This window comes from Leuresthes tenuis, unplaced genomic scaffold (genome assembly GCF_036924035.1).
Source record: "Leuresthes tenuis unplaced genomic scaffold, fLeuTen1.0.hap1 SCAF_2, whole genome shotgun sequence".
NCBI classification, from domain to species: domain Eukaryota; kingdom Metazoa; phylum Chordata; class Actinopteri; order Atheriniformes; family Atherinopsidae; genus Leuresthes; species Leuresthes tenuis.
The window spans coordinates 14,239,996-14,384,174 of record NW_027325356.1 but is presented as its reverse complement, the minus strand read 5'-3'; the positions used below and the strand labels follow the sequence as shown (position 1 = coordinate 14,384,174).

General features: G+C 40.0%; 3 protein-coding genes across 8 annotated transcripts; all 3 read left to right on the top strand.

Moving 5' to 3' along the window:
- Positions 1-49,053: 49,053 nt before the first annotated feature.
- fbxo22 (F-box protein 22) lies at positions 49,054-56,985 on the top strand. Its single transcript, XM_072380288.1, has 7 exons — positions 49,054-49,267; positions 49,544-49,676; positions 50,091-50,178; positions 52,346-52,444; positions 54,394-54,546; positions 54,663-54,828; positions 55,201-56,985. Exons 1-7 carry the CDS (start codon positions 49,137-49,139, stop codon positions 55,592-55,594), a joined length of 1,164 nt encoding a protein of 387 aa, XP_072236389.1. The 5' UTR covers positions 49,054-49,136; the 3' UTR covers positions 55,595-56,985.
- Positions 56,986-57,155: 170 nt separating this feature from the next.
- LOC140301699 (transmembrane protein 266-like) lies at positions 57,156-101,601 on the top strand. 2 transcript variants are annotated; one of them, XM_072380287.1, is made up of 11 exons: positions 57,156-58,098; positions 58,847-58,985; positions 68,656-68,847; positions 87,444-87,598; positions 89,646-89,719; positions 92,276-92,332; positions 93,006-93,144; positions 95,747-95,862; positions 96,875-97,070; positions 99,763-99,825; positions 100,068-101,601. In XM_072380287.1, the coding sequence occupies exons 2-11, from the start codon at positions 58,972-58,974 to the stop codon at positions 100,685-100,687; spliced, it is 1,626 nt and encodes a 541-aa protein (XP_072236388.1). In that variant the 5' UTR covers positions 57,156-58,098; positions 58,847-58,971; the 3' UTR covers positions 100,688-101,601. The 2 variants fall into 2 exon arrangements, with proteins under 2 accessions (XP_072236388.1, XP_072236387.1); XM_072380286.1 differs by having other exon boundaries at positions 57,157-58,098; positions 100,047-101,601.
- A 13,291-nt stretch (positions 101,602-114,892) lies between these two features.
- isl2b (ISL LIM homeobox 2b) lies at positions 114,893-119,438 on the top strand. Of its 5 annotated transcripts, none has more exons than XM_072381222.1 (6): positions 114,893-115,046; positions 115,454-115,643; positions 116,008-116,270; positions 117,345-117,628; positions 118,164-118,331; positions 118,602-119,438. In XM_072381222.1, exons 1-6 carry the CDS (start codon positions 114,989-114,991, stop codon positions 118,716-118,718), a joined length of 1,080 nt encoding a protein of 359 aa, XP_072237323.1. In that variant the 5' UTR covers positions 114,893-114,988; the 3' UTR covers positions 118,719-119,438. The 5 variants fall into 5 exon arrangements, with proteins under 5 accessions (XP_072237323.1, XP_072237320.1, XP_072237321.1 ...); XM_072381219.1 differs by having other exon boundaries at positions 117,345-117,640; XM_072381220.1 differs by having other exon boundaries at positions 117,342-117,628.
- The last annotated feature ends 24,741 nt before the right edge of the window (positions 119,439-144,179 follow it).

The following is a 144,179-nucleotide window of genomic DNA, read 5'->3' as shown; positions in this document are numbered from 1 at the left end:
AAAATGACGTCATAGGGTGCGTTGGAATCGTCATGATCCAAGGATTCCAATGATGCCTTGTTTTTTAAATTTGGATCAACGAGTCAAAAGTTATTTAGCTGAATGGGCTTCAAACTTTGACATGTTGGTGGCGCTAGAGAGTTTTGAGTTTGGTCACCAAATTTGTTGAATTTGCTAATGGGATTGTCCTAAAGATATGGGCCAAATTTCACAACTTTTTACCATTGCGTTAATGGGGCTGCCATAGACTTCAATGGTGGCGGAAAGTAGAAGAATAATAAGAAAAGCTACTAAAACAATAGGGTTCTGCAGCTTCGCTGCTAGACCCCTAAATATAGCTGCAAGCAGCGATGGCGGGGTCTAGCAGAACAGCATGTAAGCCTGCGGCTGCTCAGGAAGGCATCATGAGTTCATAGACCAAGTTTGGTGTTTGAGATGAACTCGTCTTCATCCAGGGATTCCAACGGTACCTCATTTGTCCAATTTGAACCAACGGCTCCAAAGTTATGAGCAAAATGCATGTTTGCTACTTATAGCGCCCCCTCTGGGTGGACGTTCACCAGACTTCTTGGGCCTCTTACAGACTTGACCATGAGTCTGTGTTAGAAGTTTGATGTCAAAAGAGCAAATGGTTGCTGAGATACGGCCTCACGTCCTGTTTGGCGCATCATTGCTGAATTAGATTGGCTGCTACGGGCAAACGGAAACGAAATAAAAATATCAACATGATAGCTCTTGTGAGGCTTGGTCTGAACATTCTATATGTCAAGTCCCGTGGAAATCAGACAATCTGGGTGACCTGTAATGCGTTTTGAAGGTTTTTGATATAATTCAAAATGGCGGACAATCCAAGATGGCGCGCATGACGTCATGAGATTGATTGTCCTCGGCTATATCCAGGGACTCCAACGGTACCTGATTTGTGATATTTGGACAAACAGGTGTAAAGTTATGAGCAAAAATGCATTTTTGCTAAATATAGCGCCACCTATAGGTCAAAGATCACTAAAATTCTTAGGCCTGTTAAGGATCGAGTTATGAGTCAGTGTCATAAGTTTGATGTCAAAACACCAACCGGTTACTGAGATATGGCCTCACGTCCTTTTTGGCGTTGTCGCCGTTAACTTTGATTGGATGTAATGGGTGAACAAAGTCGAAATTGAAGTAAAAAACGAGCAACTTTTGTGCGGATTGGTCCAAAGATAATCTGTGCCGATTTTCATGAGAATTGGTCAAAATTTGTGACCTGTGAAAATTTTTTAAGGTTTTCAACAAAATCCAAGATGGCGGAAAATCTAGTTAGACGGAAAATGACGTCATAGGGTGCGTTGGAATCGTCATGATCCAAGGATTCCAACGATACCTTGTTTTTGAAATTTGGATCAACGAGTCAAAAGTTATTTAGCTGAATGGGCTTCAAACTTTGACATGTTGGTGGCGCTAGAGAGTTTTGAATTTGGGCACGAAATTTGTTGAATTTGCTAATGGGACTGTCCTAATTAGATGTGCCAAATTTCACAACTTTTTACCATTGCGTTAATGGGGCTGCCATAGACTTCAATTGCAGCGGAAAGTAGAAGAATAATAATAATAATAAGAAAAGCTAGTAAAACAATAGGGTTCTGCAGCTTCGCTGCTAGACCCCTAAATATAGCTGCAAGCAGCGATGGCGGGGTCTAGCAGAACAGCAGGTAAGCCTGCGGCTGCTCAGGAGGGCATCATGAGTCCATAGACCAAGTTTGGTGTTTGAAATGAACTCGTCTTCATCCAGGGATTCCAACGGTACCTCATTTGTCCAATTTGAACAGACGGCTCCAAAGCTATGAGCAAAATGCAGTATGTCTACTTATAGCGCCTCCACTGGGTGGAAGTGCAACAGACTTCTTGGGCCTCTTAAAGACTTGGTCATGAGTCTGTGTTAGAAGTTTGATGTCAAAAGATCAAATGGTTGCTGAGATATGGCCTCACGTCCTGTTTGGCGCGTCATTGCTGAGTTTGATTAGCTGCTACGGGCAAACGGAAGTGAATATAAAAATTTCACATGATAGCTCTTGTGGGGCATGGTCTGAAGATTTTATATGTCAAGTCCCGTGGAGATCAGACAATCTGGGTGACCTGTAATGCGTTTTGAAGGTTTTTAACATAATTCAAAATGGCGGACAATCCAAGATGGCGCGAATGACGTCATAGGATTCGTTGACCTCGGCTATATCCACGGAATACAACGGTACCTCATTTGTGAAATTTGGACAAACGGGTCCAAAGATATGAGCAAAAATGCATTTTTTCTAAATATAGCGCCACCTATAGGTCAAAGGTCTCCAAAATTCTTGGGCCTCTTCAAGATCAAGTTATGAATATGTGTTATGAGTTTGATGTCAAAAGACCAACCGGTTGCTGAGATATGGCCTCACGTCTTTTTTGGCGTTGTCACTGTTAATTTTGATTGGTTGTAATGGGTGAACAAAGTCGAAATTGAAAAATCCGCTTCCTAACTTTTGTGCGGATTCGTCCAAAGATACTCTCTGCTAATTTTCATGAGAATCGGTTAAAATTTGTGAACGAAGTTTCCTTTTGAAGGTTTTCAACAAAATCCAAGATGGCGGAAAATCTAGTCAGACGGAAAATGACGTCATAGGGTGCGTTGAACTCGTCATCATCCAAGGATTCCAACGATACCTTGTTTTTGAAATTTGGACCAACGAGTCAAAAGTTATTTAGCTGAATGTGCTTCAAACTTTGACATGTTGGTGGCGCTAGAGAGTTTTGAATTTGGGTTCCAAATTTGTTGAATTTGCTAATGGGACTGTCCTAAATAGATGTGCCAAATTTCACAACTTTTTACCATTGCGTTAATGGGGCTGCCATAGACTTCAATGGTGGCGGAAAGTAGAAGAATAATAATAAATATAGCTGCAAGCAGCGATGGCGGGGTCTAGCAGAATAGCAGGTAAGCCTGCGGCTGCTCAGGAAGGCATCATGAGTCCATAGACCAAGTTTGGTGTTTGAAATGAACTCGTCTTCATCCAGGGATTCCAACGGTACCTCATTTGTCCAATTTGAACAGACGGCTCCAAAGCTATGAGCAAAATGCAGTTTGTCTACTTATAGCGCCTCCACTGGGTGGAAGTGCAACAGACTTCTTGGGCCTCTTAAAGACTTGGTCATGAGTCTGTGTTATAAGTTTGATGTCAAAAGATCAAATGGTTGCTGAGATATGGCCTCACGTCCTGTTTGGTGTGTCATCGCTGAGTTTGATTGGCTGCTACGGGCAAACGGTAGTGAATTAAAAAATATCACTGAAAAGCTCATGTGAGGCTCAGTCTGAAGATTCTATATGTCAAGTCCCGTGGAAATCAGACAATCTGGGTGACCTGTAATGCGTTTTGAAGGTTTTTGACATAATTAAAAATGGCGGTAAATCCAAGATGGCGCGAATGACGTCATCGTATTGGTTGACTTCGGATATATCCAGGGATTACAACGGTACCTCATTTGTGAAATTTGGACAAACGGGTCCAAAGATATGAGCAAAAATGCATTTTTGCTAAATATAGCGCCACCTATAGGTCAAAGATGGCTACAATTCTTGGGCCTGTTAGGGATCGAGTTATGAGTCTGTGATATAAGTTTGATGTCATAAGACCAACCGGTTGCTGAGATATGGCCTCACGTCCTTTTTGGCGTAGTCGCCGCCAACTTTGATTTGTTATAATGGGTGAACAAAGTCGAAAATGAAAAATCCGCTTCCTAGCTTTTGTGCGGATTCGTCCAAAGATACTCTGTGCTAATTTTCATGAGAATCGGTCAAAATGTGTGAACGAAGAATCCTTTTGAAGGTTTTCAACAAAATCCAAGATGGCGGAAAATCTAGTCAGACGGAAAATGACGTCATAGGGTGCGTTGGACTCGTCATGATCCAAGGATTCCAACGATACCTTGTTTTTGACATTTGGACCAACGAGTCAAAAGTTATTTAGCTGAATGGGCTTCAAACTTTGACATGTTGGTGGCGCTAGAGAGTTTTGAATTTGGGTTCCAAATTTGTTGAATTTGCTAATGGGAATGTGCTAAATAGATGTGCCAAATTTTACAACTTTTTACCATTGCGTTAATGGGGCTGCCATAGACTTCAATGGTGGCGGAAAGTAGAAGAATAATAATAAATATAGCTGCAAGCAGCGATGGCGGGGTCTAGCAGAATAGCAGGTAAGCCTGCGGCTGCTCAGGAAGGCATCATGAGTCCATAGACCAAGTTTGGTGTTTGAAATGAACTCGTCTTCATCCAGGGATACCAACGGTACCTCATTTGTCCAATTTGAACAGACGGCTCCAAAGCTATGAGCAAAATGCAGTTTGTCTACTTATAGCGCCTCCACTGGGTGGAAGTGCAACAGACTTCTTGGGCCTCTTAAAGACTTGGTCATGAGTCTGTGTTATAAGTTTGATGTCAAAAGATCAAATGGTTGCTGAGATATGGCCTCACGTCCTGTTTGGTGCGTCATCGCTGAGTTTGATTGGCTGCTACGGGCAAACGGTAGTGAATTAAAAAATATCACTGAAAAGCTCATGTGAGGCTCAGTCTGAAGATTCTATATGTCAAGTCCCGTGGAAATCAGACAATCTGGGTGACCTGTAATGCGTTTTGAAGGTTTTTGACATATTTCAAAATGGCGGTAAATCCAAGATGGCGCGAATGACGTCATCGTATTGGTTGACCTCGGATATATCCAGGGATTACAACGGTACCTCATTTGTGAAATTTGGACAAACGGGTCCAAAGATATGAGCAAAAATGCATTTTTGCTAAATATAGCGCCACCTATAGGTCAAAGATGGCCACAATTCTTGGGCCTGTTAGGAATCGAGTTATGAGTCTGTGATATAAGTTTGATGACAATAGACCAACCGGTTGCTGAGATATGGCCTCACGTCCTTTTTGGCGTAGTCGCCGCCAACTTTGATTGGTTATAATGGGTGAACAAAGTCGAAAATGAAAAATCCGCTTCCTAGCTTTTGTGCGGATTCGTCCAAAGATACTCTGTGCTAATTTTCATGAGAATCGGTCAAAATGTGTGAACGAAGAATCCTTTTGAAGGTTTTCAACAAAATCCAAGATGGCGGAAAATCTAGTCAGACGGAAAATGACGTCATAGGGTGCGTTGGAATCGTCATGATCCAAGGATTCCAACGATGGTTTGTTTTTTAAATTTGGATCAACGAGTCAAAAGTTATTTAGCTGAATGGGCTTCAAACTTTGACATGTTGGTGGCGCTAGAGAGTTTTGAATTTGGGTTCCAAATTTGTTGAATTTGCTAATGGGAATGTGCTAAATAGATGTGCCAAATTTCACAACTTTTTACCATTGCGTTAATGGGGCTGCCATAGACTTCAATGGTGGCGGAAAGTAGAAGAATAATAATAATAATAAGAAAAGCTACTAAAACAATAGGGTTCTGCAGCTTCGCTGCTAGACCCCTAATAATAAGAAAAGCTACTAAAACAATAGGGTTCTGCAGCTTCGCTGCTAGACCCCTAAATATAGCTGCAAGCAGCGATGGCGGGGTCTAGCACAATAGCAGGTAAGCCCGCGGCTGCTCAGGAAGGCATCATGAGTCCATAGACCAAGTTTGGTGTTTGAAATGAACTCGTCTTCATCCAGGGATTCCAACGGTACCTCATTTGTCCAATTTGAACCAACAGCTCCAAAGCTATGAGCAAAATGCAGTTTTTCTACTTATAGCGCCCCCACTGGGTGGACGTTCACCAGACTTGTTGCGCTTCTTACAGACTTGATCATGAGTCTGTGTTAGAAGTTTGATGTCAAAAGAGCAAATGGTTGCTGAGATATGCCCTCACGTCCTGTTTGGCGCGTCATTGCTGAGTTTGATTGGCTGCTACGTGCAAAGGGAAATGAAATAAAAAAATCCACGTAATAGCTCTTGTGAGGCTTGGTCTGAACATTCTATATGTCAAGTCCCGTGGAAATCAGACAATCTGGGTGACCTGTAATGTGTTTTGAAGGTTTTTGATATAATTCAAAATGGCGGACAATCCAAGATGGCGCGAATGACGTCATAGGATTCGTTGACCTCGGCTATATCCACGGATTACAACGGTACCTCATTTGTGAAATTTGGACAAACGGGTCAAAGGTTATGAGGAAAAATGCATTTTTGCTAAATATAGCGCCACCTATAGGTCAAAGTTCTCCAAAATTCTTGAGCCTCTTCAAAATCGAGTTATGAATATGTCTTATGAGTTTGATGTCAAAAGATTAACCGGTTGCTGAGATATGGTCTCACGTGCTTTTTGGCGTAGTCGCCGTCAACTTTGATTGGATGTACTGGGTGAACAAAGTCGAAATTGAAGTAAAAAACGAGCAACTTTTGTGCGGATTGGCCTAAGGATACTCTGTGCCAATTTTCATGAGAATTGGTCAAAATTTGTGACCTGTGAAAATTTTTTAAGGTTTTCAACAAAATCCAAGATGGCGGAAAATCTAGTTAGACGGAAAATGACGTCATAGGGTGCGTTGGAATTGTCATGATCCAAGGATTCCAACGATGCCTTGTTTTTGAAATTTGGATCATCGAGTCAAAAGTTATTTAGCTGAATGGGCTTCAAACTTTGACATGTTGGTGGCGCTAGAGAGTTTAGAATTTGGGCACGAAATTTGTTGAATTTGCTAATGGGACTGTCCTAATTAGATGTGCCAAATTTCACAACTTTTTACCATTGCGTTAATGGGGCTGCCATAGACTTCAATTGCAGCGGAAAGTAGAAGAATAATAATAATAATAATAATAATAAGAAAAGCTACTAAAACAATAGGGTTCTGCAGCTTCGCTGCTAGACCCCTAATAATAAATATAGCTGCAAGCAGCGATGGCGGGGTCTAGCAGAATAGCAGGTAAGCCTGCGGCTGCTCAGAAAGGCATCATGAGTCCACAGACCAAGTTTGGTGTTTGAAATGAACTCGTCTTCATCCAGGGATTCCAACGGTACCTCATTTGTCCAATTTGAACAGACGGCTCCAAAGCTATGAGCAAAATGCAGTTTGTCTACTTATAGCGCCTCCACTGGGTGGAAGTGCAACAGACTTCTTGGGCCTCTTAAAGACTTGGTCATGAGTCTGTTTTATAAGTTTGATGTCAAAAGATCAAATGGTTGCTGAGATATGGCCTCACGTCCTGTTTGGCGCGTCATTGCTGAGTTTGATTAGCTGCTACGGGAAAACGGAAGTGAATATAAAAATTTAACATGAAAGCTCTTGTGGGGCATGGTCTGAAGATTCTATATGTCAAGTCCCGTGGAGATCAGACAATCTGGGTGACCTGTAATGCGTTTTGAAGGTTTTTGACATAATTCAAAATGGCGGACAATCCAAGATGGCGCGAATGACGTCATAGGATTCGTTGACCTCGGCTATATCCACGAATTACAACGGTACCTCATTTGTGAAATTTGGACAAACGGGTCCAAAGATATGAGCAAAAATGCATTTTTTCTAAATATAGCGCCACCTATAGGTCAAAGGTCTCCAAAATTCTTGGGCCTCTTCAAAATCGAGTTATGAATATGTGTTATGAGTTTGATGTCAAAAGATTAAACTGTTGCTGAGATATGTCCTCACGTCCTTTTTGGCGTAGTCGCCATCAACTTTGATTGGATGTACTGGTTGAACAAAGTCAAATTTGAAGTAAAAAACGAGCAACTTTTGTGCGGATTGGTCTAAAGATACTCTGTGCCAATTTTCATGAGAATTGGTCAAAATTTGTGACCTGTGAAAATTTTTTAAGGTTTTCAACAAAATCCAAGATGGCGGAAAATCTAGTCAGACGGAAAATGACGTCATAGGGTGCGTTGGAATCGTCACGATCCAAGGATTCCAACGATACCTTGTTTTTGAAATTTGTATCAACGAGTCAAAAGTTATTTAGCTGAATGGGCTTCAAACTTTGACATGTTGGTGGCGCTAGAGAGTTTTGAATTTGGGCACGAAATTTGTTGAATTTGCTAATGGGACTGTCCTAATTAGATGTGCCAAATTTCACAACTTTTTACCATTGCGTTAATGGGGCTGCCATAGACTTCAATTGCAGCGGAAAGTAGAAGAATAATAATAAATATAGCTGCAAGCAGCGATGGCGGGGTCTAGCAGAACAGCATGTAAGCCTGCGGCTGCTCAGGAAGGCATCATGAGTTCATAGACCAAGTTTTGTGTTTGAGATGAACTCGTCTTCATCCAGGGATTCCAACGGTACCTCATTTGTCCAATTTGAAACAACGGCTCCAAAGCTATGAGCAAAATGCAATTTTGCCACTTATAGCGCCCCCTCTGGGTGGAAGTGCACCAGACTTCTTGGGCCTCTTACAGACTTGGTCATGAGTCTGGGTTATAAGTTTGATGTCAAAAGATTAAATGGTTGCTGAGATATGGCCTCACGTCCTATTTGGCGTGTCAGCGCTGAGTTTGATTGACTGCTACGGGTAAACGGAATCGAATGTAAAAATTCCAGGTAATAGCTCTTGTGAGGCTTAGTCTGAAGATTCTATGTGTTAAGTCCCATGGAATTCAGACAATCTGGGTGACCTGTAATGCATTTTGAAGGTTTTTGACATAATTCAAAATGGCGGACAATCCACGATGGTGCGAATGACGTCATAGGGTTGGTTGACCTCGGATATATCCACGAATTACAACGGTACCTCATTTGTGAAATTTGGAAAAACGGGTCCATTGTTATGAGCAAAAATGCATTTTTGCTAAATATAGCGCCCCCTATAGGTTAAAGATCACTATAATTCTTGGGACTGTTTGGGATCGAGTTATGAATATGTGTTATAAGTTTGATGTCAAAAGATTAAACTGTTGCTGAGATATGGCCTCACGTCCTTTTTGGCGTAGTCGCCGCCAACTTTGAATTGATGTAGCTAATTAACAAAGTCGAAATTGAAAAATCCATCTCCTAACTTTTGTGCGGATTGGTCCAAAGATACTATGTGCCAATTTTCATGAGATTTGGTCAAAATTTCTGACCTGTGAAAATTTTTTAAGGTTTTCAACAAAATCCAAGATGGCGGAAAATCTAGTCAGACGGAAAATGACGTCATAGGATGCGTTGGAATCGTCATGATCCAAGGATTCCAACGATACCTTGTTTTTGAAATTTGGATCAACGAGTCAAAAGTTATTTAGCTGAATGGGCTTCAAACTTTGACATGTTGGTGGCGCTAGAGAGTTTTGAATTTGGGCACGAAATTTGTTGAATTTGCTAATGGGACTGTCCTAATTAGATGTGCCAAATTTCACAACTTTTTACCATTGCGTTAATGGGGCTGCCATAGACTTCAATTGCAGCGGAAAGTAGATCAATAATAATAGGAAAAACAGCTAAAACAATAGGGTTCTGCAGCTACGCTGCTAGACCCCTAAATATAGCTGCAAGCAGCGATGGCGGGGTCTAGCAGAACAGCAGGTAAGCCTGCGGCTGCTCAGGAAGGCATCATGAGTCCATAGACCAAGTTTGGTGTTTGAAATGAACTCGTCTTCATCCAGGGATTCCAACGGTACCTCATTTGTCCAATTTGAACAAACGGCTCCAAAGCTATGAGCAAAATGCAGTTTTTGTACTTATAGCGCCCCCTCTGGGTGGAAGTGCACCAGACTTCTTGGGCTTCATACAGACTTGGTCATAAGTCTGTGTTAGAAGTTTGATGTCAAAAGATTAATTGGTTGCTGAGATATGGCCTCACGTCCTGTTTGGCGCGTCATCGCTGAGTTTGATTGGCTGCTACGGGAAAAAGGAAGCGAATTTAAAAATTTCACATAATAGCTCATGTGAGGCTTGGTCTGAAGATTCTATGTGTCAAGTCCCGTGGAAATCAGACAATCTGGGTGACCTGTAATGCGTTTTGGAGGTTTTTGACATAATTCAAAATGGCGCACAATCCGAGATGGCGCGAATGACGTCATAGGATTCGTTGACCTCGGCTATATCCACGGATTACAACGGTACCTAATTTGTGAAATTTGGACAAACGGGTCAAAAGTTATGAGGAAAAATGCATTTTTGCTAAATATAGCGCCACCTATAGGTCAAAGTTCTCCAAAATTCTTGGGCCTCTTCAAAATCGAGTTATAAATATGTGTTATGAGTTTGATGTCAAAAGATTAACCGGTTGCTGAGATATGGTCTCACGTGCTTTTTGGCGTAGTCGCCGCCAACTTTGATTGGTTATAATGGGTGAACAAAGTCGAAATTGAAAAATCCGCTTCCTAACTTTTGTGCGGATTCGTCCAAAGATACTCTGTGCTAATTTTCATGAGAATCGGTCAAAATGTGTGAACGAAGAATCCTTTTGAAGGTTTTCAACAAAATCCAAGATGGCGGAAAATCTAGTCAGACGGAAAATGACGTCATAGGGTGCGTTGGAATCGTCATGATCCAAGGATTCCAACGATGCCTTGTTTTTGAAATTTGGATCAACGAGTCAAAAGTTATTTAGCTGAATGGGCTTCAAACTTTGACATGTTGGTGGCGCTAGAGAGTTTTGAATTTGGTTACGAAATTTGTTGAATTTGCTAATGGGACTGTCCTAATTAGATGTGCCAAATTTCACAACTTTTTACCATTGCGTTAATGGGGCTGCCATAGACTTCAATGGTGGCGGAAAGTAGAAGAATAATAATAATAATAATAAGAAAAGCTACTAAAACAATAGGGTTCTGCAGCTTCGCTGCTAGACCCCTAATAATAATAATAATAGGAAAAGCTAGTAAAACAATAGGGTTCTGCAGCTTCGCTGCTAGACCCCTAAATATAGCTGCAAGCAGCGATGGCGGGGTCTAGCAGAATAGCAGGTAAGCCTGCGGCTGCTCAGGAAGGCATTATGAGTCCATAGACCAAGTTTGGTGTTTGAGATGAACTCGTCTTCATCCAGGGATTCCAACGGTACCTCATTTGTCCAATTTGAACCAACGGCTCCAAAGTTATGAGCAAAATGCATGTTTGCTACATATAGCGCCCCCTCTGGGTGGACGTTCACCAGACTTCTTGGGCCTCTTACAGACTTGATCATGAGTCTGTGTTGGAAGTTTGATGTCAAAAGAGCAAATGGTTGCTGAGATATGGCCTCACGTCCTGTTTGGCGCGTCATCGCTGAGTTTGATTGGCTGCTACGGGCAAAGGAAAACGAAATAAAAAAATCCACATTATAGCTCTTGTGAGGCTTGATCTGAACATTCTATATGTCAAGTCCCGTGGAAATCAGACAATTTGGGTGACCTGTAATGCATTTTGAAGGTTTTTGACATAATTCAAAATGGCGGACAATCAAAAATGGCGTGAATGACGTCATAGGATTGGTTGACCTCGGCTATATTCAAGTATTCAAGCTGTACCTCATTTGTGAAATTTGGACCAAGGGGTCGAAAGATATGAGCAAAAATGCATTTTTGGTAAAAATAGCGCCCCCTATAAGTCAAATATCACTATAATTCTTGGGCCTCTTCGGGATTGAGTTATGAGTCTGTGGTATAAGTTTGATGTCAAAAGACCAACCGGTTGCTGAGATATGGCCTCACGTATTTTTTGGCGTTGTCGCCGTTAACTTTGATTGGTTGTATTGGGTGAACAAAGTCGAAATTGAAAAATCCGCTTCGTATCCTTTGTGCGGATTCGTCCGAAGATACTGTGTACCAATTTTCATGAGAATTGGTTAAAATCTGTGACCTGTGAAACTTTTTGAAGGTTTTCAACAAAATCCAAGATGGCGGAAAATCTAGTTAGACGGAAAATGACGTCATAGGGTGCGTTGGACTCGTCATGATCCAAGGATTCGAAAGATACCTTGTTTTTGAAATTTGGATCAACGAGTCAAAAGTTATTTAGCTGAATGGGCTTCAAACTTTGACATGGTGGTGGCGCTAGAGAGTTTAGAATTTGGGCACGAAATTTGTTGAATTTGCTAATGGGAATGTGCTAAATAGATGAGCCAAATTTCACAACTTTTTACCATTGCGTTAATGGGGCTGCCATAGACTTCAATTGCAGCGGAAAGTAGAAGAATAATAAATATAGCTGCAAGCAGCGATACGGGGTCTAGCAGAATAGCAGGTAAGCCTGCGGCTGCTCAGGAAGGCATCATGAGTCCACAGACCAAGTTTGGTATTTCAGATGAACTCGTCTTCATCCAGGGATTCCAACGGTACCTCATTTGTCCAATTTGAACCAACGGCTCCAAAGCTATGAGCAAAATGCAGTTTTTGTACTTACAGCGCCCCCACTGGGTGGAAGTGCACCTGACTTCTTGGGCTTCATACAGACTTGGTCATGAGTCTGTATTAGAAGTTTGATGTCAAAAGATTAAATGGTTGCTGAGATATGGCCTCACGTCGTGTTTGGCGCGTCATCGCTGAGTTTGATTGGCTGCTACGGGCAAAGGGAAACGAAATAAAAAATTCCACATGATAGCTCTTGTGAGGCTTGGTCTGACCAATCTATGTGTCAAGTCCCGTGGAAATCAGACAATCTGGGTGACCTGTAATGTGTTTTGAAGGTTTTTGATAGAATTCAAAATGGCGGACAATCCAAGATGGCGCGAATGACGTCATAGGGTTGCTTGACCTCGGCTATATCCAGGGATTACAACAATACCTGATTTGTGAAATTTGGACAAACGGGTCCAAAGATATGACCAAAAATGCATTTTTGCTAAATATAGCGCCACCTATAGGTCAAAGGTCTCCAGAATTCTTGGGCCTCTTCAAGATCAAGTTATGAGTCTGTGTCATAAGTTTGATGTCAAAAGAATAAACTGTTGCTGAGATATGGCCTCACGTCCTTTTTGGCGTTGTCGCCGTTAACTTTGATTGGTTGTATTGGGTGAACAAAGTCGAAATTGAAAAATCCGCTTCGTATCCTTTGTGCGGATTCGTCCAAAGATACTGTGTGCCAATTTTCATGAGAATTGGTTAAAATTTGTGACCTGTGAAACTTTTTGAAGGTTTTCAACAAAATCCAAGATGGCGGAAAATCTAGTTAGACGGAAAATGACGTCATAGGGTGCGTTGGACTCGTCATGATCCAAGGATTCCAGCGATATGATGTTTTTGAAATTTGGATCAACGAGTCAAAAGTTATTTAGCTGAATGGGCTTCAAACTTTGACCCGTTGGTGGCGCTAGAGAGTTTAGAATTTGGGCACGAAATTTGTTGAATTTGCTAATGGGATGTTCCTGAAGATATGGGCCAAATTTCACAACTTTTTACCATTGCGTTAATGGGGCTGCCATAGACTTCAATTGCAGCGGAAAGTAGAAGAATAATAATAAGAAAAACAGCTAAAACAATAGGGTTCTGCAGCTTCGCTGCTAGACCCCTAAATATAGCTGCAAGCAGCGATACGGGGTCTAGCAGAATAGCAGGTAAGCCTGCGGCTGATCAGGAAGGCATCATGAGTCCATAGACCAAGTTTGGTGTTTGAAATGAACTCGTCTTCATCCAGGGATTCCAACGGTACCTCATTTGTCCAATTTGAACCAACGGCTCCAAAGCTATGAGCAAAATGCAGTTTTTCTACTTATAGCGCCCCCTCTGGGTGGAAGTGCACCAGACTTCTTGGGCTTCTTACAGACTTGGTCATGACTCTGTGTTAGAAGTTTGATGTCAAAAGATCAAATGGTTGCTGAGATATGGCCTCACGTCCTGTTTGGCGCGTCATTGCTGAGTTTGATTAGCTGCTACGGGCAAACGGAAGTGAATATAAAAATTTCTCATGATAGCTCTTGTGGGGCATGGTCTGAAGATTCTATATGTCGAGTCCCGTGGAGATCAGACAATCTGGGTGACCTGTAATATGTTTTGGAGGATTTTGACATAATTCAAAATGGCGGACAATCAAAGATGGCGTGAATGACGTCGTAGGTTTGGTTGACCTCGGCTATGTCCAGGGATTACAACAATACATCATTTGTGAAATTTGGACAAACGGGTCCAAAGATATGAGCAAAAATGCATTTTTGTTAAATATAGCGCCACCTATAGGTCAATGGTCTCCAAAATTCTTGGGCCTCTTTAAGATTGAGTTATGAATATGTGTTATGAGTTTGATGTCAAAAGATTAAACTGTTGCTGAGATATGTCCTCACGTCCTTTTTGGCGTAGTCGCCATCAACTTTGATTGGATGTACTGGTTGAACAAAGTCAAATTTGAAGTAAAAAACGAGCAACTTTTGTGCGGATTGGTCTAAAGATACTCTGTCCCAATTTTCATGAGAATTGGTCAAAATTTGTGACCTGTGAAAATTTTTTAAGGTTTTCAACAAAATCCAAGATGGCGGAAAATCTAGTCAGACGGAAAATTACGTCATAGGGTGCGTTGGAATCGTCATGATCCAAGGATTCCAACGATACCTTGTTTTTGAAATTTGGATCAACGACTCAAAAGTTATTTAGCTGAATGTGCTTCAAACTTTGACATGTTGGTGGCGCTAGAGAGTTTTGAATTTGGGCACGAAATTTGTTGAATTTGCTAATGGGACTGTCCTAATTAGATGTGCCAAATTTCACAACTTTTTACCATTGCGTTAATGGGGCTGCCATAGACTTCAATTGCAGCGGAAAGTAGAAGAATAATAAATATAGCTGCAAGCAGCGATACGGGGTCTAGCAGAATAGCAGGTAAGCCTGCGGCTGCTCAGGAAGGCATCATGAGTCCATAGACCAAATTTGGTGTTTGAAATGAACTCGTCTTCATCCAGGGATTCCAACGGTACCTCATTTGTCCAATTTGAACAGACGGCTCCAAAGCTATGAGCAAAATGCAGTTTGTCTACTTATAGCGCCTCCACTCGGTGGAAGTGCAACAGACTTCTTGGGCCTCTTAAAGACTTGGTCATGAGTCTGTGTTATAAGTTTGATGTCAAAAGATCAAATGGTTGCTGAGATATGGCCTCACGTCCTGTTTGGCGCGTCATTGCTGAGTTTGATTGGCTGCTACGGGCAAACGGAAGTGAATATTAAAATTTCACATGATAGCTCTTGTGAGGCTTGGTCTGAAGATTTTATGTGTCAAGTCCCGTGGAAATCAGACAATCTGGGTGACCTGTAATGCATTTTGGAGGTTTTTGACATAATTCAAAATGGCGGACAATCCGAGATGGCGCGAATGACGTCATAGGATTCGTTGACCTCGGCTATATCCACGGATTACAACGGTACCTCATTTGTGAAATTTGGACAAACAGGTCAAAAGTTATGAGCAAAAATGCATTTTTGCTAAATATAGCGCCACCTATAGGTCAAAGGTCTACAAAATTGTTGGGCCTCTTCAAGATCGAGTTATGAATATGTGTTATGAGTTTGATGTCAAAAGATTAAACTGTTGCTGAGATATGGCCTCACGTCCTTTTTGGCGTAGTCGCCGCCAACTTTGATTGGTTGTAGTTAGTGAACAAAGTTGAAATTGAAGTAAAAAACGAGCAACTTTTGTGCGGATTGATCCAAAGATACTCTGTGCCAATTTTCATGAGAATTGGTCAAAATTTGTGACCTGTGAAAATTTTTTAAGGTTTTCAACAAAATCCAAGATGGCGGAAAATCTAGTTAGACGGAAAATGACGTCATAGGGTGCGTTGGACTCGTCATGATCCAAGGATTCCAACGATGCCTTGTTTTTTAAATTCGGATCAACGAGTCAAAAGTTATTTAGCTGAATGGGCTTCAAACTTTGACCCGTTGGTGGCGCTAGAGAGTTTTGAATTTGGGCACGAAATTTGTTGAATTTGCTAATGGGAATGTGCTAAATAGATGTGCCAAATTTCACAACTTTTTACCATTGCGTTAATGGGGCTGCCATAGACTTCAATTGCAGCGGAAAGTAGATCAATAATAATAATAATAATAGGAAAAACTACTAAAACAATAGGGTTCTGCAGCTTCGCTGCTAGACCCCTAATAATAATAATAATAATAAGAAAAACTACTAAAACAATAGGGTTCTGCAGCTTCGCTGCTAGACCCCTAATAATAAGAAAAGCTAGTAAAACAATAGGGTTCTGCAGCTTCGCTGCTAGACCCCTAATAAGAAAAACTACTAAAACAATAGGGTTCTGCAGCTTCGCTGCTAGACCCCTAAATATAGCTGCAAGCAGCGATGGCGGGGTCTAGCAGAACAGCAGGCAAGCCTGCGGCTGCTCAGGAGGACATCATGAGTCCATAGACCAAGTTTGGTGTTTGAGATGAACTCGTCTTCATCCAGGGATTCCAACGGTATCTCATTTGTCCAATTTGAACCAAAGGCTCCAAAGCTATGAGCAAAATGCAGTTTTTGTACTTATAGCGCCCCCACTGGGTGGAAGTGCACCAGACTTCTTGGGCTTCATACAGACTTGGTCATGAGTCTGTGTTAGAAGTTTGATGTCAAAAGATTAAATGGTTGCTGAGATATGGCCTCACGTCCTGTTTGGCGCGTCATCGCTGAATTTGATTGGTTGCTACGGGCAAACGGAAGTGAATATAAAAATTTCACATGATAGCTCTTGTAAGGCTTGTTCTGAAGATTCTATATGTCAAGTTCCGTGGAAATCAGACAATCTGGGTGACCTGTAATGCGTTTTGAAGGTTTTTGATATAATTCAAAATGGCGGACAATCCAAGATGGCGCGAATGACGTCATAGAAATCGTTTACCTCCGCTATATCTACGGATTACAACGGTACCTCATTTGTGAAATTTGGACCAAGGGGTCGAAAGTTATGAGCAAAAATGCATTTTTGGTAAATACAGCGCCACCTATAGGTCAAAAGTTTCCAAAATTGTTGGGCCTTTTCAAGATCGAGTTATGAATATGTGTTATGAGTTTGATGTCAAAAGATTAAACTGTTGCTGAGATATGGCCTCACGTCCTTTTTGGCGTAGTCGTCGCCAACTTTGATTGGTTATTGTGGGTGAACAAAGTCGAAATTGAAAAATCCGCTTCCTAACTTTTGTGCGGATTCGTCCAAAGATAATCTGTGCTAATTTTCATGAGAATCGGTTAAAATTTGTGAACGAAGAATCCTTTTGAAGGTTTTCAACAAAATCCAAGATGGCGGAAAATCTAGTCAGACGGAAAATGACGTCATAGGTTGCGTTGGACTCGTCATGATCCAAGGATTCCAACGATACCTTGTTTTTTAAATTTGGATCAACGAGTCAAAAGTTATTTAGCTGAATGTGCTTCAAACTTTGACATGTTGGTGGCGCTAGAGAGTTTTGAATTTGGGTTCCAAATTTGTTGAATTTGCTAATGGGACTGTCCTAAATAGATGTGCCAAATTTCACAACTTTTTACCATTGCGTTAATGGGGCTGCCATAGACTTCAATGGTGGCGGAAAGTAGAAGAATAATAAATATAGCTGCAAGCAGCGATGGCGGGGTCTAGCAGAACAGCAGGTAAGCCTGCGGCTGCTCAGGAGGGCATCATGAGTCCACAGACCAAGTTTGGTATTTCAGATGAACTCGTCTTCATCCAGGGATTCCAACGGTACCTCATTTGTCCAATTTGAACCAACGGCTCCAAAGCTATGAGCAAAATGCAGTTTTTGTACTTACAGCGCCCCCACTGGGTGGAAGTGCACCTGACTTCTTGGGCTTCATACAGACTTGGTCATGAGTCTGTATTAGAAGTTTGATGTCAAAAGATTATTTGGTTGCTGAGATATGGCCTCACGTCCTGTTTGGCGCGTCATTGCTGAGTTTCATTGGCTGCTACGGGCAAAGGGAAACGAAATAAAAAATTCCACATAATAGCTCTTGTGAGGCTTAGTCTGAAGATTCTATATGTGAAGTCCCGTGGAAATCAGACAATCTGGGTGACCTGTAATGCATTTTGAAGGTTTTTGACATAATTCAAAATGGCGCACAATCCACGATGGTGCGAATGACGTCATAGGGTTGGTTGACCTCGGATATATCCACGAATTACAACGGTACCTCATTTGTGAAATTTGGAAAAACGGGTCCAAAGTTATGAGCAAAAAGGCATTTTTGCTAAATATAGTGCCACCTATAGGTCAAAGATCACCAAAATTCTTGGGCCTCTTAGATAACGAGTCTTGAGTCTCTGGTAGAAGTTTGATGTCAAAAGACCAACCGGTTGCTGAGATATGGCCTCACGTCCTTTTTGGCGTTGTCGCCGTTAACTTTGATTGGTTGTATTGGGTGAACAAAGTCGAAATTGAAAAATCCGCTTCCTAACTTTTGTGCGGATTCGTCCAAAGATACTGTGTGCCAATTTTCATGAGAATCGGTTAAAATGTGTGAACGAAGAATCCTTTTGAAGGTTTTCAACAAAATCCAAGATGGCGGAAAATCTAGTCAGACGGAAAATGACGTCATAGGGTGCGTTGGACTCGTCGTGATCCAAGGATTCCAACGATACCTTGTTTTTGAAATTTGGATCAACGAGTCAAAAGTTATTTAGCTGAATGGGCTTCAAACTTTGACATGTTGGTGGCGCTAGAGAGTTTTGAATTTGGGCACCAAATTTGTTGAATTTGCTAATGGGACTGTCCTAAATAGATGTGCCAAATTTCACAACTTTTTACCATTGCGTTAATGGGGCTGCCATAGACTTCAATGGTGGCGGAAAGTAGAAGAATAATAATAATAATAATAAGAAAAGCTACTAAAACAATAGGGTTCTGCAGCTTCGCTGCTAGACCCCTAAATATAGCTGCAAGCAGCGATGGCGGGGTCTAGCAGAATAGCAGGTAAGCCTGCGGCTGCTCAGGAAGGCATCATGAGTCCATAGACCAAGTTTGGTATTTGAGATGAACTCGTCTTCATCCAGGGATTCCAACGGTACCTCATTTGTCCAATTTGAAACAACGGCTCCAAAGCTATGAGCAAAATGCAATTTTGCCACTTATAGCGCCCCCTCTGGGTGGAAGTGCACCAGACTTCTTGGGCCTCTTACAGACTTGGTCATGAGTCTGGGTTATAAGTTTGATGTCAAAAGATTAAATGGTTGCTGAGATATGGCCTCACGTCCTGTTTGGCGCGTCATCGCTGAGTTTGATTGGCTGCTACGGGCAAAGGAAAATGAAATTAAAAAATCCACATTATAGCTCTTGTGAGGCTTGATCTGAACATTCTATATGTCAAGTCCCGTGGAAATCAGACAATCTGGGTGACCTGTAATGCGTTTTGAAGGTTTTTGACATAATTCAAAATGGCGGTAAATCCAAGATGGCGCGAATGACGTCATCGTATTGGTTGACCTCGGATATATCCAGGGATTACAACGGTACCTCATTTGTGAAATTTGGACAAACGGGTCCAAAGATATGAGCAAAAATGCATTTTTGCTAAATATAGCGCCACCTATAGGTCAAAGATGGCCACAATTCTTGGGCCTGTTAGGGATCGAGTTATGAGTCTGTGATATAAGTTTGATGACAATAGACCAACCGGTTGCTGAGATATGGCCTCACGTCCTTTTTGGCGTAGTCGCCGCCAACTTTGATTGGTTATAATGGGTGAACAAAGTCGAAAATGAAAAATCCGCTTCCTAGCTTTTGTGCGGATTCGTCCAAAGATACTCTGTGCTAATTTTCATGAGAATCGGTCAAAATGTGTGAACGAAGAATCCTTTTGAAGGTTTTCAACAAAATCCAAGATGGCGGAAAATCTAGTCAGACGGAAAATGACGTCATAGGATGCGTTGGACTCGTCATGATCCAAGGATTCCAACGATACCTTGTTTTTGAAATTTGGACCAACGAGTCAAAAGTTATTTAGCTGAATGGGCTTCAAACTTTGACATGTTGGTGGCGCTAGAGAGTTTTGAATTTGGGTTCCAAATTTGTTGAATTTGCTAATGGGATTGTCCTAAAGATATGGGCCAAATTTCACAACTTTTTACCATTGCGTTAATGGGGCTGCCATAGACTTCAATGGTGGCGGAAAGTAGAAGAATAATAAGAAAAGCTACTAAAACAATAGGGTTCTGCAGCTTCGCTGCTAGACCCCTAAATATAGCTGCAAGCAGCGATGGCGGGGTCTAGCAGAATAGCAGGTAAGCCTGCGGCTGCTCAGGAAGGCATCGTGAGTCCATAGACCAAGTTTGGTGTTTGAAATGAACTCGTCTTCATCCAGGGATTCCAACGGTACCTCATTTGTCCAATTTGAACCAACGGCTCCAAAGCTATGAGCAAAATGCAGTTTTTCTACTTATAGCGCCCCCACTGGGTGGACATTCACCAGACTTCTTGGGCTTCTTACAGACTTGGTCATGAGTCTGTGTTAGAAGTTTGATGTCAGAAGAGCAAATGGTTGCTGAGATATGGCCTCACGTCCTGTTTGGCGCGTCATCGCTGAGTTTGATTGGCTGCTACGGGCAAACGGTAGCGAATTAAAAAATACCACTTGAAAGCTCATGTGAGGCTTAGTCTGAAAATTCTATATGTCAAGTCCCGTGGAAATCAGACAATCTGGGTGACCTGTAATGCGTTTTGAAGGTTATTGATATAATTCAAAATGGCGGACAATTAAAGATGGCGCACATGACGTCATAGGATTGGTTGACCTTGGATATATCCAGGGATTACAGCGGTACCTCATATGTGAAATTTGGACAAACGGGTCCAAAGATATGCTCAAAAATGCATTTTTGCTAAATATAGCGCCACCTATAGGTCAAAGATAACCACAATTCTTGGGCCTGTTAGGGATTGAGTTCTGAGTCTGTGATATAAGTTTGATGTCAATAGACCAATTGGTTGCTGAGATATGGCCTCACGTCCTTTTTGGCGTAGTCGCCGCCAACTTTGATTGGTTATTGTGGGTGAACAAAGTCGAAATTGAAAAATCCGCTTCCTAACTTTTGTGCGGATTCGTCCAAAGATACTCTCTGCTAATTTTCATGAGAATCGGTTAAAATTTGTGAACGAAGTTTCCTTTTGAAGGTTTTCAACAAAATCCAAGATGGCGGAAAATCTAGTCAGACGGAAAATGACGTCATAGGGTGCGTTGAACTCGTCATGATCCAAGGATTCCAACGATACCTTGTTTTTGAAATTTGGATCAACGAGTCAAAAGTTATTTAGCTGAATGTGCTTCAAAATTTGACATGTTGGTGGCGCTAGAGAGTTTTGAATTTGGGTTCCAAATTTGTTGAATTTGCTAATGGGACTGTCCTAAATAGATGTGCCAAATTTCACAACTTTTTACCATTGCGTTAATGGGGCTGCCATAGACTTCAATGGTGGCGGAAAGTAGAAGAATAATAATAATAAGAAAAACTACTAAAACAATAGGGTTCTGCAGCTTCGCTGCTAGACCCCTAATAATAAGAAAAACTACTAAAACAATAGGGTTCTGCAGCTTCGCTGCTAGACCCCTAAATATAGCTGCAAGCAGCGATACGGGGTCTAGCAGAACAGCAGGCAAGCCTGCGGCTGCTCAGGAGGACATCATGAGTCCACAGACCAAGTTTGGTGTTTGAGATGAACTCGTCTTCATCCAGGGATTCCAACGGTATCTCATTTGTCCAATTTGAACCAAAGGCTCCAAAGCTATGAGCAAAATGCAGTTTTTGTACTTATAGCGCCCCCACTGGGTGGAAGTGCACCAGACTTCTTGGGCTTCATACAGACTTGGTCATGAGTCTGTGTTAGAAGTTTGATGTCAAAAGATTAAATGGTTGCTGAGATATGGCCTCACGTCCTGTTTGGCGCGTCATCGCTGAATTTGATTGGTTGCTACGGGCAAACGGAAATGAATATAAAAATTTCACATGATAGCTCTTGTGAGGCTTGTTCTGAAGATTCTATATGTCAAGTTCCGTGAAAATCAGACAATCTGGGTGACCTGTAATGCGTTTTGAAGGTTTTTGATATAATTCAAAATGGCGGACAATCCAAGATGGCGCGAATGACGTCATAGAATTCGTTTACCTCCGCTCTATCTACGGATTACAACGGTACCTCATTTGTGAAATTTGGACCAAGGGGTCGAAAGTTATGAGCAAAAATGCATTTTTGCTAAATACAGCGCCACCTATAGGTCAAAGGTTTCCAAAATTGTTGGGCCTTTTCAAGATTGCGTTATGAATATGTGTTATGAGTTTGATGTCAAAAGATTAAACTGTTGCTGAGATATGGCCTCACGTCCTTTTTGGCGTAGTCGCCGCCAACTTTGATTGATTATTGTGGGTGAACAAAGTCGAAATTGAAAAATCCGCTTCCTAACTTTTGTGCGGATTTCTCCAAAGATAATCTGTGCTAATTTTCATGAGAATCGGTTAAAATTTGTGAACGAAGAATCCTTTTGAAGGTTTTCAACAAAATCCAAGATGGCGGAAAATCTAGTCAGACGGAAAATGACGTCATAGGGTGCGTTGGACTCGTCACGATCCAAGGATTCCAACGATACCTTGTTTTTTAAATTTGGATCAACGAGTCAAAAGTTATTTAGCTGAATGGGCTTCAAACTTTGACATGTTGGTGGCGCTAGAGAGTTTTGAATTTGGGTTCCAAATTTGTTGAATTTGCTAATGGGATTGTCCTAAAGATATGGGCCAAATTTCACAACTTTTTACCATTGCGTTAATGGGGCTGCCATAGACTTCAATGGTGGCGGAAAGTAGAAGAATAAATATAGCTGCAAGCAGCGATGGCGGGGTCTAGCAGAACAGCAGGTAAGCCTGCGGCTGCTCAGGAAGGCATCATGAGTCCATAGACCAAGTTTGGCATTTGAAATGAACTCGTCTTCATCCAGGGATTCCAACGGTACCTCATTTGTCCAATTTGAACCAACGGCTCCAAAGCTATGAGCAAAATGCAGTTTTTGTACTTATAGCGCCCCCACTGGGTGGACGTTCACCAGACTTCTTGGGCTTCTTACAGACTTGATCATGAGTCTGTGTTAGAAGTTTGATGTCAAAAGAGCAAATGGTTGCTGAGATATGGCCTCACGTCCTGTTTGGCGCGTCATCGCTGAGTTTGATTGGCTGCTACGGGCAAACGGTAGCGAATTAAAAAATACCACTTGAAAGCTAATGTGAGGCTCAGTCTGAAGATTCTATATGTCAAGTCCCGTGGAAATCAGACAATCTGGGTGACCTGTAATGCGTTTTGAAGGTTTTTGATATAATTCAAAATGGCGGACAATTAAAGATGGCGCACATGACGTCATAGGATTGGTTGACCTCGGATATATCCAGGGATTACAGCGGTACCTCATATGTGAAATTTGGACAAACGGGTCCAAAGATATGCTCAAAAATGCATTTTTGCTAAATATAGCGCCACCTATAGGTCAAAGATAGCCACAATTATTGGGCCTGTTAGGGATTGAGTTATGAGTCTGTGATATAAGTTTGATGTCAATAGACCAACTGGTTGCTGAGATATGGCCTCACGTCCTTTTTGGCGTAGTCGCCGCCAAATTTGATTGGTTATTGTGGGTGAACAAAGTCGAAATTGAAAAATCCGCTTCCTAACTTTTGTGCGGATTCGTCCAAAGATACTGTGTGCTAATTTTCATGAGAATCGGTTAAAATGTGTGAACGAAGAATCCTTTTGAAGGTTTTCAACAAAATCCAAGATGGCGGAAAATCTAGTCAGACGGAAAATGACGTCATAGGGTGCGTTGGAATCGTCATGATCCAAGGATTCCAACGATGCCTGGTTTTTTAAATTTGGATCAACGAGTCAAAAGTTATTTAGCTGAATGGGCTTCAAACTTTGACATGTTGGTGGCGCTAGAGAGTTTTGAGTTTGGTCACCAAATTTGTTGAATTTGCTAATGGGACTGTCCTAAAGATATGGGCCAAATTTCACAACTTTTTACCATTGCGTTAATGGGGCTGCCATAGACTTCAATGGTGGCGGAAAGTAGAAGAATAATAAGAAAAGCTACTAAAACAATAGGGTTCTGCAGCTTCGCTGCTAGACCCCTAATAAGAAAAGCTACTAAAACAATAGGGTTCTGCAGCTTCGCTGCTAGACCCCTAAATATAGCTGCAAGCAGCGATGGCGGGGTCTAGCAGAATAGCAGGTAAGCCTGCGGCTGCTCAGGACGGCATCATGAGTCCATAGACCAAGTTTGGTGATTGAGATGAACTCGTCTTCATCCAGGGATTCCAACGGTACCTCATTTGTCCAATTTGAACCAACGGCTCCAAAGCTATGAGCAAAATGCAGTTTTTCTACTTATAGCGCCCCCTCTGGGTTGACGTTCACCAGACTTCTTGGCCCTCTTACAGACTTGGTCATGAGTCTGTGTTAGAAGTTTGATGTCAAAAGATCAAATGGTTGCTAAGATATGGCCTCACGTCCTGTTTAGCGCGTCATCGCTGAGTTTGATTGGCTGCTACGGGCAAAGGGAAACAAAATAAAAAATTCCTCATGATAGCTCTTGTGAGGCTTGGTCTGAACATTCTATATGTCAAGTCCCGTGGAAATCAGACAATCTGGGTGACCTGTAATGCGTTTTGAATGTTTTTGATATAATTCAAAATGGCAGACAATTAAAGATGGCGCACATGACGTCATAGTATTGGTTGACCTCGGATATATTCAGGGATTACAACGGTACCTCATATGTGAAATTTGGACAAACGGGTCCAAAGTTAAGAGCAAAAATGCATTTTTGCTAAATATAGCGCCCCCTATAGGTCAAAGATCACTATAATTCTTGGGACTGTTTGGGATCGAGTTATGAATATGTGTTATAAGTTTGATGTCAAAAGATTAAACTGTTGCTGAGATATGGCCTCACGTCCTTTTTGGCGTAGTCGCCGCCAACTTTGAATTGATGTAGCTAAATAACAAAGTCGAAATTGAAAAATCCATCTCCTAACTTTTGTGCGGATTGGTCTAAAGATACTATGTGCCAATTTTCATGAGATTTGGTCAAAATTTGTGACCTGTGAAAATTTTTTAAGGTTTTTAACAAAATCCAAGATGGCGGAAAATCTAGTCAGACGGAAAATGACGTCATAGGGTGCGTTGGAATCGTCATGATCCAAGGATTCCAACGATATCTTGTTTTTGAAATTTGGACCAACGAGTCAAAAGTTATTTAGCTGAATGGGCTTCAAACTTTGACATGTTGGTGGCGCTAGAGAGTTTTGAATTTGGGCACGAAATTTGTTGAATTTGCTAATGGGACTGTCCTAAAGATATGGGCCAAATTTCACAACTTTTTACCATTGCGTTAATGGGGCTGCCATAGACTTCAATGGTGGCGGAAAGTAGAAGAATAATAAATATAGCTGCAAGCAGCGATGGCGGGGTCTAGCAGAATAGCAGGTAAGCCTGCGGCTGCTCAGGAAGGCATCATGAGTCCATAGACCAAGTTTGGTGTTTGAAATGAACTCGTCTTCATCCAGGGATTCCAACGGTACCTCATTTGTCCAATTTGAACAGACGGCTCCAAAGCTATGAGCAAAATGCAGTTTGTCTACTTATAGCGCCTCCACTGGGTGGAAGTGCAACAGACTTCTTGGGCCTCTTACAGACTTGGTCATGAGTCTGTGTTAGAAGTTTGATGTCAAAAGATCAAATGGTTGCTGAGATATGGCCTCACGTCCTGTTTGGCGCGTCATTGCTGAGTTTGATTAGCTGCTACGGGCAAACGGAAGTGAATATAAAAATTTCCCATGATAGCTCTTGTGGGGCATGGTCTGAAGATTCTATGTGTCAAGTCCCGTGGAGATCAGACAATCTGGGTGACCTGTAATGCATTTTGAAGGTTTTTGACATAATTCAAAATGGCGGACAATCCAAGATGGCGCGAATGACGTCATAGGATTCGTTTACCTCGGCTATATCGACGGATTACAACGGTACCTCATTTGTGAAATTTGGACAAACGGGTCCAAAGATATGAGCAAAAATGCATTTTTTCTAAATATAGCGCCACCTATAGGTCAAAGGTCTCCAAAATTCTTGGGCCTCTTCAAAATCGAGTTATGAATATGAGTTATGAGTTTGATGTCAAAAGATTAAACTGTTGCTGAGATATGTCCTCACGTCCTTTTTGGCGTAGTCGCCGCCAACTTTGATTGGTTGTAGTTAGTGAACAAAGTCGAAATTGAAGAAGAAAACGAGCAACTTTTGTGCGGATTGATCCAAAGATACTCTGTGCTAATTTTCATGAGAATTGGTCAAAATTTGTGACCTGTGAAAATTTTTTAAGGTTTTCAACAAAATCCAAGATGGCGGAAAATCTAGTCAGACGGAAAATGACGTCATAGGGTGCGTTGGACTCGTCATGATCCAAGGATTCCAACGATGCCTTGTTTTTGAAATTTGGATCAACGACTCAAAAGTTATTTAGCTGAATGGGCTTCAAACTTTGACATGTTGGTGGCGCTAGAGAGTTTAGAATTTGGGTACGAAATTTGTTGAATTTGCTAATGGGAATGTGCTAAATAGATGTGCCAAATTTCACAACTTTTTACCATTGCGTTAATGGGGCTGCCATAGACTTCAATTGCAGCGGAAAGTAGAAGAATAATAATAAATATAGCTGCAAGCAGCGATACGGGGTCTAGCAGAACAGCAGGCAAGCCTGCGGCTGCTCAGGAGGACATCATGAGTCCATAGACCAAGTTTGGTGTTTGAGATGAACTCGTCTTCATCCAGGGATTCCAACGGTATCTCATTTGTCCAATTTGAACCAACGGCTCCAAAGCTATGAGCAAAATGCAGTTTTTGTACTTATAGCGCCCCCTCTGGGTGGAAGTTCACCAGACTTCTTCGGCTTCTTACAGACTTGATCATGAGTCTGTGTTAGAAGTTTGATGTCAAAAGAGCAAATTGTTGCTGAGATATGGCCTCACGTCCTGTTTGGCGCGTCATTGTTGAGTTTGATTGGCTGCTACGGGCAAAGGGAAACGAAATAAAAACATCCACATGATAGCTCTTGTGAGGCTTGGTCTGAAGATTCTATGTGTCAAGTCCCATGGAATTCAGACAATCTGGGTGACCTGTAATGCGTTTTGAAGGTTTTTGACATAATTCAAAATGGCGGACAATCCAAGATGGCGTGAATGACGTCATAGAATTCGTTGACCTCGGCTATATCCACGGATTACAATGGTACATCATTCATGAAATTTGGACAAACGTGTCCAAAGATATGAGCAAAAATGCATTTTTTCGAAATATAGCGCCACCTATAGGTCAAAGGTTTCCAAAATTCTTGGGCCTTTTTACAATCAAGTAATAAATATATGTTATGAGTTTGATGTAAAAAGATTAAATTGTTGATGAGATATGTCCTCACGTTCTTTTTGGCGTAGTCGCCGCTAACTTTGATTGGTTGTAGTTAGTGAACAAAGTCGAAATTGAAGAAAAAAACGAGCAACTTTTGTGCGGATTAGTCCAAAGATACTCTGTGCCAATTTTCATGAGAATTGGTCAAAATTTGTGACCTGTGAAAATTTTTTAAGGTTTTCAACAAAATCCAAGATGGCGGAAAATCTAGTTAGACGGAAAATGACGTCATAGGGTGCGTTGGAATCGTCATGATCCAAGGACTCCAACGATGCCTTGTTTTTGAAATTTGGATCAACGAGTCAAAAGTTATTTAGCTGAATGGGCTTCAAACTTTGACCCGTTGGTGGCGCTAGAGAGTTTTGAATTTGGGCACCAAATTTGTTGAATTTGCTAATGGGAATGTGCTAAATAGATGTGCTAAATTTCACAACTTTTTACCATTGCGTTAATGGGGCTGCCATAGACTTCAATTGCAGCGGAAAGTAGAAGAATAATAATAAGAAAAGCTACTAAAACAATAGGGTTCTGCAGCTTCGCTGCTAGACCCCTAAATATAGCTGCAAGCAGCGATGGCGGGGTCTAGCAGAATAGCAGGTAAGCCTGCGGCTGCTCAGAAAGGCATCATGAGTCCACAGACCAAGTTTGGTGTTTGAAATGAACTCGTCTTCATCCAGGGATTCCAACGGTACCTCATTTGTCCAATTTGAACAGACGGCTCCAAAGCTATGAGCAAAATGCAGTTTGTCTACTTATAGCGCCTCCACTGGGTGGAAGTGCAACAGACTTCTTGGGCCTCTTAAAGACTTGGTCATGAGTCTGTTTTATAAGTTTGATGTCAAAAGATCAAATGGTTGCTGAGATATGGCCTCACGTCCTGTTTGGCGCGTCATTGCTGAGTTTGATTAGCTGCTACGGGAAAACGGAAGTGAATATAAAAATTTAACATGAAAGCTCTTGTGGGGCATGGTCTGAAGATTCTATATGTCAAGTCCCGTGGAGATCAGACAATCTGGGTGACCTGTAATGCGTTTTGAAGGTTTTTGACATAATTCAAAATGGCGGACAATCCAAGATGGCGCGAATGACGTCATAGGATTCGTTGACCTCGGCTATATCCACGAATTACAACGGTACCTCATTTGTGAAATTTGGACAAACGGGTCCAAAGATATGAGCAAAAATGCATTTTTTCTAAATATAGCGCCACCTATAGGTCAAAGGTCTCCAAAATTCTTGGGCCTCTTCAAAATCGAGTTATGAATATGTGTTATGAGTTTGATGTCAAAAGATTAAACTGTTGCTGAGATATGTCCTCACGTCCTTTTTGGCGTAGTCGCCATCAACTTTGATTGGATGTACTGGTTGAACAAAGTCAAATTTGAAGTAAAAAACGAGCAACTTTTGTGCGGATTGGTCTAAAGATACTCTGTGCCAATTTTCATGAGAATTGGTCAAAATTTGTGACCTGTGAAAATTTTTTAAGGTTTTCAACAAAATCCAAGATGGCGGAAAATCTAGTCAGACGGAAAATGACGTCATAGGGTGCGTTGGAATCGTCACGATCCAAGGATTCCAACGATACCTTGTTTTTGAAATTTGTATCAACGAGTCAAAAGTTATTTAGCTGAATGGGCTTCAAACTTTGACATGTTGGTGGCGCTAGAGAGTTTTGAATTTGGGCACGAAATTTGTTGAATTTGCTAATGGGACTGTCCTAATTAGATGTGCCAAATTTCACAACTTTTTACCATTGCGTTAATGGGGCTGCCATAGACTTCAATTGCAGCGGAAAGTAGAAGAATAATAATAATAAATATAGCTGCAAGCAGCGATACGGGGTCTAGCAGAACAGCAGGTAAGCCTGCGGCTGCTCAGGAGGGCATCATGAGTCCACAGACCATGTTTGGTGTTTGAGATGAACTCGTCTTCATCCAGGGATTCCAACGGTACCTCATTTGTCCAATTTGAACCAACGGCTCCAAAGCTATGAGCATTATGCAGTTTTTGTACTTATAGCGCCCCCTCTAGGTGGAAGTGCACCAGACTTCTTGGGCTTCTTACAGATGTGGTTCTGAGTCTGTGTTAGAAGTTTGATGTCAAAAGAGCAAATGGTTGCTGAGATATGGCCTCACGTCCTGTTTGGTGCGTCATCGCTGAGTTTGATTGGCTGCTACGGGCAAATGGAAACGAAATAAAAAAATCCAGATAATAACTATTGTGAGGCTCAGTCTGAACATTCTATATGTCAAGTCCCGTGGAAATCAGACAATCTGGGTGACCTGTAATGCGTTTTGGAGGTTTGTGACATAATTCAAAATGGCGGACAATCCAAGATGGCGCGAATGACGTCATAGGATTCGTTGACCTCGGCTATATCCACGGATTACAACGGTACCTCATTTGTGAAATTTGGACAAACGGGTCCAAAGATATGAGCAAAAATGCATTTTTTCTAAATATAGCGCCACCTATAGGTCAAAGGTCTCCAAAATTCTTGGGCCTCTTCAAAATCGAGTTATGAATATGTGTTATGAGTTTGATGTCAAAAGATTAAACTGTTGCTGAGATATGGCCTCACGTCCTTTTTGGCGTAGTCGCCATCAACTTTGATTGGATGTACTGTTTGAACAAAGTCAAATTTGAAGTAAAAAACGAGCAACTTTTGTGCGGATTGGTCTAAAGATACTGTGTGCCAATTTTCATGAGAATTGGTCAAAATTTGTGACCTGTGAAAATTTTTTAAGGTTTTCAACAAAATCCAAGATGGCGGAAAATCTAGTTGGACGGAAAATGACGTCATAGGGTGCGTTGGAATCGTCATGATCCAAGGATTCCAACGATACCTTGTTTTTGAAATTTGGATCAACGAGTCAAAAGTTATTTAGCTAAATGGGCTTCAAACTTTGACCCGTTGGTGGCGCTAGAGAGTTTAGAATTTGGGCACGAAATTTGTTGAATTTGCTAATGGGAATGTGCTAAATAGATGTGCCAAATTTCACAACTTTTTACCATTGCGTTAATGGGGCTGCCATAGACTTCAATTGCAGCGGAAAGTAGAAGAATAATAATAATAATAAGAAAAGCTAGTAAAACAATAGGGTTCTGCAGCTTCGCTGCTAGACCCCTAATAAGAAAAGCTAGTAAAACAATAGGGTTCTGCAGCTTCGCTGCTAGACCCCTAATAAGAAAAACTACTAAAACAATAGGGTTCTGCAGCTTCGCTGCTAGACCCCTAAATATAGCTGCAAGCAGCGATGGCGGGGTCTAGCAGAACAGCAGGCAAGCCTGCGGCTGCTCAGGAGGACATCATGAGTCCATAGACCAAGTTTGGTGTTTGAGATGAACTCGTCTTCATCCAGGGATTCCAACGGTATCTCATTTGTCCAATTTGAACCAAAGGCTCCAAAGCTATGAGCAAAATGCAGTTTTTGTACTTATAGCGCCCCCACTGGGTGGAAGTGCACCAGACTTCTTGGGCTTCATACAGACTTGGTCATGAGTCTGTGTTAGAAGTTTGATGTCAAAAGATTAAATGGTTGCTGAGATATGGCCTCACGTCCTGTTTGGCGCGTCATCGCTGAATTTGATTGGTTGCTACGGGCAAACGGAAGTGAATATAAAAATTTCACATGATAGCTCTTGTAAGGCTTGTTCTGAAGATTCTATATGTCAAGTTCCGTGGAAATCAGACAATCTGGGTGACCTGTAATGCGTTTTGAAGGTTTTTGATATAATTCAAAATGGCGGACAATCCAAGATGGCGCGAATGACGTCATAGAAATCGTTTACCTCCGCTATATCTACGGATTACAACGGTACCTCATTTGTGAAATTTGGACCAAGGGGTCGAAAGTTATGAGCAAAAATGCATTTTTGGTAAATACAGCGCCACCTATAGGTCAAAAGTTTCCAAAATTGTTGGGCCTTTTCAAGATCGAGTTATGAATATGTGTTATGAGTTTGATGTCAAAAGATTAAACTGTTGCTGAGATATGGCCTCACGTCCTTTTTGGCGTAGTCGTCGCCAACTTTGATTGGTTATTGTGGGTGAACAAAGTCGAAATTGAAAAATCCGCTTCCTAACTTTTGTGCGGATTCGTCCAAAGATAATCTGTGCTAATTTTCATGAGAATCGGTTAAAATTTGTGAACGAAGAATCCTTTTGAAGGTTTTCAACAAAATCCAAGATGGCGGAAAATCTAGTCAGACGGAAAATGACGTCATAGGTTGCGTTGGACTCGTCATGATCCAAGGATTCCAACGATACCTTGTTTTTTAAATTTGGATCAACGAGTCAAAAGTTATTTAGCTGAATGTGCTTCAAACTTTGACATGTTGGTGGCGCTAGAGAGTTTTGAATTTGGGTTCCAAATTTGTTGAATTTGCTAATGGGACTGTCCTAAATAGATGTGCCAAATTTCACAACTTTTTACCATTGCGTTAATGGGGCTGCCATAGACTTCAATGGTGGCGGAAAGTAGAAGAATAATAAATATAGCTGCAAGCAGCGATGGCGGGGTCTAGCAGAACAGCAGGTAAGCCTGCGGCTGCTCAGGAAGGCATCATGAATCCACACACCAAGTTTGGTGTTTGAGATGAACTCATCTTCATCCAGGGATTCCAACGGTACCTCATTTGTCCAATTTGAACAGACGGCTCCAAAGCTATGAGCAAAATGCAATTTTTCTACTTATAGCGCCTCCACTGGGTGGAAGTGCAACGGACTTCTTGGGCCTCTTAAAGACTTGGTCATGAGTCTGTGTTAGAAGTTTGATGTCAAAAGATCAAATGGTTGCTGAGATATGGCCTCACGTCCTGTGTGGCGCGTCATTGCTGAGTTTGATTAGCTGCTAAGGGCAAACGGAAGTGAATATAAAAATTTCACATGATAGCTCTTGTGAGGCATGGTCTGAAGATTCTATGTGTCAAGTCCCGTGGAAATCAGACAATCTGGGTGACCTGTAATGCGTTTTGAAGGTTTTTGACATAATTCAAAATGGCGGACAATCCAAGATGGCGCGAATGACGTCATAGGATTCGTTGACCTCGACTATATCCACGGATTACAACGGTACCTTATTTGTGAAATTTGGCCAAACTGGTCAAAAGATATGAGTAAAAATGCATTTTTGTTAATAATAGCGCCCCCTATGGGTCAAAGATAACTATAATTCTTGGGCCTGTTAAGGGTTGAGATATGAGTCTGTGTTATAAGTTTGATGTCATAAGACCAACCGGTTGCTGAGATATGGCCTCACGTCCTTTTTGAAGTGGTTGCCGCCAACTTTGATTGGTTATTTTGGGTGAACAAAGTCGAAATTGAAAAATCCGCTTCCTAACTTTTGTGCGGATTCGTCCAAAGATACTCTCTGCTAATTTTCATGAGAATCGGTTAAAATTTGTGAACGAAGAATCCTTTTGAAGGTTTTCAACAAAATCCAAGATGGCGGAAAATCTAGTCAGACGGAAAATGACGTCATAGGGTGCGTTGGACTCGTCATGATCCAAGGATTCCATCGATACCTTGTTTTTTAAATTTGGACCAACGAGTCAAAAGTTATTTAGCTGAATGGGCTTCAAACTTTGACATGTTGGTGGCGCTAGAGAGTTTTGAATTTGGGTTCCAAATTTGTTGAATTTGCTAATGGGACTGTCCTAAATAGATGTGCCAAATTTCACAACTTTTTACCATTGCGTTAATGGGGCTGCCATAGACTTCAATGGTGGCGGAAAGTAGAAGAATAATAAGAAAAGCTACTAAAACAATAGGGTTCTGCAGCTTCGCTGCTAGACCCCTAAATATAGCTGCAAGCAGCGATGGCGGGGTCTAGCAGAACAGCAGGTAAGCCTGCGGCTGCTCAGGAGGGCATCATGAGTCCACAGACCAAGTTTGGTATTTCAGATGAACTCGTCTTCATCCAGGGATTCCAACGGTACCTCATTTGTCCAATTTGAACCAACGGCTCCAAAGCTATGAGCAAAATGCAGTTTTTGTACTTACAGCGCCCCCACTGGGTGGAAGTGCACCTGACTTCTTGGGCTTCATACAGACTTGGTCATGAGTCTGTATTAGAAGTTTGATGTCAAAAGATTATTTGGTTGCTGAGATATGGCCTCACGTCCTGTTTGGCGCGTCATTGCTGAGTTTCATTGGCTGCTACGGGCAAAGGGAAACGAAATAAAAAATTCCACATAATAGCTCTTGTGAGGCTTAGTCTGAAGATTCTATATGTGAAGTCCCGTGGAAATCAGACAATCTGGGTGACCTGTAATGCATTTTGAAGGTTTTTGACATAATTCAAAATGGCGCACAATCCACGATGGTGCGAATGACGTCATAGGGTTGGTTGACCTCGGATATATCCACGAATTACAACGGTACCTCATTTGTGAAATTTGGAAAAACGGGTCCAAAGTTATGAGCAAAAAGGCATTTTTGCTAAATATAGTGCCACCTATAGGTCAAAGATCACCAAAATTCTTGGGCCTCTTAGATAACGAGTCTTGAGTCTCTGGTAGAAGTTTGATGTCAAAAGACCAACCGGTTGCTGAGATATGGCCTCACGTCCTTTTTGGCGTTGTCGCCGTTAACTTTGATTGGTTGTATTGGGTGAACAAAGTCGAAATTGAAAAATCCGCTTCCTAACTTTTGTGCGGATTCGTCCAAAGATACTGTGTGCCAATTTTCATGAGAATCGGTTAAAATGTGTGAACGAAGAATCCTTTTGAAGGTTTTCAACAAAATCCAAGATGGCGGAAAATCTAGTCAGACGGAAAATGACGTCATAGGGTGCGTTGGACTCGTCGTGATCCAAGGATTCCAACGATACCTTGTTTTTGAAATTTGGATCAACGAGTCAAAAGTTATTTAGCTGAATGGGCTTCAAACTTTGACATGTTGGTGGCGCTAGAGAGTTTTGAATTTGGGCACCAAATTTGTTGAATTTGCTAATGGGACTGTCCTAAATAGATGTGCCAAATTTCACAACTTTTTACCATTGCGTTAATGGGGCTGCCATAGACTTCAATGGTGGCGGAAAGTAGAAGAATAATAAATATAGCTGCAAGCAGCGATGGCGGGGTCTAGCAGAATAGCAGGTAAGCCTGCGGCTGCTCAGGAAGGCATCATGAGTCCATAGACCAAGTTTGGTGTTTGAAATGAACTCGTCTTCATCCAGGGATTCCAACGGTACCTCATTTGTCCAATTTGAACAGACGGCTCCAAAGCTATGAGCAAAATGCAGTTTGTCTACTTATAGCGCCTCCACTGGGTGGAAGTGCAACAGACTTCTTGGGCCTCTTAAAGACTTGGTCATGAGTCTGTGTTAGAAGTTTGATGTCAAAAGATCAAATGGTTGCTGAGATATGGCCTCACGTCCTGTTTGGTGCGTCATCGCTGAGTTTGATTGGATGCTACGGGCAAACGGTAGTGAATTAAAAAATATCACTGAAAAGCTCATGTGAGGCTCAGTCTGAAGATTCTATATGTCAAGTCCCGTGGAAATCAGACAATCTGGGTGACCTGTAATGCGTTTTGAAGGTTTTTGATATAATTCAAAATGGCGGACAATTAAAGATGGCGCACATGACGTCATAGGATTGGTTGACCTCGGATATATCCAGGGATTACAGCGGTACCTCATATGTGAAATTTGGACAAACGGGTCCAAAGATATGCTCAAAAATGCATTTTTGCTAAATATAGCGCCACCTATAGGTCAAAGATAGCCACAATTCTTGGGCCTGTTAGGGATTGAGTTATGAGTCTGTGATATAAGTTTGATGTCAATAGACCAACTGGTTGCTGAGATATGGTCTCACGTCCTTTTTGGCGTAGTCGCCGCCAACTTTGATTGGTTATAATGGGTGAACAAAGTCGAAATTGAAAAATCCGCTTCCTAACTTTTGTGCGGATTTGTCTTAAGATACTCTGTGCTAATTTTCATGAGAATCGGTCAAAATGTGTGAACGAAGAATCCTTTTGAAGGTTTTCAACAAAATCCAAGATGGCGGAAAACCTAGTCAGACGGAAAATGACGTCATAGGGTGCGTTGGAATCGTCATGATCCAAGGATTCCAACGATGCCTTGTTTTTGAAATTTGGATCAACGAGTCAAAAGTTATTTAGCTGAATGGGCTTCAAACTTTGACATGTTGGTGGCGCTAGAGAGTTTAGAATTTGGGCACGAAATTTGTTGAATTTGCTAATGGGAATGTGCTAAATAGATGTGCCAAATTTCACAACTTTTTACCATTGCGTTAATGGGGCTGCCATAGACTTCAATGGTGGCGGAAAGTAGAAGAATAATAAATATAGCTGCAAGCAGCGATGGCGGGGTCTAGCAGAATAGCAGGTAAGCCTGCGGCTGCTCAGAAAGGCATCATGAGTCCATAGACCAAGTTTGGTGTTTGAAATGAACTCGTCTTCATCCAGGGATTCCAACGGTACCTCATTTGTCCAATTTGAACCAACGGCTCCAAAGCTATGAGCAAAATGCAGTTTTTCTACTTATAGCGCCCCCTCTGGGTGGACGTGCACCTGACTTCTTGGGCTTCTTACAGACTTGATCATGAGTCTGTGTTATAAGTTTGATGTCAAAAGAGCAAATGGTTCCTGAGATATGGCCTCACGTCCTGTTTGGCGCGTCATCGCTGAGTTTGATTGGCTGCAACGGGCAAACAGTAGCGAATTAAAAAATACCACTTAAAAGCTCATGTGAGGCTCAGTCTCAAGATTCTATATGTCAAGTCCCGTGGAAATCAGACAATCTGGGTGACCTGTAATGCGTTTTGAAGGTTTTTGATATAATTAAAAATGGCGGACAATTAAAGATGGCGCACATGACGTCATAGGGTTGGTTGACCTTGGATATATCCAGGGATTACAATGGCACCTCATATGTGAAATTTGGACAAACGGGTCCAAAGATATGCTCAAAAATGCATTTTTGCTAAATATAGCGCCACCTATAGGTCAAAGATAGCCACAATTCTTGGGCCTATTAGGGATTGAGTTATGAGTCTGTGATATAAGTTTGATGTCAATAGACCAACCGGTTGCTGAGATATGGCCTCACGTCCTTTATGGCATAGTCGCCGCCAACTTTGATTGGTTATAATGGGTGAACAAAGTCGAAATTGAAAAATCCGCTTCCTAACTTTTGTGCGGATTTGTCCTAAGATACTCTGTGCTAATTTTCATGAGAATCGGTCAAAATGTGTGAACGAAGAATCCTTTTGAAGGTTTTCAACAAAATCCAAGATGGCGGAAAATCTAGTCAGACGGAAAATGACGTCATAGGGTGCGTTGGAATCGTCATGATCCAAGGATTCCAACGATATCTTGTTTTTGAAATTCGGACCAACGAGTCAAAAGTTATTTAGCTGAATGGGCTTCAAACTTTGACATGTTGGTGGCGCTAGAGAGTTTTGAATTTGGGCACGAAATTTGTTGAATTTGCTAATGGCATTGTCCTAAAGATATGGGCCAAATTTCACAACTTTTTACCATTGCGTTAATGGGGCTGCCATAGACTTCAATGGTGGCGGAAAGTAGAAGAATAAATATAGCTGCAAGCAGCGATGGCGGGGTCTAGCAGAACAGCAGGTAAGCCTGCGGCTGCTCAGGAGGGCATCATGAGTCCATAGACCAAGTTTTGGTATTTCAGATGAACTCGTCTTCATCCAGGGATTCCAACGGTATCTCATTTGTACAATTTGAACCAACGGCTCCAAAGCTATGAGCAAAATGCAGTTTTTCTACTTATAGCGCCCCCACTGGGTGGAAGTGCACCAGACTTCTTGGGCTTCATACAGACTTGGTCATGAGTCTGTATTAGAAGTTTGATGTCAAAAGATTAAATGGTTGCTGAGATATGGCCTCACGTCGTGTTTGGCGCGTCATCGCTGAGTTTGATTGGCTGCTACGGGCAAAGGGAAACGAAATAAAAAATTCCACATGATAGCTCTTGTGAGGCTTGGTCTGACCATTCTATATGTCAAGTCCCGTAGAAATCAGACAATCTGGGTGACCTGTAATGTGTTTTGAAGGTTTTTGATATAATTCAAAATGGCGGACAATCAAAAATGGCGTTAATGACGTCATAGGATTGGTTGACCTCGGCTATATCCAGGGATTACAACAATACCTCATTTGTGAAATTTGGACAAACGGGTCCAAAGATATGACCAAAAATGCATTTTTGCTAAAAATAGCGCCACCTATAGGTCAAAGGTCTCCAGAATTCTTGGGCCTCTTCAAGATCGAGTTATGAGTCAGTGTCATAAGTTTGATGTCAAAAGAATAAATTGTTGCTGAGATATGGCCTCACGTCCTTTTTGGCGTTGTCGCTGTTAACTTTGATTGGTTGTATTGGGTGAACAAAGTCGAAATTGAAAAATCCGCTTCGTATCCTTTGTGCGGATTCGTCCAAAGATAATGTGTGCCAATTTTCATGAGAATTGGTTAAAATTTGTGACCTGTGAAACTTTTTGAAGGTTTTCAACAAAATCCAAGATGGCGGAAAATCTAGTGAGACGGAAAATGACGTCATAGGGTGCGTTGGACTCGGCATCATCCAAGGATTCCAACGATGCTTTGTTTTTGAAATTTGGATCAACGAGTCAAAAGTTATTTAGCTGAATGGGCTTCAAACTTTGACCCGTTGGTGGCGCTAGAGAGTTTAGAATTTGGGCACGAAATTTGTTGAATTTGCTAATGGGATGTTCCTGAAGATATGGGCCAAATTTCACAACTTTTTACCATTGCGTTAATGGGGCTGCCATAGACTTCAATTGCAGCGGAAAGTAGAAGAATAATAATAAGAAAAACAGCTAAAACAATAGGGTTCTGCAGCTTCGCTGCTAGACCCCTAATAAGAAAAGCTACTAAAACAATAGGGTTCTGCAGCTTCGCTGCTAGACCCCTAATAATAATAATAAGAAAAGCTACTAAAACAATAGGGTTCTGCAGCTTCGCTGCTAGACCCCTAAATATAGCTGCAAGCAGCGATGGCGGGGTCTAGCAGAATAGCAGGTAAGCCTGCGGCTGCTCAGGAAGGCATCATGAGTCCATAGACCAAGTTTGGTTATTGAGATGAACTCGTCTTCATCCAGGGATTCCAACGGTACCTCATTTGTCCAATTTGAACAGACGGCTCCAAAGCTATGAGCAAAATGCAGTTTGTCTACTTATAGCGCCTCCACTGGGTGGAAGTGCAACAGACTTGTTGGGCCTCTTAAAGACTTGGTCATGAGTCTGTGTTAGAAGTTTGATGTCAAAAGATCAAATGGTTGCTAAGATATGGCCTCACGTCCTGTTTAGCGCGTCATCGCTGAGTTTGATTGGCTGCTATGGGCAAAGGGAAACGAAATAAAAGATTCCACATGATAGCTCTTGTGAGGCTTGGTCTGAACATTCTATGTGTCAAGTCCCGTGGAAATCAGACAATCTGGGTGACCTGTAATGCATTTTGAAGGTTTTTGACATAATTCAAAATGGCGGACAATCAAAAATGGCGTGAATGACGTCATAGGATTGGTTGACCTCGGCTATACTCAGGGATTCCAGCTGTACCTCATTTGTCAAATTTGGACCAAGGGGTCGAAAGATATGAGCAAAAATGCATTTTTGCTAAAAATAGCGCCCCCTATAGGTCAAATATCACTATAATTCTTGGGCCTCTTTGGGATTGAGTTATGAGTCTGTGGTATAAGTTTGATGTCAAAAGACCAACCGGTTGCTGAGATATGGCCTCACGTATTTTTTGGCGTTGTCGCCGTTAACTTTGATTGGTTGTATTGGGTGAACAAAGTCGAAATTGAAAAATCCGCTTCGTATCCTTTGTGCGGATTCGTCCGAAGATACTGTGTACCAATTTTCATGAGAATTGGTCAAAATCTGTGACCTGTGAAACTTTTTGAAGGTTTTCAACAAAATCCAAGATGGCGGAAAATCTAGTCAGACGGAAAATGACGTCATAGGGTGCGTTGGACTCGTCATCATCCAAGGATTCCAACGATGCCTTGTTTTTTAAATTTGGACCAACGAGTCAAAAGTTATTTAGCTGAATGGGCTTCAAACTTTGACATGTTGGTGGCGCTAGAGAGTTTAGAATTTGGGCACGAAATTTGTTGAATTTGCTAATGGGACTGTCCTAATTAGATGTGCCAAATTTCACAACTTTTTACCATTGCGTTAATGGGGCTGCCATAGACTTCAATTGCAGCGGAAAGTAGAAGAATAATAATAATAATAATAATAAGAAAAACTACTAAAACAATAGGGTTCTGCAGCTTCGCTGCTAGACCCCTAAATATAGCTGCAAGCAGCGATACGGGGTCTAGCAGAACAGCAGGCAAGCCTGCGGCTGCTCAGGAGGACATCATGAGTCCATAGACCAAGTTTGGTGTTTGAGATGAACTCGTCTTCATCCAGGGATTCCAACGGTATCTCATTTGTCCAATTTGAACCAAAGGCTCCAAAGCTATGAGCAAAATGCAGTTTTTGTACTTATAGCGCCCCCACTCGGTGGAAGTGCACCAGACTTCTTGGGCTTCATACAGACTTGGTCATGAGTCTGTGTTAGAAGTTTGATGTCAAAAGAGCAAATGGTTGCTGAGATATGGCCTCACGTCCTGTTTGGCGCGTCATTGCTGAGTTTGATTGGCTGCTATGGGCAAAGGGAAACGAAATAAAAAAATCCACATGACAGCTCTTGTGAGGCTTGGTCTGAAAATTCTATATGTCAAGTCCCGTGGAAATCAGACAATCTGGGTGACCTGTAATGCGTTTTGGAGGTTTTTGACATAATTCAAAATGGCGGACAATCCAAGATGGCGCAAATGACGTCATAGGATTCGTTGACCTCGGATATATCCACGGATTACAACGGTACCTCATTTGTGAAATTTGGACAAACAGGTGTAAAGTTATGACCAAAAATGCATTTTTGCTAAATATAGCGCCACCTATAGGTCAAAGATCACTATAATTCTTAAGCCTGTTAAGGATCGAGTTATGAGTCTGTGTCATCAGTTTGATGTCAAAAGACCAACCGGTTGCTGAGATATGGCCTCACGTGCTTTTTGGCGTTGTCGCCGTTAACTTTGATTGGTTGTATTGGGTGAACAAAGTTGAAATTGAAAAATCCGCTTCGTATCCTTTGTGCGGATTCGTCCAAAGATACTGTGTGCCAATTTTCATGAGAATTGGTCAAAATTTGTGACCTGTGAAACTTTTTGAAGGTTTTCAACAAAATCCAAGATGGCGGAAAATCTAGTTAGACGGAAAATGACGTCATAGGGTGCGTTGGACTCGTCATGATCCAAGGATTCCAACGATGCCTTGTTTTCGAAATTTGGATCAACGAGTCAAAAGTTATTTAGCTGAATGGGCTTCAAACTTTGACATGTTGGTGGCGCTAGAGAGTTTTGAATTTGGGCACGAAATTTGTTGAATTTGCTAATGGGACTGTCCTAATTAGATGTGCCAAATTTCACAACTTTTTACCATTGCGTTAATGGGGCTGCCATAGACTTCAATTGCAGCGGAAAGTAGAAGAATAATAAATATAGCTGCAAGCAGCGATGGCGGGGTCTAGCAGAATAGCAGGTAAGCCTGCGGCTGCTCAGGAAGGCATCATGAGTCCATAGACCAAGTTTGGTGTTTGAAATGAACTCGTCTTCATCCAGGGATTCCAACGGTACCTCATTTGTCCAATTTGAACAGACGGCTCCAAAGCTATGAGCAAAATGCAGTTTGTCTACTTATAGCGCCTCCACTGGGTGGAAGTGCAACAGACTTCTTGGGCCTCTTAAAGACTTGGTCATGAGTCTGTGTTAGAAGTTTGATGTCAAAAGATCAAATGGTTGCTGAGATATGGCCTCACGTCCTGTTTGGCGCGTCATTGCTGAGTTTGATTAGCTGCTACGGGCAAACGGAAGTGAATATAAAAATTTCACATGATAGCTCTTTTGGGGCATGGTCTGAAGATTCTATATGTCAAGTCCCGTGGAGATCAGACAATCTGGGTGACCTGTAATGCGTTTTGAAGGTTTTTGACATAATTCAAAATGGCGGGCAATCCAAGATGGCGCGAATGACGTCATAGGATTCGTTGACCTCGGCTATATCCACGGATTACAACGGTATGTCATTTGTGAAATTTGGACAAACGGGTCCAAAGATATGAGCAAAAATGCATTTTTTCTAAATATAGCGCCACCTATAGGTCAAAGATCACTAAAATTCTTGGGCCTCTTCAAAATCGAGTTATGAATATGTGTTATGAGTTTGATGTCAAAAGATTAAACTATTGCTGAGATATGGCCTCACGTCCTTTTTGGCGTAGTCGCCATCAACTTTGATTGGATATACTGGTTGAACAAAGTCAAATTTGAAGTAAAAAACGAGCAACTTTTGTGCGGATTGGTCTAAAGATACTCTGTGCCAATTTTCATGAGAATTGGTCAAAATTTGTGACCTGTGAAAATTTTTTAAGGTTTTCAACAAAATCCAAGATGGCGGAAAATCTAGTCAGACGGAAAATGACGTCATAGGGTGCGTTGGAATCGTCATGATCCAAGGATTCCAACGATGCCTTGTTTTTTAAATTTGGATCAACGAGTCAAAAGTTATTTAGCTGAATGGGCTTCAAACTTTGACCCGTTGGTGGCGCTAGAGAGTTTTGAATTTGGGCACGAAATTTGTTGAATTTGCTAATGGGAATGTGCTAAATAGATATGCCAAATTTCACAACTTTTTACCATTGCGTTAATGGGGCTGCCATAGACTTCAATTGCAGCGGAAAGTAGATCAATAATAATAATAGGAAAAACTACTAAAACAATAGGGTTCTGCAGCTTCGCTGCTAGACCCCTAATAATAAGAAAAACTACTAAAACAATAGGGTTCTGCAGCTTCGCTGCTAGACCCCTAAATATAGCTGCAAGCAGCGATTGCGGGGTCTAGCAGAACAGCAAGTAAGCCTGCGGCTGCTCAGGAGGGGCATCATGAGTCCACAGACCAAGTTTAGTGTTTGAGATGAACTCGTCTTCATCCAGGGATTGCAACGGTACCTCATTTGTCCAATTTGAACCAACGGCTCCAAAGCTATGAGCAAAATGCAGTTTTGCTACTTATAGCGCCCCCTGTGGGTGGAAGTTCCCCAGACTTCTTGGGCCTCTTACAGACTTGGTCATGAGTCTGGGTTATAAGTTTGATGTCAAAAGATTAAATGGTTGCTGAGATATGGCCTCACGTCCTATTTGGCGTGTCAGCGCTGAGTTTGATTGGCTGCTACGGGCAAAGGGAAACGAAATAAAAAATTCCAGGTGATAGCTGTTGTGAGGCTTGGTCTGAAGATTCTATATGTCAAGTCCCGTGGAGATCAGACAATCTGGGTGACCTGTAATGCGTTTTGAAGGTTTTTGACATAATTCAAAATGGCGGACAATCCAAGATGGCGCGAATGACGTCAAAGGATTGGTTGACCTCGGCTATATCCACGGATTACAACGGTACCTCATTTGTGAAATTTGGACAAACGGGTCCAAAGATATGAGCAAAAATGCATTTTTTCTAAATATAGCGCCACCTATAGGTCAAAGGTCTCCAAAATTCTTGGGCCTCTTCAAAATCGAGTTATGAATATGTGTTATGAGTTTGATGTGAAAAGATTAAATTGTTGCTGAGATATGTCCTCACGTCCTTTTTGGCGTAGTCGCCATCAACTTTGATTGGATGTACTGGTTGAACAAAGTCAAATTTGAAGTAAAAAACGAGCAACTTTTGTGCGGATTGGTCTAAAGATACTCTGTGCCAATTTTCATGAGAATTGGTCAAAATTTGTGACCTGTGAAAATTTTTTAAGGTTTTCAACAAAATCAAAGATGGCGGAAAATCTAGTCAGACGGAAAATGACGTCATAGGGTGCGTTGGAATTGTCATGATCTAAGGATTCCAACGACACCTTGTTTTTGAAATTTGGATGAACGAGTCAAAAGTTATTTAGCTGAATGGGCTTCAAACTTTGACCCGTTGGTGGCGCTAGAGAGTTTTGAATTTGGGCACGAAATTTGTTGAATTTGCTAATGGGACTGTCCTAATTAGATGTGCCAAATTTCACAACTTTTTACCATTGCGTTAATGGGGCTGCCATAGACTTCAATTGCAGCGGAAAGTAGATCAATAATAATAATAGGAAAAACTACTAAAACAATAGGGTTCTGCAGCTTCGCTGCTAGACCCCTAAATATAGCTGCAAGCAGCGATGGCGGGGTCTAGCAGAACAGCAGGCAAGCCTGCGGCTGCTCAGGAGGGCTTCACGAGTCCACAGACCAAGTTTGGTGTTTGAGATGAACTCGTCTTCATCCAGGGATTCCAACGGTACCTCATTTGTCCAATTTGAACCAACGGCTCCAAAGCTATGAGCAAAATGCAGTTTTTGTACTTATAGCGCCCCCACTGGGTGGAAGTGCACCAGACTTCTTGGGCTTCATACAGACTTGATCATGAGTCTGTGTTAGATGTTTGATGTCAAAAGAGCAAATGGTTGCTGAGATATGGCCTCACGTCCTGTTTGGCGCGTCATTGCTGAGTTTGATTGGCTGCTACGGGCAAAAGGAAACTAAATAAAAAATTCCACATGATAGCTCTTGTGAGGCTTGGTCTGAAGATTCTATGTGTCAAGTCCCGTGGAAATCAGACAATCTGGGTGACCTGTAATGCGTTTTGAAGGTTTTTGACATAATTCAAAATGGCGGACAATCCAAGATGGTGCGAATGACGTCATAGGATTCGTTGACCTCGGCTATATCCACGGATTACAATGGTACGTCATTTATGAAATTTGGACAAAAGTGTAGAAAGATATGAGCAAAAATGCATTTTTTCGAAATATAGCGCCACCTATAGGTCAAAGGTCTCCAAAATTCATGGGCCTCTTCAAGATCGAGTTATGAATATTTGTTATGAGTTTGATGTCAAAAGATTAAATTGTTGCTGAGATATGGCCTCACGTCCTTTTTGGCGTAGTCGCCGTCAAATTTGATTGGATGTACTGGGTGAACAAAGTCGAATTTGAAGTAAAAAACGAGCAACTTTTGTGCGGATTGGTCTAAAGATACTCTGTGCCAATTTTCATGAGAATTGGTCAAAATTTGTGACCTGTGAAAATTTTTTAAGGTTTTCAACAAAATCAAAGATGGCGGAAAATCTAGTCAGACGGAAAATGACGTCATAGGGTGCGTTGGAATCGTCATGATCCAAGGATTCCAACGATACCTTGTTTTTGAAATTTGGATCAATGAGTCAAAAGTTATTTAGCTGAATGGGCTTCAAACTTTGACCCATTGGTGGCGCTAGAGAGTTTTGAATTTGGGCACGAAATTTGTAGAATTTGCTAATGGGAATGTGCTAAATAGATGTGCCAAAATTCACAACTTTTTACCATTGCGTTAATGGGGCTGCCATAGACTTCAATTGCAGCGGAAAGTAGATCAATAATAAATATAGCTGCAAGCAGCGATGGCGGGGTCTAGCAGAATAGCAGGTAAGCCTGCGGCTGCTCAGGAAGGCATCATGAGTCCATAGACCAAGTTTGGTGTTTGAGATGAACTCGTCTTCATCCAGGGATTCCAACGGTACCTCATTTGTCCAATTTGAACCAACAGCTCCAAAGCTATGAGCAAAATGCAGTTTTTCTACTTATAGCGCCCCCTCTGGGTGGAAGTGCACCAGACTTCTTGGGCTTCTTACAGACTTGATCATGAGTCTGTGTTAGATGTTTGATGTCAAAAGATCAAATGGTTGCTGAGATATGGCCTCACGTCCTGTTTGGCGCGTCATCGCTGAGTTTGATTGGCTGCTACGGGCAAACGGTAGCGAATTAAAAAATACCACTTAAAATCTCATTTAAGGCTCAGTTTGAAGATTCTATATGTCAAGTCCCGTGGAAATCAGACAATCTGGGTGACCTGTAATGCGTTTTGGAGGTTTTTGACATAATTCAAAATGGCGGCAAATCCAAGATGGCGCGAATGACGTCATAGTATTGGTTGACCTCGGATATATTCAGGGAATACAATGGTACCTCATTTGTGAAATTTGGACAAACGGGTCCAAAGATATGACCAAAAATGCATTTTTGTTAAATATAGCGCCACCTATAGGTCAAAGGTCTCCAAAATTCTTGGGCCTCTTTATGATTGAGTTATGAATATGTGTTATGAGTTTGATGTCAAAAGATTAAACTATTGCTGAGATATGGCCTCACGTCCTTTTTGGCGTAGTCGCCATCAACTTTGATTGAATGTACTGGTTGAACAAAGTCAAATTTGAAGTAAAAAACGAGCAACTTTTGTGCGGATTGGTCTAACGATACTCTGTGCCAATTTTCATGAGAATTGGTCAAAATTTGTGACCTGTGAAAATTTTTTAAGGTTTTCAACAAAATCCAAGATGGCGGAAAATCTAGTTAGACGGAAAATGACGTCATAGGGTGCGTTGGACTCGTCATCATCCAAGGATTCCAGCGATATGTTGTTTTTGAAATTTGGATCAACGAGTCAAAAGTTATTTAGCTGAATGGGCTTCAAACTTTGACATGTTGGTGGCGCTAGAGAGTTTAGAATTTGGGCACGAAATTTGTTGAATTTGCTAATGGGACTGTCCTAATTAGATGTGCCAAATTTCACAACTTTTTACCATTGCGTTAATGGGGCTGCCATAGACTTCAATTGCAGCGGAAAGTAGAAGAATAATAATAATAATAATAAGAAAAGCTACTAAAACAATAGGGTTCTGCAGCTTCGCTGCTAGACCCCTAAATATAGCTGCAAGCAGCGATGGCGGGGTCTAGCAGAACAGCATGTAAGCCTGCGGCTGCTCAGGAAGGCATCATGAGTTCATAGACCAAGTTTGGTGTTTGAGATGAACTCGTCTTCATCCAGGGATTCCAACGGTACCTCATTTGTCCAATTTGAACCAACGGCTCCAAAGTTATGAGCAAAATGCATGTTTGCTACTTATAGCGCCCCCTCTGGGTGGACGTTCACCAGACTTCTTGGGCCTCTTACAGACTTGACCATGAGTCTGTGTTAGAAGTTTGATGTCAAAAGAGCAAATGGTTGCTGAGATACGGCCTCACGTCCTGTTTGGCGCATCATCGCTGAATTAGATTGGCTGCTACGGGCAAACGGAAACGAAATAAAAATATCAACATGATAGCTCTTGTGAGGCTTGGTCTGAACATTCTATATGTCAAGTCCCGTGGAAATCAGACAATCTGGGTGACCTGTAATGCGTTTTGAAGGTTTTTGATATAATTCAAAATGGCGGACAATCCAAGATGGCGCGCATGACGTCATGAGATTGATTGTCCTCGGCTATATCCAGGGACTCCAACGGTACCTGATTTGTGATATTTGGACAAACAGGTGTAAAGTTATGAGCAAAAATGCATTTTTATTAAATATAGCGCCACCTATAGGTCAAAGATCACTAAAATTCTTAGGCCTGTTAAGGATCGAGTTATGAGTCAGTGTCATAAGTTTGATGTCAAAACACCAACCGGTTACTGAGATATGGCCTCACGTCCTTTTTGGCGTTGTCGCCGTTAACTTTGATTGGATGTAATGGGTGAACAAAGTCGAAATTGAAGTAAAAAACGAGCAACTTTTGTGCGGATTGGTCCAAAGATAATCTGTGCCAATTTTCATGAGAATTGGTCAAAATTTGTGACCTGTGAAAATTTTTTAAGGTTTTCAACAAAATCCAAGATGGCGGAAAATCTAGTTAGACGGAAAATGACGTCATAGGGTGCGTTGAAATCGTCAGGATCCAAGGATTCCAACGATACGTTGTTTTTGAAATTTGGATCAACGAGTCAAAAGTTATTTAGCTGAATGGGCTTCAAACTTTGACATGTTGGTGGCGCTAGAGAGTTTTGAATTTGGGCACGAAATTTGTTGAATTTGCTAATGGGACTGTCCTAATTAGATGTGCCAAATTTCACAACTTTTTACCATTGCGTTAATGGGGCTGCCATAGACTTCAATTGCAGCGGAAAGTAGAAGAATAATAATAATAATAATAATAATAAGAAAAACTACTAAAACAATAGGGTTCTGCAGCTTCGCTGCTAGACCCCTAATAATAATAATAAGAAAAGCTACTAAAACAATAGGGTTCTGCAGCTTCGCTGCTAGACCCCTAAATATAGCTGCAAGCAGCGATGGCGGGGTCTAGCAGAATAGCAGGTAAGCCTGCGGCTGCTCAGAAAGGCATCATGAGTCCATAGACCAAGTTTGGTGTTTGAAATGAACTCGTCTTCATCCAGGGATTCCAACGGTACCTCATTTGTCCAATTTGAACCAACGGCTCCAAAGCTATGAGCAAAATGCAGTTTTTGTACTTATAGCGCCCCCACTGGGTGGACGTTCACCAGACTTCTTGGGCTTCTTACAAACTTGATCATGAGTCTGTGTTAGAAGTTTGATGTCAAAAGAGCAAATGGTTGCTGAGATATGGCCTCACGTCCTGTTTGGCGCGTCATCGCTGAGTTTGATTGACTGCTACGGGCAAACGGTAGCAAATTAAAAAATACCATTTGAAAGCTCATGTGGGGCTCAGTCTGAAAATTCTATATGTCAAGTCCCGTGGAAATCAGACAATCTGGGTGACCTGTAATGCGTTTTGAAGGTTTTTGACATAATTCAAAATGGCGGACAATTAAAGATGGCGCACATGACGTCATAGGATTGGTTGACCTCGGATATATCCAGGGATTACAGCGGTACCTCATTTGTGAAATTTGGACAAACGGGTCCAAAGATATGAGTAAAAATGCATTTTTGCTAAATATAGCGCCACCTATAGGTCAAAGATGGCCACAATTCTTGGGCCTGTTAGGGATCGAGTTATGAGTCTGTGATATAAGTTTGATGACAATAGACCAACCGGTTGCTGAGATATGGCCTCACGTCCTTTTTGGCGTAGTCGCCGCCAAATTTGATTGGTTATTGTGGGTGAACAAAGTCGAAAATGAAAAATCCGCTTCCTAACTTTTGTGCGGATTTGTCCAAAGATACTCTGTGCTAATTTTCATGAGAATCGGTCAAAATGTGTGAACGAAGTTTCCTTTTGAAGGTTTTCAACAAAATCCAAGATGGCGGAAAATCTAGTCAGACGGAAAATGACGTCATAGGGTGCGTTGGACTCGTCATGATCCAAGGATTCCATCGATACCTTGTTTTTTAAATTTGGACTAACGAGTCAAAAGTTATTTAGCTGAATGGGCTTCAAACTTTGACATGTTGGTGGCGCTAGAGAGTTTTGAATTTGGGTTCCAAATTTGTTGAATTTGCTAATGGGACTGTCCTAAATAGATGTGCCAAATTTCACAACTTTTTACCATTGCGTTAATGGGGCTGCCATAGACTTCAATGGTGGCGGAAAGTAGAAGAATAATAATAATAAGAAAAACTACTAAAACAATAGGGTTCTGCAGCTTCGCTGCTAGACCCCTAATAATAATAATAAGAAAAGCTACTAAAACAATAGGGTTCTGCAGCTTCGCTGCTAGACCCCTAAAAAGCTACTAAAACAATAGGGTTCTGCAGCTTCGCTGCTAGACCCCTAATAAATCGACAGAATTGACCAAAGTTTATTTGTATAAATGTAACTAAAGTGTAACCAAAATGCTTAACTACTTTACAGGATAAACGTTATACCCCTCCTCACCGGAGGGGGCAGTACCGCGCACAATAACGGCCATCGCGACAAAGGAGGAAGTGCAAAGGCAAAAGTTCGAAGCTGGGCAGCTGTGCTGAAAATCTCACCGCTTGAGGGTGAAATATGTGTGAAAATCAAGAGTTTATTGATCCTTTGCAAGACAGCAAGGCTGCCTACGTACTTAGCAATGTTGCCGAAGTGGTTGAGAGAATTCTAACGTTCGTACCAACCAAATCGCTCCTTCGGATCGCGAGGTAATGGAAAGTGTTTGCATGCTAAACTGTTTACTTCAACTGTCCGTCGAATGGAAGTGAAACTGTTTCCATAAAACAGTGTTCAGGCTAAAACGGGAAGCCAGAGTGGCAACTAAACTTACTGCTGTAATGGTTACTTTGCATTATGTTAAGAGTGAGTTGTTTTTTGTGTTTTTCTTTTTTTTTGTTATTAAAGCGTTAGTAGAGAAGCTAGCTGCGCATTAAGTTGCTTCCCGGACAGCCGGTGAACCTGAATGCGTTTGTGGTTCCTCTCAGTGTGTGCAGATTGTGGAGAAACACTGCCCGCAGAGTGCTCAGGACTCAGCAGCATCTGGCCTGGGTGTCAGCCACTGGACCCTCCACCTCAGAGATCCATGCTCTCTGCAGAACCCTGACTGACGAAGTGGAGGTATTCTATTCTATTTTTGTGGGAGGATAAAAACAAAACAAGCTACGTGTAGGAGGCCACGTTAACTATTTTCTTAAAGGTAGGCACGCTTGGTGCCCGGTGAGTGGTTTACTACAGAAAAACGTATGGAAATATTTCTTCCTGTTTTCCACCAGGGAGGGAGCGAGAGTAATGTTTTCCTGAAAGTAAATGATTTCCTGAGAGTAATGATTTCCAGAAAATTATTTCAGCACAATTGTCAGTTTCTCATTTCTTACCGTATTTAAAGTTAATAGAGAATTTATAAATACTGTGTTAAGGACTTTGCATGTTTTGAATTAGTAAACATGGTATTTTATCTTTGTATTATGATTTTGTTGAGACACCATCAAACCGATATGTAGTCATGTGCTATTTGCCTCTGATTATTTCCAGAATGTGTTTCTCCTGCCTAAAACGGTTCTGGCAATGGTAGACTGTGAGGCCTTCAGTGGACAAGCTTATTGCTACAAACAGAACAAAGGTTGGTATTACCTTGGATAATGTGCTGTGTTCTTTAGACAGAAAATGTCAGAGGTGGGGACGTCGGTCATACAGTTTGATTACTGACAACGTTTCTGTTTTAGTTATTTACAAAAACACATAAAGCCTGACGTCTGGAATCTATGGAGATCACCAAACTATGGGCTTCCTCCTTTGTAATGTGGTGTCAGGTCTTTATTTGGCAGCGGCCTTCAGTTGCTCTTATTTGTTTTTTTAGATTGTGAACCGGTTTGAGTTCAGGAGCAGACAGTAAACCGTATCTCTACACGGGTCAGATCTCAGTGACCCAGTGTCAGTGGAAACTTGGAAGCCATCAAACAGCACCTGTATATTCTAACATTGACGTTCACTTCATATCTTAGAAGTTTCAAGCTCTGTCTGAGCTCGTTTTCTTCCATTCACACTTATATTGATCTTAGTTTAATCTGCTCTGATAATGTTTTCAGAATGGATCGGCCTTTTTTTTAAAAGAATCTTTGGTTTTGTCGTACTTTCAGTTTGTGAGGTTTAATAATGATTTGCACCTTGTGTGGAAGGTGTGCTGGGGGGGGGGGGGGGGAGTCTTCTCTGTTTTGCAGTCTTGAATACGTTTATGTTAGTGATGTATTTGCCTGCTTTTTCCCTTGGCTGTATATTGTGAATACCTTTTTTCTTTACTGTGAAAACAACCCTCTTGTCTTCATTTTATATTTCAGCCTTTTTATGTTTCCAACCTCACTGGTGTCTTTCAGACGGAATTAAAAAAAAAAAAAAAAAGTTAATCAGCCACTCCCTTTGTTCCTGCTCTTTCTAATGGTTTCTGTTGTTGTTTTTTTGCAATCTAAGGAGGACTTGTTTCACTTGTATTGAGAGTTCAATTGACTTTGTATTGATCCCAGACCTTTTAACTGCTTAACTAATGAAGAACGAACCAAGGAGTCGCCCACACCTGTCAGTGAAATGGTTGGAGTCAATGGTGGAATTACACAAGGCCCCCAGAATGAGATAAGCATACACATTAAAGCTGTGTTCCTTAAACGTTTTGGAAAACAGCAAATAGTAAAATGGCAAATAAAGTCAATGTCCGTCCATTTCCAAGCCAAATTGGACATTATTGTTTGGGGGTAAATACACATTTGTAATGAGAAATGTACTTGAATTATGTCACAGCACAGCAGATGGAGAAAGTCCAACATCTTTAATTTTATTGATGTGATGAATGCTTCTCACATCCTCTTTGTAATTACAGCCTTGGCTTTTTGTTGTAGTTACAAGGAAACCAGTTGATTGGATTGAATACCACTTCAGAACAAGGGACTTACTCCGAAATCCGTTCAAACTGCCAGAATGTCTTTTAATGAGTGCTCAGCAGTTGAGTAACGACAGCGCTCTGCACTGAGTGTCTGAATTTATAGTTTAGGCAAAGAGTAGAAGTTTGTCTCCTAGTTTATAGTTGGAATGGTTGTCTTATTTGCTTAAAAACACACCAGATGAGGCTGCGTTTGCGATGATGTGTTGAGTTCTTAAACCATCGTCTTCCGTACGCCTCTCATTTAATGCAAAATGGGAAACGTGGAATTGTTTATCAATTTGAAATGTTGATTTTGATATTAATCTGGCTTTTTTTAGTGCTGCTTTTAAATGCTTATTTGGAGAGTGTAGATCATAAGTTATATCTTCACTGGTGTTCCACTTTGCAAAACAATCCTGTGGTATGAAATGAATGAAGAAAAGCCAGTCTGTTGCATTTTTTTCTTTTTTAATTTGCAGTAACTAAGTATAAGCACCAAACTCTCAGCCGTACATGTTTAAAAAAGACATTTTCCCCCTCCGCTTAAATCTATAAATGCAGTTAGGAGAAGTATATACTACTCTTTGCCTTTAAAACACTGCCAGTTCTTATAGAAACATGTTTATGCTCACCAGTCACCTGAGAAAATGCTGGATTTAGGCGTTCTGTGTCTTTTGTCGCGTCACACACTAACTCTGCTGTTAAAGTTGAGGTACTGTGAGAATTACACAACCCTCTGCAGGAATGTTTGTCCTTCTTATTGATGGAGATGATTGACTTTGCAAAAAAAAATAAAAAATCGCTGAATGCTATTGCATGATGGTTTAAAATCTCATGAAAATGTTTCCCTTTTTCTTTTTCCTCTGCTGAACTGAAGCAAAAAGAAGTCGCCACTGTCCGGATACCGTTGAAGAACTGAACGTGCTTTTCCCCAAAGGCTGTGACGTCATCGGCATTGCGTCACCAGGCATAGTCTGTAAGTGTTCCTCTTTTGTTTTGGTTTCGCTAAGATGTCTGAATTTATGACAGGAAAAAGTACGTTTTCTACATTTTGGGGAACAAAACATTTTGTTGCTTGATAAAGGACAGATTCAATATCATGTTATTGTTTCTTCAACAGACATAGTAATGAATGCTTGGGGTAATTTAGAAATGGTGTCCCCCCAGCATTGCAAAACCCCCCCCTCACCCAAATTGATTGCTGTTCTGCTCCACTGCAAAACTTGTTGACTGTACAAAAGTGTGGCCTTACTCTGTTTATCTACTGGATTACATTGCTCTGAAAGTGAAAACTTTTTCTAACTCGTGTAAGAGAACTCGTTCACCTCGCAGTAGAGGGAACTACACATTAATCCCCTGTGCTGCTGCCTACTCAGAAAGCGCCTCTGGTGGCTGGCATCACTGGTTGATAGATTGCCTCGTGGTCCTGGTGCTGTGCTCCCCATTTCTCCTTGTAATCACAACCCACCAGAGAATTGACTCTCCATCAGCCATGTTCCCTTTCTGCAGGATGATGGCCGATCAGGCTCTCATCATCTGTCAGGTTTAATGGCTGCATCGGCTGTTTTTGTTAACACTCGCATTTGTGATTATGGCAGCCGGGGGTCACCACAGGGTTACCACGCAGAATAAATTCAGTTAAATTAAAACTTTAACCGTTCCGTCTGTAGCAGGGGGAGCTCGTCCATTTAAACAGATGCAGAGCTGCCTGATTTAAAGAAAGAAAGAAAGAAAAACATTGATTATATGGCATTTATCTGTTGCATCAAATGATTGATTACTTGCATTCGTGCAGTGTATTGCATACTCAGCTGCTCCCATTTGCTAAACTTAGAATGACGTCCTGTTCATCAAATCTGTGCCTCGCAGCTTGATATATTTCAGCAGGTGTGATCTGACTTTTTATCCCAGCTTTGAGGCCTTACTTTCCCAGTTTGTGTCACTTGTACACTACCACAGCCTATCAGTGATGCTTTTTGGTAAACATGTTGTACACCTGGATGAAAAAGATGGATTACAGAAGCTCTACATTTCTTTTTAGTCATAATGAATAGCATTATCAGGCACACAGAAAGGGATGGGGACTAATGACAGCGATAACATTTGCCTGATTTTTGAGTGATAAGTTGTTTTTTTTGTTTATTTTTTCCCAACAATGTCTAAATTCAGTTGCACATTAGCCCTTTGGCTCAGTCAAGCCCTCAAACTAAATCTAATAAAAGCGTAGGAGCAGAGAATGAGGCTGCCTTATGATCTGCTTATTTATGGCAGTGCTGCCTGATGTTTTCTCATTTGCATTGCAGCATATCCATCTCCTAAAGTGAGAGTGCCTGTTATTATGTCATTAATTCACGCTTGTGAAATCACATGGTGAGCCTTCCTTTTCTTTTAATGGAACACATTTGTTCTTTCCTAATAAAGTTATTGAGTGGCTGATTATGTGAAAGCAATTCTCACCACAGCTACGATCACCAGTTTGTGATGGTGAATCCTCTGCAAATGTACCTCAAGATGCCATTCTTCTAATGGAGAATGACCACATCTAAGCCAAGATAAAGTTCCCCCTGCTTCACACTTGAAATGCTACAAAGAAATATGTTCATAATTTTTTTTTTTGCTTGTTACTCTCACCGATAATTTAAGGAATCACTGAATAAATATGAACCTGTAAGCTCTGCTCTGGTTTTTGCTTTAAAGCAGCAGTTTCCTTTTGTGTCCCTTCTCTTAGCTGATCTTTCCTTGCTTGTTAATTTACACGAGAGCTTTACTGTGAGGATCTCATCATTTACCACAGCTGCTCATACTCTTTGAGAATTAAAAAATTTGACTGGGATTAGAACATATTTTGACCAGTGAGGAATTTCGGGGACTGCGTACTGTGTAACATATTGTTTCATGCCTCTTTGCGTTTGGCTCTCTGCACAGTGACCCCTACTGGCTCTTGCTCCAGCCCTCCCCAGGAGCACCAGGAGGGGGAGGCTGGCTTTGCGGTCATGTTTCCTAGCACTGAAGGTGTCTGCATCAAGCCCTTTCACTTTTGTAAGAAGACCATCTCTCCTACAGCCCTGAAAGAAGCAGGTGAGTGCAGGCTTAAAAGTTATTCAGTAGTCTAAACTGAGAAATTGTAAACCTTTGTAACATCCTCCATGGCTTGTTGCTATATTACACCTTTATTTGGTGTACTTTCTCTCCAGGACTAGTTGACAACCCAGAGCTGCGAGTAGTGCTGTTGTTTGTCTATGAGGCGTATAAATCTGGGGGAGCACGGTTCCTCAAACAGATTCTGGAGCCGCTGGCCAAGACCAAGGCTCTAATCGCAGGAGGGCTGGTAGAAAGTGTCTTTTCTCCTCCCAGACACTGGTGAGTTAAAATTCTTTGTGTGCAAACATGTGCAGAATGTATAGTAGAAATGCATGAAGCAAAAACGTGACATAGTATTGAGAGGTTTTCTTAAACGTATTTCTACCCCGATCTGACCCTGTGGTGGTCCTTTAAATGGTACATCGCAGAGTCATGTGGAAAAGTGGGAAATGTAATTGGCCTCCAACATCCAGGGAAACTCCATTCACACACAGCACCAGAGAACATATCTGCCAATGCTGCTCAAAAGTCATTCCAAAGTTTGCCATCTGTATTTCTTCACCATTCGTCCCCTTTGTGTTGCGGATTCATAGCTTCATAATTCTCACTGCACAATAGTACTTACACTTTCCATCATTTTTCACACTGTAGCTGTGGCCAGGGAGCGTATGGCGTGGTGGGCCTGGCTCTGAGTGGCCCCAAAGTGCAGGGGGCGTCGGTGCTATTGGATCAAGACGTCAGCACTGCAAAGGCAGCTGAAACCACCATCCGACGGCTAAAAGCGGCCAAAATTCCTGAGAAAAACACCCTGGCATTTATGTTTGCCTGTGTGGGGAGAGGCCGGAACTTCTACAACAACCAGGCCAACGTAGAAGCAGATGCTTTTCGCAAGGTGTTCCCCGATATGCCGCTATTTGGCCTTTTCGGCAACGGGGAGATCGGCTGCGACCGCATCATTAAAGATGACTACACACTGTGCGACAGCGACACGGACAACCTGGAGCATGCATACACTACCGTCATGACCCTGGTCCACCTAGGCTGACAATGTGGCAGTAACAATTAACAAACGGGATAAAAGACAAACTATCATGCTCTTGTTTGTAGCAACAAACATTTTGTACACAGTGTTACAGCCGAGTATTGCTGTCTCCATTGATACTAACAAAGCAGGAAAATGATCCTTTTAGCCATAAATGGCAACAATTGGGAGATCTCACCCTTTGGAGGCTGTACGAGCACAGGTCTATATTAAATTAAAACAAGTGAGCCTCACACAGTTCAGATAAAAAAGTAATTTTGTTTTTGTATATGTTTGTATAAACTTTTCCCAAATTTCACACATTAAAGGCATATCTCACCCGCGGACCCCAATCTTACGGTCCGTTTGCTTTGCAGGTATGTGCAGTACACAAGGTTGTGTTTCTCAAGCTAGTATCATAGTTATTGATTCAGCAATGGCACTTTTTTATTCATGTAAGGAAAAGAAATGTGGCACACGCCCCCCCACCCCACCCCCCCAAAAAAATAAAAAAATCAGGGTAAACTTTTGCAGATTTTACACATTTGTGCTACCAATGGCAAAATACAACTTCACCCATTACCTACCATTACCAAAGTGTGTGCAATAAATCACCTTTATTGGTCACATGTCAGGTCACATCTACTACGACCTACTTCCAGGTGTTGATGGTTGGGTTCATTCCTCACATCATCTCCTCGGCTTCTGTAGCTTAGGAAAAACTCCTCCTTTAACAGGAAAGAGATCTGGACAGAACTGTTGCCCCTGTGTCTTTGAAAGTGATGCTGGCAGACGGAGGTTGGAAACAACTCTGTAGATGTCCAGGGTTGGGTGTGTTAATTATATGTAGGGTCGTTACATGTTAAATAAATTGCTTTTTTAGTGTCTTCTTATGGCAAGTAGTTTCAGATTTAAAAATCTGTCAGCTTTTCACCTTCTGACCTCTGAAAAATCTAGTGAGTGCTGTACGTTTATGTTCTGACTTTTTTTCCCCCCAGAAATCCCTGACATTCGATTGCAGGCGTATTTCCTGACTAAGAGGAATGTCCCGATGTTTTAATGGTGAAATTTCCCCTTTGTAGGTCAGGTAACTGATGTGATGTTGAAAATTGCTGAAGTTAAGTGGAGCTTTTTTTTTTTTTTTTGTAAAAAAGTTGCAGTGATGATTGTTGCAAGAATGGAAGACTGTAAAGGGTCCAATATTTAACTTTTAAAAAGTTTCCATAGAACTCTGGTGGCAGTAGTATCTCGCTTCTTTGTATTGTAATGTATTCATTTCCCGGTAATAGTGTTTAAAGATTAAGTGGACAGTTAGGCTAATCAAAGTAAGGTTGTTTTGTTGTTGTTGCACTTTTCTACATGTGCCAAATTGTCTCTGTTCTGCTAAACTCCTCAATAAACTACGGTCAAGCATGTGCTTGTTTTTTCTTCTTCATCCTTCTTCGGCCTCTGAGCACACTGGGCGTCAGGTAGCCTTCCACGGTTGTAACTGCAGGCCTACTACAAGTTAATTCAAATCACCACTTTTCTTGATTTCACGCATACCGTGAAATGTGCGCCTCAGCCTATTACATCTCTGGCACCCCGCGTCCAGGCGTGTTTCAATAAAGAAAGACACGCTTCAGATTGATTGATGTGCGCTTTAACCATCGACTGGCTAATCCCGATGAATGACAAACGGTTAAGCCAATTGCTGTAAAGGCACTTTATATACCCATAGTATCATTATTTTGGGCAAGCAGGGGGAAAAATGCTCATGACATCGAGGAAGGACCGACCAGGCATAAAGCTAATAACATCTGTGCCGATAATCCGATCTCAAATTGGCCTCAACCGCGAATTGAACAAATTTACTCACAGGCTTTCCTTTTTGCCCACCCACACACACATACACACGCACACGTCCACTCCACGACCAACATTTTTATGTCGTGACCGGGGCGATGCAAATGTCACACGACTCATTGGCTACTGTCAGTCTCCGGCACGAAAACGTCAATGTTTTGGTTGCCTTTGGATGAAATTCGCTGCGTGTTGTCCGCCTGCTGCCGTGGAGGCGGATCGTTAGACAGCCGAGGCTTAGTCAGGCTCGTTTCAGCACCTGGACAGCTCCCCTCGCAGGGTTCCCCGCTGAGCACGCCGGGGAAACCCTCAGCCGGGGAGCGGGACCTGGGTCTGCATCTGGATCAACACCCTCCTCCCCCTCTACGATTTCATCCAGGAGGGCCGTTATTCAATCGCTGCCATAGCACTTAGGGGCTAATATGGTCTTGTCGAGAGACGATGCTTCTTGCATTTGAACCACAGCATCTCGTAGGTTTCGCACTGAAATCCGTGCAGCGCAAGGGAGCAGGGGAAGCGGCGGTGTCGCTCATTCAATGCAAAAGTGCTAAGGATTGCTGCAGCCTACACACACTGCGAGCCCGCTGCTGCTTCACTTACTCTGATCTCCACCGAGGGCGACATTACTACCGGCACGAGGGCAACGAGAGGCACGGTTACCCGTTAACAATGTAAATCTCACACAGGTAAGTCCTTTGCTCCGTGTAGAAAATAAATTGATGTACAGAGAGTGGCTCTTGGTTGTTGAAATCACAGCCATCATTCAGTTTCTCTGATAGCTGCAAGTAACTTGGTGTAGTTTTATCAGAGGAGCTATTATTACCAATGGATGGAGCGTGGGAAGTCTGAAATACACCCAACTCTGCGGAGTACCAAATGTTTGAGAACTGTATGCAGCCTTTCACAGAAGTTATTTCATTTGGGGAGGGAGTTACAAAAGACTAACATTGTTTCTATAGCATGTCCGTCTGTGCTGTCCCTTGTTAATAATTTAATTTGACTGAAACTTTTTGTTTTTTAAATATAATGTGTAACTTGCACCAAGCTACAAATAGGAGACCTATAGCACTATATATATATATATATATATATATATATATATATATATATATATATATATGTGTACGTGACAAAATAATTCTGCAAAGCTTCTTGATCAAATGTCTCTTAAACTGGACATGGTTACCCTTACGCTTAAAAAAAAAAAGAATGTGTTGCTAAAAATCCTCTTAAGTGATTAGATCACTCTAAAATGTGTTAAACAAAAAGAGAATTAATTATTTTTTTTTGGAGGAATTAAAGAATGAAACAAAGAGGACTGCTTTAATTTCAGCATTGTATGCCTAATAATCTGGTGAATGAGTGGATTTGTTCCACTGGGAGGATTCCTGCTTTACGAGTTATGTGCGGTGTTACTGGCTGTTTTCTCCCCAGGTACAACATGAAAGCCTCGTCTCTCAGGTGGGAAGGTGAACTGTAGCTCTAAAACAGGCAGAAGCGAGTGGAAACCTTGTGACAAACACCACCACTATAGTGCTCTGCTCTCTATCATCTATATCATGGCCAATGCTGAGTAAGTATAGTGTACACACCGTGTTTACTACTGATCTCGACACTTTCCCTCCCTCGCTGACAGTTTGACTTTCAAACTGGATTCAAATCTCAGTTTCTGTTTGTTTCATCACATATGGAAAGAAGAATATTGTAGAAATGTATTGTCAAATGCCAGAACTTCAGAGTCAGTCACAGAAATCATGGAAGAGGAGCATTGTCTGTAGAATAAAAAAAAAAATACTTTCCTTTTCCTTCAAGCTGCAACTTTTTTCTCTCTCTCGTTTTTTTTTCTCCACATCAGTCACTTAATCTTTCCTCTGTCCTTGTTTACCAGGTTAACATGACTCTATTAGTACAACAATGACCTTTTATTCGGTCAGACACTAATCCCATTGAGGAGTTGCCGATGCTCGTCACTCTGAATGAACATGCACATGCCAGGATGAAGATTCATGCAAAGACACCTGCACAGCACTGACCAACAAGCACCGACTCTGTAGTCATAAACACTGATCACTATGTTAATTATCAATGCAAAGGATTCACTATATTCATCATTATTATTGTCATTGGCCATTAGAAATCAGTAATACTTTTATTTATTATCAGTTTCCACATCCAGCTTTATCTTTGAATCTTTACTCTCTAAGTTGTACACTGTGAACAAACAGCTGATGCATTACTGAGGGAACATCTTGCTTTTTTTGTGTGTTTGAACGTATGAGGGGGGGTTGATGACACTGCAAACCATTATTCTTTGTCAGCTCATGATTCTGCTGGCGTAGTATGACTCCGTAATTTGTCTCGTTTTAACTAGCTGCATTTATTCTCTTGACCTAGATGGATGGCCCCAAATCATTTCTTCATTTGGGCCTTTATGAGAATATACCAGTTCCGCTCATTGCTCCATACAAAGCTCTGCTCGATTGCAGCGCGACATCATGCCTAAAATGGATGCCTATGGTTTGCATTGCACATAAAAGGAAAAAACACTTGTGATGAGGATCGATCAAGCCATGAAGATGCAGTTTAAAGACGTATTTATAATTTAATTCCTGTTGTATCATCTGAATAGCAAAATAGGTAGAAATTGAGGCACTGCTTAATTCTGTGCCTTGTTAAATCGACTTCTTATTTTCAGTCGTAAAAGAAAAATGAAAAGCTTTCACATAAGTAAAAGTGAAATATTTCTGTCAAAATCATGCTTTTTCTCCCAACAAAATAAGTTAACTTCTTTTTGTGATGCATCAACAAGCAAGCTGTATTTTTTTGTTTGTTTTAGGTGCAGCTAGTTGTAAACACCTTAACACTTTTGGATTCTTCGGTTCCTTGATTTCCTTAGGCAACCCTCCAATGGGTCACAAGATGAAAATTAGGGGTTGTGAGATGATTGATGGAAAAGGAAGGTAGATAAAACTACACTCAGATCTGAAAAGTCGCCGGTCCTTGTATCTGTTAGAGAGATGTGTTTGGGAAAGCATTTTCATTTGAAACATCATAGAGGACAACAACTTAGAAGATGAAAACAAAAATCATGTTCAGAATTTCAGCTTGATCTACGTAGCCTAGCTTGACTTTTACCTGCAGCTTTTAATTGCATGCGCAGCCTAACTTGAGTTTTAGAGAGAAATGTACTCATGTTGAAGCTGAAGACTTTAACTTCATGGGGATAAAGAATACAGAAAAAATGTTTGACTCTTCATGGGAGCTGGACATCACCATTCATCTTGTTCTCTATGTTGCTGATTATTGTTTTTTTTTTTTTAATGCAATGCTACTGAAAGTTTGGACAGTTTGAGTTTTCTGCCTTCAGGAAGAAAATTCTGTCTAGTCCAACATTCTGATGCCACGAGGGTTATGTCTGCTCAGAAGACAGAATTTCTTTTTTATGCTGCATTTCACAAGTCTTCCACCTCAGTGTGCCCATATGAGTCTTGTGAATGTGTCATATGATTAATGACATACTTCTCTTTACTGCACATGGTACAATGAGGTCTTAGATGAGTTAACAGCTATAAAGCCACACACTTGTCATTCACATGAATTCAGATGCTACACGAACACCTAACAATTCCATGTGTGTTAGCCTGTGGTGTCCCTCATATTTGCTCAATGCAAAAAAGTCAGTTAATTTGAAACAACTGCACAAAGTCAAAGAATACAAGATTACAGAGGACTGTCTTTTACGTCAGTAAGTCTTTGAGGGCCCATTTCCCTTATGTTTCTTTCAAAATTATAACAATCTATTAATTGATACTAAAAAGGTGTAAAAGGGTCCATGGACCTTTCCATTCTGAGGAAGACATCTGCTGTCTTAGTCCTGCTCCACAAGGTTCTCTGTGTCTCCTGTGTCTTCTGCTGCTTGAATCTGTAAAGGTCAGATAAGAGAGTGGTCACACCAGGGCCAGAACAGCCCATTGTGCTGTCTGCCAGTTCATTATAGGTTAATCTGTAATTTTATTAATGAGCTAATGTGCTTAGCAGACTTCATTAATATCCACCAGCTAGAAATAATGCAAGTTTCTCTAAAGTTGAATTGGCTTTTCATAGAAAGTACCTGAGGCTGTTCTCAAACTGTGACAGGTGCGACAATATTAATTATGTTCAACACCAAGTTTTCAAGTCCATATCACATTTGACATGACTCAGCAGCAAAGATGGTTCAAAGTTACGCCTTAACTTTCTTGGAGGGGAAGAGGAAGATGTGTCGGTCATGGTGTCACAACAGAAACTCTGTTAAGTTTGCAATTAATGCACTCATGAAACATGGCAACAATTCAATTCAATTCAAAACATGAATTACATTTCACCATTTATTCAAACATTGCGTCTTTTTCTAGGATAGAAGTTAGGAAAGTTTGCAGTGGGCTTTTCCAGACTCACATGAGATGATGAGTCTGGAACACTAACACACTGCGATATCTAGCTTCTGCAGGGTTCTCCTCGGCAGCTGGTGGGAACAGCGAGCATCTGCTTTGTCTTTAGTGTTTAGGCGAAGTTTGAGATGTGTTTTAGATCCTTCGTTGCACCATAAAAGCCTCATCTTACATGTGTGTGTAGACAGCTAAAGCTTTTGACAGAGCGGTATGTGGTTCTGAATTAAATGTGCCTGCATCTAAAGACATTTTCTCTACTCTCCCAGAAAGTGTCGGACTTAGCTGCTGTCGGACTTTTAGGGAGGAGGCAATAGGCTGCAGAACAAATAATGTCTCACAGTGTTTTCTTCTCATTTTGTTGATGATGCATTTTTATACCACAAACCAACACACTAAAAACCATGTCAGATTTTTAAATCACATTTCCATTGCATGCCAACAATACAAGTCGAAAACATTACACCGTATATGGACATGTAACATCTTATAACTTATGTAGCTAAACAGAGCAACACTGCTAATACAATGTATCTTTAACTTAATCATATTGATTATGAAAAATAATGCAAGTGAAATAAAGTCACAGTATTGAAACCACGCATGTCACTCTACCACCATGTTACCAAATACAATGTGCAATATCTTAACGCTCGCTGTGATTGCAATAGCATACCTGTTAAGTGTATTAACATTCCAGTATTCTGCTGATCGGCAAACAAAGCCAAATTATTCTTTTTTTTGTCTTATGGCTACCTGCAAGACAACCATTTTGCATGGAGTCAGGAGGGTCATGAACAAGCCACTTCCACTCGTCGGAGAAAGAACATTCCTCAGCCCCACTGGCCCCCAGTTACTTGCATGACCTTCTGTTTTGGTCAGTGAAATCCCTTGAGCAACTTTTGTCACGTAATGACCTTTCCTACCTGGCCCACAACTCTACAGTCCACTATTTAATTTTATCTGCCACCCTCAGGGAAACCTGCTCTCCTGAATATCACCTCTGTCCTGTGGCTGCTCTACTGGACTTGCAGTCTTGTTAGTCTTTCTATGAAATAATGTTTTCAGAATTTTTCAATTGCCTCTTTCTGTTAGATAAGAACACCCAGAAAGGTCAGTATCTGTATAAAAAACAGTTAAAATATGTTTTTATTTGCACTTGGGTAGAAAGGGGAAGCGTCTTTGTCTTTTGGGTTCATCGACATTGCAAGGATTTTAATCCATTGAGGTCTTCCTCATGTATCATATGAAATATGAAATTATCAAAAAAAAACTTCAATATAATGATATGAAAGTTTAATCAGTATTTTAATGATATTCGTGTTTACTTATATGCTCTTTGGAGGTAATCTTTTATTTGAGCTGTTAATGGCTGCTATAGTCATTCCACTCTGTAATTCAGTTTTTGTCGCCCCATTTGTGAAACATTAATGTATTCAAGTTGATATACATACACAGCAATATATATACATACACATGTCTGTGAGTAGAATAGAGTTGCAAAATTGAACATTGAATGGAAGGTTACAAAATACGTCTTTAATGTTATTGCTGTCTATAAGAAAATCACTGAACATTCTAGAAATCCATGCCGATGTCAGCACCTTTTCCTGATATCTAGACTGTCAGCCAGGCAGAGTACCAGGCCCATCACTGCAGGCTGTGGGCTGGCGGGCTCTGGACAGCTTGTGTCTGTCATGAGTAGTTACGTGCATGGTCCTGATTGTTTGGGAAGAGAGCCAAACCTGCTGCTGTGCTGTGGATGAGAGGTGGTATGGATGAGATGTTGCCTGTAGGAGAAGTGTTTAGAAAACAGCATCTATCAGGCCCACACACTGTGGCATAACACTGTGAATCCACAGAGTAAGAACCTGTTCTTTTTGCATGAAAATTGGTCAGGGAGGCACGCTGACAACCTCCACAAAACAACAACGTACTCGTCCATACCGACATATAATGTACATTAAATGCCGTTAACTGATTAACTGATTGCACTGCAAATCTGATGTTTTTAAGAAAGCTTCGTCTGTGGGCGGTGGGCAAGACCCTACTGGCTTATCCAAGTTCAACAATCCAGACATCACCATGTAGGTTTTTTAAAGTTTAAGGTCCTCAGTTTACACATACAGATTTCCATCACCTCACTGTGTTTTTCTTTTTTTTTCAGTTCATTATTTAATTGATATGCACATTTGTGCTACTGAAATCATTCTCTGAATAGAGGATAAAAACTGCTGCCTTTTATTTATTTTTTTAAAGAATATCCATTTCCCCCTCTCATATAATATATATTGCATTATTGTACATGAGTCAACAGCATCACAGCCCCTGGTGACTTTCCTTTTGACTATATAGACTATCATCTTAGAAATGTAAGGTCCTCTTGTCGAGGGAAATAATCCTGTCAAACTGGAATGAGATCAGCAGCTCTTGAGACTAGAATGCAATAACACAAATGCTCTTTATTAATGTAAAAACAAAATACAGTGCTATTTTATGCGTTCCATACAGAAGTGCACAAAGGAACGACTCTTATAAACTTTGATCACCTGATTATTAAGTTTACTGATAAATTTGGGAATCTGTTCAGTTGTTTTTACACCTGAGCTGCAGCTGCAGCCCCCAAATTTTCTGCCAGATTATAAATGACCGTAACACTTGGTTCAAACTTATTTCTGAGTTCACTCATGCAGCTTTTTAATTATAAAGTGGATAAATGACTAATGTAGTATATATTCCTTTGCAGAATTCCCAGCTTCCCTGTCTCTGTGTGTTTGCTGATAACAGTTGCTGCTTTATCATATGCCTCTCTGCCTTTCTGCTGACATGCATGTAGCTTTCACCTGTTCCAAATTGCAACAGTTACAAAAAGAATAGCTCTTACCATGTATGACTTAGTGGTCATGTGAAAGTGAATTATTGATTTGAATATTTAACTGATGCCTTGATGAACTCTTGGTATCCTTGCATCTATACTCTTTTAACACAGTTTTAAAACCGGACCATACGACTAGTATGTATCTGAAGCTTTTTCAGTGCCCAGCTGTCTGTGTTTTAGGCATTTATAGGACATAAGCACATTCTAAATGGAAATTCCCAGTGTTACACTCACTATGAGTCAGAGAGGAGATCAGATCGGCTGTGGTGGCCGTGTTGACTTCATCATGATTCTGATAACAGGCTACTACTCTGCAAAATGCACAAACACTGGACCCATTCACAGCGATCAGGATGCCCTCTAACAGCTCAGGTTACTCTAGATCGCATCAAAGCTCTTTTAGCATTGACATTATTGCAGTTTATTTCAGTAAACCAAGGCTGTGTTGTGGGAATGTGGGGTCATGGTGTGTGTGTAGGTTAATTGTTATCCATCTGCATATCTGTCAGGTTGCTTATCTTTGATTGTGTTTTAGGTCAGTCTGTGGTGTCTGTCACAGCAGTTTGAAGATGACTTTCAGAGAAGAGTGTATCGTTAGAAAGTGGGCTGCTTCGAACACTCCTTGGATTTTTTCCTGTACTTAACTTTTATTACAATTAGCTGTGTTTTTTTAAGTCAAACTCTACATTTTCCTTTCCTCTCCCATATGTTGCCTGTCAGTGCTCAACCAGCTCTCCTCCTCCTCCTTTCCTAACTCTTTTCTCTCCACCCTCTTTTCTATTCAACTTTACTCTCAAGTTCATGTGTACTACCCACTCCTTAGATCCAGTCCTCCAGTCTGTGTGCTCTTGTTTCCGTCCTTGTCGCTTTCCCCCGCTCCTCTTTCTCATTTCAGCCCTTCTTGTGTAACCCGATATCCTCCCCTTTTCCTCCCACTCTTCATAGTTTCCCCTCCCCATCCACCCTCATCCTGACTTTCTTTGACATTTGAAGGAGAGTGGGGATCCACTCAGCTGACAAAGGGAGAGGCAATGACGTCACAGCAGACATGATACACCAGCTTCTGCTCTGGTCTAAAAATACACACTACAGGGCACACACTCAGTTAGTCTGCAGCTGCACTCAGCATTTGTTTCCACCTCCACGCTCTGCTGAGATGGCCCAGCTTTTACACAACTGGGGCTTGTAGGCACGCTGGGCTACATGCTGCTGGCCTACAACTGAGCATCCTTAATGTGTTTAGACATTATTTTTAAGACTTTTGGTAGAGAAGGGTGTAGGTTTGCTAATAAGATAACAAAAGCAGGTTGGCATATTTGGTCAAATATAAAAGCTATTGTTGCAGACCTAATCAGTGGAAAATATAAAGGAGATAGTAAAATCCAAGCAGGAGCTTCATTCACTGTGATCTATTATTAGGTTAACCTAAAGGTTTTCTCAGCTTTATTAATTTTTGTAATAAAAGATATCTGTTTTGATCTCCTTCAACTGACATTTATTGTAATAATCTTTTTTTTAATAAAGAAAAAAGTATAGTTACTCCAAGTTCTGATTAACTGGTCAAAAATGACTTATAGATATTTAAACCAATACAATCTCCTTGTGTGCTACTGAAGTCATAAACTGCATTTGTAACGTCTATGCTACTATGGACCGCATTTCAAGGTGTTATACATTCACAATACACTATTCTACAGCATCTTTATGTCTCATACACAAGTTAGTCCAGCTGTAGATTATAAAACATAAGACACAGCTATCTTATAGAACATGTACACTTTGATTGCAGTTTTTAAAATTTTTTTTTTTACAATACTCTGCCAATATAGTGAAATAACCTGATTTGATAGCTGGCTAAGGACCTCTGGATTTCCCTTCTGAACCTGTTGTCCCCACGATCTGACCTCAGATAAGCAGAAGATAATGGATGGATGGATGGTTACCTAGCTAACATGAGCTAATTAAATATAAAAGAGGTCTTGTTAGCTTTATTTACTGAGTAGCATAACTGTGAGAGATGAATATTTTCAAAGATGATATTTTTCGTGATGAAAATTACAAAAATGAAAGCAAGAAACCCTGAAAGAACATAAAAATCAGTTCAGTAAAAATAATCATGTCAGTATTTATCTTTAGATAAAAGTTGTGAAATCTGATTACATATGTTTTTTCACTTCAGACATTTGGACATTTAAAAGCAGGAAATGCATTCGGAGTATTAATCGGTTCCCAATTATTTCCTTTGGAATGTAGCTCAGGTCTTAAAAAAAAAATAGAAATGGAAAAAATGTTGCTAAATGTAACACCATTTATTAATGAGCATTCCCATGACATCAACATGTTGCATTTTCATTCTGCTTTAAGCCAGCCCTTTACATCTGTTTGCTTGACTTCTACTCTCTGTGTTTTCATAAACTGTATTCTAATAGACCTGCGGCCAGTTTCACAATAAAAACTGCTCTCATTCACATAGTTTTCAATTTCTGTCGTTGGACTGCAAAATTTGAAATTGTGTCAGAAAAGTGTTCCATTACACTTAAGAATATGCTTTCACTCATAGTCACTATCAAAGAACTGCACAGAAAGTTAGAAGTTGCAGAATGTCTAAATAAAAAAATCTTCAGAATCTAAAGCTTCATTGCTGCTCTAGTTGCTACTATTTGTCATGGCAGTGGCATGAGCTAGCCTGCTGGATACTTCACTGCAAGGTGTAGACACAGCAGACAACTAGAAATTCTTGTGTCACTTCTCTATGAAGTAGCTCAGACGTTAAATAAAAGTTATGTGCCATGTCCCTCGCTGCTTTTTTTTTTATTGCTAGCCTCTTGGGCCACTCAGAGGTCTAAAAAGTGACTCATCCTGGCAATAAATCTGTCAAGTTGGAGAATGAGACCAAGAAAGTCCTGCCGAATGCTAGTTCTTGGTTTCGTGGCTGGTTAGTATTTACTACGGCACTATGGGGGACTTGACTTGTATTGTTAACACCAGCACTTTTCTTGATGTGACAAGTAAAAATGTCTGATGTGAACAACGTCAGTTTTTTAGTAATTTTACTGACTTAGAACTTTGCATTCAAATGACTTTTGCATAAGAGGGCTAAAAATTGACAATACAGAAAATCGTAAATAAGATTTTTGTTGAACAGCTGTCTGGAATGTCACTAGCAAATGTCTATAATTGTGTATGGCTGTTGTTAATAATGTATCATTGTAATGTCACCAATGTTACAGATAAAGTGGACTAATATTAGCATTTGTTTGTTTATTATTAGAAGAAGTACTAAGTTGCTTAATTTATTTCTTGTCATGGAAATCTGTCTTCTTTTCACAGCTGTCAAGATGGTTTGTTTTACTTTATTGTTTAGGTTGAGTTTGTAAGCCTCCTTATGCATCATAGAGAGTGCCTCAAATTTTCAGATTCTACTTTCATCTTTGTCAAAGTCTGTTAAAGCACGGCACCACACCATCAACTCCTCTGGTCCACATCAGTGGAGGATGGTGGGAGTGCCTTGTTGTTCCCGAGTGCAGAGTGGGTGTTTGTGTGCAAACCTTTCTGACCCTGTGGTTACACCCCAAGGCCAACACTGTAAATACGGATGTGTTCTTAGTGAGGTTACTGGGCTGATTAATCAGTCTTTTCTTTTCTTTTCTTTTAACTTGCTTTGTCCTTTGTCCTGTGTCACTGATGTATGTCATCGTACTCTGTTTTTTTTATCCTCAATCTACTAAAACCAACAAGATGTATTTACCAGAAATGCCGAAATTGAAGTCTAAAGCCAACTTTTCCCTCTCAAAGCCTGCCTCGACCATGTGGTAATTCCATTTTTAGTCTGTCAGTTCTGAATACATATTACTGATTTGACCAGTTTCAGTGCATTTCTTGGAAATGTGATAATTGTGTAAGTTAAGCATGCCTTTCTGTCTCTTGCTTGTGTTTAGGGGAGTGGAGCAAGCAGGTCTGTCAGACTTGGAGATCATCTCTCAGCCAGTGGAGGATGAGAACCAGTGCTTGGCTCCTCCTGTCCAACTGGTGAGCTTTGGCTACAGAGACCTGCCCCTTGCAGCTCTGGACCTCTCATTGGCTGGCTCGCAGCTGCTCTCCAATGCAGATGAAGATGAAAACAGGGAAGGGTGAGTGAAATTTGTAATTATTTTTTATCATGGTTTGCCTCTGTGGCAATGTACAACAGACACATTATTCTGTGCTGGTTTAAACCAGATTATTCATATTGAAATATGTTCAGAAAAACATCATGAAACAAGTTTCTCTGAACAGTTTGGCAGCAGGCGTGTAATAATTACAAATGGGGATATTTGATGATATTTGTAAATGAATTATTTCTACTTTTTTACTTAAATTATTTGCATTGTTTCTTTTTTTTCTTCTTTTTTCCCCAAAGTAACAAATACATACTGACAGTATGAAACCCCATCAAAATGTGCTTCCCCCCATGTACTTTCATTGTTTTGATCACTCATATCATTGCCCTTTTTGTTGTGTAGTGGAGTGTTATACATTTAAATTCAGATTCATTTTAAGAATTATATTCATTTCATATATCCAAGTAAGAAAAATAAATGATGTATAAAAAAAAAAATCAAGCCAATGCTTTAGTATTTTGGGTTATTATCAGTTGATCAAAAATGAAAAATGAAAATGAAAAATCTTGACATAATCCTTTTGTAATCAATAAGTTTCCATGTCTTCCTCTGAAAGACTCTAGCCTAGCTGCTCTAGCCAAAAGGACTTAATTAATGACACACTGCGGAGATTGTTGTACTTCTGGAAAGTTCTGGACTATGATTCTGGACTGGAGTCCTGTTGGTTTAAAATTTCCTTCATTATCACTCCTCTGTGCTCCTGGAGCTTGCAGCCAAGTCTATGCAACATTATAGAATCTCCAGACTTCCCTACTCTTTAAAATTTGATTTTACCATGAGCGTTATAGTTGGATCTTATGTGTAATCTCTTATTTTCTTGACTCTGCCCATTTAGTTTCCCACAAGTAGGTCTTGACGGTTATCAGATCAAACTGGTTGAACCTGATGAAAATTTTAAGCAGATGGGCTGAATACATCAGAATGAGAGATTATTTTGAGTTATTTTTTTCAAAAACATGTTGTTATGTGTCATTGAGTGTAGATTGATAAGGTAAAAATTTCAACGTTATTAGTTTAGAATTAGATTTACCCAAATGTTAAGTTTGCAAACAGAAATGAATCTTTTCTCATATATAAGAATCGAGAGCACCTTGAGCAAACAGAAAACACCATGGAGAAACACCACAACGGTCAAAAAAACGTAAAAGAGAATGCAGGAAAGCTGAACGTAAGTGGAGGAAAACAAAGCTTCAGATTCACTATGAGTTGTACAAACAAAGCCTGCGTAGCTATAACAATGAGCTGTGCAAGGCAAGAGAGCTGCACTTATCGGAACTGATTAATAAGAATGCCAACAATTCTCGAACTCTGTTTGCTATGGTTGAAAAACTCACAAATCCTCCTAAACATTTAAACCCAGACCTTCTCTCCACTGAGAAATGCACAAATTTGCCACCTTTTTTAGCCAAAAAATCTAAATAATTAGACAAAACATTCACACCACAGACCTACAAGAAAACTAATCTGTGTCTAAAACCTAGAACTAACTCTGACGTTATGTCACAATTTAATATTATTGATTTAAAAATCCTGGAGGAAACAGTTTGGCAACTGAAATTAACAACTTGCACTCTGGACATAATACCATCCGATTTTTAAAAAAGTGTTTTTACCTCAGTAGAAAGTGATCTCCTACAAATAGTTAACAGCTCACTGGTATCAGGGATGTTTCCCAAGTCACTAAAGACAGCAGCCATTAAGCCACTCCTAAAGAAGAGAACTTCAGACACCTCTGTGATGAACAACTGCAAACCTGTCTCTAACCTCTCTTTTATATCTAAGATTATTGAGAAAGTTATATTTAACCAGTTCAACGCCTTTCTGAATGAAAGTGGAAGTCTCGATAACTTTCAATCAGGCTTCACAGCACTGAAACAGCTCTGGTCAAAGTGTTAAACGACATTAGGTTGAATACGCATTCTGGTTATGTTTCAGTCCTGGTTCTGTTGGATCTCAGTGCTGCGTTTGATACTGTAGATCACAGAATCCTGTTGCACAGGCTGGAAAACTGGGTTGGACTTTCTGCAGTGGTCCTTAACTGGTTCAGATCCTACTTAGAAGGCCAGAGTTATTTTGTTACAATTGGCAGTTATGAATCTCAGCGAGTGGCCATGACTTGTGGAGTTCCCCAGGGGTCAGTTCTTGGAACTCTTCTGTTTAACTTGTATATACTCCCTTTGGGTCAGATATTGCAGAACTTTAACATCAATTATCACAGTTATGCAGACGATACACAACTTTATGTGTCTCTGTCACCAGACGACTACAGCCCAGCAGATGTACTGTGTCAGTGTCTGGAGGAAATAAACTCCAGGATGAGAGAGAATTTTCTACAATTAAATGAAGACAAAACTGAGTTCATTCTGTTTGGTAGCAAAGAGAAGAGGGTCAGCATTGGTAAATATCTTCAGACTCGGGCCCTTACAATCACTGACCAAGTTCATATCCTTGGAGTGTTGATAGACTCAGATTTGACTTTCAGCAGCCACATCAAAACTGTCACCAAGGCAGCTTTTTTACCAACTCAGAAACATCAACAGAATTAAAGGTTTTCTCTCCCAAAAAGACCAGAAGAAAGTCATCCATGCGTTCATCTCCAGTAGACCTGATTACTGTAATGGTCTTTTAACTGGACTTCCCAAAAAGAGCATTAAACATCTGCAGCTCATCCAGAACGCTGCTGCTAGAGTTTTAACCAGGACTAAGAGATCTGAACACATCACACCAGTATTAAAATCTTTACACTGGCTTCCAGTTAGTCACAGAATAGATTTTAAAAGCCTACTGATGGTTTACAAATCCCAAAACGGTTTAGGCCCAAAATACATCTGTGATATGTTCAGAGAATATAAACCCAGCAGAGCTCTTAGATCCAAGGACTTAGGTCAGCTGGTCCAGTCCAGAGTCCAGACTAAACATGGAGAAGCAGCATTTAGCTGTTATGCTGCAAACAAGTGGAACAAACTGCCAGTGGAGATTAAACTGTCACCAAATGTAGACATTTTTAAATCCAGGTTGAAAACATTTTTTTTCTTGTGTCTATGCATGAAATCTGCACAGTATCTTTTAACTTATCTAGACTGTTGCTTGTTTTTATTCATTTTAATTCATTTGAATTATTTTATTTCTTTCTATTTGTATTCTTTTACATATTTTGAATGCTTTTTCTACTCCCTGCTGCAATGCTTTTATTTTATGTAAAGCACTTTGAATTGTTTTGTACATGAAATGTGCTATACAAATAAATTTGACTTTGACTTATAATCAGTCTAAATAAGAATTTTCAAAAAAAGAATAGCTACTGTATTAGATGCATTTATTTTGTGTGTGGCAGATGTAAAAAAACTCCCAAAAACCTACATCCATTATCTGAAAAATTATTTGGCGTAAAATAGCTCACTGAACTGAATAAGTATCCAAAGCTTGTCCTTGTTGCCTTAAGATGATTCCACCAACTAAAACATCAGACTTCAGGGTAAGTGACAGGAGTTGAATGCTATTCATCCCAGCCTATCTCATCTAAACCTACAGCTCCCTATTGGAGGTGTCCACCTTTCATTTTGTCCTGATAATGAGTCAATGGAGGGCCTGACTGGTATAAAGCTAAGTTCACTGATCTTTCCATCGTCAGCAGTGACAAGGCTCAGGAGAAACTTGGAGAGACAGCAGTGCACAGCTTCTGATGGTCTTTGCAGAAAATTCAAAGACAGCAGCTGGAAGGGGTCAATGAGTGGACGAGCTTTATTGATTGAACAAGTCAGCTGTAAGGAGACCAAACATAATGGAAATATATGTGAGGCTGTCAGCTTACTCTATGGCTTATGTTACAAATTTGAGTAGACTTCCGTTCCAACACACTGGAACAGTTATGTCTGTTATGAATACTGCATTTGCATCTCTGCAGATGTGTGCCATCACAAACAACATCCCCACTGTTAACGATCATAGCTGTTATGGAGCAAGATCTTGCTACAGTTGTTGTAACATTGTACGTTTATATTTCATATTGGACAGGACCCACATGTCAGCAGAGATGCACACTTGTATTTATAGACTAGTCCGATTATGCTTGCATGAATGTTACATAGCATGCAAGATCATCATCGATCATGTGTTAAGTCCCCCCCACACCAAGTCCTTGCTGTCCCCGCTGCTCAGTCCTATGTCTATTTATCATTAACTGACATCCTCTGGGTTGTCAAACGTCCATAAGTTAACTGAGATCAATTAATCATCTCAGGCTAAAATCCACCCTCCTTCTTCCGCACGCTGACAATTCAGTCAGAGTCATTATTAAAAGTGATATTTTACTGTCCATGAGCCAGAAGCCGATACTGTAATACACTTAATATCTTGTAAGTCTTTTGTACTATCTGACTATACATATCACTGAATTCAATTACTTTACAGGGTCTCAGACAGCTGGTCAGCAGCAGGTTGTTTAGGGTTGTTCTGCAATACATTTCCAAGTTTTTCTTTATGTTTGATCTTTTAGAGTTTAAAGCCCACATGCAGACTTGTCTTGACAGTTTTGCAGGTACCTTTTTTGTTTGACATTTTCATGTGATGACTTGTCCTTGTCTACTTCACTGAGGCTGAGGATTTTCTTTGAATGCAGACCATTTACACAACCCTCCACTTTACTCTGTGCATACACAACTTAAGGCTTGATTAAACAGGTCCTGTAGACTTCATGTTCAAGAGTGTTTTACAGCACAGAAATGTAAAAATGCTAATCATTTTGGATGCAAAACGGAAAATTTAGAAGAGAAATTACTGGAACAATGCACACTGACCTAAAAGCAGTCCTACGCTTACAAACTAAGATTCACTATTTGTGTATTATACACTTAAACGTAATTGTGTGAAATGCTGTTCTTCCATAAGGAATATGGTCACCTTGCAGCGCTCCTTGTGAAAAACTTTTTTTTTTCACTATGCAAAACCTGCTCGCTGTCCAGCTACTGTGAGTCAAACCTGGCCTTTAGTCTGAGGTCTCACTAGGATGCACATAAACACCATAAGTTGTGGCTCAGGATCCAACACACACATACATGCCAGATCCTTTCACACTACCTCATCCAGGGACTCCGTTTGACACCAAATCAGGTCTCACTCCATTGGTTCCCTTCACTTAGCCAGTCAGAGCCAGAAACAGATGGATTTCACAGACACACCATCAACAGTAGACAGTGCAACTCTCACATTGTGCTGGTGTTAAAAACCAGTACATCCATACAGTATCCTATTCTATGTCAGAGTCAGTGGCAGCATTTATTTCTATTGCTATACGTAATGAATAGATCAGTTTTGGCTGTGACTGTGTTTCAATGGAGTCTGCATTGTTGCTGTACAGGGATGAATATGGAAGCAGCATTCCCTTGTAGTCTGACCTGGTGACATACCTGTTATCTGGTTCTTAAAGAGTTTTTCATAACTGGGTCACAGTTTTGCTGTTGCTGAGTAATCACAAAATGAGTCCACCATTCTGTATAAATGAACTCAGGTCTGAGGGAAAGAGACTACATCTCTCCTCTTGGTCCTCTTTTAGGCTGAGCAACTGTAAAAGACGCTGCTGTACAAAGCTGTAACAACAGATTTAACAGACACTGTGGTGAAGGTTATTTTACCAGTGAGCTCAATTTACTCCAAGTGCGCTTAGTGGGATGGGGCCACGTTTTCATATTCAAGTCATTAGTGAAAAATGTGTGCTTGTACAAATGCTGCCAGTGGGAGCTATAAAAGTCATCATTCTTTCTTTTAGCTTTAATGAAATTCCATTTAAATTCACTAGGCTCGAGCTTCAGTGATGTTTAGGTTGAATATTTACCATAACGTAAAGACTACAATAACCCCTTGTATTTATCACTTTTACCAGTACAGTGCTGATTTTTATTGTTTAATGTGTGATAAGAGTTTCAGTTTCTACAATTCAATCAAATTTATAGCATTATCAAATCTTTTGCCAATTAATGCAATCGTTTTTTTTTTTTTTTTTTTCCCAAGGCCACATCATTAGAATCAGTGAGATGTTGCAAGTGCATCTCGTGAATGTGGCACTCGGCCTGATGCCCTGCAGTGCCCAATTCTATTTAATTCTGTGGATTTCAGCACCTCTGAGCTTTTGGTGATTACGGCCGTGTCTCTGTCTCCTCATTACCGTATCGATCCACCTCTCAAACAGACAGCGGCCCTCCTTAATTGACATTCACAAACACCACGCCCGTGCACCATCATCATGTTTTACCAGTCTCCTGCGGCGGTAGGCAGCTTTCTTAAATCAGCGCTTTCGCGTCACCTACCTGTGAGTTGACTTTGATGGGTCACAACGGTGTGCAAGCATCGTCGGGTCCATTTCTTTGCGTTCAAAATGCAAATGGGAAAAGCTGGAGTGCATCTTGTGAAGTGACCGATTGCTAAACTCACCTTTAGGGAAATATGGCAGAGGAAATGAACCTATTTTATGGACGAGTGGAATGATGAAGTGAGGTTGAGAGGAGGCAAGACAGCGTCACTGGGATGCAATCCACGGCCATCAAAAAGAAAATGTGCTAGGGAGAGTAATCTATTGGCTGCTCTGCTGACTCCACCTGGGAAAGTAGATTGCCCCACTACTTGCACCACACCCCCCACCACACCCCCCTCCACTCCCTCTGCATTAGCCGGCTCATTGGCGTTCTGAGATAGTGAAGGAGTGTCACAAAGAATGTCTTGCATTGAAAATGTTTAGACATGCTTCTGCGATGATGTTAGGCACAACTGGTGCGCTCCTGAAAGTGAAAATGTCACAAGCCCAGAGTTTCATCAACATGGTGACGGTTCATTAGGTGAAGGGTGGGAGTTATTTTCAGCTGTTTTAGAATGTGTTGCTGTCAGCACAGGTTTTCTCATTTGCTCATTTCCGAAGAAAACGTGGGTGTGGGATGTTTTGTTGATTAGTCTCTGAAACTGAAAGAAAAAAAAAGAAAAACATATTTAACATGTTAGGAGTAGGAGATAAGTCACAGGATCTTTTTCCTTCGCACATGTCTGGTTTAGTGTCTAAGTAAACAGAGCTTTGTATCAGTACAGCTTGACCATGTTGTAGTCGGAGCATGTTTCATAACAGGAGGCAAGCAGAGGGGATTATTCAAGAGAAAAAGCTCCTGTGTCAAGCTGTCACTGTGTGATGAAGCACCTACTGTCAGGAATGTTTGCATATCACAGGCCATAGAATTGTGAAGGTGGAGCTGACCTTAATTTTATCTCATGTATGGTGTGCTGCCCTCACGTCATGTAACGGCTAAGGAGACAGTCACACACAACCCCTCAATCTTTTGCTGTCTCCATCTCATCCACACACACACACACACACACATAATTTTATGCATGAACAGAAACGTAGTACGTAGAGGATTTATACATGGAGAAAGAGAGACAGGAAACAAGGCCAGGCCCGAAAAGCCTTCTCACTGCACTGCGTAGTGGTTGTTATCTAATCCTTTGTAATCATGGTTCACTTCATATTCCAGTTTATACTGAGCTGTCACACCTTATTAGGAACAATAGGGTTTCTTTATTGATGCGTCTGCACATTCAGATAGGCTCTTCTTTTTCTCTCTTTCACCATGTTTCTAGGTTTTTCTGTATCTCTACCAATTTTCTCTATGTTCTTGCTTCTCCTAATATTCATCCCACTGACCAGAACTACCAAATACACCTTCATATGCGTGCAGGAGCCTGCAGATTCATGGTTCTGCAGTGAAGGTGAACAAGGGTGGACAGGTTGGAGATTTCCAACACCCTTTTACTATATTGTTACCTAACAGAATGTTCCAATCAGGAGAGAAGTGGGCGACATTGTGAGAGGTGGTTGTTCTAGCTAGCATCAGGGGGCAGTTGCAGAGTTAGCAGTTTTGGCGCCATGGTAAGTGGAGTGTAGTTATTATTAGAGTTGGGCCCATCCATCTTCCTGTCTCGGAAAAATGCTGGGAGGACCAAGGTGGCGTGGGCTTGTATTCAGCACTTTCATGGCCGCCCACTCTCCGCATAGTCATCAAGCTGCTTTTGTTTGTTTGCTCACTCTTTAGATATTCGATATTTAGATATTTTTTTGATATTGTGCATTTGCGCTTGTGTTTGTGCATGCTTCCACAGGTGTGGCAAAACAAAATAAAACAAAAAAAATGGTATATATATATATATATATATATATATATATATATATATATATACACACACACACACACGGAAGAGGATTTATATATTTTTCAATGAGAATAAAATACAGTCACAGGAGCAAAACAGAAAGCACACGCTGTAGGTACCTGTGATCGAACCAAGGAAATGATAAAGACTTTTAAAGTGTTATGGATTATATATATGGGGTAAAAAAAATTCTTGGCATCAAGCATGATACTGATGGCGTGATAAAGGATGAAGAAAAGTAGATGGGCTTATTGGATTAAGTAAAAAAAAAAAGTAAAAACATAGTGAGATTCAAGCTGCCAGACTGGCTCACCAGACCACTCCAACCCCCAGAATGCAATTACAAGTAAACACCTGAGCAGAGGAATGATGTCACCTCCCATCCCAGTGATGGGTTTGTGGTTGCCAGACACTGAGACAGAAGCATATGTTGCTTATACGGCTGGTCCAAATATGCAAGGAGTCCATGGTTAGGAACCAACACCAGATGGTTAATCTAAATATGTAGTGAGCAAATGGGGGGTGGGTGCAAGTACTCCCATGCTTTGCCACCCACCAGCTTTATGCTGAGAGTCCAAATGTTCTATTTTGGAAATACTATCGGCTCATTTGCTACACTACAGTGATTTTGTTGTCAAATTGGATCTCAGCCTTGACTGCAATTACATAAGATACACTGTGACTATTTTGCATATCGAGAGCTTTTAAGGCTTACCACGCCATTTACAATTTAAACCTTATCCCCAGAACTTTGTATCATTGCATGTAAGGGCAGCATTGAGAGCTCATCAACCTGAATTTAAAGATTTCAACACACCTGTGCTGTTAGCTATACTTGCGTTGCATTGTGCAACACAAAGTTGTGTGACCATTTACTTTAGCATTGCACTGTACTGCAGTGTTACTTTACATGCGTTCACTTTGTTTGAGAAAGGGGGAAAAAAGGTGACATGTTGAAGTGTTACTTGTTGGAATAATGCATTCTCTAAAGGCTTTCACCTGGTTGAGCCAATTTGTCCTGATTAAATTAGAGAGCAAAGGATGTTTTCTGAGACAGTGACCAGGGACTGACTGCCCTTCCTGTTATCTCCCAGTCTCCTTTATTCCTCTGCCACTGGAACGGCTGCATGCCCATGTAATGTAGAATCTAAATGTTCAATGTTTGCACAAAGGCTGTTTTCTGTGATAAGTGCAAATTAACTTGATAAACTTCAATTTCAGAGATACCCAGGAAAGCTTTTACTTTGTGATTTTTGATACATGTTCAGATGATAACTTCTGTAAATTACTGGGCATTGTTCAGCAGCTCATCAGAATTCACACTGAAATGATTTGATTAAATCAGATTTGCAACAATTAACAGGCCTGCGTATTTGTCATTAAACACAGTAGTTCTGCCACAAAAGTAATACATGAACACAAGTTGTAGCTTTTCACCCAGGCTCATGCTCACCCATGGTGCAGTGTAGTTGATATTCACAGACATGAAAAATGTGAGATTCTTTGACTTTTCTTTTAGAAAGGTCAAAATCTCTGGATAAACCCTCATCTGACTCCCCAAAATAAAAATGAATATTGTTGAAGATGGATAGTTTAAAAAAGGTTACACACTAAACATTCAGTGATATCCAGCTTTATTGTGCTCTAGAAGCATTCAAGGATGGGTTTTGACAGCTTTAGATGTTTAGATGTTCTTCTATTAAAATCTATAAAGATTCAGAACCTAATACTTAAATCCTTAAAATGGTAAACAGACACTATTTCCCTCTGTTAAAGGGTTGTTGCTGGTAGCTGGTCTAATAGTTCAGCAGGTTGTGTTGCATAAAGATTTAATACACTTTTATTATAGGTACCAATGTCATCTACATTTTTTTGGATCTTACTTTTATACCAAACTATGAAAGACTGTAACCTCACCTACCTGAAATGTGGATCTCACACTCTTTTAAAAAGGGTCCAACCTTCGCTATTCTGAGCAGCAAATGTGAAGTGAGCTGTTAGCAGCTAACATTAGCTGTAAAAAAAGGTGGAAATGAGATAATATTGTTTTCATTTAGGCTATCTTAGTCAAAGAAAATGGCCCAACAATGGTGCTTATTCTAATAAAATGCAGGATATCTACCGTTACAAATTATTTGTTCAGTTGGTAACCAGTAGCAAAGCATCACTCACAAATTGTGATTTGTGAGTATTAAATTCAATGCAGTTCAACTGCACAAATTATGTTCTTTTTTCCGGCATTGATAAAGAGATTGATAACCTCAAAGTTGGAAAATTTGGAATTGGTTTTCCATTCCCACTTAGGATCTATGTTACTATAGGGCCAAGTACACAATGAAGGAGCAACATGTTTAGTTTCTTTGAAATATGGTTTCCTATAACTAGGTTTCCTAGTTGCTGAATAGATTTTTGCTTCAGTGTACAATAGTTTTAATTCCCGGAAGTAAATCAATGAAATAATCAAGTTAATTTAGCTCTTTTCAGTTGTGTGAATGTCTTGTTTTAAACGTTCTAAGCACAGTCTCTTGGTTATTTTTCTCAGCAAAGTTAAATCAGTGTTGGCTTTTGTTACCTGCATTTTAGATAAACTGCAGAATGGCTTCTGAATCGAGTTTGTTAACAATCTGCAGTCTGTTGTAACATTATGCCAATCAAGGCTTGCTGTGATTGGCTGGCCACATATCAGTGTGGACATAAGGCACACACACACAGAATACAGAACACAGAACACTCAGTGCAGGCACACACCACGCTGACCTTCCTGTCTCCTTGCAACATACAAATGAGTCTTTCCCCAATGTTCCCACAGGACTGCAATGGAAAACTGGACACCAGTTGCCCTTGTTCATTTTGTGGTGCCCACAAGTAACGAAAAAGTACCCTACATTTAATTGAATGTGAAATAATCTAATTCTGATGCCACATTTATTTTGTGTAATATATCCATTGTATTTATGTGATGCCTTTCAACATCACATTTGGTGCTGTTTTGGTCCCAGTCTTTTTGTCACTCCCCTGCTTATGGACAAGAGTCTTTGGGTGTGAGAATATTTAGTTGCTATGTGCTAAGGGCATACTGTATGTATATACTGTGCCTTGTCAAAGTATTCACCTCTCTTTAACATTTTTCCAACTTTTTGGGGACACACATCATTTGATATCAAACACAGCATGGCTGCACCATGAAGGTGCAAAACCAAATGTAATTGTCAAGAAAAAAAGAAAATTTAAGTGTATAGAAATATTCAGCCTTCTTTTGAGCAGCAATTTCAGCTGCAAGTCTCTGGCATTTGTCTCCAAGTTTGCCACATATAGTCACTGGGATTTTTGCTCATTCCTCAAGACAGAACTCCTCCAGCTCCTTCAGGCTAGAAGAGTTCTGCTGCTGTACAGCAAACCACAAGTCATACCACACATTCTTAATTGGACTGAGGTCAGAGCTTTGTCGACCACTTCAAGGCTTTCAAGCCTGTTGCCTTAAACAATTGGAATGTGGTTTTAACAATACGAGTCATTGTCACACTGAAAGCTGAAATTCTGCCCCAATCTCAGTTCTCTCGAACACTGACAAAGGTTTTCCTCAAGACTTCACCTGTATTTAGTGCGATCTATCATTTCATCAATAGAGATCCATTTCGCAGACCTGGTCAGACCCTGTCAGTGACAAATATCCCACACAACATAATGTTGCCATCACCGTCTTTCACAAAGGAGATGGTGTTCTTGGCAGGATGAGGGGTTGGTTTTTTTACCCAGAATTTAAATGATGGCCAATGAATTTTAGTATCATGTACCAGAGTGTGAACAATTTGGTCTGGACCTTTTCTGTTTACACAAGCACATCACAGTGGGAAGTTTTCAGCTACAGATGAGCTCTTTCCAGCTGAAAATGAGAGGGAGGGGTTGCGTTTGAACAGCTGTTTGGGGCGCGGAGGAGGCAGCATGTGATGTAGAAATTATGCGGTTGAAAAAAATCACTGTTTTCTTAACAATAAGTTTAAAATAGAAGCTGAGGCTACTTATGATTTTGATATAAGTTCTGCATGTATCTGCACATATGATTCTGCACATAACCACAATAGCAGGGAGAAAGCAGATAGTCGCATACAGGGCAGCAGAAAAGGTAAACTCTCACCAGCACACACATTCACTCACACACAGCTGCAGCAAAAGCTTGGGAATATTTGCTAATACATTTTATTGCCGGCCACTCTTCCCTAAAAGCCAATCTTTGAGGATTCTAGGACTTATAGTTGTCCTATAAATTTCAGGTGTACTACCTGTGTGAAAATGTTAGTATATAAGAGACAACAGGCCTCCTCAGAGATGCAAAAAAAGATGTGCAGAGACAAGACAACAGCAGCTGGGACCACAAGTGCCACAAAGCACCTAAAAGTGCAAAACAAAAAACACAACACACTTTACATATGCCCACAATACAAATTACATACCCTGAACGTGCACACACATACCTGGGAGCTGAGGCACAGCTTCCCCAAACAGGGGAGGAAAGTGAAGCAGTGAGCCACGTCATCACAGCTAAAGAGCCAATGAGCTACAATTAGTGGCGAGACAAATCAGCACTGCGAATAAATTTAGAAGAAAGACATACCTCCGAAAGGTGAAGCTGCACGCAAACTCTCTGGCTCAAATGCCACAGCCAACACACAACTCACTACAAGGCAGAGGAACAGAGCGACCTAATGCCCTCACACACAAACTGAAACCCAACCTGAAAGCACAATTTACGGTTTCAAATGGACAGAGGTGGTGACACAAGGCATGCAAGAGCTATGCTGCCGCAGTCAACCACACCAGCATCTGGAAATCAGGTTCTTGCCAGGGACAAGGACACACACTTGCAGAGCAAACACCTGCTGATATATATAGGGCCACGCCCTGCAATCAGAGCTACACCTGGTGTGTGTTTAACCACGGAGTCCATCCTGCCCTATTTGGGTTATGAGGCAATATTTAAAAAAACTACAGAATGGATACAAAAAAAGGTTGATGAAGATCAGTTTTTAATAAACCTATAACACTATCCTTACCACCAGCTTCTGCTCTTCCCTTTTCACTGCTAATTAGGAAAACATTCTCACGTGCCATAGAAAGGTCTGTGAACACGGTAGTCATGAGTAACAATCAACAAACAAAGAAAAGTAGCAAGCTGAACTAAACTTAATATTTACCACAAACGGAATTTGATGACAAGGGTGCTGTATTTGTTCTCCCCTACTCTGTGAGTCTCGGTACGGGTGAACATTTGTTTAAAAAAGAAAATAGTGTTGAGATGATCTTATTTAACATCTTCATTCACAATTCTGCTTCTCTTCCCAGGAATAGTTGTTATCGCCACTTTCAAAGCACCTCAGATGATTGGCCAATAATAGAACGCAAGTCAAAGCAAAAAGCTCTCAGTTACAAGAACAAAGAGATAGCAAGACAGCTGTTGCCTCGAGTCATTACTCCAAACAACACTGATGTCTTGTTCAGGATGGGATTGAGTGTTTCTCAGGGACTGATTGATTCCACTGTGGCAGTATACTGTAACACCAATCCACCAGTTGACCGTGATTTATCAAATAATTACAGTACCTGCAGTACAGCATGCTTTTTATACTTAGTACTATTCATGTTAATTAATATGAGGAAATTAAGCCAACATTGGCTGTTGTGGGTAAAATATGATATTTTAAGTCAAGTCTATTTTTCAAGAATGTATTCACATCATTCTAATCTGAAAACCATGAAAGTACCCATTTCAAGTGTCTTTAACTCTCAAGCATTTCCATGATGTCCTGTGGAGCGAAGCTGTGGCAAGATAAAGTGAAGATTTATTTGATGTAGACTGTTTGAACAACTAACATTAAAAGACACATTTATAATTATTTGAGCAGAAATTTTAAAGAGTTCCTAGAATATTTGATAAAATAAGGCAAATATTGTAACAACTACTTGTTTTTATGTCACAGTATTTGAAACATCACAACTGGAATTAAAGCATTTTGAGTTTAAAAATAGCTTGAACTCAACAAAAGCCCTGAAATGAATATATTCTGTGTTGAAGAATTGTGCAAAATGCAAATGCTCAAATTGGCTCTGTATTTTCTAGTTATCTGCTAATATAACAGAAAAGGGTGATAATCAAAAAAATTGTAAGAAGACAAAGTAAAGAACCTGTTTTCTGACACTGTATATTGAACAAACCCTCTTGAAGCAATACCTCCCTCCACTGCAGTGGAGTACTTTATCTGATGAGGCCATCAGGTGCTGTGAGCCTGACAGTTTCACTGTTTGGTGGCTCACTTGATGTGATGCTATTGATCCCTTTGCCTGATTTAATCTCCTTCCTCAGTTTGCCTGTCCAGCCTTACTCTGTCTCACCAACAGTGGGAAACACTGACAGCTATATCAACCTGCTAAACACACACTTGCATTAGAAAGGAGTTTACAAAAAAGAAAGAAAGTCTCATGTGAACGTCGGTATGACGTTGGGAATAAATGTGTGAAGCCAAAGCTGTTATGAAAACGCCCAGTTTAAGAGTTTGACCTTGTCCACTGATTGTACTTGCCTACTAGTGACTCGAGCCAGGTGGTTCTGTCAGACTGTCAGGGCAGACTGGGTCAGAGAAACAACATTTGCTACTGGTCTGTTGCTTTAATAAGACTCATTAATATACTGCATGTGTCACCAGCAGTGTCCCCTCTGGGCTGCGTAAGTTTTGGCATGACATGAAGTAAGGACACACACACATTCAACCTATTTGTCAAATGTATCAAAGCTGAGTCTTCACACTGCTTGGAAACTCACATTTTATATTCCTTTGTGTGTATGTGTGTGTGCAGCTGATACATTGGCTTCTACAGGAGCCTGTACAATAAAAAAGGTACATGTTGTTATTTCTGGGGAAATTATAACTCAGGTTGATAGACTTATTTTATTATCCTGAGATGATAGATTTGATATTGGATAGGATGCACATACTACTACTACTACTACTAGTGCATAGCAGAACAAGTGAGAGGTGATTACTTGACACTGTTTTTCTTCTGGATTGAGAAACTCTATACTTCTTTATACTTCACTATATTTCTATAAAGTCTATGACAGAAAGAGGAAGGAGATCTGTGTGTGCAAACTTAAGAAGTGGGTTGAAAGGTCAGTAAAGTCTTGACAAGTTAGAGGGTTTATGTTCACCCATGCAGACCTGAGCACACGCCATCCGATGAAGTATAATACCTATGTCACAATTATTTACAACCACGCAGAGCAATCACTTGCAGTATTGTTGGCAAGACTGCAAGAAATCAGTTTGACCTTTGGCTTAGAAGAATGTTGTTAAAATTGGTATTTCTGCACCTTTTTTTTCTTGATGTTTAGAGAAGGTATTATTTATATTCAGGCCTTCCTTAAAAATGATCAATCAATGATCAATAAGCAAAATGATCAAGAAATAAATTGGGGCCTTTCACTAATGACGTTAGTTTTATATAATATTTTTTATATTCTGGCTTTGGTCCTATTCAGGGTTTATAGATGGGATCTAGTAAAATTACTCCCAAACTGGACCTTTATGGACTGTTTTCATCAGTGTCTACTGTGATTGACCTCACTGTGATATGCTTCCTGGAGCCATCAAGGCTTGAGGAGACAGACCCTTTGTTAAAGTTTATGTGAACAGTGTTTTTCACGTTTATCACTTCTTTTCACGACTGCCACTCAGAGTGTGACTGTTCTAGCAATTTTTTTCTAACTTTTTTTCTTCCCTTGGAGCATTTACATAAAGCATCAAATCATTTGAAAAAAGACGCACTTAAACAGAAAATCTAATCATGTTGTGGATCTCAACACTTTGGGAATTGTGGCTGTTTGAAACGGTAAAATGTTTTTCTGTGATTTAATGGCATAGAAATACCGCTGCACATTTCTTTTCTTTTTTTTTAATACAGCTTTCTACAGGAGGGCGATTGAAGTTGTAAGTTAGGCCAAGGACGCTTTTCGAACATCTTTCGATAATTTTTTCACCATGTTGAATTATGACAAGTATTTAAGTAAGACAAATATTTAGCCTCATAACTATTTTTCCACTTATTCCAATGTTTTTCCCATTTCTAATACTTTAATAGTCCTTAAACATCACAGCTTATTTGTATAACTCTACATGAACTATTAGCATGAGCAACACAGAGGACCTGGTTAAAAGAATATATCATTACATACTGTAGCCACGTTATGTAGCTAATTAGCAGATTTAGTCATTTTTGAGATCACAATTTTCTAAAAACTGTATTTTGTACTGAACCTACTGTGTGATTTGAGTTGAGATACTATAACATTTTAGGTGACCGAGACCTAGCCTCACAATTGTTCTTACTAGCTGCAAAAAAAGTAAAAAAAAAAAAATAGATAGATGATGTCCTGATTTGATTGATTTGTGATATAGTCAGATATAGTTTGCATCTCATCTGCAAGGTGCTGTGTTCTTGCATGTGGGTCTGTACGGCTACTGACATGATATCTGGCATCTGCTAAGTCTCGTCAACACACTGGTGGAGTAGATTCTTCACCATCTGGAGTTTGCACACTCATGCCACCCCAACCAAAGTCAAGAAGATTATTTGCATCAGCATGGTCACGCCTTTATTAGATTAGCCATGCATTGTTTGGAGCGTTGTGGCTTTACATGTGCCAAGTTTGAACGAATACTTCTCCCAGGGAAAGCAGTCAGAAGGTGGAGCGATCAGCTCATCAGCAGCTGAAGACAATTCCCTTCTAGCTACAGAAATGTGTGGAAGGAAGTCACGAAGATGCAGATGAAGAGGAAAAACTCTCACTTTTCATTAGGATTTCTGCTGCTTCTGTTTTAATGATATACCTGATGCAGCTGAGTTTCATATCAACTCAAATAACCAGTGAGGCCCACATGTGAAATCAAAGACACATGTGTGGCCTCTTCCACTGATTTAGCAGGGGTTAATATGCGACAAATGAGGAAGTGACACGGAAAAAAGTCACCCCCTGGGATGTGGTAGTTTTGTTACAGCACTGAATCAACAATAGTACATGCTCCTGGTTTGTACTAGGAATTTGACATGGAGCCTCCCCAGGATTTTGTATGGTACAATATTAGATACTTTCACTAAATATCTGCAGTAGAAGAAGGTGAAATAGGCCTTTCGTTATGGCTTGATTAATTTTTGTCTTGTAGTCTCTGTATCATCTTCCTTGGATGCCACTTTTATAAAATCTTGTCAAGGGTGTGATACAATTTCATCCAACATTTCAAAACCAAGAGATGACGAGACGAAATATGCTGTTATGATAATAAAAACCTACAAATTCTTGCATGATGAGTAGTAGAAATCCGTTCTAAAACTACGACGAAAATAGAGCCATTTTGCCACCGTTGCAGCTCATATTAGCATCATGCCAAGGAACGAAGACATGATCAGAGGAGAGAAATACTCTGCCAATGTCTGTCTCTTCCATGCCAGTGCATGGGGAGAAGGGAAAGGGAGTGGGCAGAGCCAACTTTCCATTCCAGATGGAGAGCTCGTGAGAGGCATTGTTTCTCCCAACTCCAACTGTCAGCCCTTGTAGCAGTTGATCTTTATGACCGTCTCACGTTCTTAAAACAGCATTTAGCCATCTTGCCAGACGCTTTCAAGGCCCAAATGCTGTATTATCATAGCACCTATTAAAATGAAAGTCTTAAAATGTTAACCTACTATTCTTCATCAATATCATGCATGTTTTCTAACTTTTCATTCAACAAGGGATTATGAGCTTCTAAAACTGTGAGTGATGTTTCATGAAAAACATGTTAAACAAAAACCTCACATGTTGATGTATTTCTTCATATCCCTCTGTGTGACCTTTGTTCCAGGCTGTTGTGTTTGCAAAACATTAAACCCTTCATTCTTAGCAGCATCCTCTACAGTGACTCCCTTCATTGCCATGTCAAAAGGAGCCCATCGGTATTCTGGTCACCCTGTAGATGGTCAAATCACTAGTTCACAGAGCCTCACTGTCCCTCCCCTCTGTCAATGTTGTCTCTGACCCCCCTTTGCTCTGACTATTGCCTCCAAACTGCCTGGATTTAAGTAGACATCACCCTTTATATGTACTACCACCCTCTGTTGGGCATTTCAGGAAGTTCAAATCTTTGTGTGAACTCATCAGTGTGCCATTGTGGGAGGATGCAGATGAGTGCGAGTATATTAATCTACCTTTTTTTTAGTTTAGCTTTAAGTCAAAGTGTATTATCTTATATGTAAGGTTTAGTTTAACTGTCAATAAATTTGAATGAAAATTTTCTATGCTGATAGAATTTAAGATGAATAAAACGCCCTCTCTTTCTTACTTCTTTTCTCAGGTCCAACTGGCTGAAGCCATGCTGCGGGCGTCGAGTGGCTCTATGGCAGGTCTGTCTGCTTAGTGCTGGCTTCAACTGTATCCTGGTGGCCTGCGTTATCCTGGTGGTGCTTTTCCTGTCTTTGGAGCTGCTCATAGACACCAAACTATTACAATGTAAATAGTCTGCATTGGTTTCTCCCATTTTAACCTGTACTTTTCTATAAGAAAAGATTTGCTGAGCATGCATGGTCCTCTCCATTTATACAGTGTGACATTCATGAAACACCTGGGAAGTCATACGGTGCAACTCACAGCAGCAAGTCCACTTGAACAGCAGGCAGTTAAACTCTTTGTCCTTGAGCATTATACTCGGTCTCTAATAACTCTACTGGCACCATTCCTGCCCTACCTGCCGACAGGATCATGTTGACAGACTTTATTTTCAGAAGTGAAAAATATGTGCTACCTTCTTCATGATTACACCTTTTTAACTGCATGCTTACAGCCTCTTGAGAGTTCTCACTGATCAGAAGTGTTTGAAATATTTGTCTTGTTTAAAGTCAACTGATAGAGATTTTGTCAAGAGTGCTATAAATTATTCTTTTAAAGTGCAGTGTAGTCTGCCTCAAAGGTCAAGAAAGATGGTAGGTAGGCCAACTCAGCAGACCTTCTTACTTTTAAGCATTTTATTAAAAATTTGTCTCAGTATGAAGATGAAAGAAGAAGAAAAAAATACTTGAAATGGCATCTTTCATGTGGATTAATTATCAACTGCATGCAGCAACATGTAGTAGAGAACAACCCACAGAAATACACTGCACACACATCATCTGGGTCAAAAGTGGGATCACTTTAGAGTGAGTACATATTCTTAGTGAATATCTTTCAGATATACCTTTTAACCCGTAAAAGCACTGATAAGACATTTCAGCGAAATACAACCTCATTAACGGTTTGGAAGGTAACAGAAAAGACTAAGAAGAAAGTTGGAAATTACAGATGGGGCAGTCTTTTTCCGGACAAAAAAATAAATAAAAAAGAATTCCACCCATATCTTGGTGTTGCTTTAGCAGGAAAGGGTGCACATGGTATTTTGTCCTCCGTCATATGTATACACTAGTGTATATTTATCAGCTTTAACTCTTTTTTTCTCTAATTTAACTCTAATTTTCACTAAGTTTGCTGCACTTGGGTCTTCAAGAGTGAGCAAATAAACTAATAAACCTAAATAGATCTTGTCTCCGTGAAAACAATGACTTCCTAAACTTTTAAATGTAGAACCTAAAAGTTGAAAAACTTGATCGAATATTAAGTGTTTTCTAAAGGTTTTATTTCCAAGCCTCTAAAGCAAATGAAGCATAGAAATTTTATGACCTTCTATTTATAAAAAAAAAAAAAACTACTACTACTACTCGCTTGCAAGCTGTATCATTGTAGCATTGAAACCAATTTTGCAGAAGAAGAAGAACAATGAATTCTACTGGACTGCTTAGCCCAGACTTGTCCCATTTTGTGCATCTGAAGTATGTGTTCTTTAAATTTGAACCCCTACCAGTATGAATCTGAGTTTAGTTACTGTAGCTCTAATGCGAAAATGCTCAGCCATGATTTACTCATACTTTTACTTGAGTAAATCCTTTAATTACATATTCCTTCACAGCTTTATATGAGTTATAACTAAAGTGTGTTGTGCTAATGATCTGAAATGGTGTCTATATTAAGCAGTCATGTGTATGCACATATGTGTGTAAGCTTGCCAGTCACAGAGGAACTGGTGGAGCTGGATGATAAATGGTTTTGATGGAGAATGATGGAGTGAGGTGATGATGAACAAAGTCTGTTGTCAGTGGCAGCAGGCACACATTTCCATCGATTATTGGCCAGTATCCAGCACTGATGATACCCGAGTTTCAAAAGGGGGACTGCAGGACTCTAGTCACTCTAGATCTATTGTAATCTTGTTCTTAGTCCACTGCCAGTGCTGCAAGGCCAATTGAAGGAGGTACAGTATGATATAATGGATGAACTCCTAGATAACAGGAATAATTAGATAAAAATGTCAAAGTCAAAATGTAGAGAAAAAAATCAGGAAAAAAATGTTTTCTTTAATCTAAATTCACTCTAAACATTACTTGGAAAGCAGGAGCAAGTGGTATACAATTCTATAGTGTTTTTCTTTGTAACTTTTATGAACATTTTTCCTGTTTTCTCGCCCTGTCAGTTTCCAATGCGTTCCAATTTGCCAGCATTATCCACTGGATCAGCCTTATCATCCTGTCACTCTTCTTTTCCGAGGTAAGATATGTATTATATTAGACCAAAAATTCAATTTTTGATTTCTAAATTAACTAAAAAGAAACTTTCAACATGTAGTTCTTATAGTGCTATTTTCCTTCTTCTCCGCTCTTGGTCTCTTTGGTGATGTCATGTAATCAGAGGGTTATGTCAAGGGCATAAAAAAACTGTCATTTGTTTTAAAGTGAATAAAACTGACTAAACTTTAACTGTATGTTATTACCTGTTTCCAGCAATACAAACGAGTTACTGGCCTAAGGAACCTTGAGTAGATGGTAACTGTCATGTCATTGCTATTACTGTTTTGTCAGGATTAAGCTTTACCAGAAATGCTACTTTGACATTACATGGGCAGTAAAATATCAACCATTAAAGGCCTAATGACTGTTGTCGTTGATAATTTTTAAACTACTATTTGATAAAACAGTGTCTCATTATTATTCAGAAATAGGGAAAAACAAAACAGTAAGGGGCAAATTTGACCCACAGGCCTCCACTCATTGTGCAAAGCAATTACCCTGACAGCCTCAGCCCAAATGTCCTTCACTAAACATTAATTAGCAGTAAGCCAGCAGGAACGATGATTAAAGTTGAGCTTAATGAGCATAGAGGATGGGGTTACGGTGATGTGATCTGTCCATATACCTCACCCTTTGACCTCACAGAAGAAGAGTCACTTGGGAGGGCTGTTGGACAGATATGACATATCACCAGGTGGTCCCTCTGAACCAATCAGAGGACAGAATTGTTACATCTGGGTGGTGTTTGACACAGCAGTGTGGACCAACATGTGCTCCATGTTATGGATTAACAGGATCACTCATACATGACACCTTATGCTAATCAGATTGTAAACAAATGATCGTGCTTGACATAGAGCCACACAGCAAAGAGTATGTACAAAGTGGTATGTTGAATATCCATCAATTTTCTACACACGCTTAATCTAATTCAGGGTAGTGGGGAGGGGGACTGGAGCCTATCCCAGCTGTCATTGGGTATGTAGAAAATGATATGTCATTATATTATTTGTGCTGTGCCATTCTTTTATATGTCAAATGTCAGGGAGCAGATTTGCAAAGCATACACAGTTAGGTGTGAATTCATCTAAGCAATTGTTCTTATCATTTTGGCTGTTTACCAAAACATATTCAAGTTACAACTGAATGATGAATATGGGCTTAAAGTTTCAACTCTCATTTTTAATTTGAGTGTGTTGACATTCAATCAGAGGAACAACTCTTTCATATGAAGAATTGCCTTCTTCAGACGCTCAAATATAAAACAAACTGCATTATATTAGACTTCCTTCTCGTCAATAAAGTTCAAATCCCATCAGTTTCACTGAATTTGCCTGAGTCTGAATAAATAGTTTATCCCTGTACACCTTGTGGTTTATGCACTCTTTCTTGCTTTTTCCATACTTTCTTCTTCCCTTCATTCTGGCACAGCTTAATCTTAGTTTCATCTCTCCAAAGGATGCGGTTCCAAGACAGCTCTGGCTTTTTAAAGCGATATATATATATTTTTTTAGAAGGGTGTGAAGTACTCATGAGTAGTCAGTCTTACCTGCAGTAGACAGTGGTCAGAGCACTTTCACTTTGGACAATTGGACAATTTCCTGACAGGTGAGTTAAAGCTAAAAGCTACTAGAAAAGGGACCACAAGAAGACCAACTAAAACAACATAAACCACAAAAATTTCATTGTGATTCGAATAAGCTCAATAACGTGGATTTTACTACTGCATCACTTCTGCATTTATGGGAGAATTTTTCCTCACTTGGCTGTATATTGTGATAATGTTTTCTTTGCTGTAGAAAGGATTCTGTAATCAACCATCACTCTTGTCTTTCATGGAAGTTGAAGTCTTATGTTGTTGTGCTCCGCAGTGCATTTTCTTTTTTCTCAGACTATCTGGCCACTCCTAATGTCCCTACTCAGCTCTGATGGATGGATTTGTTTAGCTTCTGCTACCTCTGGGTGGTCTGTTGCTGTTGACAGACTCACTTGTATTAAGGGCTCTTTTAACTGCATGCTGTGGATTCACAGCAACACCTTCCAAATGCAAATGGAACTCTTGAAATCATCAGACCTTTTATCTTCTTGATTGATAAAAAGTATCAAAGGAACAAGCTAACATCAGTCGATGAAACAGCTTTTGAATCAAGTTATATTTAAACTTCTTAAGATAAGTGAGCTTTATATATCACTAAACAACAACAAAATGTGTCCCTGTCCAAATATTTCTGGACCGAACTAATTTTATTGAATATTATAATTTAGAAATGAATTGGCTGAAAACTCCCATCACACATGATTAAATGTTTTATTTTTGGCTTCTTGGGGGGAATCTAGCTTTAGATATAACATTCCTGCATTGCTATTCCACAAGATTATTCAAAAAAACAAAAACAGATTCCAAGAAGAAAGCAAAGTTGTTGGATGTGATGACAATTCAAAAGACTGAGAATATCAAAAGGTCTTTGGATATGTGTCAGCATGCTCCCTTACTTATCTATTTTAAAGTTGTTCTTTATCTCCCTGTCTTGCTTAGACCGTCTTCAGAATTGTAGTGCTTGGGATCTGGGACTACATTGAAAACAAAGTCGAGGTTAGTGCTGGTATACTGGAAAATAATAAAGTTATGTTTTGAGTCTTTTTTTATGTTCTGGATTACTTTTCTATCTGGTCACATATTCCAGTGGTGTATGCCAATATATGTATATATTTTTTTCAGACATACTATTAAATTGTACTATAATTTCGGGAAGTGTACTTGCTTTACTGTTGAAAAGAGAAAATCTTTGAGCTAATACTTATACATCTGTAAGTGTTGGGAAACATAAAGTTGGTGCTCACAGCTTGCTAGTTGTAGCTTAACACAAGCATTGGAAATAGAGTGGAATAGCTTAGGTTCGCCTAAACATACCAAAACATACCTACGAGATCATTTGTAAGACTAAATTGGATATAGCAAGATAATCATTTACTTTTACCAAACTGCTTATTGCCATACTTCGATGCCTTTGAACAGTGCTGTTTTCCCATTTACATTACGCTAACTGACTGCAGGTAGCTGTGTAACTTTTCATCTCAAAATGCCAAACTATTCTTTTGAAGTAACCCGACAGTTATTGCATGTACAAATAAACGTGACATTTACGCTTATTCGACTTAGTCTGCGTCCATATGTTTGGTTGGGAATATTTAAAGGGACTTCTTGTTCTCAGCAAAACTTGCATGTACTTGAAATTAGTATGTTTTTGTGTTTATGACAACCTCAGGTATTTGATGGTGCTGTCATTGTGCTGTCTCTGGCCCCAATGGTTGCCTCCACGGTGGCCAATGGGCCTAGCAGCCCCTGGGATGCCATCAGCCTGATCATCACCCTACGCATTTGGAGAGTCAAGCGGATCATTGATGGTGAGGGAAGACAAAGCAAAAGTGCACATGTAAGACAGATTAATATAGTCAAGCAAATGGAAACACCCAGTATTTCTAAACTCAAAGGGATCATGCAGATGGAAGAAAATCAGCTGGCCTTCATGTAGCTAAATAACTCCCTACTTCCATCATTATATAAATTATTTGCTATTCAGAGCATTACAGCTATTGATCATCCCTCAGAGTAAATTGCTGTCACTCTGCTACTCTAACTAGTATCGATTCTAAGCATATGGTTAAGTAGATTCAAAGAAACCATAATGAATATAATGGTTGTCCTCCCCTATGCTAATGCAGAATGGTTCGATATCTGTTCGGAGGTCACCCTCACAGTGCGTCTCTGCCTGAATACAGGATCGACTGCACACACAAATCACATAAGAACTCATTGTGCCTGTTAGTGTCCAATGAGATGGGTGGAAAACATATTCATCCTCCTTATATCTTTTCTTAAACCTGTATTGTAACAATCTACAAATGAAAAGCTTTTTTTGTTTCTTAAAGTACATATTTGTTGGTTCCTGATGGCTTATCCAGATCCTATAGATTGTTTTAACATCCAGACATGTTTGTTGTTTGATTTGATCTTATTTGGAACAATAATGGACACATCATCAACATGACTACTAACTTCAGGAATTTATACAAAACGGTTTTCACCAACATGGATTTGTATTGTTGAAACACACCCATCAGGACTTCCTTTGTCCTGAGAGTTGTGCTTCTTAACATGCAGCTGCAGCATTGGTTTCCAGGGAATGAACTTCTGATTTCCCTGCTGCTCACCTCGACCTGTTGGGTTTGATATTTGTGAGTGATTGAGTTTCCTTGTTAGGAAGGCACCAACACACCCCATAGGGGGAACGACCCTAAACCAATAAATGCACAGCTGAGGGACAGTCTCAGTTATTGTAAGAGAGGGAGTGAGGCTATTGCAGAATAAGCTTGAAGTATTAAGTGGCAGTATTTGTGTCAGGCTGATGGGAACAGAAATACAGAAAAGTGACCTGAAGCTCAGTTTGTGATGACTAGAAAAACTGCAATTTATTAGCAGTGCAGTGTCAGATGAGAAATATCAACCTTTCAAACTTGTAGAAAATGGGTGGTTCCAAAAATTGCACTGTTATGCATACACTACCAGAAGCTATCAGCACTGCTGTGATACACACATGCACACAGTATAAACATATATCTGACTCTGATACAAATAATTCCACAAAAATATGTTACAAATTGTGGCTAATAGACAAACTCCTGATTGAGCTTCTCATGCATGATTGAATCCTGGTTGGACTGACCCATCTGATGTCTCCTCCTTTTGTTATGTGAGCGTGCCAGCATGACTATAAATAGGTACAAGGAGCATGTGGCGATGACTGTGTGCTTTGCTCTGCTTTTCTCTGTAACAGAAAACGTTGCTTCATTTTCATGTGTGTTTATAAACCAAGCAATCACATCTCTTCATGTTTGGGGGGGGGGGGGGGGGGGGGGGGGGGGGGCTTAGGAACAGGATCAGGGTAAGCATTAATAAGGAAGCTGTATATTGCTCAGTGCAACATTCCCATTTAGGTGACACAGCTTTACACGCTGCGATATCATGTGGCTGAATTACAAATGTAATGACGAAGAGGTGTGAAATACTGATTGACTGCCAACTATGATGACAACTGGTATCCATATGTAATCTCATTACATCTTTTATTTTTTACGTGTCTCCCCACCATGTTCCAGAAACTGTCACATATAGATAAAATGTGCAGCCAGACTGGAGGTGAAGGCACTGACTGACCATAGCACAGTTCAAGTGATTGATGCACAAACAGCCTTTGTAATGTTTTGTACTTTGCACTTTCTACATTTTGGACATTGTTTGACAAAGAAATTTAATGAAATCAGGCAAAAGCAGGAGCGATGTATGACTGGTGAAAGTACAACACTGTAGATTGAAAAAGCTCATGTCAGAGTCACAACATAGTTGTTTTTGAAGAAGATGAGGGACTGGTTAATGTGAGACTGCCAGGACTAGACATTCAGAAAACTATACAAGAATTTGACATATTCCACATGTCATAAATCCATCATATATTCAAGTATCTGTCTGGCTGACCAGAGCCGCTGTTCACAAGAAACACAAATCAGTTCAAAGCAACAACTACACGTGTGATTTCTATATGCTTTGCATCAGAACGACAGCATTATTGCTTATAATCTAAAGCATTTTCCCAGACCATACTTCACTGACTTCACTTTATGTAGCTCATTTTATCTCGTCTTCATATGTAAACTCAGTAGAGACTTTTTGGATAGAGTTCAGCAGGATATGCTCACAATGCATTTTTTTTCACAGCAGGTATAGAGTTACTAGTTATTAATTAGGGTTGTGGATGTGATGACAGACAACTTGGGAACAAAGGCCCACTTGTCCATCAGCACTGACCTCTGACCTTGTTGTGCTTAATTTATATTACCATTAAAGTTTTTATTAGACAGTATTTTTCATAGTCAGTCCTGATATGTCTTAATATGATGCTTCAAAATCCCTTTCTTTTTGTATAATCCTGTCCCTCTTCTCCCCCTTTAGCTTATGTTTTACAAGTCAAAGTTGAGATGGAATTGGAGATCCAGCAGTGTGAGAAGACCAAGGCTGTGAGGGAGGAGCAGCTGGAGCGTCTCACTCAGATCTGTCAGGAACAGGCTGTGAGTCCCAAGACACCTTAGATTTAACATCACAAACAGTTTGAGCATGTTAATTTGTTCATGCAAAGAGAATGTCTAAAGAGCATGTTAGAAAAAATATTTGTAGATATCTTTCGCGATTATTGAGGAGTATTAAGGGTTGAGACAGTTTTGAATTAAGCACTATTTCAAAAGAAAATGTATTGTGTTCTAGGGGCAAAGGAAAATTATGTTGTGGAAAAGTCTCTGGTATTTTGCACTTTCTTTTCATTATTCTATAACCTGGATGAGGTCTCTGTTCTGCATGATGGATGGAAATATTACAAAACATTTGCAACCACATTTTTTTTTCTCATAGTCAGTTGCAAAGGTTTCTCACTCACTGTTCATTTAGAGCCATGCATGTATAAATGGTTTGCTGCTCTACTGGTCTGATCAGGGCCACACGGGCTCACGTTTCACAAGGCCACATATGAAGCTGTCAGTCAATCTGTCACCAGAGGAGGGCAGCAATACCTCACTAACAAGTCAAGACTTTTACCAGACAGCACAATTATTCCTCACTAGAAAAACCCACTCTAAAAATACAGACTATAATATATATCAATAAAGATTTGCTGTCTTACTAAACAGTGATTTAATTTAAAGAAAGCCATGCCTGAGACTTCACATCTGCAATTGGTAAATGTATCATGATAAAGAAAAAAAAATAATATCCACCCAAAAAATATTTTAAAAGTGTTTCACATAAATTTAGGCAGTAGTTTTTCATTAGTATTAACATGTAAAACTTTATGCCATATCATGTTGTATGGGTTATGTGTGAACATTAGATTATCTATATGATGTACTTTACTTCCTTATAGCCCCGTCTATGTTTGTAATGCTCAATGAATTTAAATGTAGAGGGACCTCATTCTTTTTCTCACTCTTTCCTAAATTACTTTTGATTTTATAATGATAATAATTTACATGTTTCTCGTTCCTACTTTCTTTCTTTTTCTATGTACATGTAATCACCAACGATCTTCAGTTTGAAATCAGACAACTAAGGGCACATCTGGCCCAGCAGGACCTGGACCTTGCCGCGGAACGTGAAGCAGCCATGCAGATCCATCACGTATGGGGCAAACAGGGCAGGAGTTTTCAGGTCGTCGAAGGTTTTACGCCTGGGGAGTCCGACGACGAGGGTGGTCAGAGGAAACCCAGGGAGCCACGTGCCAATGCAGGTGTGGAATTGTTCTCACAGCTGTGCTTGTAAGGGCTTGGTTGAAGGGCATCACATGAGTGACTTCTGAGATAGATAAATCCAGAAACTGAAAATGCTTGCATCTCAAACAAAATTAGAAAATATGAAAATTGTGAATTCACACCCAGCCAAATGGAATTCCACCTTGAGAATGTAGCATGAAAAGGCAGGAAAGAGGTGCAGCACAGAGTTTGTACATAATTGTGTGGAACAAAAAGTCTGTAACGAGGCAACGTCAGGTGACCTGGATGCCAGAGCAGTGTACAGTTAATCTGGAGCTGTAAGCCCTGGAGCATCTTTGAGGCCAAGCTCTCAGTCCCTCTATGCTCGCACACAACACCATCTGACCGCAGGCACTTTGAGATCAATGTGAGGACAAAAATGCTTTTAGGATCTGATGAATTCTGCAGAAAACATGCATGTTCTCTGACACTTCATCAGTCTGCGTAGGCTTTTGCCAAGTCCCAACCATCTTTTCCACTGACCCTCTCCTGGCGAACCCATCCCAAGCAGCCCAGATCACTTGAGCTATTTCAGAGACAGAATGCTCTGTGAATTGGGCCTTGTTCAGAAAGAGTGGGCTCCTGTCAACATCTGTTCCCAACGTGAAAACCACAATAGGGCACCAGGAGGCTCCATGGTGGCCACAGTATTACCCCAAGGGCATAGTGGGAAATCTGGCACACGAAAACAAGCAGGGCTTTTTACAGAAACACTGTCACTGGGATGAACACTTGGGCCATGGGGCTTAAGTCAAGTCAGATGTACTCAAATCTAGTCAAATTTATTTGTACCTGACGTTTCTGTCTCTTTGACCTGCAGGGCTCTGTCAAGCTATCAGGGACTCATATGAAGTCCCTGGCCTTGTAGAAAAGACTCTCTCAGGAAATTGATGATTTTGATGTCTTTGCTCTTTACTCTTTTTACTTTTTTTATACAGTGCACAAGCTTATGTGGAGCACCCGCAATTTCGTTGTACCCTGATGTGCAATGATTAATATCATCTATTCTTTTCTATTAGGAACTAAACTTTATAGATTTAAAGAGAGTGCATGACTGCGTAGCTTGGATTATTGCCACATGATACCCAATGTGATCTAAAGAGCTCTCAAAGTGTTAAAATGTCCATTCCCCATCAGTCACTTAGAACTGTTGAAGCCCCTTGGATTAGGGTTTTAGGATTATCCAGTGACAGAAAAGAATTTCTCTTACATGCTAAGAGAGTGGTGTGCTGTCAGAGCTCTCTCTACTGCAATTGTATAGCTACAATAATAGATAGCTAGAAAGGTACGTTCAACTTGACGGAGCACTTCAAGTTATCCAGCTGTACCATTCTAACAGATATATTTGAGTTTGTTGGCATACTTTAAGTGGTTACCATGCTCATGGTGTTGACAGTTGTGGTTTGATCTGTGGTGTAGATCTAAGGCTTCAGCCATTAAAATTACAATTTAAATTTGAACTGAGAAGACCTTAGCATGTCATCTCTCCTTCTCCACAGTCAGATGACAGCTCGATAACTTGAGTGTCACAAATAGAATAGGAGAGCCTTTTATGTATGCTGGACAGCCTATTCTTTTTTCTTAAGACTCATATGTTATTAATTGTGGAGTGATCGTCTCAGTCTTGTTTTAGTGAGTGCAATGCTTCCTCTCCAGGGGTGGCTCAGGGATTAATATTTTAGACTGAAAAATAAATGAAATTACCCATCAGAGTCTGCTGCATGTCCCACGGGATGGGGGCTAGCACTCAGGGTACTCTGGGTTCGCACTCAGCCAGCGGACAGTTAGCTCAAGACCAATCAAGCGAGCAGAAGAGCACAAGAGATCGCATCCATTCCCTTTGCACACTGAGGGTAGATAGGCTGGAGGGATCGGAGCCTGAACAAAGAGCTCCTGGCCCCTCTCACCCCAACCCCACCCTGTCCCAGTTTAGTTCTAGTGCACTAAGGTGCAGCTAATGTGCAACGTAGTAACATGTGCATGATCCTGTCCACTTGCCTACAAAGCATCAGTGGCCTGGGGCACAAGTCACCTCTGTCAATATTATGTTGTAAACATAAGAGATATATTCCATTTCGACTAACCTGGGCTGTGATTACTGAAATGGACCCAAGGTACGGACAAATAGGTGTGGAAATTCAATTAAGGTCACAGTTATAGATTTTTTTTGTAGAATTAATTTATTTTACACATAATTATATCTAGAATGTATCTATTATATTCATTATATTATGTAATCATAATAACTGCTATATATATATATATATATTATCATAAGATGGCAATATATATTATCATACATAATAGATAAAAAAGTATTTCATGACTAAAATGTATAGTATATTATATATGATATACCATATTATGTGTATTTGAATAGTTAATCTTAACAGTTGGTAAGACTGATGAAATACGTAAGTTCATCCAGTACCTTCATCTTAATATCTTAATTTTTTACTGCTAGTGAAAAAGAAAAGCAGCAATCAGAGCTTCAGCAGGAAACAGAAATATGAAGCACAAATAAACAATAAAACAAACAAAAACAATTATCCAAATTGTATAACTCTATACCAAAGAATATTTTAGCATTTTGTTACAAACTTCAATAAAAGTTTAGAATGAAGTCATAATAATGACATTTATCTGTTCATATGTCTATTTTGATCTCAGATTCAGTTGTGCGTGATGACATGAACAACTATATCAGTCAATATTTCAGTGAAGCAAGCAGTGGTAAGTGACTTTTATAAAGACTATGTATGTCAGTTCATAAATGTGTCCAAAAACATATGTAAAACTCCAACTGAGAGTATTTTGAGTTGTTTAGAAACTGCTCCAAGTCTTTATACAAAAGAGATGATATACAATAGATTTAATAATAATAGAAATTTGATTTGAACAGTCTCTTGACCTGCTTTGTTTATCTTTTTCCTTAAATGTAAATGTATATTAAGATGCTGGAACATCTGGTTTAGGGGCCCGGATCATCACCACAGCAGCCATTGATGTCCACCTCCCCACTGGTACTAACTCTAACCAGTCAAATCCAATGCTTGCTATGGAGCGGGTTGGCAGCGCTGTAAGTGACCCCTCCACCAGCATATCAAGGTCCAGTGGCAGCCTCACAGCCCGCCCTCACAGCCTGAACAGCCACACCCCAGGTTCATCCATGACAGACTGCAGCAGCAGCGTAGCTCAGGATCTCAGTCTGAGCTACAGCTCCCATCGCTGCCGCCCTCCATCCTTCTCAGGCCAGGACCCCTGCAGGGACCCCAGCGTGGTGGTGCAGGAGCTACTCTCCTCTCTCTCTGAGGACTCTTGCCTTGCTCAAAAGGGCCTGGCAGTAGATCCCGTCAACCTTAAGCTTCCCAGTCCCACTGGCTCAGAAAATGCCAGCCCTGAGCTGGAAAAAAGAATAAACATCTTCAATCGCAGGAACCAAGAGGAGAGAAGAGGTCGGGGAAGGGGGTGTGTTTTGCTGCAGACGAAGCCACTAATCCACCTGCAAGGCAGCACCACTGAGCCATCTCTGGAGGAGAAGTACCGACTGCTAGGCCCAGCTGACTCACCGCTCGGGCACATGCCTGACACATAAGCTACATTTACACAGAAACAGAGGCTTTTATTCTCTTTTTACTGCCATCCTGTTTGGCATTTATCTGATCTTTTGTGACAGGTCAAACCTCATGAGAGGGACCACGTAAGATATAGAAATGGGATTTTTCTGTTGCTGTGTAAATCCAGTACTAGCCAATTCAGAGCAAGCTTGAGCTGTAGCTTCCAGCTAGTAGACATAACATTAGGAATTCTGAGGCCCTTTACCACATTGTCCAACATCCTCTGTTACCCCCTTAATTGATTTTTTAAAATCAGATATGCCCGGATATAGCACAACAAAGACCAGAACATCCCAGTTGCGGGGAATCTTACGTGTTCTTGGACGCATTCTTCATCAGGAATTCTCACTTTGAAGAAGTCAGAAATGCACTGAACTTTACCAGAATTAAAACCAGCAAAGGGCCATTCAAGCCTATTCTGAACTACAACTTAAATGCTGAACCAATTTCAAGCTGTTCTTTTCATTTGTATGACCAACTTTAAATGTTTAACATGCTGTTCTTTGTTCAAACAGGGTACATATTGTAAGACTGGACAAACCATTCAAAAGATTGAATTTTTTACCTTTGCTTTTCCGTCTCCCATTTGTTTGATTTAAAACCATGAATGAAAAACTTGCTAAATTACATTTTTGTTTTCAGACAAACTTCAGTTAGGGTACATGTGTGGATGAAAATGAAAAGCTGACTGGATGGACTTTTCAAATTAAACTAGACTGGAGTGCTTGTAGCATGAACCTTTAAGAGATACGTGCCATACATGGCGAGCAAATTCTTTGCACTTTAATGTTTACAGACACTTTTGTAAACTTGATATGGAGGAAGTTGTTGCCAAATGCAGGTGTTGTTCTTTGAATGAAAACAGCAAAAATAAAAGTTAGTATTTCCTTAACTGCTCTTAGAATACTGACTTCTGTTCGGATATCACATTTTGAAATTATAAGCTGTACTAAAGACACAGTTCGTACATCATATTTAAACCATCTGATCAGACTGATCAAAAATCCCCTCACAAGTTCCTTGCTGGGCACCTCATTCTGTGTTGTACAGCATACTTTCATTGGCATGAGCTCCTTAGCTGCATACTGTTCTGAAAATCCTAAATTATTTAAGGTTATTAGCATTAGACATGTCACAACAACCACTAATTGGTTAAGTCATTGCAAGAGTGTTATGAGCAGATTCACCCCCTCCACCCTTCCCCAATTACCCTCTCATATCATTAATTCAAAAGATAAGCCGCTGTACCATTTTGTTGCTTGTCAAATGTTTACAACTTCAGAGAATGTTTTAATTGTTAATAACTGAAATATTACAAGTGTTACAATTAAGTTATTAACACAAGTTTTGATAGTTAAATGTTTGGATTAGTTCAACTGGCTTGAATTTTTTTTTAAATAATTCACACTGTTGTCAGTCTCTTATGCGGGAGAGTAAGACTTCAACCTTGACACAAAATTGAAAATCCACTTTTTGATAATCATAGTTAGTGCAGCTGGAAAGAAGCCAATCCTACCAGTCCTTCTTTGCCAAGTAGGTCTCCTTCTTTCAGCCGTCATTTGTTATTTTTTTCAATTTCCTGAGAGCGTTGATTGCGTATTTAAAATGATAATGCAAAGAGCAACCTCCTCTTTTTTTTTTTTATGGAATTTGTGAGCCAGAACTATATCCATTCGTGCCGAGATTAGAGTTGAAACATAGTGGATACCTTCAAAATCTGAACTAAGAGGTTTATGAGAAAAGACATACTGAGATTATACAAGTAGCGTTTAGAAGGCCTGAGATACCAAGTCAAAATAATCTGAGCACACTTATTCTGGTATATCCTTATCAAATTATTTTATATGATTAATCTTATATCTAGAGAAAACATGCAAAATTTTATGACCAACTAAGTGGCAGCAAATGCACTTATATGTTACTTTAAACGTCATCGTTTGACAGTAAGATATTCTGATTGATTATGTAGTCAGAAATTAGGTGAGACTAGTTATTACTTGTATCATCTGAAGAAAAGGCTAAGAACAGAATGAATCAAAGTAAAAGGATTGAGAAAAAATGTTGTTTCTCCATTGAAAAATGTCACCACAAAATGGTTTAAAGCTAGCTTGAAATCCTGTTTGAAAATACATGTCAGCTGCGTAAGATGATTGAAACACTGAAAGAAAAATCTAGCTGACATGTGAGTTAATAATCTAGATCTGCAACCTGCTAGCTATTACTAAACCCGTCACATCAGCCATGTTTATATAAACAACACTGCATGTCCCATGGTACAAGTAAATAAGTAATGAACTTCTTTTGGCTCTTCACCGACACAAAGGAATCCTGTTGAATATGGGTGCCAAACCTCCACATGGCCTCTATCTGATACAACTGCCATTGTATTAAGGTCACGAGTGGAGGCTCAGTGCTTCCAGTCGAACCCCTCCCAGCCCAACCAGCCATGCTATAGAAGAAATTTCCACCTCCACCCTGAGCGACAGCGCTCATTGAGGATGTCAAACACTGTATCGACAGCTGTATGAAGGTAAAAGTTGCAAATAACCACGGAGCAAAAATGGAACTCAAATGCCTTTCTTTCCCAACTAAAAGGTAAATTTAGGGTTTGCCTAAATGATTAATATTGTCAATACCCATCACACCACTCTGTCTGGGTTCAGTGTTGAATTTTGACAGGCAGGGACACTGTGCAGACCTTTAGGAGACATGCTAAAGAGTAAATTGCTTTTGGGACCTCTCCAATGAAATCAGAGGTACAGTCCCTGTCACACTCGCAGGACGATAAGTGAATTACCAGTGACCATTAGACTCTTAATAATTTAAATGTTTTAATAATGGCACAGAGGGAGTCACTTTAACCACATTAACATTACATGATCATTGTTTTCTTTTCATTAGCAAAGGGAAACCAGTTAGCCTCCAAAATCAGATTTACATTTTCTGATCCTTTTATGTCAGAAGACTTAAAGTATAAATATGATTTTCTTCTTGCCAATGGATTGTTCATGATGTTTCCAGTAGAGTATGCATTCCTAACCTACGGTGAGTTGGCATACTTGTAAATGTTAACAAAGGCTAACATCTATAGAAAGAGTCAGAATAATGCTCATAGCGAATCATCACAGCAAGAGATGTTCTATTAACTCTGCAGAGATTTGTAAGGTGTTTTTATTATCATTCTGACCTGGAATTGGTTCATTCCTGCAATTTTGATAGAATAAATACAATAAAACAGAATTAGCTTCATTACTGAAATATTCATGATATAAGGAGAAGTTGTCTTCGGGTACTGGTGAGTATTAGACTTTTACTTGCTCAGTTTTTCTGTGGAAAATATTATTTTGAAGAATGTTTCTACACTAGCTTCGATGCTAGTTTGAAAACAATGTTTCCAACAGCTAATTAAGCTTTCCAAAGCCCTAGTAATAACTGTACTATGACCCCAAATTCAGGCAAACTGAAAAGGAGTTGTCTAAGATGATGAGAAGGAGCAAAACAAATAGGGAATGTGAAATCACAAGCAAATAAAGTGGACCAGTTTGGAGCGCTGACAAGGACATGCTGGGAATGCCATATTAAGTATTTCACTGAGATATGGAGGCAGAAACATATTCTCGACTCCAATATCCCTCTACCTGACTGCTAGACTATACACAGAGACTGCAGACAGAGTGCCAAGAGTAAAGAAGCAGGGACTGCAGTACTTATTAACAATAGATGCGGTAATCCAGGACATGTCACTGAGAATGAGTCTCTCTTCACCCCAGATAACAAACTGTTGGGTATGGGTTTCCATACATATTGTCTACCAAGAGGGTTCACCTCTGTTACCTGCGGTTTCTGCATATAATGCCATCAGCTCAGTTGAAGCGAAGCTACAAACACAGCACCTCAATGCATCCATGGTGATCTCCAGAGATCAACTGCACCATGCTTTCCACTGCACCTCAGCTTTGTAATAGTTCATTAACTGATTTTTATTTGACTGTATTATATTTTATTTGATCTTATTTTTTTAGATTTCATTTTAGCAAGGAAAGCTGGGTTTAAGGGTGGGCCTACTATATTTTTGATGAGTCAATTCCATATAGGCAAGCGTAGTCCTCTTCTGTTATCTCTTAGATCCAGCTGAGATCCCCTGTATGTGTTTTTCTTCCTTGTATAGTTTGTGCTAGTTTATTTGCTTTATTGGCAATAAATTGCAGACAAAGCTAGCCTTCAAAACACGGACGCAACATTTTTTCAAGGATAGATACGCAGCACTTTAAAAGTAAAACTAAGGAGAAGACACAAGATTTATAACCTAAAAGTACAATGTATCACTGGGATTATTGAGATCATTTTGGCAACTTTTGGGGAGTTTCCTTGATATCAAAGTATTTATAGAACTGTAGGTCTGCAGTTTTCCCCAAATGTTTAGTGCAGGTTTAATGTTGTCACACTATTTTTAAAGGTATATCTATAGCTAGATTTTAAGCTCCATCACTACATATTAGTTGTTGTTGCTTTTCAAACAGACAACCAAACAGATCTAATCAGGGGAAGGCAACTTTATTAGCTGTTTGCTTCTAACCATGAGGAAAAGTGGAAATAGTAGAAATCTGAATCATCAACTTAGCTTCTCGTGAGCACGCTAACCTATTACTCATCTTGAACAGATAAGTAGCTAGACACCAAGACAGTGTAAGTAGAAGCTATTTGCTCAAGAAGTGTACTTTAGAAGGCTTCAAATGTAATATATTTGTGGTTTACATAGTTCGGAAGTATTTACATATAATGGTACACATACGTCCACACAAGATGTGTGTCTGAACTTTTCCTTTTCTTTGCTCACATTAATCGTTTACCGAGGTGTCCCTGTGAACAGCAATGATTATAAAGTCACTCAAAGATCTGTAGCTCTACCACCAACAGTTACAACAGTAACACGCTTCTTACTTGTGATTATAATGCTGATGATATCATGATGTCATAGATAACAATACAAAAATCAGAAGCTCCAAATTAAAAGTCTGTTTTAACTACTTATATACTTTTTACTTAAGAAGGATTTTCATGCATAATTTTTACTTGGAGTGAAGTACATTAATGCTTTAGTGCTGCTACTTAGATAAATAATTCTACTGCAGATACATGCCCGCCAAAGAGTACTTTAAGTATTTCAGTATGGGCTAAACTGTTGAATCTTATGGTCAAACTTGACGTACAGTGAGGTACGAGTTTGCACAACTATAAATGTGACTAAATGACTCACATAGATATTCTGAATGATAACTTATGAATTATTAGTTTCACAAGAAAAACTGTATTTTCAAGGAGAATTTCCAGATTCATGTCAAAAGCAACAGTGGTCTTGTTTGTGGCTGGGATTTCTTTTCAATTGCGTTGTAGAACGTACTTTGAGCAGAGCTTTATGACACAAAAACAGCGGGTATGTATTAAACAATCTCATTGAGAACAACCATAAATGGGGAAGAGAACTGCATTACTGCTGTGGTCTGACAGATTCAGAACACGTCTCATGCAGGACACTCCTTCAAGAGGCTCTGAAGCAGGAGAAAAATACAGATAAATTATACATCATTTTTTAAAAAGCTTCCCAGGTTCTCTTTTTGAAACACACTTCTTAAGTGCTCAGGATCCAAAGGTTTGCCTGGTGGAAGAAATCCACTCAAGAGACTGTTGTCATGACTACAGAAGATTTTTTTTTTGTGTATTTCCATAAAACAGTTTTCTTTTGTTATCATCCCCTCAGATGCTTGCTTTGCCTCTAAAAGTGGGTCAACAAGAAAAGAACAGAGGATATTAGAAACAGGACCCACCGACTGACCAAACTAAATCACTTCAGTGTTCTGTGGGGATGATTAATTATTTAATCAGTTTGTCGAAAACCACAGAATAAAGATCAGAAAAATACTTGAATCAGACTTTTTTTTTCTTTGGAATAAACACAACAACAAATGACATATTGAGTGGCTCCTGTGTAACCAGTCAGAAAACGATTTATGCTAGTTAGTCATGTAATAAACTCAAGAACACAATCGTCTCAGTCCTCTGGGATATGAAACACTACATCAACCTATGAAACAATCTACCAAACATCAAAATTAATTCAGCAATCCAGCGTGTAAGTATGTAGCTATGCATGACTGGAGCGCCCAGATATACTAGTAAACAGTTTTAAATTTGAAGCATAACTCTTCAGGGAAATGGCTGCCGAAGTTGAAACATTTTTTTTAATCCTGTACAAGTCATGCACATTTTCATCTTCAGTGTGCTGTTTCTGCAGGAAAATGTATACAAACTTTCTGATTAAAGTTACATACAGAGATTTGAGAGCATCCAGTACTGTCAAAGAAATGCACCAGTTAGACAAATTAAGTCCTATTTCACAACAAAGAAAAACATTTTTCCTTCTCAAGTGCTTGCTGAGTTCTGTTGCTTTTAATTCCAAGCGCAAATTCTACATAGAAGTTATAAATCTGAGCTATGTCTTTTAACCCAGCATGGAGTAACCTACTGTACATGTGTATATACATTTATATTTATATATATGTGTGTGTGCGTGTGCATACTAAAGGTGGGCAATTCTGGTAATACTGAGTGTCAGTAAAAGAATGTAAAGTAAAAAAATAATACTCCATGAATTTGAAACTAACCTAAATGTAATCCCATCCAACCAAAATCTACTTTGTTCCCTGTTTCACACCAAAAGTAAAAGTTTATTCTATGTGATGCAACTTGTGTTAATTACCATAGCCTAAAACTTCCCAACTGTTTTGTAGCAGAACTCACAATGTATTTGTGGCAGACACTGCCTTTCGGATCTAGTAGCCTTTGACTTAGCCTATTTTGGTATTTTTGGCTAAATCACAATCACTGTCTTGGCCAGAGCTCAGGGTGTCTGCCAGTGTGTGCTGGGGCCCTGCAACATTTCCATTTGGTCCCTGGGGAGTGGCACATCAATTGCTCTCAGCTAAATGCACTCACATATGAATATTTCAGTACAATTTAATGTCTCTGCTACAGCCCCAAAGGAGCAGAGCATCAATTTGTGAACACAGTTCTCCTGGAGTTAAAAGCCAGGCCGGATAATACAGTATGAAAGGCACTGCCAATCTGGAGGGCCAGAAAGAAAAAGAGAAAAAAATCGAGAAGCGGGTTCCTTTGCCTGTCAAAGTTTCCTCTGAAAACTAGAATCTGACCGAAGTAGCAGCAGACAGCCTTTGGTTCATCAGAGTCGGCAGTCGATTTGCCGAGCTCGGTCAGTTTTCCCACAGCTCTGGTGCTCCACCATTTGGTCTCAACTTGCTCACACAAACACAAATACACACAGCTGGTGGAGGGTGAGGGTCGGGGACATGTGCACCTGCTGTCCTGTTGATAAAAATACCCCAAAGTGATGCTGAAACCTCTTCCTTAACATTGAAAAGCTACCCTTAGGTGTGAGAACATGAGTGCTTTACAAAGCAAGTGGATCGTGACAGATCGTTTATCAGCTGGCCAGTAAGCAGAGCACATGTAGAAAGACTGAAGTCTGCACAGCTACTTATACCTGTAGTGTCTAATTACCCAACTCCACAGCCAGAACACAAAATGCCTTGGCTTCATGTTTAAGTCATATAGACTTTTATAAAAAAAAAAAAATCAAAATATCAAATAATCAAAAAATCAAATACAGAAAGTCTCCATTGAAGTCTCAATAATGTAATAGTGACATGTTCTCATTGTGCCTTCAATTGCTTTTGTTACACGACCAAAAGTCAAGAATAAAGGAAACCTGTAAATCATATTTGAGAAACACTGATGCCTGAAAATGGCTCAAACTCAAAATAATATTAATTCTATGAAAACCATCTGATTTAATTGAAAATGCCTACAGTGTATTCAGCTGTAATGCAGCTAATTGAAATAAAAAAGGATTTTAAGACATATGTTGCAAATGTATTAATCATTGCAGGATTTATCATATTTTTTTTAATCAACTGCATGTACAAGTGTTAAGAGGGAGTGCAGGAGCAAGTTTGAACAGTTGCTGAATCAAACTGTTTTGCTTTGCATGGGATGGTGCTGCAATAAAATCCCCATACCAAAATCTGATACATTTTGTACAGTGTATAATGACCTGAAAACAAAACTAAATTGCATGATACAACTGTGATCTGCTAACTGTAAAACATAAACGTATAAAAATCTGCTTTTTTACATTAAAAGTGTATGACACCCCTTTCATTTCCAGTCAGTTATTTCAGTGTGCTGAGACGTCATGCATTTAGTGATGTAATTGTTCTGACTGATCCAAACAGAGGGGCTTCTTTCCTCATTTGAATAACACAGCTTCCTGTTAAAGCTGCTGAAAAGCAACAAGATGCTCTGTGCTGATAAGGGCAGCTGATAATAAAATACAAGACATGGATTTGTAAAATAAAACAGGCGGCTGACAGTTACACTAATAAGGTAATAATGGCACAGGTTCTCCTGCCTAACAATGCAGAGCTGCCTTGAGGCACCAATCAAAAATTAATTCTTATTATCATGTGAATACTGCATTAACTCTAAAGAATTATGAATTATAAATCTGCAACATGGTTACCCTCTCAGTGCAGCCTCGCTTGCATGTAGATGAGATTTTTCTTTCATGCAGAAGACTTGTCACAAAATGTATAACTGTGCAGTCGAATGTAACATCACTACAGTGACACACTGAAAACAACTTGTGAGATACAACATAATTATACCGTAAAAATGTAACGTTTGTTTTTCAGTATTGACAAAGCTAACTGAGAAGATATCTATATCTACATTTTTCTTTTAGATTAGAACCTATGTGCCTGTATTGATTTTGGTTTTGGCTGACAAAAGAGTGGACAGAAAGGATTTTAAGACAAGTCTGCGTTGGCTAAATAATTCAGTGTCCTTAAACCAGTAATTAACTCCAGTTCAGGAATGTTGTCTCTGATAGTCAGCAGAAATGTCCAAATGAATTTAAGCTTAAAAAAAAGCAAAACACTAAAACACAGATATGATATATTTGGTATTTGTTAAATTGCACAGACTTAAGAATTGTTTTAGATGGTAAGAGTAATAAACCTAACTCAACAGTCTCATGCTGCCATGTTGTAGCAAACATGAACAGTAGGGATCATGGATTTTTTTTCTTTTGACTAATATATTTTATATTCTGAATTGTACTTTTTTGGAAACACTAAAATGTGCTCCTTTTGTTTTCTTCTTTTACATAGATCATTAGATTTTAATTGAATCCACACAGAAATTGTTCTAAAAACTTGATCTGAAAGTTTTTATCAATGTGTAATTATTAAATTCAAAATCCGCTAAACATATGTGTCTAAATGTGTGTCATATGTCTAAATATCGATAGATAGTTAGAGAGTTAGAGTTACAGATAGAGAGATATGTATATATTTTACACATAAAAAGAATGAATTCTTCACAATTTACACATGATACGATGACTACTGATTCCCAGGCACTCGCAAACAACAGTTTCTGTGATTAAAACAATTTGCCCTGTCTGTTCAACCTGCACATCACTGGAGATGAGGTAGCTAGTATCTATAGCCAACCTTGTCTCACAAAAAATGTTGATGACACATATACCTTACCACATTTGTATTGTTATCTAAACCTAACCATTCATTTGTTATGCCTATCACTAATCAGCAGCTGACCACAAAGTCAAAAAGTGAAATATGGGATTCGAACTTGGACGTCTTGTGTGACACTCTGCATCCCCGTACCCCTCTTGTCTCACTAAAAGCATTTTTTGAACATTTAATTGTCGTGCAATATCACTTTTGCAACAATTTCAGTTAATGCACAACATACGCATGTTATCATTTTCAAAGGATAATGTAAGCATATAATATTTTGTAGCCTTGAAAATGTAAGAATGTTACATTTCTTTAGCTTTCACAACAGTCTCACATAATGAAAATTACTGGCAAGTTAAAGAGAAACATAGGAATGTAACACTTTTGTTGCCCTGAAAGTGAAAACTCAAAGGAATACACACATTTCACTCCCTCCACTACTCTCCCATACACCAGACTACTGACTGTGCACAATAATTAGAAAATTCAGCTTGTCTGAGAGGTCGCACAGCTGCATGAAACTGTCCTCAGCTCATCCCGAGTAACCACAAAATGAATATCCCCTGCAGGAAATGTGTTTCTTTCTAAAAAGCCTTGAGAGGCCGAAGATGGTCAAATCCAATGCATGGCTATAGCTCTGTAATGGGTCTTGTGATAAACTTGGTCTCAAAAAGGATTAGCGTCAACAGTGACAAAAAAATAAAAACAATGTTACTAATTGACTACAACTTTCAGAAACCCTGTGCAGCTCACCCCAAAATTAAACATAAAAAAGAAAATACAAAAGCTTTTTTTAATGTGGAGAAAACCAGGGAGGGGTGGGGGGTGGGGGACCCCAGTATTTCAACAGATGTACTCAAACTGGCACAGCTTCAACTGAACCCAGCTTGGGGAATTTGAGGAGATGGCTCTGGTAAATTACATCTGACAATAGAGGCAAAGTGCCATGGAACCCTAAAACCTTGGAGAGACAACGAGTCACTGAGAAAAGTTCAGTTATTTGTCCCATGAATGCCCTTTTAAATTCCAAACACGCGCATTTGGCCCTTGCCAAAGTTTTAAGTGGCTTAGTTCAGTCACACGTATATATTTCATGAGGTTAATGGACCCAATCAAACTGTGATTAGAGATTCTTCTGAGGGGGGGGGGGGGGGGGGGGGGCTTTTATACCCAGAGTGACAAGTAAGATGGCAGCATCCCATCTAACAGGTTAACAAACCACAAACAAAGATGCCACGTCTGATCATTCATGTTACTGCATATTCAATGTATAAATGAAATGCTCATAAACTTGACATTTGACCCTCAAACTGAGCAAAACCTAGCATTCAACATTTTATTTGTGTTGCTAATTGATGTGGACATATAATACAGCACGTAAAACCAAAGCATAATGACCAAAGCTGGGCAAAATACTTATTCAACAATTAAAACAACATACGTTTTTCATGTTTATCGCACTCACCAACATTAGTCTCACTGACCTGTGATGCCTTAAAAAAGGGGTCAAATACAATCTTAGACATTTAAGATTATGGTAGATTATCTTTAGTGACAGTGACTGTGCAAATGAAAATTAACGTAATACTTGTAATGAGCTCTTTTAAGGCAGCATGTAAAAACAGTCAAAACGGTTCAACCTGGTTTTGATATCTCAACAACAAAAATCATTTTGTATAATAACAAATAGGATGCAGCATTAAAATAACTCATGTATCTGAGTAAGTCACATTGAATTAATTACATGCGATGTGTTGTTTTAAATGAGAACTAAACACGGCTTAGAGATAAAAGATCAATGTGAATCTTAAAAGTGGAAACATAGACCTTTAAGGTGTGCAAAACCACGGAGATACAAAGCAACATATGCACCATAATCTCTGCAGGAGAATGTTATATCATATGAATATGTTTATGTGTTCAAGCAGATAAGTTGACAGACTTTTTCCAACAATCTTAAAAACATAAATGTTTTGGTATTGTAATTGTATTTGTTAGCACCAGCTCAAGCAACAGCATGACTAAATAAGAAAAGTTAGAAAGTTAGAAAAAAAGTGTTATTTTAAATAACCTTCATCTGCATCTCTGACAACACGAACACATCCCAAAATTCTAGCCCTTTGAAACTGACATTTTTTGCATGCATGAGAAAAAGAGAGAACATTCACTGACAGTTTACAAGTGCCTTTACTCACCTTTTGATGCTTCTGAGTATCCAGAGTAAGTGGAATTAGTTCAAATAAAACAAACAAGCAAACAAATGACATAGTATGGCACAATGCAATGTCCTGTAAATGCATTAACTGTGATTGTGAATGTCTGAACAAAGGCAATAAGAATCTGTGAAGTTCTACTACATTATCAGACACATCGTTTACTACAAATATTTCTTATTATTTCAAATCCTGCCTTGCATTTCATGGATTCATGATCAAATGAAATTCTGCAAGATGTATTTATAAAATTTCCAATGGTCTCCCATGACAACAGAACAATGTGAGGGCTGCTGCAGGTATTTACTGATCACCTGGTGGCAGCTTTAAGTGCTGTTGCATTAGCCTTCCTGTGCTCTGCTGGCTCCAGCATCCAGACATCACATGACACATCACCCCACGCTTTGCAGAGGGGATGACACTCATAGTTGTTCTCTGCCATAACCATGGTAGTCTGGAGGAGAATGGCCCACTGATTCATTTCAAGCCACACAACATTAAGCATTAAAGTTAAGCTTAATATGTAATAATAGTCCCTTTGTTGTCATGTGCCTTAGCGGGCTGGTATGACACCTGACAACATATCACACAATGGTGATGGATGAATATGATTCAAATGAAGAAAATATCATCTGATAAATTAAACATTCCTTATTCACAAGTCCCAGCATGACACAGATGCAAGAGAGCAGGCTGACACTAAAAAGCTGTGCTGATATCCTGATGGATAACGCTTATAGCAGCAAAAATCTGACCCCTGCTTTTTGGAAGTTTGAAAATGAAATAAATATTTCCTTGGTGCCAAGTATTTCTTTTGTTGGGTTACAACACAAAACTTTGAAACGGTAATTTAAAATGCAGCTCACACTCCAGTGCACCTGCATGCTAAACTAAACTGCTCTGGTTTGATCATGAAACACCACCAACGTCCTGCTTAATAACAACCGTATCCATGCAGCAGAAAAGGCGCAAGAACACATAACCATGAACAAAGTGTGTGTGCGTATTTCAACTCACAAACTTCATAAAATTCTCCTCTTATTAGCAGTTGATTAAGAGCCACAACCTATGCTTTCAAGATGCATAAGAAAAAACATTTGCGCCACACTGTCTGACATCCCAGTTTGACTATAAGTTGAGCCTGTTGTGGGAAAGGAAGAAAGGAGAGAGGTGATCTGTGAAGAAAAAAGATTTGGATTTCTGTTGTCCACATATCTTATCTATATCTTAAAAAGACAACAAAGAGAAGCAAAAAAATGGAAATAGGGATAAAGCTTTCACTAACTCTGTAAGGGGGAAAGACAAAAGGACATTTTGCTACTGTTTTTGTTCTCTTTTCTTTAAGAAATCGCCACTGCATAGGCTACATAAAAGAAAAGCTTTGCCAATCAGTCCAAGTTTGTGTTTGTGGATCTAGATGTTGAATACATTTCCTTTTGACTTTATTGATGCAAGACAATTTTACGCCTATTTTTGGAAAGCACAAACATGTGTTAATTATCCTAATTTACTGTCCTCAAATGCCTCAGTTTTCGTGTACACTTTCAGCTTCACTGTACAGTGCGTGCAACATTTTAACAGCTAATTCACGCACCCCACCTTTGACAAGTGTAGTTCTTCTTTGTCTCCGGTAGATGTCCTTGTTTTAGAATAGATGATCAGGCGGCACAGAGCGGAAGGTCTTGTTAAATGTCCTCAGAACTGCTGAATTTATGGAAAAAACAAAAACGAACCAAGAGACAATTAGCTCTTGAACTCTTGCGTTCACATGAAACATGATTTTTTTTTCCAACTGAGCATGGTGTATGATGTTTTACGAGATTCACAACTAAAACATATTAAAACAGAGAGAAATAGCAGATTCAATGCTGCGTGAGGGAGATCAAAGCAAATGTGTGTTCTTGTAACTGTGTGGGACAAATCAATAATCTATTCATGTAACAAACTGTCAGGTAAACCACTTTCATGTCACTAATCAGTTACTCCTTAACTGGGTAGCAACGTTTGTAACATTTCAAGGTTTGTTCAGGTCAACTACTTTTTTTTTTCACTGATAAATGATTTTAGACTGTGATGACAAAGGTTTCGTTTATTTTTACAAACACAAAAGCAAACGCTTTGTTGGATTGAAAGCATTTGAATTTTATCTTCGATAGAGATGCCAAAAATATCAACATCTGCTTTCTCCGGCTTTTGTCATCCATCCACATCCACATCCATCCACCCCCCTCACCCCCCCCCACACACAGACTTGTGAAGAGCTGCAGTGGGGCGATTGGCGAATGCTGTGTTGACGTAATGACGTCATATGAGCGGCGTGTGGGACCCTGTAGCCTCTTCGGCCCCCCTCCAGTCCGGAGAGACACAAGTTATCTGGGAGGCAGCCGAAGGGTCAGTCATCTCCTCACATCTTTTCTGCATCTACCACAATCCCCTTTATCCTTCCTGTATGGTGGATATTATTTTCAGCTCTTCTTTCTTGGGTGATATGGGGGATCATTCCAAAAGTAAGTACGCTAAAGTGTTCCGTGGAGTTTTGAGTGGTGGATTTTTGTGTCCGTCGCAGTGGCATTGGGGGGTGGGCTACATGATCGTTCAGCAGTGCATCGATTAATAGAGTGATTTGCTTGATAATGCACATTTTGCGTGGTATTATTTGCATTGTTATGCACTTTTGCGGAGCTTTTTTGGAAACAAAACACTTCAGTGTTTTCTTCGTGGTTATTGGCATAAGCCACCAGCTGTTACATGACAGATGGGATTGTTCTGTCTGCAAGGAAAGAGCAGCTTACATGGGAAAAAAAAGTCGAAAAACAGAACTATGAGGAACAAAAATAAAATACTGGCGCTGTGTGTGATGTTCACTCGGCTGCACTTTTTATTCTGTGGTGACAAAACTGTGGCTTCCTTGCAGAGAAGCCAGGATTCGCGATGTGTGTAGGATGTGGAAGCCAGATCCATGACCAGTACATACTAAGAGTCTCTCCCGACCTGGAGTGGCACGCAGCCTGCCTGAAGTGTGCAGAGTGCAGCCAGTACCTTGATGAGACCTGCACTTGTTTCGTCCGGGACGGCAAAACCTATTGCAAAAGAGATTATGTAAGGTACGAGTTTGGTAATATTCCCCTCACAGGCTGACTCACACCCGTTGTTTAAATGCAAAGTTTGAATGTATTTGTTTATTATAAGAATTTATGATATAGGATATTTAGGAAATATTTACAAACAGGCGAAATTGGACATGAAAAGAGAACAGCAGTAGAACCAAAACCGCCACACAAGATAAAAGCGCAGTTTTCTAGATTTATTTTCTCTTAAAAAAGATAAACTGACACGCGGTTCTATTTTGTTACGAAACCAAATAAAACCAAAACGACTCCGACTTATCTGCCCGAAAGGCTTCTTTTGTGTAATTTCTTTGACTTCTCGCCCGTTTGCACATACTTTTAACAACGTTAAATTTTGCAGGCTGTTTGGAATAAAATGCGCAAAATGCAACCTGGGATTCAGCAGCAGCGACTTGGTGATGAGGGCTAGGGATAACGTGTACCACATCGAGTGCTTTCGGTGCTCAGTGTGCAGCAGGCAACTGCTGCCGGGGGACGAGTTCTCCCTGCGGGAAGAGGAGCTGTTGTGCCGGGCGGACCACAGCCTGCTGCTGGAAAGGAGCTCCGCAGGAAGCCCCATCAGCCCGGGACACATCCACTCCAACAGACCGCTGCACCTGGCAGGTCAGATTACTATCATCAGTATTATTATTGTTGCAATTATTACTATTCTATATATATTTTTTAATCATTTTTATTATTGTTATAGCATGTTTTTTGTCATAAAATTATTATTCGATGGCTTCGGTAAATAAGGCACCTTAGAGAAATACATAGAAACCCATTGTAAACACATAAGAAGTACCGTGGAAAACTGCTCAAATTACTGGAGTTTAATAGAAAAAAAGATATAAAAATATTGTCAACTTCTTAAGCTATTGCTGCCTGCAGGAAAATACTTGTGTGTTCTTTATCCGTCCTTAAACTCATGCTCATTTGTTTAATGCTGGACTTGACGCGTGTGTTAGTGTTCGTGTGTGCGTGCGCGTGCGCGTCCTGCGACCTTTCTTTAGGCTAATTTCATAATTGATCTCGTTAGCGGTAACCAGCTCTGTTGCCATTATCTAAATAATCTGGTATTTGTAGCAGTTTGTATAGGCCTATGTCTGTGTGTGTGTGTGTGTGTGTGCGGGAAAGTCACCCTGCCAATATCAAGAGATGCGTAAATTATGTCCACTGACTTCCTGCTTGAGATAAAACTGATCGAGACCTCAAACAGACCTCAAAGACACACACTCGATTACATTTTTGAACCTATTTTTTTTTAGACTTGAAGAGGAAGAAAAAAATCAGAGATCAGAGGGATTTCTTGTAAGTCTTGAAACCATTCAATCAGAAGTTCAAGCCAGAAATTCAGCCAAATTTTGAAAAAAACAAACGATTTTTTCGCAATAAATTCTACTTGTTTTTTCTTGTCTAAAGAGAAACCGAAAGCCGCTTCTCAAATTTATTGTTACATTCCTCAGTCCGCGGTGGAAGAGATTTACATCATAAAGAAATAATGGCAGACTGATGAATTTCGACGAGTTGTCATTTCCTGCCAGAGACAAGTCCATCCAAGTGGATGTACAAAGCAACACAGCACAGATTTAGAATTTTGGGCCGCCAAGTATAACTGCAATAAACTATTTAAGGCTTTTACGGAGTATTTAGTCAGTTTCTGACACGCGCCTCCCTCCCTCCCTCCGTCCTCAGCAGACCCTGTGACGGTGCGGCAGGCCCCGCATCGGAACCACGTCCACAAGCAGTCGGAGAAGACGACGCGGGTGAGGACGGTGCTGAACGAGAAGCAGCTCCACACGTTGCGGACCTGCTACAACGCCAACCCGAGGCCGGACGCGCTGATGAAGGAGCAGCTGGTGGAGATGACCGGCCTGAGTCCCAGGGTGATCCGGGTCTGGTTCCAGAACAAGCGCTGCAAGGACAAAAAGAAGTCCATCCTCATGAAGCAGCTCCAGCAGCAGCAGCACAGTGATAAGACTGTAAGCATCTTCGTAAGTTTGACCACTTGATTACTCTCCACAATTCGAATCATTACCGGGCTGAATGTGAACTGTACGTCTTTCCGAGGCTGCTATAATCCTCCATGAAAAAAATAACACGATCCTTCATCTGACTTGCTTCTAAAGATTTGTTTTGAGAATGTGTTTGCAGGTTTTTTTTTTCTTTTGTAAACTTGTAGCGACTTATCCCATGTTTTCGCTCTTGTAAAAACTTTCCAGGTCGCTCCACTGCTCTTCTGTAGTCAAACTTCAGTTCAATGAATAATGAATCAGCTGCTTTGGCTTCAGTTGCTGGACATAAAAAAAAAAGGCCCTTTCCAAACAAGCTGTATCTGCAGCTGTATTTTTCCCCTGTAAGAGCCTGGATCAGTCTTTTCTCCACCCCAAGAGAAACGACCCCCCCCTCCTCCTCCTTTTTTTTGTCCTTCTTCTGGGGGGGTTCACTGACATTAATCATATGTGGAACATGGAAACAAGTTCCACGACATATTGACGTTTTTCAAAATCTTTTCAGAACCTACAAGGCCTCACAGGAACGCCCCTTGTTGCCGGAAGTCCTATCCGACATGAGAGCACTGTGCAGGGAAACCCAGTCGAGGTTCAGACCTACCAGCCTCCGTGGAAAGCCCTGAGTGAATTCGCGCTGCAGAGCGACCTGGACCAGCCAGCTTTTCAGCAACTGGTGTGTGTGTTCATCAAAGTCTGTCTGTCTGTCTCTCTCTCTCTCTCTCTCGCTCTCTCTCTCTCTCTCTCTCTCTCTCTCTCTCTCTCTCTCTCTCTCTCTCTCTCTATCTATCTATCTATCTATCTATCTATCTATCTGAATTGCAACAGAATGCAACACATGCGCACATAAAGAAAGGCACAGAAAGCTGAACTGTCATACATGTAAAACACCGTTGCCAAAGTAAAAAAACAAACACATCTGACCATTCTTGGCATATTTCCCCAGGTGTCTTTCTCTGAATCGGGCTCTCTCGGGAACTCCTCGGGCAGCGACGTGACTTCGTTGTCTTCTCAGCTACCGGACACCCCGAACAGTATGGTACCCAGCCCGGTGGAGACGTGAAACGGGGCCACGCTGACCTGACGGTGGTCCTCCCCGGCCCAGCCCGCCACCACCTCCTGCAAGGACAATTTGCAGCATGATCCCGGTCGCCCCCACCCTCAGCACCTCAGTCCCCTCACCCCCACCCCTCCTGCATGTGACCAGCTCATCACATCACCCAAATTACAAAGGAGAGCCTTTTCTTTTATTCCTGGACATGGACGAGATGGAACAGAGAGAGCACCGAGTAACTTTTTCCCTCCCCTCATTTTTTTTTGAGATCTCGTTGACAAAAAAAAACAACAAAACAACAACAACAAAAAAAAAGACAAACTAAGCAGAACAAATGATGCATGACTTGATATGGAGAACGAAAAATGTACAGAAGACCTACGGATGGATATACTACAACAATTGGGAACATTTCCATGTTTGCGCAGACGGACTCTCTGCAGTTTCAGTGTGATCATATTGTGTCTTGTTTCTTCAACATGAGAATTTTTTGATACATTTATTGCGTTGTCGAGTCCAGTTGACTCCATGTCTTAAGGTCGGAGCATGATAATCTGCAAAGTATTCGTGTTGTAAAATACTTTATCTTAAGGGCAGGATACAGGTTGTTTGAGCTTCTCGAACAAAAAGTAAATTATTGTTATATTATTTATTGTTAGGAAAGCGATTCGTTAAGGGATTATTAACTGATAAAATAATGATAATAATAAAAAAAAATGAATACATCAAGTGTCTTCGTGACCGCTGTTTGTGCAGGCGCAGTCTTTAACCTATTTTCCGTGCATTTCTAAGACTACCGCCACATTGACTGGAGCATCCATCTCTGAATTGAAGACTTGTCCTTCTCTTAATTTTGCATACATCTTTGCACAGATTTTTTTAATTCGACCAAAACAAATCCAGCAGATCGTTACTCGCCCTTACAGCCAGTGATTTCTAATTTAAAAAACAAAGCCGGACATTTTCTTGAGTCGTGTTGGAGGGAGACTGTTTTTATTTTTTTTGGTTAAAATTACTCGGCCGAACCCCCCCTGAAAATGTTGTTCGTCCCGTTCAACTTACACGAAACTTGCCCAAAGGCTCTCTTGTCTTATCACTCCGCTCCATCTCGCGGTGTTGTCCCCCTCGGTAATGTGGCAGGAATCGGCCAGTGGTCATTTACTATCTTGGGGGCAAAAATCTGCTGTAAATTGTGCTCAGTCCAGTTACTCTGGTTGAGTCACAAGCCGGTCTAGACAGCGCGCAGGGATCGGCGACCTCTTATCTAGTCCTGGCATCACCTTCAAGCAATACACTGACTGAAGCCACAACAAACTAAACGCCCCCCTCCACCTTAGACACACACACACACACACACACCAAAAAGGCCCCAGCTCGTAAAGGGTCACTTCACCTCTTTGGTTTATTTTCCTTCACTGAATTGCGTTATTACGAACGGGTCAGTCGGGAAGGACGCCTCATACTGAATGCACTGACCCTCTTCATACTGTGGGAAGAAAAAAAAAGCGTGCATGCAACTTAAATCTGTGGAGAGCCATCCATCACTCTTTTATAAACCATTCTATATTTACCCCCCAATATGAATAGTGTGGAGTCATTTAGTGTAAAACCAGTTTACATCTATTGTAAAACGTCTCTGGTGACATCATTTCGCTGCCTGTCACCGTTTTTGGGAAATTTCAGAGAGAAAAAGACAGAACCTGATTTTCTGTGGAAACATAGTTATGGTAATTTTCTTTGTAACAAGTTCCCCCACCTATGTTTACAACAATTAAAAAAACAACAACAACCCAGAACTAAATGATAGCTTACACCACATGATTTAATAGGCGAGGCGTATTTTGATATTTGCACCGGGGATATTCTGCTCTTCTTGTTGTCAGTGCGCTGCCAGCGTCTTAATCGGAAGCTTGAATGACAAAAGACAGATTATAGATTTGTAACTGAGCTATTTCAAATAAGACAGGCAAACAATGTGTTGCAGATTAAGATAAGGCAGATAAGCGAAGAATAACAATGGAGTTTACAGACAAGAATGCAAGGCCCATTAACTCTCCTCTGCAGAAAATCATTATAGGGCCGTATATATGATCCCAAAGCAGCTCATTTCCAGCACGGATACTGTCTATAACTCATCCTCTGAACGCTGACAGAAACGGGTCTCAGGGAAATCATCGTGGGTTTTAAACAATTTAACATCCTGCACAAAAAGAGCCACGTCTATAGAAAAAGCTACATTTAGAAAAAAAAAAGAAACACAAGATACATTTTAAAAGCTTTTTTTCATTTTTTTTACGACCACGTTCACTGAGAGAAAACAAAGAGCTGAAATTAAATCAATGCTTATCATATGTGGTTTAAAATTCAAACTCATTTAAGGTCTTATTTCAAACAGACAAAAAAAAAAATCATATGCACTAAATACTCAGTAGTGATATTTCCAATGTATGTATTTCGCTTCCGCCCTTCTGTGTTTGCTCGGATCAGAATGACGACATCCATTAAAACGACTCTTTTGTAGCGTAGCAACCTGCCGGCTGTATGATCTTCCGTCAGGTTATCAATGGGCGTTTCCCCCATGTGTTTTAAACTCGGACCAAAATAAACACCGTTCAGCGCTGACCATCACTCCCTCTCCTTCCGATAGCGGAATGGTTTAATTGATCGAATTTGAAAGGAGACATATTTGGGGCCAGCGCACAGAGAAGCAAATAAACGCTTATAAATTCATCTGCGCCAAGACACATAATATACCCTCCAACCCCAACCCAATGATTAACTCGGAGGTGAGTCTGCACGTGTCATGTTGCTACGACGCAACTAGAGGCTGTCAGAGGGAATGACACCGTAGCATTAATGATTAAGAGGACGAGTCCATTTAAAGGTGTGGTGTATTTCTCTAATTGGTAGAAGGGTGGAGTAATTAGATCACCCGCGAGAGGACAAGCAGCGCCGCCAAAATGCGAAGCCATAACTGACAGGAATCATTCATCTCAACGGCGAATTTTATTCTCACTATTTAATTTTTGATTTTTCGTTGCTTTTTGTTAACATTTTTGTTAGTTTATTTCTTGAATGTCCGACAAATTGAAGCGATATATATATTATATAAACTATTGTCGGAAATAATATTGACACTTTTTCTAAACTATATGTTCACTATAACGCAATCTATAATTTCATATTAGGGATAAGGTATTTTTTGGCGCCATATTTATTCATCTTTCTTGCCGTTAACCGCTTGAATTCGTGGTCAGTTAAAATTGATAAATTTATCTTGATTTTTTTAGATGACTATGTTTATATTGCGCGCGCTTTTCAGAGTCCAATTTGGCCTTAATCTCAATCCTTCAGCCCGGAACTCAATTTCAGTGTCTTCTGGAAATGTCCTTTTTTTGTCAGGATTTTGGAGACATGTTGATATAACTGCACTTTATTTAGAAGTTTCTGATTCTTCTTTCCTATCTATTAGTTCATTTTGTTTCTAACAAATAGGTTAGAGTTGTTAATAGAGACACTACTAACATAAATTTAGATTTCTTTCTTTCTTTCTTTCTTTCTTTCTTTCTTTCTTTCTTTCTTTCTTTCTTTCTTTCTTTCTTTCTTTCTTTCTTTCTTTCTTTCTTTCTTTCTTTCTTTCTTTCTTTCTTTCTTTCTTTCTTTCTTTCTTTCTTTCTTTCACGAAATCCGACAAAACGATTGAATGCTTTTTTTAATATCATGCAAAAAAACAACAACAACAAAAAACAACATCTCAGTGCGTTTGGGGAAAATTGGGGAAAAAAATCATAACGTTAATATTTTAGAAATAAAAGAAAAATACTTAATTTGTGATTAGAATTATTTTTCTTTTCTTTTCCATTGTTTGACTCTTCAGTTGTAGAATTTTTAATGGACTTTGAAAAAACGATTCTTTTCTACACCACAGTAACACCGAAAAAGGGGACATAATACTACTACTACTACTAATATTAATAATAACAGCAGGAGTGGAAATTGTACAAAGTAAGTGTAACTACCAGAAAGGTTAAATAATATTAGACGTTCACTTTCAGAAAGCTTTTTATTTTCTCAGAAAAAAAAAATAGTCAGAAAAAAATAAATGTAATAGATATATTACAGAAAAATGTTTTCAGTAGGTTTTTTATCTGGTTAATAATTATTTTGCAACTCATTCTGAACTGCATATCACATTTTTAAAAAATGATCCTTAGACTTGTCATTGATCCTTACTGACAAAAAAAAAAAAAAGTATAAAAAGAAGTGTGTGGGATTTCTGTGGAGTCTGTGAATGTTTCAACACCCAGCTCCAGTGTGACCTTGCTCCTGCGGTGGGGGCCACCAGCAGAGGAACAGCCGGGACAAACTTCAAGTCCAAAGCTCTCAAGGGAAAAGTTCTGACAAGCTGACTTAATGCAGAGGCTGAACTGGGAGCTTTTTCTTTTCTGGAATAGAGAGAAAAAAAAAGGCGACTGGGTGAAGTGGGGTGAGGGAAAGTCTTCAGAAACAACGACTAGGCTGACAGTCTCAGAAGCTGATGTAAAAACAAAGCACAAATATAGATGAAAATAAGGCTTTGTTCACGATGTAAAGGCAACTGAAAAACAGGTTCTCATTTACAAAATTGGTGACTCACCTAAAAGAACAGGATGTATCAATGATAACTTTGTACTACGTGACACAGTCAGACACCTTTAACTGCAGCGTTAACATCAGTGCATTGTCTTGCTGTGTTTTTTTCTGCTTTTTGTCAGGTGTTTTCAATGGAGAATTTAAGAGCCAATTTATCTTGGAGGGGTAACAGCCAATTTAACATCTGGTGACACGAATTTTGTCATCTCTTCTTGCTTACACTGATAATGAAAGAGCAAACTCAACATCTGTGTGCACTACCTTGGTACTTCTGCACTATTGATCCTGCGGAATGAATGTTGCTTTTATGGGAAACTGACATGATGAGTAAATATCCACAAATTACCCTTTAAACCTTTAAAAGCATCAAGGCCAATCGGGTAACGGGCTGTTCAGATACCAGCATAACAAAACAAATTTTCCTTTTTTAATCTGCCCCGTATGATGACATATTTAGATCACGATGTTTTACTTTTATCCTGATTCAAAAAGCTTAAAACATAAGAATACTTACATGCAGGGTTGGAAAACATGTTCTCATATTCTTCTGTACCTTGTGTGAACCTGCACAGACAAAATTGCATCAGTAGCAGCTTGCCTGCAGTATTACACAATAAAAGTGTGTGTGTGTGTGTGTATGCACTGAAATACTTGTGTGCTCATCTGTGCACAGTAGAGTTTCAGAGCATGCTGCTCACACCATGCGAGCATGTTCGTGGATTTCGGGCAGACCTCCGGCTCACCTGGAACACACACACAGTCACCATCAGCCTCCGTGGTCCCACTGCTGAGACAGTGTCAGAGCTCTGTAAATCACAGCGCCCCACCCACCCATAAATCTGCAGGAAAAACAACACACCAACACCCATTAGGAGGAGAGGGGAAGGTTGGAGCCGCCCCCACTTTACAATGACTCGCTATAAAACACAACAAGGGTTCACCTGTACCTGCCAACTCCCCTTTGACAGGACCAAACTGTCGTTAATCAAACAAGGAAGACAAACACGTGTCACAGGACGCAAACAATGAGGCTGAGAGTGTGAGTCACTCAAGATGAGAAATGGCATCAAACGGTTTCAGGGAGACTCTCTGGCGTTCATCAGGGTCATATGAGTGTCAGTTCAGGAGTTCAAGAATGTTTTCAGGAAGTCCTTGTGTTTTAGATTTAGTACTAAAGTTCAATTAACCTTGTGACTCATGAGTTAGGACGGAACAGAGGCAAACCTTAATTATAGTACGCTGAGCAGAAACTGAATTGTAAATGTCTCTGAAATACTGTTCCTGTCAGATGAAAACGCAGTGAGTCATCTTTTCACATGATCTGGGAAAATGAAGTTCAAGTTGATATGGTTTCATCTTGAGTGGTCTGTAAACAATTGGTAGTTTGTCAGCAACATGTGATACACAGATTTACGCGCACTAATTGCTACATGTGCTTTACGAATTTGTTTGTGTGCATTTGAAATGGAAAAGTTGAATGAAGAACGCAAACCAAAAACATGCAGGTTGACTTTGTGGTTGAAAAGCAAAGCTTCTTTCCCTGAAGACAGAAGTTACATTGACCCCATTTTTAGTGCCAGTGCAGCAGCCTGGAACCACCAGCTCAAGAAAAACTCCTCAGTACTGAGGACACACATTTACTGACACCAATGGTCCTCAGTCAGTGAGAGATAAGAATAGTAAAATAAGGAAAAAAAAAAGAACAGAAAAAAGTGGGGTGATGGGGACTCTGTCTGCCAACTGTGGTGATCCCCTCGTCCCAAGGCGATCCTGCCACTTTAAGAAATGAAGCAATATCATTAATGGAGGCCTCTAAGGGCTGACATCTTGCTCCAATTCACCAGTCCCCCGTCCATCACACCATTACCGTGGGCCCAGCAGTATTAAAATCCAATCACTCCTCTGGCTAGTTTGATTAAGGAGGGCAAGTGCACAAAGAAGAGGCTGTGACCCATTGTTGCCTCTGCCAGGGAGTCCCCTGAGGCTGGAGGAGGGTTCTGGTGTCAGTCGGGGCCTGGCAACGAGCTTCAGCTTGATCCAGTGTGACTCCTAAATGTTGAGTATTTTTATTTTTTTTCCCCCCACCTTTCTGAGATACGAAGAGTCTGTATTGGCTAACGTTTATGCTACACAATGCAAAGATACAAAGTGAAAGAGCTACGGTGGGTCAAATTCCCAGAAGTATGCAAGATCTCTGACAGGCCAACCTGTCACTTCACATGATAGAACCATGAAAACTAACGTTAACCAAGGCTGACTTAGTCTGACTTACATTTCTGAGCAATTGTATGGATTACTATAATTCCTCGTTCAGATATCAATGCTTGGAATTCAAATTAATTCCACGTTGCATCTAGCTATCTATTTATTTGTTTATGCAAAATTTAAGAAGGAGTCAGACAAAACATTTTCATTTTGCACCACAAAGAAATTGAATTCAAAGTCTGAAGTTTATGAAATTCTTCAAATTAATCAGCTATAAAATGAATTGGCAATAGTATAATTTATGCTTTGATTTAAAAATGGCAAAAATTTAATAAAATAAAAAAAACAACGAAGAGGAGCCCCTCATTCAAAGTCACATCAACTTCAGCTGACCGTTGGATGGTCTTCAATGAATCGTATACTTTCTTGATCCAAATATCTTAATTTGGTTTCCAACTGGCAAATCACTGACTTGCTTTTTTAAATATCAGGCTACTGCTGACCTCCCTGAGGGGATTAATCGGTCAGATTGCGTCTGGGAAACAAGGCAGGATCACAGGTACTACAGACCTCGGAGCCTAAACCAAATTAAAACCAGAAGGCCAGGGTGAGCTTCTTCGGCCACAGTGACATAAATTACGGGGATTTACAAGATTTTTAAAACACTTTTAACAATACTCCCCTTTTAATGTGCTCTCTGTTTAATAATGCACTTTAGGTTTTAAGAGCATGATAAACAAACCAATAATTCACCTTTTTATCATCTGAGGGTGAAGCCCTTCAGGACGGGGTTCTACAGCAGCGTTCAAAGGGGTCTCGAATGGATGAATTGAGGGGCTGTCTCAAGATGTTTTGGACAACAGTTGCGATGTGACCGGCAAGCTCTTTGCTTTCTTGAGGATTAAAATACCCTGAGGTACATCTTCTCGAGAACTGGGCAACATTTAAAAGGGACACTGATGCTGAAATGAATAAACACAAGATTTGGTAACAGAGGTTATTGGCTCATCTCATGCAATGAAGGAAAGAAACTCTTGAGTAAAATGGATGGCACTTTGGATATCCAACATAAAAGGATGTGGTGTCTTTAATGTAAGAAACCTGTTATATGTGTTTATATGTTACGATAGATTATATATATTGGAGCAAAAAATAGAAACTTATTTCAACATAGTGCTTAGCTAGAATAATGAAATCATTTTCTTGGCTTGTGTTATTCAAATAACATGCCTTCATTGCTCCGTGCACTCATTTGTATGTGTGTCAGTAAGTGAGTGAGCTCTGGGAAAGATCACAGTAGCGTTTGGCTGCAGTTTTCAGTGTGTGAAGCTTCACAGGATAAGTCAATGATTCTCTTGGCTGCCAAGACATATAAAGAGGACTCAGGAAGGCTTTCATAAATCTTGAAACAATGAAATTCAAAGATTAGTATTCTTTCAGCAAGAATAGTTGATTATAGCGAGAGAAAATGACAAACATGGAAAAGATGTCTTTCCCTGGGAACTGAAGAGCTGTGGTCATAAATGTATGAGTTCAGCGTAAGCAGGGTGGAAGACAACTGACGTCTGTGTTTGAGCGAGGACCTGGAACTGAACACACACATAACACACCCACCCACCCACTGACAAAGACTGACGAGCATGTACTGTGTAAGCAGCCACGCTCTCCCTCACACGCACCAATACACATTCTCCAAGCCGCTGCCAGCCACCACAAATCACTGGGCCATCTCATATAGCCCTCAGCCAGCTAGTGCCACGGCATTCAACTTTGAAACAAATTGTCCTTCATCAAGTGATCGCTGCAGGAGAAGACATAAAACAAAAGCAGATAGTAGGTTAGGGCTTGGTGGAGCAGCGGCAGTCTCTCTGCAGCTCCAAGAAACAGGACGATAAAGTATTGGCTGTTCTCAGCCTGTCTGCTTGTCTGCTTGTCTGCCTGCACTGAGCTGCTCCTTGCAACGTTCTGTGAAAGGCACCAAAGAGCCACTTAATGAAACAAATGGGCATTTTTTTCTTTTTGTTCTTAAGTATACTCATGTATATTCATTCTTTTTAGGCTGATTAAATGAGAAAGTGGGCATTGATCAAGTAAATTAAACTCCCAGGATGGCAACTTTTGTGAAAAACTGCTAAATATCTGTGCTAATCTTTCTGGATAAATTTACCTTTCGTCTAGCATCATCATTAGATGAACATTAGTTTTTTATCTTATATTTTGGATTATTTGATACAATATCAAATATAGATATCAGTACTGAATGTTAAAAAGAAAAGAGGATGTAGTATATCACAAACTATTGTCACCAACTCTTCTTTATTTCTATAGTCAAGATGTATTTTGAATGTGATATAAGGACATATTACCAATTTTCAAATTTCTAAAAAAGCAGAATGTTAAAAAAAAAAGGCAACTTTTTCCACCAGACAACATAAAACAGCATATTAAAATAGGAAAGTTACAACTTCAGGTCTCTTGTTTAAACACCTTGAACATCCTCTCCTCTGAGATTTGAGATATACATCGCTCTAATAGAAGCTGGAAGTGGGCATGGTCAGGTTTCTGATAAGAGTGAGGGCACAGATGTATCTGGGAGATCTGAGAGATGCCGAAGGCTCTTGTGAAAAGGAAGCTGACTTAAGCTGCTGTGGAAGCTTATCTTTACAGTTTCCTATACCACCTACTGACAGATACTGAGACTGTGTAAATTCCTCTGTCCTCTGAAATGACTCCGACCAGACAATGAGACGACACTTTGTGTACTGATGTGTACTATAACACAGAGAACAGAGGAGATTTTACAAGGTATGTGGAAGACAAAGACAAACACAGGTTACATGTGTTGCAAATTGTGTTTGAAAATGGACAATCCTTGAAGTAAACCAATGGAGCGTGCTTTATACCCTCTCTCTGGTAGCTGGCTCTGTAATTCAGCACAAAATTCCTTCAGAACACATAAACGTATTGTTGTTGCCAAACGCATGCTTTACAAAATTCATACAGAAAGATTCAAAATGTGAGGAACACCAGGGGTGGAAACACGGCCCAATGTTATTGTAGAAATGACGGTGTATAAGTTACTCCTGAGATGGCTTTTGTGCTATTGGAAAGAGTTATTTACATCCAAAGAGCGGGGTGCATTTATCATCCAGGGATAGTGGTTCCCCTTCAAAGTTCTCCTTTTTATGACATGCATTATTTCTCGTGCACACACATAAACAAAGCCAAGGCTGCCGGCACTGAATCAGCAGACTGTGTCACCGTGTGGCCCCCGGGTCAGGCCAGCTTTCTTGTGCCGCCAGTGCTTACATTAGCATGTGAAAGGCTAAAGCTGTTCCAAATATTCCCTCTAAACATTTATCCTTCCCGAGCCCCATATGGAAAAATTCTAGAGAACGGGATGGATCCAGGATGCAACAGCAAATTACTTTTTGAATTTCAACTTTTTGTCACGACTAACCAATTAGCAAGATGATCAAATACATGCTGAACTATTGAGCAAGATAATGGAATTCTCACCAATTTGACACAAAGTCTTTAATTACAGGCTTTTGGATGTCAATTGGTTGATATAAAAGAGGTTTACATATCTGAGTATTATTTGCAAATTTTAAATGGATTTGAAACATGTTTCACACGTTCTTCATCAGTAAAGTGGAGCCTGTCCATAACATGGCGGGCAGACAGGCACCAGCAGTCTGTGTTTACATTGGAAGTGCCTGGAAATGAATTTCCCCACACTAGTCTCATTTGTCTTATCAGTGTGTAAATGTGTTGCCTCGTTAATGGAGGAACACATTCAAAACATTCACAAAAAGTGTCTCTTATATGCTCAACGATTTCCATGTCCCTCTTCATGCACAGAAGTAACCAGTGAGGAGCAGCCAGAGAATAAGAAACACCATCCTGTGACTTGGGATAACCCAAGTTTAGCTGCTGCACTGCTGCACATTTTTAAATTAGTAGAGTGCTTCTGTTGGGGGAGAACCTCAGCGGGACATATAAATATTCAAAAGGTACACGGCGTATTCCCAGTCTGCTCATTCTGTTAACTTCTCCACACTGTGAGCTGAATCATCTGTCATTCACCCTAATTTAATCATCAGCCACTCTCATTCAATTATCCAATATAATATGCAAATTATGTGAACAATGGCCAGCTCATGCTAATTATGTACATCAGAATAATTAGATTGGATAGAAGTGGTGGAGGAGAACTGAACTATCATAAAATGGGGAGCAGATTCTTTAATTAAGGCTGCAAAAATTTTATTAGAATCTGTAATCTGCCCGTAAATTGTTGAATGGTGGCCGTGCACAGGGGGGACATTACTCTTATTGGAAAGCTCTCCCTAAAGACTCATGCAGGGAAGCACTGAGAGATGTGGCCATATCAAGGGCAAAAACATCCTAAAAGAGAAATCTCATTTACTGTAGCAATGATCGTGGAAGCCAGTTTTTATTCTGTGTAACTGCTGGTAGTAGGGCAAAATAAAGTAAATAAAACACATATAACACGTCAGAGAATGCATTTCTCCTTGTTTTTTATGTCTCCAGCCACAATGAACAATTTGAACTCTATTCAATGTAGATTTTTACTCAGTAGTAAGCAGAATATAATGACGTAAATTGTGTGTGCTGTGCCAAGGCGGCAGAGCTTGCATGGCCGCCAGTTAGACACAGAGAAACGGCAGCCCTAATCCTCTCTTCTGCTGCTGCATGCATGCAGGCACTGCTGCCTCCCTACAACAGAGCAACCACGTCCAGCAGCACAACACAAAACAGTCTGCCATGGGACACACAATGGGTAACTCTGAGGACCAGCAGACAGCAGACAGCAAACAGCGGGACCTTGGATGGGGTGCTGAAGCCACTGAAATATTTACAGAGGCGTGTTTTGTTGCTTTTGTGCTGAGTGATTGAAAGGTGCTGTTCAGACAGCCTATCTGGTGTTGTTGTTGAGAAGGAAGTCACTGGACAAATAAAGGAAGAGATAAAAATAAATCACTTTATGTCTTTAAGAATAATATTATGTGTATAGTACAGATCTATCTGTGTACAGATGGGGTTTACTCAGAGAGAAGAAACGTGCAGGAGTGTTTGAACTTTGAAGAAGTCTAAAGATGGTTGAATCCAGCATAATCCATCACTCTCTGTGAAGACAGACAACAACACCTCTGTAATGCCGTGGTGTATCCTGTCTGGGGCAGACAGTATTTGTTAAACATGTCGGGGTGACAGAACAGCAGTAGGTCGGGAGCACAGTAGATTAAAGTGGGAGTAAGTTTGAGTGAGGATGTAGAGACATGTAAACTGACACATACGGAGTCATGATAGCTTGTCTGCTATCTCTTCCTTTTCCAATACATCCACAATAAATGTGCATACAGAAGAGAGGCCGTTGTTTACATTGCACATCCTTTTTGCTATGCATTATCTGGATGCAATCTTCAAATCTGACTCTAATACAGGCTAAACATATTTATACTATATATCAATTATATATCAAGCTCTCTTTTGCTCTCTTCCATAACTGATCTCTCTTTTTTTACGCTTTTGTTAAAGTACTCACTTGGAGAAATAAGAAGTAACAATAGTAATATTAACAATAGAAATACACACCTTAAAAACTATGCAATTTTACAACTATATGATAGTGACTCAAATAGAAGTAATGGATAATAAACAACAATAATGTTTTCATCTTGCAATTTACAACCATGGATTGTTACACTGGAGTGTTTTGAACATGTGAACAAACATGCCCACATCACATTTTCTGGTTGTGATACAGATGGACTCAGCTTTGTGCTTCAGCATTTGACATCTTTCACACTGTCCTGTGGATATGTGCATTTATCTCAGGTGCATTTTTCAAAAGATTTTGAAATTAAGACTTACAGTTCTCTCAGAAATACCTCACCAGTGAATATGGTAACTGATAGCAGACTTTTCTACAATGTTCCGACCGCAAACACGTCATTAAAGCTCTTACACAAACATTGTAATATTTATTGATCTTTCATGACTGAGCCCACTCTTATGTGTCACCAGATTTATTGTCAAACCAGTTGTTCTAAGTTAGAAGTGTTTACACGATGAGTTCTACACTCAGCACTAGTTAGAGGAAATGACTGCAATCTCACTTATTTTTTTAATCAAACCAGTGTCACTCATTTCATTTCTTTGACTGGCTCTGAGATTGTGTTCTCTCACTGTTTCTGATTCAAAAGTTAGCTCATAAGTAGTATCTGAGTTGCAGAATAGGCATAAAGCAAACTGCAGTAGAATATTTAAAAGGTATTTACAATAAAAAACAACAACTTTGACATACAAACTACTTCTCTTGTTCCTCTTGCTTTAATGTGTTTGATGTAGTGCCTTGTTCACTCATCTGAACAGTGGATTATTTCAAAATATGAACTTTTTATGGGAGCCAACTCTGCTAAAGCACCAAAGCAAATCCCATCACTTTGATTCATGGTTGAAAAACAGCAGGTTTGTGAAGTTTGGCTAATGCAACAACACCATGTCTTGGCTTTGTCTTATCTTCCCTCATGATGGATGTGCCGGGCCAAAGGTCACACTCGTTTATTCTCGCTGAGGAAACATCTTTTTCTACAGACAGTTTACAGGTACAAGGAATATACTTTTTGATATTACCAACACATTAAGTTGTACTTGTGGTAAACAACCCCAATATACTGGGAAAGCCAAAAAAAAAGAACAAAGAAAAAGGATAAAAGGGAAATTTTCTGATAAAGTTTTTGAAGTTGTTGTCTGGAGAATAAGCTTGTCTTTGCTCCAATGAAAGTCTATGAAAAGAAGACTTTCAAGGACACATTTTACCGTTGTACTTAAGAGGCAAAATTGTCGAAAAAATGGACTGATTCTTCAGACTTTCAGAACACATCTGTGATGTGACTGACCTCAGCACTGCAAGGACATAACTGTCAGCCAAGAAGAAGATGTTGAAATTTGAGGTCTGGCTGTCAAAGTCCACATCCTTAAAAGAAACCGTTGTATCCAGATGAACGGCTGGGTGAGCAACATGTTGGAAAAGGGATGATTTGATTTAACCCCAATTATAGTTGATTATGTGATTAGCCTCGAGTTCAAACTAATAAATGCCAGATGTGTTCACAGTGAGTACACAAACAAACACAAACCTGTATGATCTCTCAGAGTGTTGCAACTTAAACCTCTTTCAGGATTCGTAATGAGTCAGCAAACATTTTCACTGTAAATATGCGCCACTTTCCATCCTAAATTAGAGAGGGGCACTTCCTCCTATAAATACCACGAACAGGTATCTCTTACTCAGTGGCATGCTTAGCACAGGATGGAGACCTAAATGCCAATACTTTCAAAGTGTAAGTGTCTGATTGTGAGAGGGGTTGCCTGAGACATCTGAGTCTGTAGCATGTCAATTGTACACCAGCCAATGCTGCTCCATGGCACTCCTGTTCTCTAAAAGCCAAAGAAGGAAAGAAGAAAGAAGAACGGCTGATTTCCTCCTCTTTCAAAGAAAATCAATGCATTTCATGGACACCAGAGGGTCAGAGCTGTCAAATGGCACTAAAGAGACACCATTAGTTCTCTTAGAGGCCACATGGTATGTCTTTATGGACTCTTTTGAGACAGTAGTAAAGACAAGTGTGCCCCAGTGAAAAAGTAACATTTTAAGGATAGACATAGACCAGAGAAGAAAGACTAAATCTCAAGTCAAGGTATAATGTCAGGAAGCCGCTCCTTCACCTCCTGACGAGTGAGCCCAGCTAAAGAATTCCCTGACATCGAATTCTCTCATATTATCCATGACTATGGGTTACATTTACCAGCTACTGTGCAAACTGCTGTTATGGTGGGGCTGTGGAATGAGTAAGGGAACAAGCAGCAGGTTTCTCACACATATTCAGTGACAGGCGAGCCGCCGATCAAACAGCTGGCTGTCATTAGAGCACAGCAGCTGGGGTTGACGTGGGGTCTGGCTGCTGTACATAGTGAGAGCTGACCCTGACTCAGACAGCAATGTGTTACATTGTTATGTGATGTGTTGAGTTACTCGTAAAGGTTCCGTAGTAGTGTTGGAACGGGTTTCAACCATTGAATATTATGATTGTTTGTTGGTAAAAAAATAGTGATTCCTGCTGATCATCAGCCTGTGAGAGATTACACTATACTGTGCATGAATTCTGTGAATTAATTCTAGAAGTGTCCGTAGAACCTGATTTGTGTTTAGACTGTTTCTGTCCAATCAAGCTCTATGAGCTAAGAACAACCAGGGCCATCAACAAGTATTTTAGACCCTATCCCAACCAGACAGTTCAAGGAGGTTTTTTTCCTCAGTCAACACTTCCATGGATTTGGTCAATCGTCTATCCTTGTTGACAGGCTATGTACCACAGACCTTTAGGGTTGCTGTAATTAAACCGTTACTTTAAGAACTTACCCTTGATCCGGGACTGTTATGTAATTAGTGAACTATAACCAATCTCTCTTTTATATCTGAAGCTCTTGAAAAAATGTTGCAGCTCAACTTTGTGAATATCAACACATAAATATTCTGTTTAAAGAGCTTCAGTCGGGATTAAGAGCACAGAAACAGCACTGGTGAAAGTTACCAATGGTCTCCTCTTGGCTTCTGATAATGTGTGTCTGTGCTTGTTCTGTCAGATCCCAGTGCGGCATTTCTGAATTTTTTAATTCAGTAAATTAATAGTCCTCCTCACACACCTGAGTTAGTCATAAAGTTCCACAGGGTTCTGTGCTTGGACCGATTCTTTTCACTTTATATATGCTCCCATTTGGAAATATCATGACACAGCATGGCATAAATTTCCATTGCTATGCATATGATACTGAGCTACTTATTTTCTTCTTAATTTCTTACAAAACTGGATTAGTTGTCTTTGGACTTGAGCTTTTCAGGAAGATGCTGTCTAGCTATACAATTATTCTAGATGGTATTACCTTTGCTCCTAGTATTTCTGTGAAAACACCTTTCCTCACTCTTCTCTCTTTAGTCGCTGACAAACTTTCTGTTTTACTGGTACGTAATTTTAATACAGTATGTGTCTTCAAAGTTAAGAAGGCAAACCCATTCAACATGTGAAGACTGTGAGACCAGTCTACTCAAAATCACATATAAGTGGGTCAGATGGTACAAGAGACAGAGATGGCTTAAAATAACGTCATAACGTAATAATGTCAGAAAGCAGACTCCCTCTTACATTTTAAGTTTCACTGACAAATCAACAACAAATCCAACTGCTTTTTCAGAAATAAAATGCAAAATAATGTTAATTAACCCCCTCAAATAACTGGCCAATACTGATGTTTTTCTTGAGAAGGCTGTTAATGGCCCATCCTCCACAGGAAGAAACATGACCACTCAGCTTAATCAAGCCTAAAATACATAAATTTTAGCATGTATTTGATAGCTAAATCTTGAATTAGATTGAATGAATGAATTACTAAGAGGAAATTGTACGGATTAGTACTTTACATTACTGATAATCAATTAATTTAATTGTCGAAGGAAGTTTCTTTCAATCAATCAATCTTCTCAGTGTTTATTGCTTTATGTTTTATGCCTATTATGTTGAGTAATTGACAAGACACTCCACTGATTTGCAGTATTGCTCACATCTTAACTAGAGGTGGTAAAAGCTCTCTGGCGTGTACTGATCCCAGAATGAACAACCAATAGCTGAAAAAGAATTATTGAGTGACACAGTGCATTTGACGGAAGGCTGAGCAAAGTGACGGAGAAGAACTTGATAGTGCATAAATGCCAGTAAAGTGAGAACCCTTGGGAAGGATTTCAAAAGGTTATATGGTTGGATTATCTTCCTTAAGTGTATTTATATATTTATCAGATAATTTAACATATTATGTTAATAAAATATTGTGTATTAACTTATCTTTACACATTTTTAAACACAATTTAGTGTTCCGTGTACATTATTGATACAATCAATGATTAACAGCAAAGAACAGATGACCACAAAGAACATCAAAACCTGTAAAAAATAAAATCCACCTACAGATGTGTGGCTGAAATTCAATATACTAAGCGTTAAGATGGAGCCCTCCATAACAATGCATTATTGTGATATCCCAAATTTGCCTGGTAGTGACAGGTCCAAAGAACATTCACCATTCACCCACTGCAGTACAAATCACTGGTAATTGGCCTATTACTCTGTTGCCAGGTCTGCCTCAGTTCTCAAGTTCTCTGTGCTGCTTCAAGAGCCATTGGAGGAATCTGTCTCACCTTGCCTGAGTGGCTCAGGTATGCCTCCCCCTAAGGGAGCAGCAGTCCACCTCTCTTAAAGGGATACCCTACAGAGAGTGCTGTCCATCACCAGACCTCCCAGTGTGTCAAAATTCTCCCAGTCAGCTCTGAAGACCGAGCAGCGGCCAACCTCTGCTGCTAAGAGCATTTAAAACAGCCTCTTTTGAGCCTCCCCATTCTCCAGGAAAATCCTACTCTTTCAAATCTTTGTTGGAGCTGTCACTCAATACAGACTTTACAAATGCCAATGATTATAATTTCCAACCACTCACAAACTCCTTACTCAGTGTGTCACATGTCATGAAGACTTAAGCTTATTGTTATGACATTCTTCCTCTAAATGACCAAGGCATCTATTGTCAGTTTGTCAGACTTAGCGCTTAATAGTCCAGACTGGATTTACTTGCAGTTACAGTAGACCTTCACTTCAAAAGGTCCAAGTGTTATATAACTCAGATGTCACAGATGCCCTTTAAAAAAGGAGGATTAAGGCACAATTTATAATGTTGAATATCACTTGTTTGTGTCCTGTTCCATTTGATTCTGTTAATTACAAAAATTGCACAATATTTCATGTGTATACTTACACTGAAATTATCATTGTAATATGATATCTCTTGAGATAAACGTATCAAAGGTTTCAAGTCATGATGGTTTTACAGAAATGACTCTAGATATTGTGAAGCTGCCATGGTGGTTAACAAAAAATAATGAAAAAAATTAACTCTCAAGTAGCACATCAATATGAAATAGTAGTTCAACATAATTGATAATCATAGCAAAAAAAAAAAATATATATATATATATATATTACATGTATTAAGTATTCTGAGACATTGACTGTCCGCTTGTTCACTTATTAAGCAGAATTTATTTAATAACCCCTGCGGAAAAGTATGGAATCACAACTCTTGGGGGATCTTCATTCAGTTTTGTTCAACAATTTATAAGTATGACACAAGACAATTCTATTTCACAGCTGTACATTCTATATGAAAAAAACTGATCAATTGCAATTTTTTTTCAGATAAAGTAGACGAAAAGAAGATGGAATTATGGAGAAATATATTCTGTGATTTGCACTTCTAAAACAAATACCCACACAGGTCTAAATATACAGATAAGTTTTCATTTAAAAATAGAGTGCTAGTAGATCTCAACGGGCTGTTCCACTTGACCAATTGAATGGAAACGTGGCTCCAAAAAGAAAGATTTCAGTTGAAACAATGGAATGAACTATGAAAGTCTCTCATGAAAGTAATGCAGAGTTATGTATGGCAAAATATGAAGGTTGCAAAAGGGCAACGCACAGGTCGCCAAAAGGAGACGTCAGAAAGGTTAAAAAGAAGCAGTCATGGACTGTAGATGATTATTCCATGATCATCAATCTGCGTTGAACAATGAGATGCAGGTCCAATGAAACATATAAAGATGACTGCCTGAAGAAAACAAGTAATTTCCAGTCATATGAAGACTTTGTGACTTCCTCAAGGAGACACTCGTCAATGACATCTGCTCTGAGCTGTAAATGCACATATAAGTTGTGAGTGTCATTCTGGTTCTTCACAGGATGCTGGTATGGGTCACATGTAAAGGAATGAACCAACAACATACATGGTCATAACTGAGGGACCAACTGCCATAACTGTTGCGTCTAACTAATTTCTTTTAAACTTACTGAAAAGCAACTTGAGTTGAAAAACAAAGACTTGATTTCTTTTGTCTGAGGATTTTTCTTTTTCTTTATAAAGTGCTATAAATTTAAACGCTTCACTCCTCTCATAAACATCTAGTTTAAAATCGTCCTTGGAGGGTTTTGACTCTTGCAATAAAATAATTATCAACATTTAAAAAGAGGTTTAAATTTGACACATAGGAAATTGTGAAGAAAACTGCGGGGAATCTGTGGATCGCGTGTGCTTTCAAAGCCGACCAGTGAAGTTGCAGAATTTTGTTCTTGTTAAATAGAGGAGATCTTTGTATCATCTTTTTTTTAGCTCATCAAATAATGGATGCCTGACCTTTGCAATGTCCATTAACTCAAGCATAATTTGAACTCAAAATAAATTTCTGTTAACGTATTTTATCCCTGTAGCTTGCAGTTATTTGATAGTAGCATATAAGAGGAACAATAACTATGTCTTTGCGTGACCTAATGGCATCTTAGTGAATGGGCATGATCATTTACACCACTCGGCACCACCTTGAGTTTCTGTCCCTGCCAGCACCCAACAAGAAATGGGTGCAATTAAAAGCCCCTCATAAATATTTAACACTATCTATCAGAAAGTTATCCTTATAAATGATGTAGCCACTTCCAAGCATAGACTAGCAAATAAATGCTCTCTGTAAATACAGCTCAGTCATGGAATCCATGCTCTCCTCTAATTACAGAGCCAGCCAATTCTAAATGGGCATGGAGCCAGCGCAGCACTTCACCATGCTAGCAAACAGAGGTGTGATAGTACTAATGTTTGGCTCTTTCTCATGTAGTAGGTGATCAGTTTTGTCAAAGTGGGGAAAATCCTGAACAGGGCAGATTCATTTGTCACCGCAATGAAGGAGGAATATTGAAAGATAACTAGGCGGGAAAACTACAAGTCTGCGCTTATCCATAGTTATACAGAGGAAGTTGATTTTTTTACAGCTGAAACTGACAATGTTCCCAATTCTGTAACAATGAAAGAACAACCAGCACAACAGTTCCACCACTTAACAGATTATGTGCTTATGTCATATTAAAAAACATAATCAGTGTTACCAAAACAGTGTTGAAAGATCTTTTTGTACCATTTGATTAAAGAATTCAAGAATACAATCAAATCGAAATTCCTCACACTTTATCAACTTAAACTTTGGACTTGTTAGTTTCCACTCAGATATGTTAGCCTCAGCGACAATCCCACAGCATTGTGCCATGAATAATAGCACATCTCTCTATATTATTCATCAGCTCAGGGGTACAGTTGGCCATGAGAAGTCATGGTGACACACGCTTTCTGGTCGGGTGCCAGATGGGGGGAAGTGAGAAGTCTCGGAAGTGTTTGCAACAGGGTGTAAAGGAGCCGTGCAGGTCTTGTTAACGCTGTTCAGATAACCACGGCTAATCATTGAGGCTAACCAGGGAAGATTTACAAAAAGAAATGTCCAGGTCCCAGAGTTAGGCCTTGAGTGTATCGGGACATTACAGTTATGTCTCTGAGATAGACAGAATGAGACAGTGTGAAGGAAGGAAAGTGAGACAGAGAATGAGACAACATTAAGAAAGAGAGAGGAGATAAATGGGTAGCAGTGCAAAGTAGTTTGATTATCTGGTTTTAAACTACTCTAGTTAAGTGTAGTCGACATACACACATTTTCACTTTCAGGAATGCTGTGCATTTAGTCTAAACAGGCATGGTGGTGACAACTTGGATAACCAATATGGATTAAAAGTTAATTGACACTTAACGCACTACCAAAATGTTCTGTTAGTCTATTATAATGGAGTACAAAGATTTTTTTAATACGAAAAGCCAAATAGAGCTATATCAACGTCACGGTAAATGCATGATGTGTATTTCATAGTTTTATGGTATTAGGGTTCACTTGTTACATCGACTTGATGTGAAATACTGGAGTCCAGGAGTGCAACAGTCAAACTATTTGAATTGGGTTTCTCATAATATGAACCATATGTGCAGCATGCTTGTGAATGATTCTGACATGACCAGGTTGTTTAGTCTGCATGGTTAGGTTTACATGGAAATGTGACAAATTCAACATCACCGCTGTCTTTCGATCAAGAGATAGACTTTAAAAATAACACATTACTGCAATGTGCAGTAGTTTAAGTTATCTTTAACATCTGTACTTTCGAAGAGGTATGTTTTGTGAAAACTACTCTTCAGGTAGTGACGTGCGATGTTTAACCAAGAAGGTGCAGACACACTTATGAAATTATTCTTACAACTTTCATCCTCCTAGTTTGAGGGGAAATTCTTTGCATATTTTTGGAGCTTCACAAAATAATATATGAAAGTAAGAAATTATCTAGACAAACAGTGGCGCCTCCACTTTGCACTCGTACTTCTGTGAAGGATTCATTTGCACCTCTGAATGCTGTGCTAATTCCAGAGACCCTCTATTCAATTATTCATGCCAAGTACATAACTTTTCAATTAACTAATTGCCTGGCTCTGGAGATTTCTGTGAAACATGGTGCCCCCTGGCAGGTCACCAGCAGGCATGGAGAAGAGTTTCTCACCTAGATTGTTAATATGCAGTGACTTAAAGAGCAAATAATTGAATAAATATTTAAGAGAACAAAATGAGCTTTTAAAATGATGCATTTAGAGATTTAAATCAAAAAGTGCTTTGTTGAGTCACAGATTTTCAACTTTTGATTGATTGAATTAAATGATTTTCTTTTAATGAAATAACTGTAGAATTTCTACTTCAATCTATTTTGACTGCACACAACACAGATTTTGTTTTCTATTAATTCAAACAAGATATTAGAATTACCTGGCTGATAAAGGCTATGTGGAATGCAAACTATGTGGTTTTGCTAATCTAAGTGATTGTCCATTATTTACCTGTTTGTCACTCATTCAAAAAAAGTGCAGTGTAAGTTTTGATTGTAAATTCCAATATTACTGGAATACGAAAAGTTGTATATCAACAGAAGATGCTGATATTAGTAGCTTTTGAGATCTGGCAACTAAAGCATACACTCAATAGCAAAGGATTTAAAGGCCTAGAAAAAAGCACTCACACACCGAGAGGGATCTGTGATGGGTGAGGAAGTGGCAGACAGCTGTAAGGAACCTGTTTCCCTCACTTGCCAAATTCTGCCATGTTACTGACAATCTAATCTCCTTGACCTGATGACCTGAGTGCAGAGATAAGAGGCAGGGACAAAATGGAGTTCCCATGACCGGCAAGCCTCCGCCGTGAGAGTTGCTGATCATATGTCTTAATCTGTAGTGGCACCATACTTTCTTTATCAAACATTATTAACACAATCAATGCATCAAGCAAGCCACATATCCAGTCTGAGTGATGCATCCAAAATTTTAAGCTGCCTTAAAATACCATAAAAAGCCAGGACAAGGTTTCAGAGATGACTGATACGTTTTTGTGACACATACAAGGTTGGCAGCTTTGAAATCTATCAGATGAACATTGGCGACTTTTTTCATCTGTTTTTGTGTAACCATCCAAGGCTCCAACATCATCCAAACGTCACTCAAAACAAAACTTGTGCAACATTTCAACCAGAAGTGGAATTCCATTGAAGAGGCTCAGATTTGTGATATTTTAAAGCAAGCCTCTGTTTATTCCTTGTCATAAACATCTCAGCATTCATAACTTTTTCCATCTGTTCCTTATTCTCAAATCAATCCTCACCGAAATAACAGTAGACATTATAAACCGCATAACGTATCGGCCTAAAGAAGCTATGCATGGAGTTGTGGTCGCTCCAGATCGAGCAGATTTGAATACGGATTGAGTACGGCTGCTTCCTCTCTCAGACAGGTAAACAATGTAATGGGAAACTGTCACAACTGATTTAAGAGGCACGCAGCCAGTAGCCAGGGATGATGTGACATGTCTGGTCAGATCACAGCTTGCTGATGGCAATCTTTTATGCTTGGAGGGCATGTGAGGGGTTGCGGAGCAGGAGAGAAGAAGAAGTGGAGATTGCAGGAGTAGGAGTGAGGAACAAAGATGGTACCAGAAGAGAACAGAACTGAGGTGATGGGAAGAGAAAGAGCAGGAGAGGGAGGGGGAGGCGGAGGCAGAGGAAAAAGAAAGAGGAGGTGACAGGGTGAGCTCTGGGCAGTGATAATACTGGCTCCTTTCAGCCTGTACATGAAGGTAAGGCGAGACTCCCTCCAAACTGTGCTTTCTGGGCACTGGCCCAGGCCAGGGGCTGTCTGATGGATTTGCCCAGTAAAAGGGCCACTTGTGCAGCTGTGCCAGAGCCAATTTCACCCAACCAGCCCAACACAGCTCCACAAACCACATTAACCAACATGCTGAAACCCCCGCTGAGAGCAAACATGGGTGACAGCAATATACAAGACAGGCAAAATTTGCTTTAGGGTTTAGCAACCATTTCACCTATATGAAACACAGAGTTTAGAAAACACAGATGGTTATGTTAAGACAGAACAGATCTATTCTTATTTTAAAAAATGGGCACGTATGTAAGAACTGAATAAATCAGGGTAACATCTGTTCTTTCAATCAGATGTTGGCCATTGTTCTTTGAGTTAATTAAAGATTATCCAGATGAGAAAAAAAGCAAAAAAAAAAAATTGACAATTTTTTAGACCTGATGCAATGCACATTGGAAAAAAGTGGTGCAGTTGGAAGGCTTTTATGAGTGAATTTTCTTTTCTTTTTCAGTATGTACAACACATTGTTGCTATCTAAAATGCAAACTGCAAATGTATGTCATATTTGCAGGACCTTTGAGGCTGTGTTTGGATACAGAACTTATTTGTTTACATTTTTTTCACTCAGTGGTGGAATAATTTTTTCCTCTCAAACACTTTCACTGCTGATTAAAAAAAATAAGAATGTCTCCTGTTACAGAGGAAATTAAGTACGCTTTTTTTTTTGGCTTGGGAATTATCCATTTATCATCTCGGAGAGGCACAGGCTCTGTGTGCAGAGAAGTGCCGTCTCTGTCCCTGTGTGAATCAAACCCACTCTGATTAGCCATTCAGAGTGGATAGGATAAGGCTGGCCCCAGGTGGCCCCCTCTATTAAATGGCAGATTAAAGAGTGCACAACTAATTTCTTTAGCCTAATCTTATTAAAGGAAAAACAGCTGTCAACTGTCACCATGTGAATACAAATGGTCTGAAACAGGAGCAGAAGTGCGCTTACGCTGTGTTGCAGACATCCACAGCAACACCGCACACGCTCGGACACACTACCCCATGCATATTCATCACCTGCAAACTCACAATTGGCCCTTAATTCACATACAGACTGCAGACTATGTTCCAAAAATGGCTATTTTGGTTCAAAACATCTTCTTGGATCTTTTAATCCTTGTGTGTTTTGTTTGGTTCATAATCATAGGATGTTGGATAAACTTGAAACATGCTTTAAATAAGGGAATATGCAATATATTCTGGCTAAAAGAGTAGACCTGCATTAAGATTGACCTTGGTAAAATACAAACTACTCACAACAAAACCCTGCTGTACAATCTGCAATTTGTATACATTTAATGTAAGTCAGCAGATGTTTTTCCCCATATAAAATGTATGATAATTTCACCACATTGTGAGAAAATACATACAATGTTCTAAATTAAGAAAAAGCTAACATTTTTACAGGATCCACCTGCAGCATGTCATTGTCATCACTTGCTCACATTCACAGTTCAACTTGGAATTTTTGGCCCTGTGCCCTCTGACATGATCTGACACCAGGTGCTTAGGACCCCAGGGTATTTGGGGACCCCTCCAATTTAAAGCCTCATCACCTCTGAATCCCCAACCACATAATCCTACTACCACCCTACACACACAAACACACATACTGATGGAAACTCCTCAGTTCTACATCTCCTTAAACATTTAATTCAACTTTCTAGCAGATGCCAAGTCCACACAGATTATAATATAGTCTTTTTCAGGCATTGAGAGTGGGTTGGTCTGAGTTGCAGTGGCTTATGACACCCAAATGTAACAGGCCACACACTTCAGCACTGCACAACCACAGCCTTTTGATTGCTCCTCCTCTCTGCAATTGCCAGTGATTAACCCTGGCATGAGAGTAGGCCAGAAAGAGTCTCTCTCTCTTCTCTGCTGACAGTTCTTGTCAGTGGGTTTGAGGGGCAATTTGGCTGCTGACATGCCTTCCCCAGTCTCTTGTTACTGAGGAAATATGCTGCGCTTGACCCAGTACTGCCAGACTATCTACTGAATTCCTCCCTCTTTCTCTTCTTTTCTTCTCTCAGTTTCTACCCCCCCACCCCTGTTTGTGTGGCTCGTTTCTATCATTACCTCTTTTCTCTTTCCCCTCAGTCTTTTTCTACCTACTCTCCTCCACTGAAACCTCTCAGTCTTTTCAACGTTTGTCTTTCTTTCTGCTAGAGTTCACTTCGGACAACTCGACTCCTTGGCTTTAGTGCCTGCTCTGCCTGTATTTGCCTATTTGCAAGAGTGCACGGGGGGAACAAACAATGGGCATATTGTTAATCTGTCCGTAAGAAAGCCTTATCTTGTTGTAGACATGGTATTAAATTTCGGAGCGGCCCCATGCGGCCAGCCAGGGGGAGGGGTGTATGAGGCGGAAGGGGAGGGGGGGTACACAGAGAGAGATGT

Bases quoted from the DNA above. Each gene is read 5' to 3' on its own strand.
- LOC140301699 (XM_072380286.1), top strand. The intron at 89,720-92,275 runs GTAAGATATGTA...TGTCTTGCTTAG, and splicing joins TGTCACTCTTCTTTTCCGAG to ACCGTCTTCAGAATTGTAGT. The intron at 92,333-93,005 runs GTTAGTGCTGGT...TGACAACCTCAG, and splicing joins ACATTGAAAACAAAGTCGAG to GTATTTGATGGTGCTGTCAT.
- fbxo22 (XM_072380288.1), top strand. From the start codon at position 49,137: ATGTGTGAAAATCAAGAGTTTATTGATCCTTTGCAAGACAGCAAGGCT. The intron at 49,268-49,543 runs GTAATGGAAAGT...GGTTCCTCTCAG, and splicing joins TCGCTCCTTCGGATCGCGAG to TGTGTGCAGATTGTGGAGAA. The intron at 54,829-55,200 runs GTGAGTTAAAAT...TTCACACTGTAG, and splicing joins TTTTCTCCTCCCAGACACTG to CTGTGGCCAGGGAGCGTATG.
- isl2b (XM_072381218.1), top strand. From the start codon at position 114,989: ATGGTGGATATTATTTTCAGCTCTTCTTTCTTGGGTGATATGGGGGAT. The intron at 115,644-116,007 runs GTACGAGTTTGG...TAAATTTTGCAG, and splicing joins TGCAAAAGAGATTATGTAAG to GCTGTTTGGAATAAAATGCG. The intron at 117,641-118,163 runs GTAAGTTTGACC...AAATCTTTTCAG, and splicing joins ATAAGACTGTAAGCATCTTC to AACCTACAAGGCCTCACAGG.